The 121,896-nt window shown below is 41.5% G+C and overlaps 1 protein-coding gene across 2 annotated transcripts; it reads left to right on the forward strand.

The window, feature by feature from the left end:
* The first annotated feature begins 35,885 nt into the window (after positions 1-35,885).
* Positions 35,886-119,638, forward strand: PPP2R2A (protein phosphatase 2 regulatory subunit Balpha). 2 transcript variants are annotated; one of them, XM_054578990.1, is made up of 10 exons: positions 35,886-36,141; positions 37,937-38,011; positions 90,493-90,587; positions 102,382-102,547; positions 107,968-108,080; positions 108,758-108,935; positions 109,642-109,806; positions 111,165-111,334; positions 114,238-114,329; positions 117,290-119,638. In XM_054578990.1, exons 1-10 carry the CDS (start codon positions 36,135-36,137, stop codon positions 117,567-117,569), a joined length of 1,341 nt encoding a protein of 446 aa, XP_054434965.1. In that variant the 5' UTR covers positions 35,886-36,134; the 3' UTR covers positions 117,570-119,638. The 2 variants fall into 2 exon arrangements, with proteins under 2 accessions (XP_054434965.1, XP_054434964.1); XM_054578989.1 differs by having other exon boundaries at positions 90,490-90,587; positions 117,290-119,637.
* The last annotated feature ends 2,258 nt before the right edge of the window (positions 119,639-121,896 follow it).

Consider the following 121,896-nt stretch of genomic DNA (forward strand, 5'->3'; position numbering starts at 1 on the left):
CTGTCTCTACAAATTTGCCTATTCTGACATTTTACGTAGGTGAAATCATACAATATGTGGTCTCTGATGAGGGACTCCTTTCACTTAGCAAGATGTTTTCAGGCTTCATTCATATTGTAGCATGTGTCAGCACTTTGTTGCTTTTTTTATGGATGAATAAGATTCCGCTGTGTGGATATACCACACTCTGTTTGCCCATTCATCAGCTAAGGGGCATTTGGGTTGTTTCCACTTTTTGGCTATTATACATAATGTTGTTATGAACAGTCGTGTACTAGTCTTTATATGGATATACGTTTTTGTTTCTCTTGGCTAGACATGAATGGAATCGCTGGGTTTAACTTTTTTAAACTTTAACTTTTTTAAACTTTAACTTTTTAAGAACCTGCCAAACAACGGGCTCAAGGCTGCAGAGCTAGTACGGATCGGAATCATCTCCAGATTCTTTAGATCCAGGTTGTTTAATGTGGTTTACAAAGCCCTTCCGATCTGGTGGCAACTGCCCCTCCGCCTTCACCTCCGACTATTGACTTTTCTTCAACTCAGTCTGTAAACTTTAAATACCCCCGACTAGCAGTGAAAAAAATCCCACTATCTCCTTTGGGCTTTCATAAACACTCTTTCCCATGCCTGGACTGCTCCCTCCAGGCCGACGCCCATGGGTCCTCAGGCCTCAGCTTCCGCGACACTTGTCCCCCAACGAGACGAGGGTTGCTCGGCCTCTCCTCCTCGTGTGCCCTTGAATTACTGCTCTGGCAGCACTTGCCACACTATATTGTCACTGCTGGCCTTGACCCTTTGCTAAACCATATACTCCCTGAAGGTAAGGATTATACATTTTTCCTCCACCTGAAACGGTTCCTGGTAGCTTGGAGGTTTCCAGGACGCGTTTGCTACCTGCGTACAGCTCCTGGCTCGGGAGGGTGCCCAGTCCTCTTCCGTGTGGGGCCAGGGCCACGGCGGAGGGTCCAGAGCTCCCCTCTCCCGAAGGATGTCGTTCACAGACCATCTTGGAAACACCAAACCTGACTTTAAAAATAAAACATTTGTAGTTCCTTCCTAATTCTGTTTTGCTCAGGCTAATAATAAAATGAGTTGGCATTTCTTGGGTATATATCAACTGACAGTAGAGGGAGCCAAGCCAAGAATGTGGTAGGTGGCGGGTAGGGATCTGGATGCGATTAAAAATAGGCTGTGCGTAATACTGAAAAACAGAAAATTATTCAAGTGACCAACAATTGGGAAATAGTTAAATAAATTCTTGTATTAGATACATAGACAGCAGGATAGAAGAATAATACTGCCGCTAAAATTATATATCTATGGAAAGGTCTGTTCAAAATAATCCTAAAAATAAAACTAGAACACCAAATAGAATATACACATGGACTGCAAGTGTGTGACACTGTGTCAGCACCACGACAATCGCCAGAAAGCTCATGTCATAGAGCCCTGTCAACAGTACGTGCTTTACAGTGAAAACAGAATTTTGTTTGTTCATTACTTTCTAGTGTGTGCTGTTAAAAATCTACAACAAATAATTGCCATGTATTGCTTGCCAAGTGTGAATGTTGTGTAATTGAACCTACTGAGCTTTTCGCAAGGTACCTAAAGGCACTGTCCATAATTTGTCAGATATGTATGATGCATTGCATTCTTTAAATATATATATAGGTATACATATACATATGTTTATACCTGGATACATGCCTGTCTTTTATAATGCTCTTAGAGGAGGCAAAATGTTTCACTTCATTATTGCACATTCCCTACAGTACTTGACATACAAGCCCTACGGCATTATCCCCTCTTTATCAATTTAACGTTTTTTGCAAGCTGGAAGTGAGATTTATACGCAGGCCGAAAGCACTCAAGGCTGCAGGGCTGGTACAGATCAGAACCACGGTGAGAGCCCAGGAGTCTTGACACAAACACGGCTCCTTCACTCTGTGCAGAAACCCGAGCCAGACGAGAGCAGCACGGGCTCACTGCAAGCACGCGGGGCCTGCCAAGCTCTCGGCTGAAGCGCCTTGCGCAGCACGCCACACCCAAGGACGCGCAGGTGGTGTTTGTTCACAGAACTGATGGATGCGCGGGCAGGTAAGAGGTCAGCACCGATCACTAAAATTTCTTTGATATGTTCTGTGGTGTCAGTCTAGTCACTGCTACTTTAAGTTTTTCCTCTGTAAGTATTTCATCCATGCATGTATTCAATCAGCAATTAACTATTAGGTAAATACTGTGTGTACTGTGCTATGTTAGTAGTTTAAGGAGTTATACAAATAAGATATTATTCTTGACTTTAATAAACTTGTATCTACTAGGAGGTTCATATAAAAAAAATTTCCTGGCAGACTATGAGATTAAGAGAGGATAAACAGTGTTCAGAGAGCCTGGAGGAGAGAGAAATAATGCTGAGATGAAAGAATACAGGCAAACTTCATGGAAATGTGGTATTTCAGCCAGGCCTTGAGTGACAGGTACAATTTCACGAGAGACGGGGGAAGACATTGAAGGAAAAGCCAAGGTTTTAACAAAGGCCTGAGGTGAAAACTTTCACAAAAGTGAGGCTCTACGAAACACTCGGTTTCCTTAGAGAAACACGTTTCTGCTGCAGTGCGCTGTGCTCTTCCGCGGTTGCTTGCTCCAGTCTCAGTGCTTCAGCCGCCTCTCCTGACCCGGCCGGAGCCAGGGCCCCGGCCCCAGCCCAGCGGCAGTGTCCTAGAAGGACTGGGCTGCTCCTTTCCTCTCTCTCCTGAACGAGGTAGAAAGTATTATTAGCCCTGCTTTACAGCTGAGTGTGAAAAAAAAGGTGCAGAGAGACTGGAACTCCCTCAAGGTCACAGGATGAGTCAGCTGGAAAGAAACCCTAGAATGAGACCTGCACCTCTCCGGAGGAGGCTGCGGCCTGTCTGCGCGAGGGACCGTGTGCTCCCACCCATGGCGCCTGCGTCCGCGCAGGCCTTTTCCCGGGAGCTAGCTCAGCAGGCCCCGAGATGCTGTTTAATTAGTTCTCTCAGCACCACTGTGGTGAAAGGAGGGTGAAGGAGTGGGTACGTTCTTTCTTCAAATAAACAAACTAGACGTTCACAGGGCACCCTAAGCAGCTCACCGGAGAGCAAGTATTTGTGTTAGAGGCAAGTCGACAAGTGACCCAAGAGCAATGTGCTCTTTGGCCCTTGAGTTGGGACTGCAGGCTAGGGCGGGAGGTGGGGGTTGAAGCGGGGCCAGTGTGTCAAGCCCCGAATGCTGATTCCGGCTCCATTACTGGCCTACAGGTCAATCCTGGGAAATAGTTCAACCTTTTTGAACCTCAGTTTCCTGATCTGTAAGGTGGAAATAACATGATATAGCTGTGCCTGTCTTCAACACAAATTTTCAAATGTGAAGAAAAATACCTGGAGAATGCCCACAAATCCATTAAAAAGGGTTACTTTTCCGGGAGGAGAGTGGAGCTGATCAGAGTCTACTCCATGTCCTTCTGTTTTGTTCGGAACTGGTTACAATGCCGAGGCAAACAAAGAACAGATGGAAACATCGACAATCTCGTAAATGGCCGTGTAAGAAGTGCCTAGCACAGTGACTGCCGAAATCCACCTTCTCAATAAAAGTTAGTTTTATATTTAGAAATTAATCATCATGCCGTATGGTGGAAAAGAGGTGAACTGTAAGACAGAAAGTCAAAGGACAGTAAGAGAATAACACAAAGCTCCTAACCAAGAGCTAAACTCCTGGGCAGATAGTGAATGGAGAAAAAAGAACGTGGGCTCTGGCTCTGAAAAACAGGCCTCGTTGTGAATCCCATCGCTGCCACGTAAACATCTGTGACGTTGAGGAAGTCACAGCCTCTGCCCTGACTGGTGTGGCTCAGTTGGTTGGAGCATCGTCCCAGGAACCGAAGGGTCTTGGGTTCCGTTCCCAGTCGGGGCGAGTGCGGGAGGCAGCCAACTGATATTTCTCCCTCTCTTTTTCCCTCTCCCCCCCCCCAACCCTTTGAAATCAAAAAGCATGTCCTCAATCAGGATAAATAAAATATTTACCAAAAAAAAAAGTCACAACTTCTCTGGGCCTCAGTTTCCTTACCTGTATGTGGAGATAAAAATTCTCACCTTCTAGATTTACCAAGAGGATTATATGAGACAAACATGTGAATTGCTTTAGAAGGCACGGAATCTTACATACAGGGTCAGACACAGAAATAAAACACCGTGCACAAAACTCCTATTTTTCATGCTTCTTGCAGATAGATTATTCCACAGTGTGTCTATAGAACCATATCAAGGGGATCTCCTAAACTGTGTAATCCATAATTTGTTCTTTCAAAAATATTTTGTATTGTATACTTGAAAACTGCTCTAAGTGTAGAGCTTTAATGATCTCGCCATAACAACCAAAGAGTAATTATATGAGGTAAAGGATGTGTTAACTCACCTTATTGTGGTAAACATGTTGCTGTCCCATGGTACACCTGAAACTTATACAATGTTATATGTCAATTATATCTCAGTAAAGCTGGAAAAAAAATTTTAACAGAAATAAAGCCAAGAAAGCACATTGAAAACCGGCCAAAGTGGGGTGACCTTCCAATCCTTCTGACCAAGACAGGCTTTGCAAGGGCACAGGCCAAGGTCGGGCCGAGCAAGTGGGTGCTGCCTGAGCGGACAGTTTACTCTGCGGAAGCCTTTGGTAGCAGATGTGTTTAAGGAGCCATGAACTCAGCGGTGATGGGTGGGAACCTGCTTACTTTCCTCCAGCCTTCGTTGCTCTGGTTCAAAGAATTTTCCGTGCTCAGGAATCAGCCCTGCATGCCCTGTTGGTAACTGCAGGATATTTCTACAGGAAGCTCTACAATGGGAAGATCTTTGTAAAGAGCCACCTCAAATCAGAAAATTGGCTCTACGTCGGATTCTTCACCTGTGAAATGAAGCAGCCGAATTGTCACAATGGCATAAAGTCACGGCTCACTGATTTAAATGAGACGCTACCTGTGGCTGCATTTTGCAAACTGGGACCCGGAAGCCTCTGGAAGAAAGCACTCAGGAGGGACCGAGGCCCCAAAGCCTCCAACTTCAGGATCGATTCTATCGTCTAACGAAAGACTTAATGAAAACTTTCCTCAGACTCAGGGGAAAAGGAGTGTTCCGCTTTGGAACTTTATAGATTCCCCCTGCCCCCCCACTTCTCCCACTCTTTTGTCCTTAGTCTCAACTTTACACTATTTCATTCGGTGCTTCAGTCTGCCTTTCTGTGTTTTAATCATTTCCCCACCTTTCTTCCTCTTCTCTTTGCTGCTGCGAGCATTTCCGGGGTGCGGGTGGGCATTTTGATTCTGCCCTGTGAGGGCAAGGGGGGGGGGGGGGGGCTCTATTTTCAGAGGAAGCAGAGGAGGAAGGCAGTGACTAGTCTGCCCAGCCCCCGCTGCTAATCCCATCTCCTTACCAGAGCACTGAGAACACTGCAATTTCCTGGGATGGAGCATTCCAGGGTGCGAGACCTGAGGTGCTTTGCCTTCCTTACAACAGTCCATGAGGGAAGGCTTCTTACCTAGCTCACAGATCAGGAATCTAAAATTCTAAGGAAGAACTTCAGTGAATTACCCTGGCTGCATGGCTCAGTTGTTTAGAGCACTGTCCTGTACACCAAAAGGCTGCGGGTTCGATTTCCTATCAGGGCAGATGCCTGGGTTGTGGGTTCGATCCCTGGTCAGGGCAAGTATAGGAGGTAATCAATTGATGTTTCTCATGTTGTTGTTTCTCTCCCCCCTCCCCCCCCCCTCCTGTCCCATCCTCTCTCTCCAAAAGCAATGAAAAATTGTCCTTGGGTGAGTGAGGGAAAAGAAAAGGAAGGAAAAGGAAAAAAGAACTTCTGTGACTTGTTCAAAGTCGCACAGCTAATTCATGGCAGAGGTGGGATTCAAATCCAGGTGCGTCTGACATTGAAGCCTTTAAACCACTGGACTACTCTGCCTCCTATTCTGAAAAAATTTCCTGGAACGAATCAGACCCCTCCTGCCACCCCAGGGCCCCTCAGTACGCAGCGCGGTCATCCATCATGTCTGGAATACCCTCTCCTCTCTCAAGAAAACCCTGGCTCACTCCTGCCGGCCCTTCCGGATTCAGTCTGGGAGATGCCTTTGCTGAGAAAGCCCGGCTGACGTCCCAGGCTGAGGGCAGCAGCCAAATGTTTTTGTGCGCTCCCAGTGCCTAACTGGTTTCTTGCACTGGGGTGAAGTTGACCCTCAGTATTTGTTGCTGAATGAATAAATGGACTAATATATAATGAATACATGAACAGTAACAAAAGCTACAACAGAGAACAACCCAGCCCTGCCTCTTACTTCCAGTACCCTTATCCATGTCAACACTACCGATCAACTAGCATTAAACCAATTGGACAAAGATTTGTTGAGCCGCAGGGTTGGGGAGGATGAGGGTGTGCACCAGGGCGCTGGTGCTTTGCATCAGGACATTGAGAAGCAGGACCCTAGGCACTGATTTCTTGTTTGTAAAGAGCGTGTAATAATCGTACCTTTATCACAGAGTCGCTGTGGGGTCTCGAACCACAGAATGGATATGAAAGGACTTTGGAAACTGCCAAGTGATATGCAAATGATGGTGATCATTATTTTATTATTATTGTGAAGTACAAGTCACTATGTCAGGCCCCAAGGAAGACCTAGTGGCGGGTGAGCTACGGCCCCCAGGACACCTGCAATGGAAGGACACACCCGGACCATGTGAAGACAGGCAGAAAATAATGAAGTTCAAAGACCTCAAGGGGCTCAAAGGAGGGAGAAATCAGAGGCCAGGGGTCAAGACAGCCCATTCGTCTAAAGCTTCAGGAACTCTCAGGGAGCTTTAATGACAAGGTTGCCCTCTCAAGCCACTGACACAGTGTCATAAAATGTGTGGTGTTTGGACCTCGTGGTGGGAAATCTGCGGAGTTTGAGTGTAGCTGTTCCAGTGTGTGGCCGGTGAAGGCATCCCAGAGCAGGGCTGGGTCCGAAAGGGGGCCTTGGGGAGAGGAGGAAAGGCCCTTCTTGCAGGGAGGGGGCGGAAACAAAGGCAGGATTGAGCTTGGAGTTCCCCCGAGAGGATGGAGGGGAGCAGAGAGGGCCCTTGTGTGCCTCTCTGTCCTCACTCTGTGACCCCGGGCGAGGCCTCGACTTTTAGTAGGCACCATGCTGCTCTGCCTGATCAATAGCCCATTCAGTGCTCTACAGGGGACAGCAGCTCTCAGGGATATTTGGGAGCCTCTGGTCCTAGTATTTGGATGACTGTGTAGCCATTAGAAAGATAAATCATATAATAGTCCATTATGGAACAATCATTCATGAATTTTTAACCCTGCCTGCATCTATAGGCAGAAAAACCATCTCAAAGGAATGTTCTATAATGCAAAACTGTTTCCATGGGCTCTTAGATGGCTGATAGGAAAAAAATGTTTATATAAAAAGCAACGCTAAAAAACAAAAAACAAAAAGACCCCAAGCTGCAGAGACAGAAAGTAGAAGGTGGCCTAGAACTGGAGGTGACAATAGCAAGTGGCTGTCGATCAGCACAAGAGAAACTTCAGCGGATGGCAGTGTTTGAAATCCACCTTACAGGGGGTGCATTTGTGTATATGTTATGTCTCATGTGAAAAAATTTTAAACTTCTATAAATGCTTCCTCCAGTTCTTTCCCATAAAATATTATTCTTTATAATGAAAGATAGTACAAGAACCAAAATGAGAACGGGGAGACTCAAAAGTCAGGTCACGTGAGCAGTGTTCCAAGGACCCGCAGATGCGGGGAGGAAAGAGAGAAAAACTTTCAGGTGAGGGGCGGAAAGAGAGAAAAACTGGGGGTCAGCGGCAGGGGGTGGGGGCCGGACTGTCTGTGGGAAAGGGCCTAGAGGTTCTCCGTGTACCTCCCAGGAGGCTGAACTCGCTAAAACTGAGGGAGGTTGCAGTTCACTCTCTGAGAAGCAGGGAGCCACCCGACTCTGGAGGGGTTCAAGCCCAGGCCAGATGCCTGTCACTAGATGCTGCAGATTTTTAAACGGTGGATGCAGGCATAGAGTAAAAGGACACGAAGGCCCTTTCTCACCCTGAGTCTTTGGTTAGAAAAAGCTGGTAACGTGGGCTTGCGCAATGCATCAGGAGGACTGAGTTAACACGCCAGGCTCCTGCCCCTTCCATTCTGAAAGAGCCTGGCTACAAAGTTGTGCAGAACGATCCAGTAACTAGGAGGGGGCCCTGGGTGTCAGCAGTTAAAGCTACGTTCCTTCCCCAGTGTTTTATTTCTTCACGGTCCCTAGAGGGGGAGGCTCAGGGCTGTTGGACCTTCAAGCCTCACAGGCCAGGAGCTGTGTCCTTGGCTTGGCATCAGAAGCTTCCTCAGGAGAACTCCGAGCTCCTTCTCCGGCTCAACTGCGAACCACTGCAGCCATCTGTTCCAGACAAACTGGCCGACACACAGCCCCCAGACACCTTTCGCGTCTTCCAGGCTGCGTCTTTCTTTTGACCGTCCCCCCCCCCCCCCACCCCAGCGCCAATGCCCTGCTCTGATTCCCACACCCGCCCGAGTCCCAGGCTGCCACCGGCTCAGGCCCACGCGCTTCTTGCCGCTGCCCCGCAGGGCGGATGGGAGCCCTGGGAACGCCCCACGGGGGGCTGTCCACCAGCAGGGCCACGGCTGGTCCCTGGGGGGCCGAGGCTGACACAGGCCAGGGTGGACACAGGCGCAGAGACCGGGAATCCCAAATCAGCCAAACACGGGGCTGTTGCTTTTGACAGAGGATTGAGGACCTCCACCGAACACTGATCCGCCCGCGTTTTTCCTTTTCAAAGTCTTAATTTACATACCCTTTATATGCAATGTTAAGAAAGTCAATCCTGAAACAGAATAAAATTGTATTATCACTGTTTAAGTAGTTTATTTATATAATTGTCATTTTTTTCTTTATGTTTTAAGGTGTATTTTATTTTTACTCCTAATTAAAATAATGTCCTTGTTGCCCTGACCAGTGTAGCTCAGTTGGCTGGAGCATTGTCCTGTAAACAGAAAGGTCACCGGTTCTATTCCCGGACAGGGCCCATGCCTGGGTTTAGGGTTTGGTCCCCGGTCTGGGCACGTATGAGAGGCAACTGACTGACAGTCCTCTCCCACATCCATGTTTCTCTCCCTCTCTTTTCTCCTCTCATCCCCTCTCTCTAAAGATAAATAAATAAGTCTTGAAAAAATAAAATAAAATAAATAAAATGATGCCCTTGTTGAAAATGTAATGGTCATCAAAACATCATTTCTAAACTTATGGAAAAGCTGGGAGGAGGGTAATTATAAACTCTCAGTCCAAGGATTTTAGGAACCTACTTATTGTGCATTCCCCAAAAGGCACCCTCTTGGCCTTGGAAGGTTTCTATTTTCAAACTTAATGATTGAAAATGGAGAAACTAGACCCTGAAGATTTCAAAATTAAAAAAAAATGTTATTAAAATTTCAGTTTATATTTGTCATAATCATTAATCTATATGGTCTCTATATAAACTTCACCTTTTTATTTTAAGATACCACTATATAAAGGCCTGTTAGGTACCAAGCCCACATGCAATAAATACATAATGAGCTGAAGTAAATTAATGCACACTATTCTATTCCTAACAACCAAACCCACTATTGCTTTCCAGCCTTTGGTGACATGATTAGATAGTTTGTCATATTCAAGTTGATTACACCTTTGAGAGGTACAGGTGTGTCCTTTGGAGTAGCAGACTGCATCGCTTTCAGGTCTGCTTCCTGGAAACTCCTCCATAATCAGTGTGGATAATCAAGGTCTTCTTTCTTCTCGCCTCCAATATTGTTTAGCCATGAAGAGGTAGGTTTTGTAGATGAGAGAACTAAAAACAGCAGCATCAAATCTTTTCAGAGAGTCAGGGAAGCCCAGACGATGGGTGTCCTCGGGATAACTTGGCTGTGGTTTTCAATGACTGATTAACCAGTACTTGTCATCTTTAAAAAGAAAGAATTGATTCCTGGCTCCAGTGATATAAATGGCTTGAGAGGAAGCTTCCACCCGAAGAACCCATCTTTAAAGAAAAAGATTTTCCCTGCATTTGCAGTGATAGCAACTCTCAAATCGGGGCCAGGGTGGCTGGTTTCACAGTGTAAGGATGTGGCACAGGTTGGTGCTTTTGTGATCTCCACAGAAAGACTGTGTGCCACAGGTGTCACCAGTGGGGCGGGGAAATCTGTTGGGGTCAACATAACTGCTGAGGAGTAACACAAGAGCCTTGGGTTTTTGGAATAGCCAAGCTCGTGAACAGGAACAAGAAACAGCTTTATGCCTTTGATGTGTTTAATCCAGATTTCAGCCTCATCAAAATGCAAGTCTCCTCCAATGCCAGCTACAGGTCCATGCATGAGCAATGGTTCCACCTCTGCCAACAAAAGGACTGGAGGCTCGCCCTGACCGGAGTGGCTCAGTTGGTTGGATATTGTCCTGCAAAGCAAGAGGTCGGCGGTTCAATTCCCATTCAGGGCACATGACCTGGGTTGCATGTTCAGTCCCCTGTCTGGGTATGTATGAGAGGCAACCAATCGACGTTTCTCTCCTTCTCTTTCTCCCCCCCCGCCCCGATAATAAATAAATAAATACATAAATAAATACATTAAAGCGAGAGAAAGAAACAGCATTGGAGTCCCTGCGAGCAGCTTGTGTGAAATACATCATAATGTCAGCCTCATCTGGGTTAACAGGTCTCAGTCTGAGAGGATCACATTAGTCCACACATACTGGGTCTGGAGCGTAATCTTGATTTTGCTGGTGACATGATGTCTCATCCAGTCTGGCGTCCCCCTCACTGTGCTGAACCGGGGAACATCGGACACTCCCCACCAAGGTGAGATGCATCCCTTGCCCGGTGACGTTCCCTAGATTTTTCCCTGCACAGAGCAGCTGATAACTCTCACTCTGAGCACTAGAGGTGTTTCCATCGGGCGGCCACAGTACATTTGTGCAAACACCGAATCAGTTGCTTCTGGATCTGCGCTCTCAGGAGGAGGGAAAGCTCCAGAAGCAGCAACTCGAAGGACCGAACTTAAGAAACTCCATTCTAAACTTCCCTTGAATTGTTTAACGCACTTTACTTTGCACCTTTTCTGTCTGCAGCTGGCTTTTATCCCTGCCCTTCGCTATGCAGGTATTTCCACCCCAGCATTCCGACACGTCTCTGACGCCAGCTCTCAGGGAGCACTCCCACGTCTAAATTTCTTAGTACCTGTACCTCCTATTTAATGATACCTTCTATCATTACTTAACTTTTCATAGAAATGAACTGACTTACCAGCTGTATTACAAGACCCTTGAGGACACACAGACCAACCTGAGTTTCCAGATTTATTATCATTATTGTTGTTTATTTGCTCTTTTTTTCCTTTTATAGGCTGATGTCTCCCTTCTACCGCCCACTCTCTCCTTTGATTCTGAATCTTCAAGTTTAGACCAAAAAAGTTGTCGTGGGCGCATTCAGAGGAAAATGAGGCGAGGAGCACAGAGCTGTTGTTCAGCCACAAGGAAGGGAGGCCTCAGCACTTAGCATCCATGTCCAGAAATGATGGCATCGCAGTACCAAACCTGACTCGTAAAATTTGGCTTCTGTGTATCTACGCCTGCCCAGAGCTTTTAGGCTTTTCTGAGCTTTTTGTTTTTGTTGTTAAAGCAAACAAATGCCCTTGGAAGGGGTCCAGACCATGTATAAAAGGTCCCTTCATAGTGAGAGGACTTAATTCAAAACATTCACTGGAAGTCATTCCACACTCTTTGTCCTGCCCACTAAATGGGCAGCAGCTGAACTTCTCTCACGCCCCTTTCATCAGGAGGACGGCAGACATGTTCATAAAGAACCCCAGCACAAGCGGATGCAGTTAATCCCACCTAACGCATACCCACCTGCCACAGAAGTCCTAGAGACGGAAGACTGTTGTATTATTTATTCTTGTTTTGGGCATAGAACTGTGTTTAAAATGATGTTAGAGGTTATTTAGCCCCAACTGCCAACAAATTCTGGGGTTCTCCTTTATTCGGGGCCCCTGTTTGACCACCCTGGCACAGGCAGACCACTACCATGAGGCAATGCCAGCCAGTGCTGTACAGCTCTGGGGTCAGGAACTTCCCCTGGGTGGGCTGGGCCTTCTCAATATTTGTCTGAAACTCCCTCCCCACTTCCACCTGCTTCCTTCATCGAGTGTAATGTCTTCAACTGCCAAGGCAGGTCCCACTTAACAGGGCACAAGACACACATGTAGGGGTCATACCACTGACTCTCAAAACCCAGTGAAGACTGTGTCAGAATTTGCACTGTAGCATGTCCTGTTGTTCATTTCTTTCTTATGTTATTTTGGATAAGTTACCCTTAGAGAGTTTCATAGTTGTTAAAGTAATAAGGATGTCCATGTTGATCTAGAACAAGATTCTCAACATAGGCAAAAAGAAGCTTACTCTTTTATTTAAAAAGCACAGATGTACATACAGTACATAAGCAGTTGGACAGTATATCTGATGGCATTAAAATTTTATGAGAGAGCAATTAAGAAAAAGATTCTTTAAAATGTCTCTTTAGGGGAGAAATAATGTTTTAAAAGTTGAGAAACATTGATAAACTAGTGTCTTCAGACCAATTAAATCAGAATCCATGAGGAGTGGGATCCAAGGGACACTGGTTTTAAAAACCATCTACCGTGCAGCCAGGGCTGAGAACCATTGACTTATCCCAACCCGTAATTCCACGGGGCAGCTGAGGACCGAAAAAGGGAAGTAATCTGTCAAGATGACTAAACGAGACATAAGTACAGTCCTTCATGACTGCTATTCCATCGCTGTTTTCGCTGTGCTATAATGTCTTTTTCAACTTTTGTTCTATACCATTTTATTATGATTTAGTGTGCAACTTAATCCATGTTTTTAAAACAATCTTTATCCTGAAGGTTTGAGTAATGACTTACACCTTTTTGTAAAAGTCGAAAATTACTATACACATATGGTTTTGCAAAAAATCACATATAAGTGTATTACAAAAACTAAGTTTCTATTTCTCAACCATGACTTCACTCTCTCTTCCCCAGACACAGGCTCTGTGCCAAGAGCCTTGACTATCCATCCAACAAAATTCTGAGCCTCCTTCTATAGCTTTTAAATAACGAAGGTGTTTGATAATTAAGTAGAAAGGGACAGTGCTCAGATCAGGCCTCCTAATGTTACCGGGCAAGGTGGGATTCGGCCACCAGCCGCCAAGCACAAGTGTGATACAGTAATTCATGTGGAAGGAAAAAGAATTTTTATTAACAGGTTGCCCATTTGGGGGGAGCTGGAGGCTCTCCTGCTCCAAGCCAGTCTCTTCGCAAATACAGAAATCCCCTTGTTCCCAAAAAGACTGAAATCCAAATCCATGCCCAGAGAACCCCCTCCACTCTTACCTGTCCTTTCGGAGTCCAAGGCTGCTACACTGATGGGTCTCCATCGCTCCAGCTCCGGCATCTTTCTCTCAGTGGGGCCAGCGTCTCCCTAGCCCGGCCACAGCTCTCTCCCTCTCGCAGGGCTGGGGTGCACCGCCAGGTGACTGCAGCTGGTCTGCGGGGGGCGCTCCGCCTGTGGGGCCCAGCACCCAGGGCTGCTCACACCCCCAGGCAGGCAAACGTTCCCGCCACGCATCTGTGCGCTGCTCTCAGGGCAAAAGAGCGGAAGTGGTCCAGAACCTGCGCCGTGCTGTGCGGGTCCCCAGAGTCCCATGGGCTGCCGCCGGGAGGTACATCCCCTGCGAGCCTGCTCCTGACCGTGCAGACAGGGAGAAGGCACGGGTGTGAACGCCCCTGTTTCCCGTGACCAGACGGGGTGAGGGGAACACAGAAAAAGGAACAAGTTTCTGCACACACTTCACTTCGAATCTTTTGCCCCCAAATCCCACATGCTGGGAGAGTGTCCGCTTGTCAGCCAGTTCAGACTAATGTCCACCATGCACGTCGTCTTGGCCCCTCCTCGGGCCACCATGGGCCAGAAGTGGGCAGGAGAGTTTTTTAGCCACATAGGGACACAGTGTCCCTACCCAGGGTATGGCACATCCTGGCTGTGGCTTCCATCCACTGCCTGGGGGTTTCATGCCACCCTGCCCGTTTCTCTAGGGAAGGAAGGCTCCCTCACTGTCCCAGGGTCCCCCCCCCGACCCCGGGGAGCACAGCCCTTCAGGCCGGATGCTAGTCCTCCCCCACCCCCCCACCTCCCCAGCAGTCTGGCCAGACCCCAGTCACACTAACTGCCTTTACTTCTAGCCCTATTATGTCTGTCTTAGGGTTTGGTAACAAGTACACGCTCTTCTCCAGGAGTAAAAAAGAAAAGCAACCATCATTTGAACAACACTGCAATTATACTTTCATTTTATACCCAACCTGCCTATAGCGGAAGTGTCCCAGCCATAAAATAGGACACCAACGGGCGGTCTCATTGTTCTAAGGCAACAGCAGTGACAAGTTACCTAACACTTCACAGAACTGTCAGCTTATCAAAGAAGGAAAACTTTGCCCTTTTAAATTTCTGCTTTAAAAGCAAATTGTTTTAAGCACAACTTCATCAAAATTCTGCATAACTGATGTATTTAGTAATCTGTAAAAAGCATGGTGGTCTTTAAAATGTACATTTCATCCTCGTTAGATAATTTGGGTAGTTTTATTATTGATTCCCCTCTTCTGTAAAGAGATTTTTTTTAATAGAGCATCTTTCTGTCTTCCATACCAAGACACTCCTGATGTCCCCAAGTGACCCTGGGCAGTGGCAGACAAGCGTCTATGGACTCTTATTCTAGGCGGATGACTAATCTCCAAAGTTCTGGTCCTCTTCTCTCCCCCCAGCCCCCACAGTGTTGCCCTAAGGAAAAAAACAATTTTATTTCTTTGGGAAGATAAAGTTTTAAAACTGTTCTCTTGGTATTTATCCCTACCCAGAACATGCTGACATAGAAGTGATAACAGTTAAATTTAGAAAGTTCGTTCTCGAACCAAGGAATACTCTAGCTGAGAGGAAAAACAGAGCTGGAGCCCGTTACTTCATTTTACAGGGAAGAGAACTGAGACTCAGGAGGTTAGCTGGTTTGTCCAAGGTCACGTGGGAAAGGCTCTCATCTTTCTTAATCAATAGGTGTTGGGTGTCTGTATGTGGCCCCCCCACCCCAAGCACTGGGGTGCAGCCGCGAATGGGCTCTCATCGGGGACCTCCGTGGCAGCGTCGGGCCAGCACCCCAGTTCTGCCCTCTCCCACAGCCCTCCGTCACAGCCCCCTTGGGGGACTTCTGGCCTTGCCTCAGAGGATCAGCATTCAGGGAGATAAAAATAAGAAAATTTCCAGGAAGATGGAGCTTCAGTTTTTTTTCTCAGTTCCTTCTGGCAGGAATCAAAGGACATTTGGGAGAAAGCCAGGGACATGAATGTGTTCCCGTTCATAGCGATGATGCCGCTGTCCCAGAGCTCACAGGACATGGACCTTGTGTGATTTAGCCCTCCCGCGGCCACACCCCCCCTCGTGAATCAGGAGAGGGGGCCAGGAATGGACATGGGGCGCTGGAGAAAGCTGGCCCACTCGGGACTGAAGCCAAGCCTTCGTCTTCCTAGAGCAGCATCGGAGTCGACTCAGCCACAAACAGCCCAGCAGCCTGACTTTCAACCATCCACTCACTTGCTTCTGAAATGTCTATTTATTTTAGATTTATGACTTAACAGGAATAGTGTGAGGTAAGATGACAGGAATCACTTAAAGCCTTTCGGGTGGCGAAGCACCAGCCTTGACAAGAAATACAAAACAAACTGTACGGACCGGCCGGAGGCCTGAACGTGCACACGTGCCTATGCACAGCCATGCGCAGGGCGCGCGCGGAAGCTAAGACCTCTTACAGAAATACAATCTGACGACAGGAAACTTCATGAAGCACTGATTCTGGAATATCTCTATGAATGAGAATGTATTTTGTTAAAAAAAAAACACACCCAAAACTTCAAATAGATGGATGGATCGCGAAGACATGCTCCTATGCTAAGAAATAAGCCAGACACGAGCAGACAAACGCTGCGATAATGTTCCAGTTCCAGGCAGGAGCTAGAGCAATCGGAGTCTTAGAGACAGAAAGTGGAGTGGTGGGTGTCAGGGGCTGGAGGAAAAGGGGAGTTTTTTTAATGGGCATAGAGTTTCAGTTTTGCGATAGGAAACAGTTCTGGAGGCTGCGCAGCAATGGGAATCTACGTAATAATGCTGAACTCTTAAAAATGGTTACAATGGTACATTTTGTGATATGCATTTCACCACAACTCTTAAAAATTTTGAAAAAGACAAGCAATGCATGCTCTCTGTCAGAGTTTTCTATCATATATGCGGTATTACAATTGGTGTCAGGGAAGAAAGATTCTTCTTCTTTCAGTTCTGGGGGCCTGTGAATTAAATTGACAAAAGCCAAATTAGCAACAGAAAAGACAGTGTTTATTCACACACTGGAAAGATCACAAAGAAAGGGGCTCAGTTTAATAACCGAAATTATGGGTTTATAACCTAAGACGAAAGAGAGAGGGGTTTATAACCGGCTCCTGTGGGAGGAACAAATGGATTTTCCTTCGAAAAGCAAATGCGGTTTTGGAAGCACAAAGCCGGGGTGCGCGGGCTGGTGAAAATGTTTGACTGCCCGGGAGCGTCCTCTTCCTCTTCTCCGGGCGTGACATTCCCCGAGGAGACTTGCACGGTCGTTTCATTTCAGGTCTTCTCCCGGGGAGTGAAACTGCCCGGAAGAGTGGGAATCCGGACAGCCTCACTCCCAGAAGTTTCCTCTTTTCCGCGGAGGTGTGCGTGCTGGGGGGGCGGGGGGCGGGAGGAGCGGGGGCTCAGACAAAGCCTCTTTCTGCGTCTGTTAACTCTCAAATGCTTTCAGCTCAAAATCATTGTATGTCAGTATGATATAACTTGGATTACTTAATAGGTGTTCTTTCAACTATTAGAGGAGATGCTGTTTATAATGTTTGCCCAAACTTTAATTAACAATGCCAAATGAATCCACTCCTTCCCTGCAAGGGGCCCAAGTTTCAGGTATGGTGGGAACGTTGCCTGTTAGTTCAATCTTAGCCCACAAAAACCTGAGGCTAAACGCTCAGAAGATCTTTTGAGATCAATTGTCTCTGGAGAATGATAGTCAAGTGAAAAAACTGGGGCTGCATGTCGGTTCGTAAGTGTGATTTCATACCTGGGAGGCACTAGCCAAGTGGCATGGGCATTTTATTTTATCTTTTGATTCTAGAGCCCAGAAGACATGAAACTGATTCTTAGAACTCGTCACACCCTCACTGCAAGTATTCAGAATAGGCTGAAGGAATTTTCCAGGCAGAGTTAGAAATCCTGGAAGCCTTGCTGCTGGAAATGGGGCCCTGGACCAGGTGGCTGTGGGAGTTGCTTAGAAATGCAGACTCTCAGGCCCCAACCCTGGATTTCAACAAGATCCCCAGGGGGTTCCTGAAAGGCTAGTTAGACACGTGGAGCTCTCAGTGAATCTTTTCTAAAGCCTGAGACCCTCTGGCCTAGGAGTTTCAAGTTACTTTAAAAACGTTGTATGAAATTGCCAAGTTCCGTCTCCATAGAACTCCTATGATAACGCAATTGGTTTTGGAGGAGAGTCCTGGGTGAGGGAAACTGTCAAGTCGTAATCTTTGTGCGGCCTGAGTGTTTTCTCATAAAGGGCTCAGAGGATCTTGACCATGGTAATATAATCACAAGCCTTTCCTAACTGCCACACGTCGATAGAACATGATAATCGTCAACGTACTTTCTTAGACACGGTTTCGCAAGCACTCTGACCATCTTTACCAAGAAGGGACACATTCAGGTGGAAGAGGATACAGGGGGATCAATGGTAATGGAGAAAGATACAATTAAAAAAAAAAGAAGTGATACATTCAGATATCCTTATATTACAGAAGATGGTGAAAAATAGAAATAAAGATTATAAACAACTCTTGAAAATTAGAACCCAAACTAGGATCCAAGTGTTTAAAATATTTTTATTATTAAAAATTTCAAACATTTACAAAGTAAACATAATATTATAATGGACTCTCATGTACCCATCACTCCCCACCCCCTACTCCATTATTTTATGTGTATGTGTGTGTATAAATTTTTTTTGGTAAAATTTACATATAATGAAATGTACAAATCTTATCAGAGGCAAAAAAATCCCTTTTTGCCCCTTAATTCCTATCTTGTTTGGCAAGAGTCCGGCTCTATTGACTCCCAAATGTAAATGCTATTGACGGATTTCCTTTTGTTTCCTACACTGAGTTGAATCATCCTTCCCTCTATTTAGGCTTGGCTAGAAGAGAAACGCCTTTGTTCTCAGTCAGAAAGCATCTGGGCCTTGGCCGGGTAGCTCAGTTGATTGGAGCGCTGTCCCACACGCCAAGGTTTCGAGTTCAACCTCCAGTCAGGTCACATACAAGAGGCAACCCCTGAGTACGTGAATACGTAGAACAACAAGTTGATGTCTTTCTCTCCCTCTCTCTCTATCTCACCCCACCCTCTTCCTCTATCTCTCTATCAATAATTTTTTTTTAATCTTAAAAAAATAAGAAAGCATCTGGGATATCAGGCCTGGCTGCTGCCTTGTGACCCACTCACAAGTGAAATGCAGGCTTGACCCCTTCAAACTGTCCTCTTGGCCAAGAGTCAGGATCTCCTTCCAAAATGGAAATGCAGAGCCCCTGAGGGCGCTCCACCCCTTGTGGGTATCTGAATGCTCTCCACTCTGAGTCAGCCCTTTGAGTCATCATAAATACCATCAATGTTCGTTGATTTAGTCCTACTACGCGCCAGGCCTTGCCTGTCCTTGATGTCTACTCAAAGAGATCCGAACTGGTAAGACTCCCATTTCCCTTTAAAAGCTGGAAAAGAAAATATAAATGTGCCTTCCATCTCCTTGCAGGAGATGAGTCAGCAGAGCAGGAAATTCTCCTTGCACAAGCCCTTCTGATCGCGTGGGTTGGGTGTGTGTGGTATCGAGCGAGGGCTGCGAAGGGAGCCAGCTCCTCTCCTGGAACCACTTTGAAAGGTGAACAATGCAGGTTGGCCAGTGAGCTTAGAAGTATTGACACACATCTTGCCAATTAGAATTGTCCCAACATGTTTTGGGGAAAGCTCAGCTGCTTCCAAATAAGGAACAGGGCAAATAAGGAAACTCGCTGTTGCCAAAGTTTAGGTGGCTACAGCATGGGAGAGGTTAGAGGAGTTACTGCCTGTGAAACTCAAGATGCACCCGAGTGGCAAGCCCAGCTCTCGGGGCTGCTTGAGGAAAGAAGGGATTTAAAGAGGGTTCCTGGAAGCCCGTCGGCGCCACCAAAGCCCTAGTGGTGCAGTGATGCAGAACCTGAGCTTTGGACACGGCATGTCTGCGTGAGAAGGCCACCTCTGGCCCAGTCTGACCACATTGCCAAGCCTGCTGAGGGGACTCAAGCTCGAGGCTGGGTTTTGCTCCTGACCAGGGGGGAGACTGGTAATAGGTCTTTGTGCGTTGCAGTTTTCTCATCTGCGGAAAGACATACGCTCTCTATTTCCAAATATTGTAGCCCCATTACAAACTCAAATTGGTTTAGTATGAACTCCATTTTTTTCTTTCCATTACTTTTCCAATGAGACAGTGAAGGGGAAATGGCTGAGTATGGCTGTGAGCGAAACCAGAACTCTTTAAAAAAAACAAAACTATTCTGTGGGAATCAGGCACTGGGTGTGTTGTGTGTGTGTGTGTGTGTGTGTGTGTACACATTTTTATCGGGTGGGGCTATGTAGAGGGAAGAAGCACTCAGCCAGCTCTTAACGTTTCAGGTTTGCAGAAAAATGGACGCAGCAAAGATTGAGGAGTGAAATTTTGCATATGAGAAGGAGGTGGGGGAGGAGTAAATGTGCCCAGATTCCAGCACTGAATTAAAATAAGGATGAGGATGCAGTTAGAAGGGTAGGCTGAGAATGAGCCAAGAAATAAAAATATGCTGGGCCTTTTAAATAGGGTGTAGCCAGAGCTGGTTAAATCCTACTCTTCCACTCCGACTGGCCTCCTCCCTCACCCCACCCGGACCCATTCTAAATTCTTTCAAGGCTCGGATCCCTTCTCTTCCTCCCACGCAGAGAAATGATATAGGAGCTGGGAGGAAGTGACACATTTTCCTGCCCGAATGGAACGGAGCAGGCCCCTGCCGCAGCCGCTCCGCACTGAGCATTTGTCAGCAGTCTTATCTCGCGCTGGCCATCGCAGGGGCCTGGCTCCTCAAACAATGCTTTCCTCCGGCTGAACCCTGCCTGGGTCACGACTTCACTGCCTAGGAAAGCTCCACACTCAGAGGTTCGGGGCACCCCTGCATTGTTCGAGCTCCTTACGAATGCAACTTCCAGTAGATTAAAAAAAAAAAAAAGCTAAAGGTAGTGCTCAGAGCTTCGTTAGACAAGCACAGGGGGCTGAGTCCAGCCTCTGCACCCGGAGAAGTTCAGGACCCCTGGGCGGGGAGGAGGAGAGGCTCGAGGTTGGTGGCCCCAGAGACCTGGGCTTGAATGCCAGTTCTCCCATTGACTAGCTGGGTGGTCTTTGCAAGTTACCCAGCCGCTCCAACCTCTGTATCTGGCTCTATAAAAGGAGGGGGGTTGTTAATTTCAAAAATGGCTTGAAGGCTCCAGTGTGGATTTAATAAGGCAGCAGGTGTGAAGGGCCTGGAGCATTGTAGACTTGTGGAAAAGTCCCTCCCGTCTTGGACCACCCTTGCCCCCAGTCAGTCCCGCCCCCACCATTGTTTGCCCGCCCCTTCCTGGCACCTTTCACCAGCACCTCAGTAGCTTAGCACTGAATTTTATGCAGTCGTGTTGTGGTTTAAGCCTGTAGGCTTCATTCCCTCAGTGACACCAAAAATGTGAATCAGCATTCCAGGCTAACATCTCATTAGTAGCTCTCAAGTAACTAACTAAATGCTGTCCTAGCAGAATAATAAAACTACCTAAAAATGGAAAGTGAAGTTAAAAGCATTGTGGGTAAAAATGGCCTCGAATCCTTTCTGTTCTCACTACTGTTTTTGTGCTGTCTTGCATATATTTTTAGTATACAGGAGTTTTTTTAAAAACTATTATTTATTTATTTATTTATTTATTTTTAGAGAGGCAAGAAAGGAGGAAGAGAAAGAGAGGGAGAGAAATACTGATGTGAGAGAGCAACATAGATCGGTTGCCTCTTCCAAGAGAAACATAGATCGGTTGCCTCTGCCAGGGACCGGGCCCATAACCCAGGCATGTGCCCTGACCGGGAATCAAACCCACAGCCTTTCACTTTGCAGGTCAGTCAGTGCCCAACCAACTGCGCCATGCAGGTCAAGGCTGGGATTTATCTTACAGTTTTGCAGTTATCTGTTTCCATACTTGTCTTTCACTGGACTATAAGCTCCTCGAAGGCAGGGACAATGCCTCTTTTATCTTTGCATTTCTAGAACTTAGCTTAACAAAATACATTCTAAGTACATAATAATTATGTATGAATTGCTTTGAAAAAGCCATCAAACTATTAGATTTTGGCCTATTCTGTTCAGTGATGTAGCCTGTGCCATGGAATAGCGCCTTGCACATAGCAGGCACTCAATAGACGTGTGTCGAATGAAGGCCTCGGGACCTTCCTGGGCAGTGCATTCCCCAGCTGTATGAGATTGGTTCGTTGGGATCAGTGGACTGAGTCAGTGGCTCTCAAATGCTGGCTCTCTAATGGGCCACAACAGAACTGTGCTGGGATTGTAAAAGGTACGGATGGTTGGACTCCACTCCTGGCTGACTCAGGAGGTCTGAGCTAGGGCCTATACATTTGCACTTAAAAAAAGAGAAAAGCTTTCCCAATGATTGCGGGACAGGGCACAAAGTAGATCTTACTGTATCAGATATTTCTAACTGTTCTCAAAAATAGTGCAATGTGATATATCATTGGACTGTTTTCAAAAACAGCAAGTTGCCAGAGCGGCTTACTGGGCCACTAATATTCACTCTATAATGTGAATATATAGAATTTGATTTAAATAAACCGTACCTCCAGAAGACTAGTAATCATGCATCCTTTAAAATGATGTATTTTTTAAACTCATGTATTTACTGGGTTTAGACAGGAAGACAGTTTCCATTTTTTATTTTTTTAATTTGTATTTATTGATTTTTAGAGAGAGGAAGGGGAGGAGAAAGAGAGAGAGAATTGATTTGTTGTCCCACTTATTGATGCATTCATTGACTGATTCTTGCGTGTGCCCTGACCAGGGATCGAACCTGCAAACTTGATATATCGGGACAACACTCTACCCAACAGAGCTACCCAGCCAGGGTGAGAGAGGAACATAGTTTTTAAAGAAATAAATACATATCGCATACCTGTTTACATTCAAATAAGAGATTTATGACACATTTGGGTCTTTTTCTGAATTTCTGAACTAGATAACTTCTTAAGCATAGCATAGTTTCAAATATACACAAAAATAAATAGTATCAGGTAAACAACACAATGTCATCCATTACCTCAAGGTCAGAACAGGACCTGAATGAAGCGGCCCCTGGACCTCACATGCATGTGCCACAAAAGGCTAGAGTTACCCAGGGCAGGAACACCAGGAAGGGCTTTGTATCTCTTCAAGGGCACTCTCTTCTGTGGTATCCAGACCGATTTCGTATAATTCACCAATTAGGACAGAAACCAGCGGATGGGATCCTTCAGCTCTGCTTCAGTGACGGTTGGCGACAACACCTTTTAGGCTGATGTCCTAGGTAGCCAGCTGGCTAGCTGGTCCATGAGTCTTGTTTGCATTTGAGATACACTAATCAGATGACAAAAGATCACCTCCATGCCCCACCGGTATTTTTTCTTTCTCTCCCAGATGATGCTGGTACAGGACAAAACATAGCCTCACCAAGGTCAATGTGGTGGATTTCATCTGTTACACATCTAGATGAGGAGGTTGGCAGTCAAGGGGAGGAAGTGAGTCCATTTTGAACAAGATCAAAATCCCTCCCACTCAAAAGTCAGGGCATCTGCTAAGATGTCAAGTGACTGAGGGAAGAGTCCTAGGAAGACCTAGAGATTCAGCATCTCTGCAGAGGGAGGTCAAGAAGAAGAGCGGGAATCTGTGTGTAAAGAAGAACAAAGCCTATGAGCAGGTACGTAAACAACACAGTAGTGATAGTCCAGTGGGGGTGGGACAGTGAAGGGCTGTGATCACCCCATGAATTACACCAGTGTGTTTATAGTTATTCTTTGTTTCCTTTTTCTATTTTGATGAAAAATGTTGCTGTTTCTACATTGTTACTGAAGAACAAGAAAACATGTGGCATTGCACAACATCAAGACCAGTCATGTCGACTTTGGACAGTTCTGTCATGTCTCTGACAGAGAAACATTCAACTCCTCCAGGGTGAGAGGGTCACGTGTCTGTCTTTCCATTCCCCCAGGCTCTGTTCCTGTCACTGTGTGATTACCGACCCAGGCAGACAAGGTCAGTAACTTGGTCGCATGGTACCCTAGGAGTCCTTGTTTGGTGACCAAGGAGAGCATGTCTTCCAGCACTGCTGCCACACAGGGTCTGGGCAGAGGTCTCCTGGTAAGTTGCTGGCAAAGCAGATGCAGACCACTGAGTTGCAGAAGAAAGTTCAGGATTTCACAGTGCTGTTCCCAACTGCAAAGCTTTGACTGACCAAACAAAGTGAAAGAGACATGCACTTTCCGCCCATTTTTATGATGGAGGTCAGAGATATTTTGGATTTGGCCATAGAGTCGATTTCTTGGGAAGGACCAGAAGCTCAGCAGGAAGGACACCCAGGTTCTTCCTTCTCCGAGATCCAAGCCTGCAAAGCACATCTCTCAGCACGCCCTGAGCCAGAGGCTCCTGCGGTAGCCAGTAGGACTTGTGTTAGGTCTGGAATCATCTTGGGGTGTCAGCTGATGGGGGTGGTATAAAATGGCATGTATTTCATGACTGCACTTTTGGACTTTGTGCAGTGGGATTCAACCCAATGACAGAGAAGCCTGGGGATGACCCTTGCGTGTGAGGCCAAAGCAGTCTGCTTGCCACCTCTAAGGTCTGGAGTAACCGTTCCGTCCTTCCTCAAACCTGTCTCCCATGAGCACTTAGGAAAGCGGTCACATTCTCAACAGCAACTTTGAGGCGAGTGGGCACTGTTGATAGATAACTAGAAATAGAACCGTTTCTTTGCATTATACTGCAGTTCTCACCACTGGCGTATGGTCACCTGAATACATCCAATTGTATTATTGTCACCCTAAACTTATAGCCCAGTAATAGCAGCGGCGGATGAAAAGGAACTCTTACTTTGCAGCAGTGAAAGTTTTCTAAATATTTATGACCCATTTTCCAGTCAGTCCTCTCATTTCTGTGACACTTAGTGAAGGATGGACGCTGGAGTCAGACTGCCTGGGTTTGAATCTCAGTTCTGCCCCATAGGAGCGGCGAGGCCCTGTCGAGTTACCCATGTTCTCTGCGCTCCCGCTTCCTTACAGGGTGGTGAGGACCTAATCCGTTAATTAATGTCAAGGGTGCAGATCGGTATCTGGGGCTGCTCATGAGTTTAAGGTGAATATTTGCTGCTTTTGTTGCTGTTGTCATTTCCTGCTGAAAGCACCCAATTCACTGAGTCCCAAGGGCAAAACTGACCATGTGGATGCTACGCAGGACACAGCTGTTGGACAGCACGGGTAGTTTTAATCCCATTTCATTGGCAAAGGGCCTAATAAAAATACAATTCTCCATTGTGAGTGGTCAGTGCCCCAGGGGCACTGATTCCCGGGGACTGAGCTTAAAGGGCCAGTATCGTACCAATGAGAATATCTGCTATCCTAACAATGTCATCTCATCTGATCTTTTTTTTAAAAAAAAAAAGAAAAAAGAAAGATTTTATTTAGAGAATGGGGAAAGGAGAGAGAAAGAGAAGGATAGAAACACCAATGTACCAGAGAAACATTGATCAGCTGCCTCTCGCACACCCTCAACTGGAGACCTGGCCCACAACCTAGCCGTGTGCCCTGACCGGGGAATTGAACCGGTGATTTTTCATTTTGTGGGATGACGCCCAACCCACTGAACCACGCCAGCCAGGGCCATCTCCTAAAAGCCTTTCCTCTCCAGTAAATCAGTGGTTCTTAATATTTTAGGTCATGACTCCTTTGAAAATCTAACCAAAACGATGGACCCTCTGCTTGGAATAGCACACATGCACACATGCATAGAACAGTTTATTGACCTCAGATGAGCTTCCTCTGCTATGGACATGGGAGAATCAGAAAAAGAAAATTAAGGAATGAATTTTCTTTCCAAAATTTTTTGAAGCTCATCTCCATGGTGACCATTTCAAATGCCACGCTCCAGGGCCACACCTTTGTAAGACAAACCTCAAACCCCAGGAATCTAATTACATTTGCCATCATATTTTTAACTCCTCTTCTTGTAATAGTTCTCAACTTTAGTGCTAGGTTAGAATCATATGTGGATCTTTAAAAAATTCCATTGTGTGCCCAAGCCATAACCCAGATCAATTAAATCAGGATTTCTGGGAGTTGGGAGCAAGGCATCAGTAATGTTTAAAGCTCCCAGATGACGTGAATGGTCAACCAAGGTTGGGAAACACTTCTGCGCTGGCTCTCCATAATTAAGAGAACAGTTCAGGTAATCCAGGCTTCCCAGCCCCTTACAGACCCTGTATTTTCCTTTCTGTGTCCTTACCATGTGGGATATAACATTTTCCTCTTTAGGCTAATAATTGGCTTGTACCTCATGTCATTTCGTATGTCACTAAAAAATGTATTGTTCAACTACCACATAAGAAAGGCTTCGTTTTAATCAGAGGTTATGATGGGGAGAAAAAGAAGCAGAAGTAAAAACATAAGCCGCCTTGGCTTGTTAAACTCCGTGCGCTCACCGAGTCTGTTTTACCAAAAGAGCAGAAGACCAAAGGGAGGTGGTGGCCAAAACATTTTTTCAAAGCTGATTTTAAAGAGGTAGATGACTCAGTTAAATCTGCATGCGTGAAGTCCAGAGACGAGGCAGAAACATCTAAGGAGTGATGTTCCTTTTATTGTAGGAGATGAAGGGTAAGGTGAAGATGGTTGAGTGGGCGGGATTAAGTAGGCAGGAAAAGAAAAGGTTTTTTTTCTTTTCTTTAGAGTCATAAACTTAGAGCTAGAAGAGACCACGGAGATACTCAAGCATTATTTATTTCATTTTATAGGTAAGAAGGCAACCCAGGTTCGTGGTGTCCCAGCCTGAGGTCTCAGCTGACAGAGGCCAGGCGGGGCGCGGGCCCAGGTCTCCTGAGCTCAGAGTGTTCTCTCCCCTCCAGGGTGCCGCAGACAGGGCTCCCCTCGCCAGAGGAGGCCAGGTGAGCTGAGGAAGCTCCCGTAACTCATTAATAAGGTGATCATATGCCTTAGCATCTAAGCTTAGACACTGCTGAGAGCAAAAGGGAATACCAGGCAAACACAGACTTCTCTCTCAAACCCATTTGCCATCTTTCTTGTGTCACTTTATTGATAATTCTACTGTCGCTAATACTTCCGTGTGAACAATGGCTTTTATAAGCTTTTTAATGACCTTCTGCTCATCTGCCAGCCCTTCTAGTTGAAAATGCCAAGTGGTCAATCAAAGAAAAGTTGCCTGGTTCTAGCTCCTGTTCATTCTCTTCTTCCTTTCTGGCCTCTGGGTGCTAGCATTCCTGTGGGCTAAAGCAGGGACTCTTGAGAGGACAGGTGCACAAATCCCCCTGCTGCGCAAGCAAGGTCTCGGATGTGCATCCTGTACCTGACTGTCCGCTTCCGTTCCTATGGACGGTCAGTGGATGAGACAGTCTTGCTTCCCAGGTGCGCACACTATTTCTCCTTCCTCCATTGCATTTCCTTTGTGAGAAGGCAGTGCTCTGACTTCTGTAGCTTTTTTGCTTTGTTAAAAGACAGATCTGCCATCTGTCCAGGTTCGACCCTGATGAGTTAGGTCAGCGCCGTAGGTCAGCTTTCTGCAGGCGGTGCTCTTACCTTCCCGGGTTACAAACTCTTCCTTGGGGCCCACCAGGAGCAGAACGCCATTTCCCTGCTGGAGAGGAATGCTGTCTCCAGGGGGAGAATCATGTCTCTCTCCTGCACCGCCTGGTCTTTTTTCCCAAGAGGTCCAAGGCAGTTTCCAGACTCAGAGATGCTTGGTAAGCCCCTTTATTATCCCTCTGTACTGATATGCAGTGAATTCCTATTTAAAACTCTTGAGGTTGGCTTTTGGGACTCCTTTCTAATCAAGATTGGGATCAATCAGGAGTAGGACTCAGTCAAGGGGACACAATCCCTATGAAATCTATAGATTCCCGGTATCAGTATTTCAACATTCACCCAACTGTTGCTGCCTCATCTTCAGATTTCCTACCACAGCAGCTGACTAATTCAATTATATTAATTTAGTAACTTTCCAATCATTGGTACCCTTCGGTTCATCTGCTGCTACTATAGGCTTCTGCTATATGGAAGAAGCTTCACCCCGTTTATTCTTAGGCCTGTCAGGAATTTAGCCGCGGCTCTGTCTCCCAACTGTGTTGGAGCTTTTACTACCTTATATCATTGTCTTGATTCTTATTAGCCTCCCTTTCCAGATATAAAGCAGTATTTTCTCCTGGGTGAGCTACTTGGTACCATGAAGCCCACGGTGATTAAAGAGGTTAAATTGTGCAGGTGGGTACCTGTGCTGGATATAAATCCTTGGGTAGGAAAGGACTCCAACAGGAAACATTGGTGGGACACTCAATAGCATTCTCATGTGATCTTCAAAAGCATCGCGCACTTCCCGTTCTGCAAGTTGGTGGGGCTTGTGAACGTCGCTGGGGTGGAGGAGGTTAGAGTGTGGAGGTGGGTGCTTCAAATAGCACTTGCAGAGTGATGATGCCTCATCTAATTTCCCTTGCTGAAAGCAATTCTGAAGTTCAACTTTTGTTGTAGCTTTATTGCCTTCCAAATTAAGAAGTTATTAAATTTAAATTTTTATTGCAAAGCTACCAACATACCATGTCAGAGAGGTTTTTGCAGATCTATTAGTGTAAGCTGGATTTGATTCATTGAGCTTTCAATTTTCTCCAAGCCATCTTCAAGTGTTTGTGGAAGCATTCATAACCTTATCTGGGAGGAGGGAGTCTTTCCTAAAGATGAGAGGTGCAGCGATAGCAGGTCATATTTTGAGGCCTCATAGGAGAGTTTACATGTGTTACCTCCAAGGAAATTCTATGAATACTTGGCCGGTTATGGTTTGATTGTTTTTAAAATGTATATGTTGCTCTGGCTGCTGTGGCTCAGTTGGTTGGGTTTTGTTCCACAGAGCAAAAGGTTGCTGGTTCGATTCCCGGTCAGGGCACGTTCCTAGTTTGTGGGTTCAGTCCCTGGTCAGGGAGCCTACGAGGGGCAGCTGATTGATGTTTCTCTCTCACATTGATGTTGCTCTCCTTCTCTTTCTTCCTCACTTACTCTCTCTCTAAAAAAAAAGTATGTGCTGAAGGACCTATCTTCTGTAAGTGCACTGGATCTTCTGTACATGGTACAGTATCGAGATAAACAGTAGAGAAACAATCAGCTTGGTGAGCTCATGAAAGAGCATTATCTAATTAGCTGGGTGAACACAAAAATCTACCAGCATTTAGTAACAACTTAGAACCCCACTGTTTTCATTGATCTTACAAATATCTTTGAGCTAATATTTATACATGACAAGCAAAGCTAGTATACTCTCCCAGTGGAAAATATTATTGTTGATTTTGTTGTCATGAGTAATACTTTGCAAGAGGAGATTTCAAACCTGAACTGCGGTAAAAATGGAAGTGGGGAGGGCTTTAAAATTTGGAGGGTGAGTACAGGGGGCCTGCACTAGCTCCCCTTCTCCCAGACACTTCAGGGGCTCTTGGGGCCCAGGCAGGCTGAGCATTGGACCAGGACTTGAATTCGGAAGCGCTGTGGTTGAGATGGAGGAGCATTGTGAAGTGTGTTGCTATCAAAGGCTATTTCCTGTATGGTTAAATGACAAACTGTTTGCTGCTCTGAGAGGCTTAGAAGCAACATCCATTGGATTTGGATGTAATAGTATAGGATTCAGTAATTAATATTAATGGACTCCTAGATTCTTTAATGTATCAGCCCTCATAGTTTACCCAAATAGTCAGTGGGACACTGATGAATAGAAGGACTGGTGGAGCACATCAAAGGATCTAGTATTTAAGACTGAGGGTTCCACAGCTAAAAATGTGTGTAAGGAAGGAAATGTGTATAAAGAGCGGCTCGTAGAAGCACTGTTTCATCAGTATTGTCAGTGAGTCCAGCGAAATAATCAGGACAGTACAGAATGTCCAGCCATGAGGCTTGGAAGAACCATTAGCACTAAAGAGTTTCCTATGCCTTGCTGCAGGATGCCTTGAGCTAGATACGAGTAGGGAGTGTATAATGGCAAGTTACAATAAATCTAACATAATGGATGTCCAAAATAAGGTTAAAGAAGACAAACAAATGCTTAAGTAAGTCTTAAAGTGCATTATCATTTTACATTGGGACGGCGATGTGGACCGGCTTCTGGGGGGGAAGTATGGGAGCTACGCAACGGGCAGCACAGTGAGGAACGAATGAGTAACAGCTTTGAACACGTCCCGTGATCCTTATTGCAACTCAAAACAACCTTTATTTATGGGCATACGTTTCTTTTGATGTTGGCTGGCCAATCTTCATTCATTCTAGCCCATTTTACCATCTCTGTGGAAAACAAAGGTCCACATCCAAGGTGCAGGCTTATCTTAGTAAGTACCCTAAGACTGAAATTCTAACATGAAAAGTTGCGACTCATCACTCATCGTGGAGATGAGGGTCATCGAGCCTGGATGGTGTCAATGGGAGGAAATGCTTTAGGGTAAAAAGCTGATTAGGAAGGAAAGTAGAGTCTAGCCTCAGGGCAGAGCCTTATTCAGGCCGAAGAGGGGAAGTGCGTGGATTCCTGAGCGGAGATCTGCTGGCAAAGGGTTAACAACCAGCCTTCCAGGCTGGGGTGGGTGGCAGCCCCGATTTCCAGCACTTGTTGATCTCTGAGGTGTAAACATGCCCATCACGACCAATTTCTACCCCACAGACACAACGCACGTGAAGATCCTCCAGAGCACAGAAAAGAGAAAAAGGTACAGGAAATAATTAGGAAGTGATGAGATTTGAGGATTTATGACTTCTGTTTATAATATAAATAATTTAATCATACATTTTTAAAATTTAATTTTTAATAAAGGCTGTTTTTTAACAACCAGCTCACAAAATCCGTAGCCATTGAACAACTGGCTCTCGAGAGCCCTATGAGCTGGCTGTGGCAAACCCATGCCTGTGAGGGAGGGCAGGGAGCCTTCTGGAAAGGTCCAGGGAGAAAGGAATAGCAACGAGGTAGGTTTTAAATTGAGAAGAAAATATGGCAAAACGTGGGTTTAGATTCTTCTTCTTTTAACATATTTGCCATATAGAATGGAAGTTTTAAAGTAGAGGCTATGTGAACATGGAAAGGCATGTTGAATAGGGAATTTAAGCGTCCATTGTGAGAACTGGGGTAGTTAGTGCCTAAAGTTCCTTCCAGCCTATACGGTTCTGTTATTTAGGCATAAGATACATACCAGGGGCAGAGCTAAACTCCAATGCCAGAGAAAAATCTGCAACGAGGAATTAGACTTACACTTCAAACAGGTATGTTATTTGGATAATCGTTTGTTTACATTACAGGTCATTTGTGATCACTTAATAAGAATACTGAAAATAGATTTCAGAGATAGTTTAAGTTCATCGAGTTTGCATTTTATACCAAAGAGATATTCAGGTTATATATGTATAGACTTTACCTCCGATGAAAGCATAAACCAAGATTTTTGGTTGCAACTTACATACGGAAAAAAATGGCATGAATTTACTAATCTTTCCTTCATCATTAAATATGCACACTGTTGAAAAACCAAAACAAAATGTTTCTGTTTTATGGTCAAACCAGAGATTAAATCACCTCTGCTTATACAGTTGTAATGGACTACAATTTTTACTTCAATGTGAAAAATCTATAACATAGATTTCATCATCATGCTCTAATACCAGCATTAGAATTGACTTTTAAAAATAAGTTCATTCTTTCCCTTAATGTATGTACATTGATTATAGAATATTTGGAGAAACACAAATGTCAAAGGAGAAAAAATTACCCATTGTCTCGCTGCCCAGAGACGTTCCTGGGAACACCTGGGCACACTTCTTTCCTGTCTTTTTCGGCTCCACATGCTTTGTTTGTTGTACATACTTGCGATCATGTTGCATCTGCATTTTGTATCCTGCATTTACAGTACAAACAATTTCCTCTGTTTTTACTAAAGTTTGGCTACATAATAATCCACCTGGTGGATTCACTGCTGTTTTTCTTAAACACCTGCTAGCGTAGGATTTTTGGTGATTTGGTGCTGAGTGCTACACCTTGAGCATTGTGGTATGAACTGTCATTATAGTCTAGATTTTGTAGAGTTTTGGGACACTGACTTCCAGGCCAAATTTGCAGATATGAAGAAAGTACATAAAAATATTCTTATGATTTCCCCTGTAAAGAACTTCAATCTACTTCATGTCAGAAAGCATGGCTGTGGCTTGCCAACATGTATTCCTTTCTAATCAGGGACTTCTTTTACCCTTGCCTTCATGGTCTTTCCTAGACACACCTCCCAGCTGCCGCCCCAGTTCTAACTGCCTAGAGGAAAGAAACATCCAAACAGTGCCACTTCTTATTCAGCATAGGGGAAGGTTTGAGTTCATCTGAACTACAAGGAAAAAGAACAACTTCCAAGTGATTCTTCTTTTGTCATATAATATACTTTAAAGAGCTTCTTGCAAAAACCCACCGGTGAGTCTTGGGAGCTCTATGGTGCTGGCAAGATTGCGGGGTTCCTTGGTGCCTCTCAGCTCAAATTGGAAGTCGGACAGCTCCAGGATTTACAGACTCTCCAGGACTTCACCAGGAAAACCCACCGCGGGTTTTCCTCTCGTGCACCTAAGCTGGGCTCAGTTCTGCAGGGAGCTGTTACTCTGTACATCTTACATATCTTACATGTGGTCAGGAGTTGAAGATCTGGCTAGGGGCTCACATGAAAAAAATGCTTTCATGATAGAAGTGGATCATGTGGATGAGGAAATGGTGTCCTATGGGATTCTCTTGGATAATATGTATCCAGGTACAAAGGACCAGTTGGAAGTAGGTGGGATGAATCTGTCTATAAGCAACTTAAGTATTTCACCAACTATGGCCTAAAACAAATGTAGATCAGAATGACCAAGATAATTTGTAAAATATCTCTTTCTTCCAGGGATAAGAAGGGTGAGTAAAAACATGTATGATACGGGGAGCTTTAAGGAGCCAACATTCCACTGGTTTTCCTCCCAAACCAGAGAGATTTATTCAGTCTTCCATTAATCCAACAAATTATGTGGCTGATGATATGGGGATGGATAGACATACTTCCTACCCTCAAAGCACTCAGTCTAACAACAGATACATACTTAGATACTTTAAACGTAAGTCAGTAATAGAGAAGTCTACGAGATTTTATAAGAACACTTAGGAAGGGCACCCAGCTCAGTTTAAGGTGGGTAGAGAATGGGAAAAATAGAAGCAATGCCTTCCTAGAGGTAATTACATCTAAATTGGTTTTGGAAGAACCATTTACTGGTTGAGGGAGGAAAGGGGGATGGGCAGCGGGAATATTGGGGTGGGGTATGGTGAGTGGACGGTGCTGTCCCTGGCAGAGAGATAGTCTCAGCTATGGTGGAGGGGCCATGGAATCAAGGCCTGTGTCCTGGCAGTGCTTGTTTGACATCCTTATTGTACATCTGTACAAATGTCAGGTAGGCAGGTAGGTGCTTGTGTCTGCAGTTCTGGGGCGAGGACAGAGCTGGAGATGTAGATTTGGCAGCCACCGGTAAGTACGTGCTCTTTCCATCTGTAAATAGCTGGAAACACTATATGAGGTTGTCTGGGAGAGCATGCGGCTAGAGAAGGGGGCCCAGGCCAGTGGCCAGGGAGAAAGAGCACCCTAATATTTAGAGGGTGGTCTGGAAGGATGAGCTAGTCAAGGAAACTGAAATGGGTGGCTAGAGAGGTTGGAAGGAAAACAATCATGTGTCAAGGAAAAAAAAGGGTCTCAGTGGGGGCGGGGAGATCAGTCACTTCAAATGCCTTTGGGGAGCAGAGAAAGATAAAACCAAAGAAGTAACCATTGGCCCTGGCTGGTGTGGCCCAGTGGATTGAGTGCCAGCCCGTGAACCTAAAGGTCACCAGTTGGATTCCCAGTAGGGACACATGCCTGGCTTGCACCAGCAACCTGGTTGGGGGGTTGTGAGAGGCAACCAACTCATGTTTCTCTCTGATGTTGCTGTTTCTCTCCCTCTCTTTCTCCCTCCTTCCCCTCTCTTTGAAAATAAATAAATAAAATCTTAAAAAAAAACAAGTAACCATTGTGTTCGGTAACATGGAGATCATTAATGACCTTGACAGAAACTGTAGGGGCAGAAGCCTTAGTGCAGAGAATAGAAGACCGAATGTAAGGTAGAGAAGGAAAGATAGACAAGAGCACCCATTGCCTCCGGGCTAGTGGGTATGATGGCCTCTCTTCCTTAAGACCATTCAGAAGAAAGAGAGGCAGTTTCCAGTGTGCTGCAATGACTGCTCAGGGTCAAAAGTGCCAGGTCCCCTTGTAGCTGGGCACCGAAATGCACAGACCTTTGATTATTAGGTCCATCATATTAGGCTCATCCCATAGGCAGCTCATCTCAAGACTATGCAATGTTCTTCGAGGAGTGCTCAGCACATTGTCTGTGCCATATGAAATTTCGTTATAATCATCCCAGTTTTTAGGCAAGCTTTATTGTCTTCTAAGATCAAATAAGTTTTCAGGATGTGTGAAGATTCAGATCTTACACATGGCAAAAACTGAAGTATAAGAAAAAAATGATTTGCATATTTCAGTGCCAGTCCCTAGTTTAATGGTCTGTCCTCTCTCTTCTCTCTCCCTCAGAATTCTAATTAAGGTGGAGAGTCCTCACTAGTGAAAAGAAAAAGAAGCAGTAAAGGCATATGCAGAGAAGTGCATCTATGAAATAAACCAAAATAGAAGTACATACAGCACACAGTGCATTGAAGTTTTGTACCTGTTTGCACAGGTAGCTGAAAGATGACAGATGCAGGGTGGATTTTTGGTTTTGGTTTGTCCACTGGTAAAGTAAAAAATATTAGTGTAGAAATGGGGGAATAATAATACAACGGTGCAGCTGTTGCTTTGTGGAGGAATTCTGAAACTTTACAATGGAACTCTCTGGAAGATCAAGAATAAGATAGAATAAGTGAAAATGATGAACAGGAGATGTAAATATTGTAAACTTCCCTTGGCCTCCAAATGCCTTATCACTCATTTTGACCTTCAGGTGTTCTTTTTTGCAGGTGTTCTTCCTGTGAAAAATGTCGATGTTTCTCTCCTAGAAGTATTGCGGCGATTCAGCAAGACGAACGTTGAGACGGCACCATGAATGCATTTTTCAGTGAAGTGCACATCCCATCTTGGTTGATGACTGGTTTCCTGTGTATTTTTTCCCTTATACCTGTTAACTCTGTTGAAGATGCTTTCAATATAAATCTAAACATAACTGCAGTTAACATTTATCATCCACTCTAATTAAGTCATTTAGTCTTTGAAACAATCCTATAAGGTAGGAAGGATTGGCCCTGGCTGGTGGGGCTCAGTGGATTGAGTGCCAGTCTTCCCATCAAAGGGTTGCTGATTCGATTGCCTGTCGGGGCACATGCCTGGGTTGCTGCTTGGTCCCCAGCTGCGAGCATGCAAGAGGCAATCCATGTGTCTCTAGCTCATTGATGTTTCTCTGCCTCTTCCTCCCTTCCCCTCTCTCTAAAAAGTAAATAAATAAAAAAATTTTTTTTAAAAAAAGGTAGGAAGGATTGTTACCATCACCTCCTGTGTGGAGTCAGCATTGGGCAGCCTGGCTTCAGAGCCCGGGTCTTACTATGTTTCTACACTTTTAGCCGGACAGAACCGGGCCACTTTTTTGGCCATATTCTGCTATTAGCAAACCCAGTTTTCTGTTTAGAAACATTCTTAACCGCTTTCAGTCTCCAAGGACTCTCGCCTTAGTTCCTGGGTCACCCAGATGGAACCAGCCCAGCTATGTCCTTCTCGGCTCCGCGAACTTTCACCTTGGCCAAGGAGAGAGTTTGCACCACTGTCCCTTTTTTTCACTGGCCTCAAGGCTAATGCACAGGGTCACTATTTGAAGGAGCAATATAGGTATTCGCTAAAAATGACACAGGTCCGCAAGACTTCCTGAGAGCGAGCACCGTAGCTGGTCAGCTGAGCCCGCCCCGGAGCCCGGACACTGGAGCGAGGGCTTGAGACGCCGATGTGCGGCAGGGCCGGGAAAGCAGGCACCCCGGCTCTGCAAGAGACCAGGCCACCAGCGCGCGGGCAGGGGCGCGACGCAGCCAGTGCAGCCCGGGACACCGCAGCCTGGCCGGGATTGGGAGGGTGGGGAGGGAGGAAGGGGCGGGGCCAAGAGCCCGCTCGGCCGCTCCCCCTCCTCTCCCTGCGCTCTCCGCCCCAGCCTTCGCCCCGCCCCGCCCCTCCGCCCCAGCCCTCGCCCCGCCCCTCCCTCCGCCCCGGCCCAGAGACTCCGCCCCCGGGTGACGTCACTGGCCAGGCCAGCCGGCGCCATTTTGAAAGTGGAGTCGCCTGCCCTGCTGCTGCCGCCGCCGTCGCTGTCGTAGCTGCCGCCGCCGCTGCTGGAGAAAAAGCAAGAGCGGGGAACCCCCAGAGTGATATCCACCATCCTGCTGGCTCGTCTGCCCGCCCCTCCTTCCTGCTCTCCGGACCCCCGCCCCCAACCCCCACAGGTGCCATCCGCCGCCATCCGCCCTCTCTACCCCCCCATCCCCAGGTGAGGGGGGTGAGTTCAGGAAGCAGAGACCCCGAGGAACCCAGCAGGGTCACCATTTGCAGCGCAACATGGCAGGTAAAGGAGAAATCACCCTCGGCCACTGACAAGGCACTGCTTCCTTCCTCCTCCCTCCATCACCCCCTAGCGACCGCCTGTGCCTGTCGTAGAGCCACGGGGCACCCCTTGGATTTCGGGGAATTGGTCAAGTGGGGTGGGGTGGGGGTAGGAAGGGTTCTGGTGCGGCGAGTGGTCGCTGTGATATCGAAATGGCTTTTAAAATGAGGGCTGGAACCTTGGCACGGGTGGGGGTGGGGTGTCTGCCGGCGAGCTGAGGGGTAAGGCGTGGGTGGGGCGGGGCGGGGGCGAGTGCAGATTTGTCCCTACTGCTTTGGAGCCTGGGGTAACCTGTGGCCCCCCCAACCCTCCCGGCTCTGTGGCGGATCTTTCTTCATTTAATTACTGTTTTTTCCCCTGCTGCAAGCCTTCTTGGGTGTTTATACAAATATATTTTGCACTGAGAAGGAAGAGTGCTTTACAAGTTAAGATATAATGTGCCCCCCCCCCCGTGGGTACGTATATTTTTGAGACTGTACATCTGAGTTTTTTTTTTGCCTCCAACCATCTCCCTTTCGTTTGTTACCCTTTATGTCCAAAGAGTGCAAGACCTTTAATACAGCAACTTGCATGAAAAATGTGATTTCAACTTTCCGTTTTGCATGTTAGCCTTGTGCAGATGTCCTTTTCCCAAAAGGGTTTCAATTGAGTTAGTTAAAATAGTTGTGGAGTTCAGTGATATAAATAGCCAAGAGGAGAGAGATTTAGGTAAAAGCTTGGGAGAAGGGGAAGATGCATAGAGAAAAACAGGTTGTAATATTTAGCAAGGAATGTAAGTGAAGCAAGAAAGAGGTAATTTCTTAGAGGATTAGTTCTGTACATTTTGGTGTGGCTGAATATCTGGTTGAATCAGTGCTACACCTAGGTTCAGTTTCTCCATTGATCCAGGACATTTCCTCCTCAGTGCCTGGAAGTGAAATGGAAACATTCAGGGGCCAAACCAATTGTGGCTTTTTTCAGTATTGAGATAGATAAAACCTTTGACAAATTAACAGATTGGATTGACTTATGGTTTGCTATGCACAAGTTGCTCTTTGACCTTGTTGAATAGTTAAGTAAACTTAAAATTGTTTTGCACAAGATGATGACAAATGCGCAAAATTTTCTGCAAGGTCCTTTGGAATCTGAGGGATAAGGTGAAAGGAGGAAAACAAGCTTCCCCTGACGATCTCTTCACCAGTCTTCATTGCGGCTTTTCTCTGTGGAGCCACTGATTTGCTGGGAATGAAATGCAAGAAATGGGTGTTGCGTGTTGTGTTTGCTGTCTGTGCGCTTTGGGGACAGGGTGCCCACGAATCGTTACCCTCCTCATCCAGGCAGTAACATTCCTGAAGTTTTCTCCTCCTTCCACGTTTTACGGTAGTTTAACCTTATTGAGTCTTCTGCAGGCTTTTTTATACACTTAAAGGAAAACTCTGCCTTTTGGTATTTGCTTTTTTTCTGATAAGTCTTGCTTCAGTGTAAGGCTTTGTACTGTATTTGAGAGGAAGGAAAAGTGCAAGGAAGTTTTGAACACATGTACAATGTTAATGACAGTACATAGCCTTTTAATATTTCATACCTGGAATCTTTTTTTCTCTAAAGCAATACCAACTATTGGAGACTAACCTTTTTCCAAGATAGTGCTGGGGTGGTGGTTGTATATGTGGGCAGTACGAGGCTATTAGTATCATGCCAGCCATGGATACCATCTCAGTGTTTACGAGAGTAAACATGAACAGAACTCAGTTTTAATTGGTATGTGTTCTTTTTCCAGGAGCTGGAGGAGGGAATGATATTCAGTGGTGTTTTTCTCAGGTGAAAGGAGCAGTAGACGATGATGTAGCAGAAGGTAAGAAAATATTTACTAATGCAGATTTTGAATATAGAATCTTCAGAAGCTTGATTACTGAAGGATTTCTTTGCAGATGAGTCTGTTATAGTTTAAGGACATTTTGTATCATCCAAGCAATGGAAGAACAGTTTCAAAAATCATCTCTTTGGGAAATAGTCTTAAATCTTTCATTCTTGATGTCTCATTATTTTCTCTGAATTAAATGAAAGCAGTAGATAATAGACAAAATCATCCAAAGAAGAATCCAAAGTTCGTATGATAAAGGTTTCCTTGCTGTGTAAATTCCATGTACACGTAAATGGTGATGCATTTTCATGGTTGTACATCATTTTTAGACAAGTTGAAATGGGTACCATCGACATTTAGCTCAGAAGCATCCTGACTGCATCTTTTATTTTTGAAGGAGGTTTTTAGTGTTTTTTTTTTTTTGTTGTTGTGCGTGCGTGTGTGTGTGTGTGTGTGTGAGAGAGAGAGAGAGAGAGAGAGAGGGAGGGAGGGAGGGAGGGAGGGAGGGAGGGAGAACTTGCTAACTTTGAGAGTGTGGTGTTGATTGGCATATTCTTTGAAGAAATTCTGGCTCAGTGATGCATCTGTTTGTTGTAAGGATTAATTTGGGTGGGTAAGAAAAGAACAGTGCTATGACTGTATCACATGTCTTCTGGGGAGCTTATTCTTGTGCAGTTAGGAGCTGGATTCGATCAGAGGAAGTACCTAAGTCTTCATTTTTCCTCCAGATTTGTGTATTAGTGTATTTCAAAAGTTTTAAAGTTTTGAAACAGTAGGATTTTTGCACTCATTTGAGATGGTCTTAGGGGGAGGAGGCATTATTCACCCAAAAGTAGTTTCATTATTTTTTCATTCAACAATATTATTTAAAGTTTGAATTTTAATCATATTCTGTGTCTTGAGCTACAGTAGGAATTTTCCAACAAAACTCAGATGAATTAAAACATACACTTTTAAATTTTTTAAAATTAGTGAAAGTTTATAAGTCATTTTTCTCAAGATTATGTTGTCCTCATATTAACACCCTGTTTCTGACGTAGAGTACTGTTGTTTTGAGGCTCTTTCCATGTGGTGGAAGGGTGCTGCTTTATGCTGAGCCACTAGGATGCTTAGGTTTGCTTAGCGTTCCTTTTAGTGACGTGGCGGATCCGAGAGTCCAGTGAGCCTGTGGCCGCCACCGGCTTGCGTGGTGCTTGTGGTGCTGCACAGGGCATTCGCATTTCTTCTCGAGGGACCTCATCTGTGTTCAGATGAGAAACATAACCTTCAAGAAGGTAAGAGACTCGCTGATGGTCACACAAATAGGGCAGATCAAGGTTTTCTGGTGAAACCTTGGTGTTGGACTTGTTTGGAGAAATAAATTCTAAGTTCAAGGGAGGAGCCTTGTGTTACTCATTTTGTAACCTCTGTACCTGTTGAATGGTAGGCACTCCAATGTTGGATCATTAGCTCTGTGGTGTTGTGTAATACTCACCCAGTTATGAAAGTACTGGTTACTTGAAAAACATTCCTTGGTTGATTTTCATTTATTTCTCTTATCAGTGATCTGTTGGGGTCGCCTGAAACTTGAGCCCTGGGCCTGGGAGGTGTCTTGTGCATAAATCCTGCCCCAAAGGAGCTCCTAGTTTTCTTATTAAATGGCAGGCAGAAAGACCACATGGATGTTTTTTGTTTGTTCATTTGTTTTTTAAAATAGAAGAAAATGTCCAAAATTTGTAACAAGTACATAAGGGGATGCCATCAGAAAACAGGACCTGAATGCATCAGGCAGTTGAGGTTTGTATTGCCATTCTGGACGAAGGAGAGAATGCTGGTCAGGGGTCTGGGATTTCAAAGGGAAAGGAGGCAGACGGGCAGATGAGAGAGGGAACATGTAAACAGATTCTTGCTGGACCGCTCACAAACCATGGTACACAGAGGGACACTCTGCTGCCAGCTTCGCCAGGTCTCTGGCACAGCAGGTTGCCGGGGTGCTGCTCCCTTCCTTTAGGCCTGGTTTTCTGTTTGAATTCCTTTAGGCAGGTAAAGGGAGGGTCAGAGGTTCTTTCTGAATCTTGTTTCCTAACAAGCAGCTCAAAATCAATACCCCAAAAGGAATATTTTGGTCCCCTTCAGCCTTGCCTTTGAAACTTTGAATAAAAAGATTCACATTCCAGAAGCTAAGTTGGTAGGTTGCTCCTTTTTCTTTGAACCAACCATTCAGTCCTGAGAATGTCGGCTCAGCTAAACCCTTGAGTCTCATTTTAGAAGACACGGTGCAGATGGGCTCTCAAATTGGGCACATGGGTTTTATTTAATCAGAAGAAATTGATGATTCCAGACTTAACCTTACTGAACCAAATGATTGTGGTACACGTGATGGATCAGTTGTTTTCTTCTGCAAATTCTTAGCTTTACCTCGCTTTTGACTCTATTTTTCCTCTGAGGTTGTTAAATATTACTTCAACATACAGTGCATTTCTAGCATCTTAGCATGCTGAGGCTTGGTATGTATATTTTAGTAAAAATATAACCTGTTCCTAGTACCTATGTCTATATGAATGTGCTAAGTTTAAAACACCCAATTTTCAAATTGCACTGCTTTAATTTGGGTATTTTTGCATGCTGTACTTTACATATCATAGTGTCTACTGTTTATTAAGATTAATATGTTGCCCCCCCCACCCCAGTTTATACTAATCTCTAAACGGGTTGCATCTAGCTAAACCTTTAGTTTAGTTTGCCTATTTTCTGTTAATGATATCTCCCAAGTTCTTTCCCATCAAAGCTTCAAATTGTCTGTCTTTCCCCTCCTACTTGCAGTTGGCTGTCACTGCGTACCATTTTTACTTCCATAATATTTTAATCTTTCCATATACCCACTTTCACCCTAATTTAGGTTCTCAATATCTCTCATCAGGATTGCAGCAACTTACAAATGATTCCCTGCTTCTTGTGCCATGTTTTCTTCTAAGTTAACTTAAAGGCGGCCCCAGTGCTACTTTCCTTAGAAATCTTCAGTGATCACTGTATCTACTGGATTATGAATTACTTGCAGATATTTCATACCCTTCACCACTATGGCCTCTACTTTTTATTTTAGTTTTTAAAATTTTATTTATTTTTATAGCAAGGGGAAGAGAGGGAGAGAGACATTGATTGGTTGCCTCTCGTATGTGCCCCAACTGGGGACCTAACGTGCAACCCAAGCGTGTGCCCTGACTGGAAGTTGAACCAGCGACCTTTTGCTTTGCTGGAGGATGTCCAACCCATTGAGCCACATCAGTCGGGGTGGCCTCTACTTTTCTAAGCTTATTTGTTAGTATGGTTTACAGTCCAGCTAAATGGATATTGTTCTCCAAACAAGTCCAATACACTTACTTTTGGATCTTTGTGTTTTGCTGCTCCCCCTCGGAAGGCCAGACACTCCTCCCACAGTTCTTCTCTTACCAGCATCCTATCTGTCCTTCAGGTCACACCTGGAATCCTTAGTCTCCCTTTTTTGGAAATATTTTTAAAATCTCCCTTCATAACATTTTGTACCTATAATATTTAGTACCTTGAACCTCTACTGTGATACTGTAAGCTTAGTGCAGGACAGATATATCTTTTTGTGCTATACTGGACATCCTATATTAAAAATTGCTGTGCTTAGAACAATACCTGGCACACAGTAGGTGTTCAGTATTTGTTGAATGAAAGAATATAAATGTTACTATTATGAGGTTATGAAGGGGTAAGAAAACAGGAGAAAAAGGTAGGCTCCTGAGATCCTTCTGGCTGTCATGGATTTATTTAGTTGGTAAGCTTTGTAACTGGATTGATGAGGTACAGCTGTGGAATAGAAGGAAGTCAGGAGACCTTAAGTTTTTATCCAATAACAGACTAGTGTGTATCTCTTTAGATAGACACTCCTTTGGGTTCCAATATGTTTGACATTAAGATGACAAAGACTGGAATAGGTAATTTCTATTGTTCCTTCTACTCTAGTCTTGTTAATTCTCAAAGATGTTTTAGAAAAAAACAACCTAACATTATTACTACTGGTAAGTTAAATTGTTTGAGATGTTGGACTCTGGGTGCCTTAATTAAAAAATCTTTATTGAGATTACTTAGGACTTAGTTACTCAAGGCTTAGAATTCTTGTTAATATTAGTATTGTTAAATATTAAGTAATTTTTATGATTTTTGTTATTTTAATGTATAATTTTCCTTATCTCAATATTTCATTATCTTAAATTTTCATAGAAAATTATTTAAAAATGTGATTTTATTACAGCAAGCCTGTTTTTATGAATCTTGGACCCAGATGCATTGCATCTTTTCAACACTGCTTCCTGTTTATTTTTGGTAGGATTTAGACATTTATGGATGGTTCTCAGAAAAAAAAAAAAATCAGTGGTAGAGTGTAAATATCCCCCAAATAAGGACATAAATAAAATTTGGGGAAACATCTTAGGGGTTTCACATAATATTTAATGGTTTTAAATCTATTCTGTATGTAATGCTACATGTTTCTTAGAGTAGTATGCATGTTAGACTTAGGCACTGCTATCAGTTAGCAGAAAAAATGGTAAAACCCTGTTGTTTGTAGGTTTCAAATATTGGCACATTAGCTGTATTCAAAAACCTAATGTTCCAGAGTAGTTGTCTTATTTAATACTTTCACTTTGTATCCCATTTGATACTCCTTTCTTTTGACATTAGCGTTATTATTGATAGAAGTCTTGTACCTATGCGGTACAATCATTTAAGGTAGTGTAATTTGCCCATAAAATGACATGACAAATACCTTTTTAAGATACTAAATTTTTTCCTTATTCCTTTATTAATAAAAAATTATGAGGTAATGCCTTTGAAAGAGTATTAGCTGACATTTTGTCTCAGGTTATTAAAATTAAAAAAAACCCAGAAATTAAATTTAGTTATTTCTTAATACTCTCTTCTAGTGAACTAAGTTTTAAAATCCTTGAAAATTGTGAAATAAGCAGAATGATGAAAGGTGTTTGAAGCAAATAATTTATTTTATTAGTAAAAAGATTACCATATAATATGTATTTGTACACATACATCACCTAGTTTAGTTGAGTTGTGGGAAGAAAAGTAAACTATATTTTAAGTTTCTTAGGCTATTAAATAGGAAAATTGAAGGGTTGCAGATAAATGTTTTAGTTTATATCCTCAACAGTGATCTCTTTTCCTTCTCTTAGGTGGTAATGGAAATTAAAATTGAGTAATCAAGGGTCTGCAAGTTGCTTTCTTAGTAGAAGGAAAGAAAAATAAATGCTGGATAATAAACAAATTATATTGCCTATAGGTATCGACTTTAATTATTACCACTATATAGTCAGTGTCAGGAAGAGAGAACATAGCCATCCCAAGTAATTCCAGCAGCCAGCATTTACTGAGTGCTTAACTATGTGGAAGGTATTGTTCTAGGAGTCTTCCATGTATGTTTTTAATCTTTACAAAGACTCAATGAAATAAGTAGACTGTTTTTCCATGTTACAAATGTAGGCTATCATTAACTGTGTGTTCTTGAGCAGGTGGTAGAGTTGGAATTCTTACACCAAACCTTTTACTTCCTCTAATAATTTTATTTATTTCAAAACTCGAGCCACTTCTTAGTTCAGGTGAAGGTGTTTGAGGTTGTTTGAATTTGACTTGCTTATAACAGAATTTATAATGCCTAGTAGATTATTATTGTGTTGAAGTAATTGAATCCAATTGGAAGACCTCCTGAGTTTTTTGCTAGTGTAATTCTTAAGCTGGAACGTGCTATAAATGGGCTTTGTGAACCGTCCGAAGTTGCATGTAAAATTGTGTGTGCTTGCGCATGCGTGCATTTTTCTGGTTAGAGAGGGTCCATAACCATGGTTAAAATAGCTATCATTTATTGCAGTTCAAAGTATGATCTGAGTGACCCTTCTGTTCTTTCAAACCATTGATGGAGTTGAAACTGTTTTCATAGTAACACAAAGGTGAATTTGCACCAGTGGTACAGAGCAGCATGGGTGAATCTGCTGTCGGTGCCTTAACGTGAGTCAGAGCCTTGGGACCAAACCAATACCAGTAACGGGTCATAGTTGTCTTTCATGACCATGTACTAGCAGTTAAAAAATGCCAGTTTTACTTAAGAATGTCTTTGATGAAACAGTAAGAACTACTAGTCTTATTAAACCTTGGCTGTGGAGTACATGTCTGTTTCTGTGGGACAAAACGGGGAGCACACCTAAAGCACTTCCGCTGCAGACCGGAAGTGCAGCGGCTGTCTGGAGAAGCGCGTTAGCATCGGTGGTTATTTGAGTTGCAGGCTGAACTGACTGCTCTCTTCATTGAACGTGATTTTTACTGGTAGGAACTACGGTCAAACTGTGGTAACTGAGACTTGGATGTTTGGCAGACATTTTCTCAAAGGAACAATGAGTCTGTTGCTTCCATGGACAGTATTTATTGCCCATGAAACATTTGAGCATTCTAGCAAAAAAAAAAAATTAGAATTTTAGAAATTGGTATCTGCTGTCCTGAGCTTGATAATTTCCCAATATGTAAGGCTTTTTCAGATGAGATCAGTAGTAATATTGATAATGGCTGCAATTTTTGATACTGTGTAATGAAATATGACAGCATTTGGAAGATCTGTGTAACCGAATCAGTATTTTACAAATGACAGTGTCTGTGATGTTAATAAAATCATGCATAAGTAAAAGTGCAAGACAGAACATTGGATTTTAGTGTAACAGACAACTAATAGGGTTTCAGATTCCAAAGCCTTTAAGAAACTACAACATGTTGAGTTTTGGTGTAATATCAAAGAGACATCCATAACTACCCGCAAAGCCTATTAAAATACTCGTTTCTTTCCAACTATATATGTGAGTGAGGCTGGATTTTCTTCATATATTTAACCAACACAACAAGGGTAGTATGTTGAATGTAGAAGCAATTAAGAGAAACAAGGCATCTTCTGTTAAATCAGACATTGGAGAAAGTTGTAGCAATGTAAAACAATGCCATTCTTTTCACTATATTTGTGGGGAGCAGTAGTTGTTTTTCATAATTTTGTTAATGTGTAAGCCTTACTACTATTTTTAAATGAAGTATTTTACAATTTAAAGGTCTGATTTTAATAAACGTGAGGAAAATCCTGCAATGCAGAAATACCCGACAACTGTTGGTTTAGTCTGTTAATAGAGTTCATTGTACTGATGCACGGAAAGACTCATGAACCACAAGATAAGTGATCAGATTAGTGTGCTGCCTTTGTGCATGAATGTCTTAATGCTTTCCTGTGACTTGAGACTGATTCAGTCTGCTCCCGTTCTGTTCTTCAGATACCGAATGAGAGCTGCCGTAAACTCTTCATCTGGTGATCCAAAGGATACCTTTAGGATTAAATGTCTTTTTAAATTTAACTGCCCCTTAGATTAAATACCAGTACATATTTGCCAAAATACTTTAGCTCTGAAAGGTTTTTGGGGTGTTTTCCACTCTCTGCTCCGGCTCAGCTGTCATTAATAGTTAATGTAGGAATTCTGAACTCAGAGCCTGGTCTAGTGCCACTTCAGAGTTGGCTGCCCGGTCAGTAGAAAAGGGTTGGTGCCCTTGACATTGTGTTTTGAGTCCTGCATGTTGCAGTTTGATGTGCTGGGGTTTTTTGCCCTGAAAGAAAGGCATATAATTGGCATGGCAATTTTCTATTTCCCAGATCTTTTAACTACTAAAGGGAGGAGAAGGAACAGTATTTTTCTTTAAACTCTACTTTAAAGTACAATATAATTCTATTTTAAAATAGCTGAATTTCCCATTCTAAGAATGCAGTGTCAGTTATTTATCTATTGCTTAGTATTTTCAATATTTTTGTGGCTATTTTCTGCCCTTAAAAAAAGTTGTCAAAGTTTATAGGACTTTTAAAATTTACTGTACCAATTTTTTTCCATATTCAAACATGGAGTTTATTAAAAAAGAAAGCTAATTTTTTATTAATAGGAATTATTTTTAGTTAATATTATTAGCAGTAGTTGATTAAAATGTCATCTAGATCTTTGCCCATGGTGTATGTGGAATCCTTGGCAAATCATTATTGAATGTCCCTACATGTCACTGTACCAAGGGTTATATACTACTGTAATTGTGGTTCCTGTTGGTTGACTTCCTTGAATATTCAAATGTCAGCTGAGATTTTTCTCTTCTGAAGTCTGTGAATGACCTCCTTTATCCAGTTCAAGGGAGTTTGTGGACCAACCAATGTACCCTGTTTAAGAACCTCTACTTTAATCTAAAATTTTGCCTGTGGTCATTAATGCCTCCTGAAATTCGTAGGAGTCAAGGGTATTTTTTACATGGTAATGATAATTTTTAGCCTGTTAGAAAGGTATTGTTTCTTAGGAATCCTCTTAGTACTACTTTTTCCTGACTTAATATTAGAGGGATGAATCTTCTCTAAGGTATTGGACTTCAGAGCTTTAGTGTATTCCCTTTGTAATTTTTTTTTTTTTTAATTAAAAACACTCTCTCTAACCGTAAGTAAAAACATTAGAGGACTATATTGGATTTGGAACCAATTGCTTGTTTTCTATTTCATTTAGAAAACATCTAAATTGAGAGAAACCGAAGTAGGTAACAGGGATTGGTGGGAAATTTTAAAAATTTTTCTCAAGATCTGGAACTTGCCATTGCAGGGTTTCAGGTCTGCTCTGTGTAAAAGAAATAGAACTTTTTTAAAAATTGATTTTAGAGAGGGTGAGAAGGGGTGGAGAGAGACAAAGAGAGAACGAACCATTGATTTGCTGTTCCACTTAATTTATGCATTCATTGGTTGAGCCTTGTTACGTGCCCTGACCTGGCATAAGACCTGCAACCTTGTTGTATCCAAACAACGCTCTAACCAACTGAGCTATAAAGCCAGGGCAGAAATAGAACCTCTTTGGTGTTACACTGAGTCCGTCCTCCCCCTCCCCGCCCGCTTCCCATAGGTAACAATTTTATAGGCCTGGAATAGGTATGTTTCTAAGATAGTGCAAGAGGAATTTTTAATATTTTCTTATGGTCAGTATACCAGATTGGGAGGGCTCTATTTCAAGACACATAGGCTGTTGATGCAACATGCAAAAATGGTTATTACAGAAACTGTAGTACAGATGGGATTGCACCTAGATTTCTTTTTCCCTTCACATAAAAAGAGAATTATTTATATTTTTGTAGCAGCAGAACCAATTCTTTAGGTCAACTATTTTTTAACTCCCTCATATTTTAATGCATTTTTTAATTGTAAAAAACACTTCACATAAATTTTACCATCTTAACCACTTTAAGTTACAGTTCAGTAGTGTTAACTGTATTCACACTGTTGTAAAACAGATGTCTAGAACTCTCTCATCTTGTAAAACAAACTGGACCCATTAAATACGTCCCCATTCTGCCCTCCCCGAGCCCTTGATATCCACCATTCTGCTTTCTGTTTCTGTGAATTTGACTAATTTAGATACTTCATGCAAGTGGAATCTTAGAGCATTTGTCTTTTTGTGATTGAATTTTTTTGCCCTCAAGTTTCATCCATGTAGCACGTGACAGGACTTACTTTTGAAGATTGTATGTGTATACTGTGTTTTGTTTATCTATTCATCTGCCGATGGACATTTAATTTAGGTTGTGTCCACCCCTTAGCTATTGTACACTCCTTGTATTTTTATATGTAGCGGGGATTCTGTGAGAAGGAACAGCTAAAGCATTGTATGTACTTCCTGTGAGTCATTGGAGGTGGGCAGGACATGAATGTATCATATCAGGATATTAAAGAACATAGATTGGTGCCAATGTGAGACAAGTCTATTATCCTAGATTAACAGTTTGACAATTAGAACTGGATTACTTTATTTGATAGGCTCTTTTAGGGTAAAATAGGCAAATCCCAAATTTTGACCAAAGTTTCACCTCACTTGTTTTGCAGTTTTTGGTTTTAAAAAATAGAAAATCCCATAGATTTTATAAATCACTTACTGTAAATCTCTGTATTAACATAATGACAGCCAGTATATTTCATGTGTGTTTTAATTAAGCAGAGTCTTCGGCATTATAGGAAAATTGATAACTACATTGCATTTCTTTGTAATGAAATTGTCAATAAGGAATGATTAGGGTTGCATTTCTTACAGTAGCCTTTGAGGTAGACATTATTGTCATTTTGTAACTGAGGACACTGAAGCTTTAAGTTGAGCAATATTAACCTATGGTTATAAGTTAGTAAAACTATGTATGTTCCCATGCTCCTTCAGTATGGTTCAGTTTTTGAAAGTACTATTTCATTAACTATAAATCTCTGGTTCTTATAGGGAGAGGTTCGAGATAAGGCAAAGCCCTTGTTATTTACCCACAAGTCAACCTGTATGTTGAGTGCCTAGCACTATGGAGAACGTGAAGCAAATAGAAGACATGTTTGCTTTACTTTAGGTATATTAAGAAGGTCAATTTTATTAACATAAACATTTTCCAAAGTACTTTGTGACTTTTGGTATTAACCTGTTCATGTCACTTGGAGATCCTTTGCTAACCTCATGCAAAAAGTTTACAGGTAGTGCCAGGATGTGAGTAGTTGATTATTTTCTTTTTTCCAAGTTGATGTTGAGATGGTGCTATAGGGGGTTAAATGAAAGAATCACATATACATCAGGTCTTTCTAAAACGTAATTACAGTATGTCTTTCAGTGGTTTCGAATGATTGTGAGTTGAATTTATTGATAAATGTTATTGGAGATTTCTCCAGGTAAATGTCTGTGGTAGTTTACAAGCCTTTTTTTCTCTCTTCCTCTGTATACTCTGTTTCAAAACCTGTGTTTTCATAGCTTCTTAGCCTTTGGCTAAGATCAAGGGTAAAAACCTTTGTTTAAACAGTTTGGCAGTTCTGTAGAAAGTTAAACATAAATTTACCATATAACCAATCTATTCTACTCCTGGGTATATAAGAGAATTGAAAACACGTATCTGCAAAAACTTGTTCAGGAAAGTTTATAGCAACATTATTGTAATAGCCAAAAAGTGGAAACAAACCAAATGTCTGTCCACTGATGATGTATTTAAGAAAAAGTAGCGTATGCATATGACGAAATATTATGCAGCCATAGAAAGGCATGAAGCTAATACACACTGCAACATGGATAAACTTTGAATACACTGCAAAATGAAAAAGCCAGTCACAAAAGACCACATGTTGTATGATTCCATGTATTTGACAAATCTGCTGAGATAGAAAATAGCCCTGGCTGGTGTGGCTCAGTGGATTGAGCATCGGCCTGCGAACCAGACGGTCGCCCGTTCGATTGCCAGTCAGGGCACGTGCCTGGGTTGTGGGCCAGGTCCCCAGTTAGGGGTGAACAAGAGGCAACCAATCGATGTTTCTCTCTCGCATCGATTTTTCTCTCCCTCCCTTCTCCTCTCTCTGAAAATAAGTAAATAAAATCTTTAAAAAGAGAGAGAGATGGAAAGTAGCTTACTGATTGCTAGGGCTGCTGCAGGAATAAGGGAAGTAACTGCCAGTGGGTGGCATTTCTTTAGGGGGTGGTGAATATGTTCTGGAATTAGATTGTGATGATTGTTGTGCAATTCTGTGGCTATAGTGCAAACCATTGAATTATACACTGAATTCGAAAAATAAAGATAATAGTAAACTAAAAAATAAACAGGAGCTCCCTGGCTGTTACTGCTCAGCTAGTTGGAGCATTGTCCTGTGGATTGAGAGGTCACAGGTTCAATTCCTGGTCAGGGCAAATACCCAGGTTGCCGGTTTGATCCATGGTCAGGGTGTTTAAGAGAAGGCAACCAATCAATGGTGTCTTTCTGCCCCCCCAACCCCCAAAAAAACAATTTAAAAAATATCCTTGGGTGAGATAAAAAAATAAACAGGAGAGACAAGGTAGCATTCCCTTTCTTAGGGTTTTAGAGCCAACAAAAAACTTGGCGTTTACAAAAGAAAAAGCTTCCATTTTTCAGTACTTCCATCTCATACGTGGATCTGATGCATCTGTATCTGACTTTCTCTACTGTGTTAACCAAATTTAGTTTGCACATCATTTTTACAAACCAAATATAAAGTAATGATTTTTTTTTTTACTTCACTCCTAGGAGTAAACACACTCACAGTGGTAAATTGAAACAGTACAAGAGGTGTACAGTGAGAGTGTGTCTCCCTCTTCCGCATTCCTCCAGTTTTGTGTCCCCAGAGGTACTGTCACAGACTTCTTATTCCAGAAGTATTTCATACTTGCATGTTTTCACTTAGCCAGAGCATGTTCATCATTTCCTGTTTGAAAGAGAGAAACTGTATTACAGAATTCCATTTATTAGCTCTGTCAGAGAGAGGGTCTGAGGAATTGACTAAGTGGCTACCATTTTAACTGGCCGAGGATTTTCATAGCTTCAGTCAGAGTAGTTGCTGAGGAGGTGCTGCACATTCGGGGTGTGCAGCTACACATGCAGTTAGTGGGCTCTAAATACAAAGCTAAGAAAATTTGTAATAATTAATATCTAAGATGCAGTTGTCTTTAAAAATAACAATTTGGTTTCATTAATGCCTGGACTTTGTGACTTACCCCTTATTAAGTTAGACCTTGAACTTTCTCCAGTAGAATCTTGCTGCTCCTGATGGTGTCTGAAATGACTGGGTCATTTTCGTAATCATTTAATTAGGGCTCTACTGGCCATTATAGAGTAGGCTAGATCCTGAAGACCTAACGTGGCTTTTTTTCCCCCCAGCGGATATTTTTGACTGTTTATTAAATACAGGTCCTTTTGTTCACATGTCCACCTTACCTAATTCTCAACCAAATTTTGTGGAAATTTTGTCAACATTGTTTCAAATGCCAAAATATCATGATTTATATACTCAAACTGATGAGAGTACAGCTTCATTAAATTCTTGCTATGCAATGATTTATTAATATGAAGAATTTTTATCCTTTAAGGAAAATAACAAAGAGGTATGATATACTTTAAAAATAAGTACTCAAGAAAGTGCTTTACATGCATTATCTCATTTAATCTTCTCAACCAGCCTCTGAGGATAGGTGGTATTATTATATTCATTTTATACACAAGGAATTCAAGCATTAGAAGAAGTAACTTGACCAAGGTCACATAGTAAGTGGGAGAGCCAGTGGTTGAACCTTGGTTCTTAAAAACCACCGTAAGTAAGTGAAAAAAATAAAATCACATATAATCTTATCATTTTCAGCCCTGGCTGGAGAAATGGCCTGCGAACCAAAGGGTTGTGGTTTGATTCCCAGTCGGGGCACACACCTGGGTTGCTGGTCAGGTCCCCAGTAGGGGGTGCATGAGAGGCAACCACACGTGGATGTTTCTCTTTCTCTCTCCCTTCCCCCTTTGTAAAAATAAATAAATAAAATATTTTTTAAAAAATCCGACCATTTTCAGATAGTGTCTGTTAAAGTTTTGGCATAGATCTTTCCAGTTTATAGTCCTTTTTCTTTTGTGAATATATATTTTCAAAACTGGTATTACATATAAAGTTTTGAGTTATGTTTTTTCCCCAGTGACATCTAAGATAATGGTTGTATGATGTTTCATTGGATGTCTAATGTATTTAATTTGGATATTTAAGTTGTTCGATTTTTGCTGTTACAAATCTATGATGAACATCCTTGTGAGACTTTTTACTTTTTATTTCTAGAAGTGGGATTGCTGGTCAAAAAGTGTGATTTTTTTTTTTTTAATGGCTTATTGTATGTATTAACAAATTGCCTGCCCTGGCTGATGTGGCTCAGTGGGCTGAGTGTTGGCCTGTGAACCGAAGGGTCCTTGGTTTGATTCCCAGTCAAGGCACGTACCTGCTTTGCTGGCCAGGTCCCCAGTAGGGGCGTGTGAGAGGCAACCACACATTGATGTTTCTCTCTCTCCCCCCCGCCCCCTTCCCCTCTGCCTGGAAATAAATAAGTAAAAATCTTAAAAACAAACACACATACACACCCCACTACGCCCCCACCCCACCAACAGATTGCCTTAAACTTGGTGTTGGCTTTCAGTTCCCCCAGCAGTGAGTGGGAGCACGGGTTTCCTGACCTTTGATTGTGTGGGAGACAGTGTTACTACTCAGAAAATCTTTCCCACCTATTTATTTGAGTGTCTTTAAGGGTGTAGATTCTATGCATACCCTTTTTCTGTTGTTTTTGGGGGATGCTAGTCTGTTTTAGTCATTTGTAATAGTAAAGACCCCTTTCCCCTCCCCCCACCCCATATTACAGCTAAGGAACATTGTATGAAAGCTCAAAGAAGAAGTAATTTGGAGGCTAAAGTAGAGGAGGAAAGTTTTCTAAATAAAGTGATTCTTTTGTTTTTATTTTTGACAGGGTAAGGAAACATTTGAGAACTCTTGTGTGCTTTCTTATCTGTAAATGGGGATAAGTAATAGTACTTATCTTGTTATTCAGAGGATTAAATGGAGATGAGCACTTAGTTTTAGCACATACTAATGACTCAGAAAATTTTGTTGATTCGGTTATTTAGTTATTTAATTTCTGATTAACAGAAATAACAGATTAACAATTAACAGAAGAATAAAAGTCTTTTTGAGTCCACAAATCAAGATCAGCTATTTGTTGAGATTTGGTGAAGGTTATAGGCACTTGCTTGCAATAAGCATATGTGCATTAGTGAAAACAACTTAGGTTGGTTGGGTTAGGAGTTTGGGAAACCCAAAGAGAAAAGTAGGAAGATTAGTTTCATCAGAATTGGATAGGCTGGGGTCTCACATTTTGACTGTTAACTGTGACTAATTTAAAATTAATGTGTGGCAACAAAAGTTTAGGCTTGTTCCTTTTTGCTTTGTTTCATTTTTCCATTTTTCTCAAGTTCCTGCAGTGTTTTGTTCTTTCCTGTGATTGTATATTCCACACCTGCTCTCAAGAATAATATAATTGGGGAGCCAGGGGGACTTTGAACATGCAGTAGTGCTCAAAGCATCCTTTTCTGTTAGTTTCATTTTCCCTTAGGAGGTAGGAGTGGACTTTCGGAGCATCTGAAGGTGTGACCTCAAGAAAATCCCAGTAGAAGTATTGACCCGTAACTACTGAGGCACGAAAGCCCTGCCCCCTTTTGTTGCCTAAGACAGCATTGTATGTGCAATATTATTTTACATTATAAATGTTTTCTTACTACTCTTTCCTCCATCACTCAGCTGCTCCTTTGGTAATCTGCATTCTTTACCAGACCTTGAGTAGGCTAAGGAATATATTGCAGAGCCTGTAAAAAATTTTACAGGAGTCCAAAGAGAAAGCAAATTTTACTCTATTAATGAAGACCCTTTTTTTTTGTCCCCTTCATTCTTTGTTCAGAGTGTGCAGTGTTTCGTTTTGTTAAAAGAATTGTATAAGCCCAGTACCAGTACTTCTCAAGCTTATAAATTTCCTGGGAACCTTGTCAAAATGCAGAGTGTGATTCTGCATTTAGGTTTCAGGGTGGAGCCTGTGATTCTGCATTTCTAACCAGCCCCAGCGAGGCCTGCGCTGCTGCTGCTGCTGCTGCTGCTGCTCTGGTGGTCTGCAGTCTGCACTCGGAGCAGCCAGCATCCCGTAGGCTTTTTTAGGGGAAGGGGGGACAGGTAGGGTAGTGTCTAAATTCCTTCACTGGGCAGGTCTGGCAGACCGGGTAGATCCATTGTGCTCTTTTCACATCAGTTAACATTTGTTCAGTAAATGAACAAACACCCCTGGGGAGCTTTGCAGTAGCTAAAAGGGGAGCTGCCATCATGGTGCTGCATGTTAGCCGTTCCTAACTGTTAGGTTAAACCGGTGTTTGCATTTCAAGTTTAGCTCAGATTTTACTATAAGGTTTTCTTTTGCTAGTAGTTTGCTCTTTTAAATAGATCGTCCCCCAGAGCTGTAAAAACGATGAATTTAGGAAATGAAACCTTAACTCCTTAATTGGTTGTTCCATAACCTCTAACAGAGGTTTTTAATAAGTATAAATGAGTAACCTTTTAATTTTTATGTTTGTGATTTTGTTTGCTTCATTTGCCTTGAAGTACCTGTTCGGTCTCCAATCAGGATTTCTCTCCCTCCCCAGCCGCCTAATCTTAGTTTTATTTTAGGTTGATTTTATCTGTATAGCTCATGCATGTAGTTTTAACAAGTCAGTCGTTTTAAAACACTTGTGAGGAAAATTGTGTTTTCTGTCCCCCTTACCTATTCTGAACTTGAGTCCCCTTCCCCAAACACTCTTTAGCTCCTTGTGGTATTTATTTTCCTATTTCAAAACGTAGTGCTCCAACAGTTTTTTTTTTTTTTATCAATTTACATCTTTAGATGCAAATAGTAACTAAGAATTGAGTTCTGTTCTGCACCTTCTACTGCTCTTCCCCTGTTTTCTCAATCTTTTTATGCCATTAATATTGCTTAAACCAATGTTCAGAGTTGTAGCAGACTGAATAATGCCCCCTCCCTAAAAAGATAACCACATTCAGTCCTGAGAACCAGTGAATATTACCGAATATGGCAGAGGGACTTGATGTATGGTTAAATTCAGGATTTTGAATAGGGGGGGCTTTAGGGGGATTATCCTCTTAGGTCCTAAGTGTAATCACAAGGATCCTTGTAAAGGAAAAGAGGGAGATAAGAACATCTAAGTGGGATGTAGTAGATGTGACACCAGAAGCAAGAGGGTGGAATGATGCCAGGAAAGGGTCACACCAGCCAAAAAGGTGGCTTCTGGGAGCTACGGAAGGCAAGGAAACAGATTCTCTCCTAGAGCTTCTAGAAGGAGCTGGCCTAAATGGCACCTTCAAATCCAGTAAAACTGATTTTGGACTTTTGGCTTCCAGAACTGTAAGAGTGTAAATTTGTGTTGTGTTAAACCACCAAATTTGTGGTAATTTCTTACAATAGACATAGTGACCTGATAGAAGAGTAACCACTATCATGTCCATATACATACTATTCATTGTTACAACATTTTCTCTAGAGTAATAATTACCTTGTTTTTCCATTTTTTTGTTTGTTCATTCTAACATTGCTAATTTCTTTCTGCACCTTTCAATGTAGATTTCTATGTGGTCAAAAATATGAGATAATCTGTCAGTTTATCATCCCCTTTCACCCCCTCTCAAGTTCTCCATCATGTTGTTTCAGTCTGGGCTGATTTCCTTCCTTTTCTGTGAATCTGTCACTAAATGGCCCTCGCGGCTCCTGTCAGTACATTGAAGCACCGCAGGTGTTCTCTAGGTCTTGTTTTTGCCTTGAGCTCTGTCTTCCGTGCTCCTTCCGTCTGGCCTGGGGGTTTGCTCCTTTTATTGCGTAGCTGTTGTCCTTGGATTTTTTTCGTTCTTAGCATTTTTGCATCACCATTATGGGAATCCTTTTGCCTCTGACGGATCTCCTTGTCCTGGGATCCCACGTCTTTTTCTTTCTTGGGTTACTCCCTCACTTACTGGTGCACAGCATAGAGTATTTCGTGAGAAGCAGTGCATGGGTGGTACAGTTTTCTAGACCTTGAATGTCTGGAAAAGATGTCTCTATTCTATTTTCACACTTCCAGGTTTGAATCATTTTTTCGCAGAATTTGGAAGGCACTTCTTGTCTGCTGGTGTCCACTGTTGCATTTGAGAAGCCCGATGCCGTTCTGTTCATACTGTTTTTCCCCTCTGAATGCTGTGTGGGTCGTTTTCATTAATTGGACTAGTACTTATTGGGCTGTCTTTCAACTTGTAGGTTTATATCCTTCAAATTTTTTCTTTCCTGCTTTATTTGTTCTTTCTGGAACTCATATCATATATGGACCTTGGACTCTCTGCACTGAATCTCTAAGGCGGCAGTGTCCAGCCGTTTTGGCACCGGGGACCAGAGTGGAGATGGTTTCAGGATGATTCAAGCGCAGTACATTCAGGGTCACCCCCTGTTGTGCGGCCCAGTTCCCAACAGGCCCGGACCACTGGACTGAGGCCCTGGGGTTGGGGCCCCTGCTCCAGGGTTTTTGTTCCCTTCTTTTTTCCATATTCTTTACATTTTGTCCTTTCTGGATCAGTTTCTCTTTTTTGTTTCCAACTCTTGTCACTGACTTTACAGTTATTATATTTAAAAGCCCTACCCCTGGAGTATTCCCTTTTCAGCAACCTCTGTTTTGTAAATGGAGTATCTTTGAGAAACTTAATTTTATTTAAAAATTTTTAATTTGGGCATTCCACTTCCTTTGAGTTCCTTTTTCTTGTGTTGGCAGGCGGCAGTGTCTGGTGATCCCTGGTTGCCTATTCACATTTAAGCATGAGGTACTAAAAAGTCAATGGGAAATGTGTTCACTGGCAGAGGTAATTATGTTGTGGGCTTCGCCGTAGGGTTAGGGATCGTGGACTCTGACTGGCTCAGTGTGAGAAGGACCTTGCCCGTGCCCTGTCTCAGAAGGAAGTCTCTATGGGAGGTGTCATCCTCCAGACTGCGTGCTGACGTTCTGGGAGCCCAGGAGACAGTTGAACAGCTCACTGTTCAGTATGAATCCTTTCACTTATTGCTGCTTGCAGTTTGCTTCCTCACTGACATCTACTCTGGTTCATTGTCCTCAGAAGGTAAAATAGTTCTCTGTCTCAGAATGAGGCTTCTTTGCCTCATGCAGATGTTCACCAGCAGCCCAGTTTTGAGCCCCCCGCCTCACGGTGGCCCTTTCCCTGCCCTTCTGCCGAATCTGCAGGGTGAACCTGCTTGCCTCTCCTCGGTGGCTCCTACCACGCGCTGCTTAGGTTACAATTTCTTTATCCTGCTAAGTTACCTGCTTCCCATTTCCCAGCACATTTGTCCTCAGGTTCCTTCGGCTGCTTTCCTGCATGTTACCTTTGTTCTTACTGTCTTAAAGTGTTTTTATTCACTAACTGTCCTTTTAGTGGGATCTAGTGGGGAGGGATAAATGAATGTGTTTTAAATCTCCATGTTTAACAAGTGTATCAATAAAATGATTATGAGTTACCTTCCCTTTATGTGTAAGAAAACTTAGTAATCAGTTTCTCTGCCATAGAGTTCACAGAATATATAGTCATAATTTTTATATGAAAGTAGATTTACTGTATTTTGCCCTGTATAACGCACACTTTTTTGCCCAAATTTTTGAGGAAAAAAATAAGGATGCACATTATACATGGATAGTGCTAATTCGGTATCTATATAAGTGTTTTTAACTCTTATGCTTACGCATTAAGAGTGTAACTCTAGAGAGCAATAATAATATCCTCATGCAAAATAATACCCTGGAATATGATAATCAGTTTTGTTTCCAAATATAAATAAATAATTGAATTTAAAAAGTAAAATGAAAGATTCCCCGCGCGCCCCCCGCCCCCCCCGAAAAGTTTGGGCAAAAAACGTGGGTGCGCATTAGGCCCAGGAGTGCATTATACATGGGAAAATATGGCAGTTGTTTTTTGGATCTAAATTGTGTATTGTATTAGAAACAATATGTAAACTCTTGTTTCTAATACACTAAACCTTGTTAAATTGTGGAATTCTTTTCTTCAATTATAGCAAAAAATGAGAAAAATTAACATAAAGGCAGTAACTTGTATTTTTAAACCTAAATTTTAGGCATTAATGAGTCAGCCAAAAGCAGCGAGGTTTTAAAAAAACTATTATTACCATTCTTAAACTTCGAAATGTATTCTGATTAATTAAATTCTGCAAGAACGCAGTCTTTCTTTACTTCTCTATCTTTAGCACCTGCAACAGTGTCTGATATACACGGGTATTCATGAAATATTTGTTGACTAAATGCCTATGTGAAATTTGTTCACATTTAAAATGTCGGAGAAATCTTTAGCTTTATTAGAAATGAATTTAAAGTTTTCTACTCTTAAAATCACTTAATTAAAATGCTTGTCCCAGAGTAAGGATATTTTAAGTAAAATGTAAGATTATAGTCAGTTACTGATTGCAGGGAAACTAAGATCATAATGTTCTATTAGGAATATTATTTGTTCCTGAAACCAAGATATAGAATTAAGGGAGTAATAGTTTTTCTCTGTTTTTCACCAGGATCCCTCATCCCCTAACGTTAATACCGTAGCGTCTGTATACTTAACCCAGGCTGTCTCTTCCCAGATCTTTACATTCCTTCTCTCCCTTGCTCACTAGAACCTCAAGCCATGGGGGCTCTGTCAGTGGTCCAGGAACTTGCACTGTCTTGTTCTTGCTGAAGACTTTGAACTTGCCCTTTTTAACATGGAATTCTTTTCTTCAATTATAGCAAAAAAAAGTATATAGGAATATACTTTACCCAGGGTTTTGCATGGTCTTCACCAGCCTGTGTAAATTAACTGATTCCCCTCCCAGACCCACAGTATGCTCAGTGTATCTGCTTTGCTTTTCTCTTTTTCAGTACCACTATTACTACTCGAAATCTTGTTTATTGCTTGCTTCTTTTAGGCTCCCTCTCAAATTTTAAGTTTCACACGAGGGAATGAACTGTTTCTTCTCCCTCTTCGTTCTTAGCATCTTTAATAGTTTTAGGCACGTAATAGTATTTGGCAGTCAGTAGGCCTTTTGTAATTATTTGTTGAATGGGTAAATTTTACAGGGTGTTTCCACATGCCATCCCACTTTTAAATATTTGAAACTGAATTTTTAAATTTTATTAAATGTAATACTTTAGCTTAAGTTTAGTAATACTCATAAATCTTTCCAGTTTTGTGAATCAATAAAATGAACCCCAGAAAAGTACCCAGAGTCACACAGGCTATTAATACAGGCCAAGCTGCTGTAAAAGACCCAAATGTAGAGTGGTACCCAAAATTAAGTTTGTTTCCCTTTCATGTGGCCTCCCAGTGGCAGAGAAGCGTGAAGTGGATAAGCTACTTTTGGCCAAGATTATCCAGCACCCTAGACTCCTGTCTTGTTGTTCACCTTCCCATAGTGTATTGCTGTGATCCGCGTGGTCCAGTCTGCCTCCTGTCTGTGTTCAGCCTGTGGGAGAGAGACAGAAAAGGAGGACACGGACCTTCTTTTTAAGGATGTGACGTGGAAATTTTACAGTCTGATCCCCATGTTCAGAGCTTGGTCACATGGCCTTAGGAGAGCCCAAGAAATGTAGCAATCTCTTATTTCCTGTTAAAGTTCTGTGTGTCGTTTTTCCGGGGCAAAAAGTGGGTGCCAGGGGCGTTCTAATACTAAAAAGAGAAAGGGAGAAGTAGTCTCTTGGCAGGGACAATTAGTCCCTGCTATAGCTAGTCATTTTTAGAACTTTTACTTAGGACTGTTGATTTCCTTTCTACCTCATCTTGCACCTAACATTAGGTATTTCCTTCAAGATATAAAAAAATAAAAATGCCATTGTAAGTTTCATTGTCAGGTAAAATGTTGGTTGATACAGAATGGGATAGATTCTAGAGTAGAATAGAATAGTAACAATTAAAAATCTTCAACTTTGGTTTGATTATGTCTTGTTTGATGAGGGCTGGAAAAGGCCTACCTATTGCTTTTAAGAGGCATGACTACTCCCTCTCCTTCAATTTTGAATGCTCAGTATAGCCTGGTTAGAAGAGAGGAAATTAGTTAGGCTGAGTAATAGTTTGGGAAAAAACATACCATCTTAGATTTTGGTTGTCATATTGGCTAGGTGAGAAAAGGCTGGTCTGGTTCTGTTTTTTTATTTTTTAAAGGAACATTTATTTGTTGTTTCACTTATTTATGCATTTATGCATTTATTGGTTGCTTCTTGTATGTGTCCTGACCGGAGATTGAACCCTCAACCTTCCTGTATGAAAACAGCGCTAACCAATTTAACTACCTGGCCAGGGCCCAGTGTAGCATTTTTGTTTCATTATAGGTGTGTTCATGGTTTTAGGACTAAACTAAATATGAAAGGAGGTCAGACAGGTAACACTAGGTCTATACAATGAAATACGGAGGGCTGTGTCTGCCTAGGGCAGGAGCCCGGGTGGGCAGGGGGCGGTTCTGTGAAAGGCACTACAGCCCTTCAGGAAGAAACCCAGGGAAAAGGGGGAGCCTCTGCTCTGCGCTGCAGTGCGTGAGAAGGTGTCTGGGGCTGCCGTGGTTCCTCCCTCTGTTCTTCCCTTTTCTAGCCTATTTTGAAAAATATTAAGCCCATAAAGAAGTTGAAAAATAAATAGGCTATACTTATTCTTTATATTCACCAATCGTAAACATTTTGCCCACATTTGCTCTTTGTCTCCTCTCATACACGAACCTGCACTCATGCCCCCAGATCTTTTGAAAGTAAGTTGGAAACAGCATATGGTTCTTTATCCATAAATAACTCAGCTTTTATCTCTTAAAAACAAGAATATTCTCTTATCACAACCATAGTGCTGTTATAATACCCAAGAAAATGAGCATTATTTCAGAAATGTTTTATGTTGCACAGTCCATATTTAAACTTCCTCAAGTGGCCCAAAAACTGTCCTTAAAATATTCTTTCAATCCAGGATCCAGGGAGAGCATTTGGTTGATTTGAAAGAGTCAAGACTTGTTATATATAAAATAACACTTTCTGGATTTCACCAGCTGTTTTAAATCCAGGTTAAGTAATTAAATCCAATTTAAGTATTTTTCACAAGACATTATGTAAGTGTACATAATGTGTGCTTCCTGGTACATGAAACCACATAAATTTATCTTATTTATGATTTTTAGTTTGATCATTTGGTCATGTAGTTTCTGCCAGATATCTCAGAAAAGAACCCTTTTCCCCCCTTTGTAATGATTAAGCATTCACTGACGATTTTTCTTAAGGCATTCTGCATTGGTGGACACAGAATGCTGAGTTCCTTTTTTATTGAATTTATTAGGGTAACATTGATTAACAGAACTATAACTTTTCAGGTGTATAGTTCTATAATACATAATCTGTACAGTGGTGATTTTCTAATCTCGTAGTCCTTCCTCTCCTTTTTAATTAATATCTCCGTGGACTCATAGGATCTTTTATTTATTTTTTTATTCCATGTAGTAACAGTCTGTTAATGCCACTCTGTTCCTTTTGATGTTCAGATTGTCCTGAATTTGGCCAAATAAGAGACTCATCAAATCCCTCCTGTTTACATATCCAAATCAGTCCTTGATCGCTTTCTATTCTTCTGACACAAGCTGATTCAGATTGTCCTTTTAATGCCTGGACTGGGAATTAAATTGTTTTTTAAGGATTCTTGTCTTCTTTTAGTAGGGGATGGTATTTAGAAACCATTTTACGTGCTGTGTTATTTACTACTGGAATGTATTTATTTCTAGGCACTACCATTGTTTTCTAGGAAGAGCTAGTAAATTAAAAGGATTTTGGTGCTTTGTAAGACAAATTGCAAGAAAAAAGGAGGAATATATAAATTTAAAAAGACTTAAAAGATATACCAATCAATTGTAGTTTAAAAACCTTACTGGATTGTTGTTTAGACAATTAAAAAATATTTTTGGTCATAAGACAATTGAAAATTGATATATACACTGTATATTTGATATTAAGAAAGTATTATTTATGATAATGTTTGGTTATATTAAAAATGGTGGTCTTTTAGAGATACCTTCTGAAATATTTATGAGTGAAATAATTTGATGTCTGGGATGTGCATAAAATAATATGGGATGACTTTACAGATGAAACAGGATTGGCCATGAGTTTGTAATTGCGGAAACCGGGTACTGGAAACATAGTAACTCTGCTCTTCTGTGTATACCTATTTTTGTATATGATTTAAATACTCTGGTAAATTTTTTTAAATGCCAGTTTATAGTGACCTGCCCATTTAAATTGAGTAACAGAGTTCTTCCGTACCTTCCCCCATATATATGTATCTTTGTCCCACAATGAGAACCCTAATTCCCAGCCCTGTAGCTATCTTTTGTCAGGTAAGGATGGAAAAACCTGGATCTTTGATGAAATACACCAGTGAATTAATTGACCCTGGATTGAATTGCCCCACCTTGGGCCTGTGGGAGGTAACGATTTTTTGTTGTGGGAGATAACAGATACATTTTTTATTGTGATAAACTGTATATAACCTAAGACATTGTTTTTACTGTTTCCCAATGTACAAGTCAGTGGCATTGAGTCCATACAGCGCCATCCGTCTCCGGAACTTTTTCATCGTCCCAAACTGAAGCTGCATTACGATTAAAGCAACTCCCTGTTCTCGCTTCCCAGGCCCTGCCAGTCCCCATTCTCCTCTGTGCCTTCTCTCTCTGAATCTTGACTCCTCTGGCTCCTCCTAAAAGTGGGATTTCACAGTATTTCTCCTTTTGCGACTGGCTTATTTCACTCGGCATAATGGCCTTGTCTTGGTCCATTTAGGTTTCCATAATACGCTGTAGTAGACTGGGTGTTTTAAACAACAGTTCTCCCAGTTCTGCAAACCCCAAGATCAAGGCTCCGGCAGACTCTGTGTGTGGTGAGGGCCTGCTCCTGGGTTCTGACTGTGCTCTCAGGTGGCAAGAGGGTGAGGGAACTCTTCAGGTCTCTTTCGGGATCTGTTTTATAACGGCACTAATCCCAGTCCATGGAGGCTCTGCCCTCATGACCTAATAATCACCTCCCAAAGGCCCCACCTCCTAACATCACACTGACAGGGTTTCAGCATACGAATTGAGGGGATACAAATGTTCAGTTCCTAACAGTCCTTAAAGTTTGTTTATGTTGTAGCGTGTGTCGGAATTTCCTTTTTAAAACGATAATCTGTGGTATGTATGTATGTACTGTTTTGTACATCCATTCGTCTCTTCATGCACATTTGAGTTGCTTCCACCTTTGGGCTATTGTGAATAATGCCGCTGTGAACAGTAGTGTTTGGATATCCGCTTGAGCCCCTGCTTTGAATTCATTTGGGCATATGAGTATACCAAGAAGTGCAGTTATTGGATCAGAAGGTAAGTCCGTGGTTAGCTTTTTGAGGAACCACCATATTGTTCTCCACAGTAGCTACACCTTTCCCTTTCACACAGCGATGTACTAGGGTTCCCATTTCTCCACGCTCTTACCAACACTAGTTGTTTTTTATTTTTTGATACTAGCCATCCTAATAGATGTGAAATGGTTCTCACTGTGGTTTTGATTTATATTTCCCAGATGATTAGTTATGTTGAGTATCTTTCCATGTGTTTTGCCTTTTGTATATCTTTAGAGAAATGTCTGTTCATGTTTTTTGCCTATTTTTAAATTGTTTAGTTGTAGGAATTCTCTTATATTCTGGATATTAATCCGGTATTATAAGATACATGATTTCCACATTTTTTTCCCCTCATTTCATGGGTTGCCTCTTCACTCTAATTTTTTTTAATGTGTCTTTATTTTTTAAACATTTTATTTATTTATTTTTAGAAATGGGAAGAAAGGAGGAGAAACAGTGTGTGGTTGCATTTCATACACTCCCTGCTGGGAACCTGGCCTGCAACCTGGGCAGGTGCCCTACCCTGGGAATTGAACCTGCAAACCTTTGGTTTGCAGGCTGGCACTCAGTCCACTGAGCTACACCAGCTAGGGCGCCTGTCCACTGTTAATTGTGTTCTTTAATACCAAAAATTTTGATTTTTGTTGAATTAAAATTTATATTTTTTCTTTTGTTGCTTGTTTTTTCAGTTTTATAGTCAAGAAGTCATTGCCAAATCCATTGTCACAAAGCTTTTTTCTTGTGTTTCCTTCTAAAAGTTTTACGGTTTTAGGTCTCATTCTCGGTCTTTAATCCATTTAAAGTTAATTTTTATAAATGGTGTAAAGTAAGGATCCAGCTTCATTCTTTAGCATGTGGATATCTGGTTTTCTCAGCATCGTGTTGAAAAGACTGTCAAAAAAAAAAAAAAATTGGGCCATATGTGGAGTAGAATAGAGTGTTTATTTCTGGACTCTCTGTTCCATTGGTCTCTATTTCTGTCTTTATGTCAGTACCTCACTATTTTGATTACTGTAATTCTGTAGTGAGTCTTGACACCAGGAAGCATGAGACCTCCAACTTTGCTCTTTTCCAAGATTGTATTGGCTCTTCTGGTCCCTTGAGATTCCATTTGAATTTTAGGTTGAATTTTTAAATTTGTGTTTTTAATTTATTTTAGGAGTGTTTTATAGTTTTTCAGTGAATAGTCTTTCATCTCATTAAGTTTATTCCTAAATATTTTATTCCTTTTGATGCTATTGTAAAGGGAGTTGTTTATTAATTTCCTTTTTGAATTGTTCATTGCTAATGTGTAGAAACGCAACTGATTTTTGTGTGTTGACTGTAGTATCCTGCAGCTTTGCTGAGATACAAAGTAATTTTATTTCTAAAGTTAAGTGCTAAAATGCTTGAAAATCCCTTTTCTTTGCCTAAGAAATGTGATAAGACACAGGGTTGAATCCTGAGGCACACTGTCTCTGCACGGGACGTGGCTGCCTGTGTAGGTTGGATCCCATGTAGCCGCGTGTGGTGGCTTTGTGTCTGCTTAATGCATTTGTGTTCAGCCCCTTCTTATTTGTTGTTTGCCCTGTATTCATCAGCAGAGGAAAAAAGCCTGGGTTCTGGTTGTCCAGTGGCCTGTATATTCCGTTCCAGAGTAACAGATCAGAAGATTTGTTAACATTTGTATTAGTTTTTGTTGATTCTCCCCTGCACCGTATTAGTGTTCTAAAGAAATAGGGTGAATAAATTTTCTTTAGGGGAATGAGGGTGGGGTGGAGAGTAATATAGAATAGGAAAATTTTTTCCATTAAACCAAAATTGTATACTTCGGTTTGTGGGTTAGAATACTGTTGATATTCTGACTAAAGGTTTGTCTTTGAGTTAGTATGTCCATCCCGCAGTACTGGGTGCCCACTTTTACAAATGTGTCTTGATTCCTTTTAAGATTGTAGGTACATTGTTAAGTTTTTGTGCGTATCAAATTTTGTAATTGGTCGTGTTTCAAAGTGAACTAAGTTTGGAGACATTGAATTTTTTTAAGAAATCCACTAAATTTAGTACTCAAATTACCATAGAGTATATCATGGGAATTGATGATGTAAATTAAAACACTTTTGCTTTATCTAACAATAAAATTGAATTATATGGCTAGAATACCAACAAGCATTTTTGTCATATTTATCAAAATACAGTCTTTTAAAGAATGTATAGAATACTTAAAAAAAATAGCAGTGTTGATTTATGGTGAAGAAGGGTGATGATCTAAGCCTGTGTGTTAAAACAAACAGACTCACACTGAAATGACCAGCAAGCATAATGGGGACAGTTCAGTCTCCGTGGGAACCCTGGAAGGGTGCCATAACTAAACTAAAAAGAACTTTGGCAGGAAAAGGTACAAATGCAGTGAGGTAAGTCCTTACTGTCTGGCTTGGTGTTCATTTATGTGAGTCAGAGCCCTCCTGGGGTGTGAGTAAAGGGACCTACTGTGACCAGCTAGAGCTCGAATTGAGGGTGGTCCATTTTTTGTACTTGGAAGCAAGGATTAAAAACTGAATGACTCCAAACGGTTATTCCGAGGGGAATACGCCCAGTGAAGGGAGGCTGGCCACTTGGGGCTGCAGCAGGGAGGCTGACAAGCGCAGAGCTGAACCTGCCTGCCCGGCGCCGCCACCTTTGGCCTGCAGCCCTGCTGCCCGACTCCGCGTTGCTGGACCTGAAAGCTGGCCGCGGAGGTGTGCAGGCACCCGCGGAAGGGCCCCCAGGACTCTCTCCCCTCCTGGTCGTGTTCTCGAGTGCCGTTCCTTTGCTTCGAGTGTGTAGCTGGACCTAGTGACTTGCTTCTGCCAGGAAGTGTGGTAACAGCAAGGGGTGCCGCTTTGGAGGTCAGGTTCCAAAAGGTTCTGGCCTCCGTGTTGGGCCTCCCTCTCATTTGCTCTCCGGGAAACCAGCCTCCATTTTGTGAGCTTCCCTTTGGAGCTCACAAGGCAAGGAGCTGGTGGTTTTGGCCAACAGCCAGTGAAGACCTGGTGCCTGCCAGCGGCTGTGTGCATGCGCTTGAATCACAAGCAGATTCGTTTCTCAGGTCTTGGGATGACAGAGGCCCTGGCTGATGCATGGATGCAGCCTTGTGAGATACCCTGAGCCAGGTGCAGCCACTCTCAAGTTCTGACCCACAGAACCTGAGGTAATACGTTTGTTGTTGGAAGCTACTGTTCAATTTAGGGTTATTTCTTAGACAGCAGTTGAGAACTAATACAGGAAGTAACAGTGTCATCATCCCCCATCCCCCCAAAAGATTTTGACTTTGGTTCTTAATTTTCTTCTGGTTGAACCCAATACAACTCCCAATATTTCATAATCGTAGACCGCTTTAAAGTTGGATGCAATACGCACAAAAAGACAGACACATAGACTGAGTCGTCTGAAAGGAGATCAGCGTGCGCAGGGGAGTTCCTGTGCAGCAGACTTGCAGAGCAGAGACTTACTGAAGAACAAGTTAGTGTTCCCAGGGAGACTCCTGCGTATCTGAAGAAGAAGTCAGAGGTCAAGAAGGAGTTCTTAAGTGAAATTTGTAATTCTTAACTATTGACTCTTCAGAGGCTTTAGAAATATTCCCACAATTCAGAGATTTCCTAAGACAAAAATTGAAGACAAAAGTATAAGAAACACAAAGAGTAGATCCAGTGTGTCATAAAAGTTTAGAGTGAAAGGTCAGAGGAAACAGATAAAAGGTAAAGTCAGAGAAACAGTTAAGAATTTTCCAGAACCAGAGAGAATAAGATAAAAATAGCTCATGTAATGTAGCTAACATTTATTGAACACTTATTATGTGTCAAGTATAGGGCAAGTTAAAGCTCATTTAAAATTCTCTATAGCTCCTGTGTGGTAGGGCCTGTTAATATTATTCTTATATAGGTAACTAAAGTGCATGCCAAGCAAAATGAATGAGATGCATTACTAGTGGAATTTTAAGTTTTAGGATATAGAAATAAATAATATAAATACCCAGACAAGAAACAAGTTACTTGCGTAGGAAGGTGTATCAGGTAAGACTTTGTCTTCTGTGTGCCAGACTGTGCTGTCCAGTTGGTGAGGGGTCATTTCCACAGTTTCCCTGCTCACGGTTTAAGTACTTAGTAAGCTACACGTGGCTAGTGGCTGCAGTGTTTGGACAATGCAGAATAGAACATTTCTGTTATCACAGAAAATTTTGTTGGACGGTTCTGAGATAAAAAAATTTGTGGAGTAGCACCTAGAAAACTGAGGAAAAGGCTTTTATAACCTAAGAGTCTTCAGCTGATTAAAACTGTCCTTCACATAGGGCAACAAAATGGCATTTTCAGGCTTGCAATGACTCAAGTGTATCACTCAATTACTTTTCTTGGTGGGGGGGGCGGAATACTACCCCCAGTACACTCAGCCAGCTGAGAAGTCAGCAGCTCAGAAGCATGATGAGTCAGCTTCACAGTCCTGTTCTGTTTAACCCTCTGTTTCCGGAATAATCAAAGACACAACTGAACATTTTCATTAATGGCAGATATATAGAGGAGACCCTTTATAAGCCCAACTTTGGACAGTCAGAACGGTGATTGCAAACCTAGACAGCTAAATTCCAGAGCTGCTTCTCCTCACAGCTGTAAAGCAAAGCCACCGACAACAGGTTTTATCGTAAGGATGCTCGTCCACTGAAACCACTTTTGTTGAAATCACCCCAAAAATCTTTATGTCGCCAAATCCAAGATTAACTCTCAGACCTTACTTTACTTGATCTCTGTGCATTTTTTTTTTGACGCAGTTCATCACTGCCTGCTTTTAGAAATCCTTGTCTTTGCCTGGCTTCCAGAAAAGTTCTTCCTGCCTCTCCAGTAGGTCCTGCACGATCTCCTTTTTTAGCTAGTTCCTCCTCTTAGTGCTAAATGTGGGAGGGCCTCAAGGCACGGTCTTTAGACCAGACTTCTTTTTTTTTTCTTCTTCTTCATTGCTTTTAGAGGGAGGGAGGGAGGTGGAGAGGTGGAGGGAGGGACGGAGGTGGAGGGAGGGAAAGAGAAACATCTTAATGAGAGAGGAACAGTTATCAGTCGCCTTCCTGTGCGCCCTGACTGGGAATCAGATCTGCAGCCTTTTGGTGTATGGGGTGACGCTTCAGTCATCTGAGCCAGCCAGAGCCATTTTTCTTTTCTTTCTTTTCCTTCTTTTTTTTTAAAATCTGTAATCACTCACTAGGAAATCAGTCAGTCTGTTGCCTTCTATTAGCCGATGAAACGCTGATTATATTTCTTCTTTCTTCCCTAAACTGCTGTGAAATCTGTCTTGCAGCCTACGTGATCTTTCTCCTTGCATGTCAGCTTGAAGTCAGCACTACAGATGGGGAAATGGAACTTTTGGCTCTCTTCTTACCCTAGACCTCCTCTTTTCGGGTGTCTCTCCCTCCAGTAAATGGCACCACCGTTCCTCCATAGGGCTTGGTTCTAAAACCTTGGACCACCCTCTGTGCATCCGCAGGCTCTAGGAGTGCTGTCTTCAGAATGTATTTTGTATTCATCCATTTCTTTCTGGCTGCTGCCTGAATTCAAACCATCATCAGCTTTCACTTAGGCTACACTTTTGAACAGTTCTTCCATGTTTGCACTGTATTCACACAACAGATAATCACCTTAAAACACAAATTAGAAGCTCTCCCAGTGGCTTCTTAGCACTTAATCAGCAGATCTGCAGTCCTTCTACCATGGCTTACAGTGTTCTGGCCTCTGCTGAGATGCTCCATCTCCTCTACCACCTTGTTCTGCCTTAGTCTTTCCAAGTTTAGCATCTCATTTCCACCTGGGTTTCCTTTACAAGTTTCAACAACAGTTCCTGTTCATTTTGGTTTTTGCCTAAGTGTACCTGAAATCCATTACTCCCCCCATTACTTTCTGTTCTCTATTGGTCTTTATATTTTTATAGTACTAAGCACTACCTGATACCTTTTATGTTTCTTACTCATTGTTGTAATAAGTCCCAATCACTAGAATATGAGATCCATGAGGGCAAGGACTTTTTTGTCTTACATATAGTTTTGTATCCCTAGCACCTAGAAATATTAGCATGGGCTAGGGTGTCTAGCATGAAATAGATACTCAGTAAATTGTTTGTTGAAGGAATGACTCTTAAGAGTGAACAAACCAACCTATATGTAAAACAACGTTGATAAAACATAAGACCAGTGTTTTAGAATTAGAGAAATAAACTTTTAATTCAAACAACCTGTGAAGAAAACAAAATCTTAAATGTTTAATTCTCTTTTTCAGTGAAATTCATGAAAGAAATTGCATCTTTGAAAATGGAATCATGTGAAAATAATTTCAAATCATTTGAGAAAACATGATTACAGTTGTTTAAATTGGAAACATGAATTGCAGTGTAAATACAATTGAAAACAAGATCAGGAAATTATCGCCTTGAGCAAACTAACCTACCAGAACCAAGAGGAAAAGAATGATAAAAAAGGAAAAGATAAACAAAAGAATATTCTTTAGATTTTTTTGTTGTTGTTGTAGTATATGTTGTATTTCTTTGGTTAAGAGTTTTGGTGAAATCATGCATGATATATATGAGGTCTGTACAGAAGGTATCCAGCCAAGTAATATGAGAAGTAGAGACATTTGTTGAAGAAGATTCAAGAAACATTGTACATAGGACAATGACTCCTCATTCCTCTTCAAAGTAGGCACCTTGGGACCTCAGACAGTTCTCCCAGCTGCCCCATCGTATTTTCCTGAATCTCATCCATGGTTTGGAGTCTCTTCCCATTCAAAGGTGATTTTAGTTTTGGGAAAAGCCAGAAGTCACAAGGGGCCGAATCCGGTCTTTAGAGAGCTGAATCATCTGGGCAATTTGTTTCACCAAAAACACTGCACGAGATGGGATGCATGAGTGGGTGGGTATGTTGTAGTGATGAAGCTGCCAATCACCAGTTGCCCTGGGCTACAGCCTTTTGAATCATCCGAATAGTTTCTGCAGAGGAATGTTCAAGCTTCACACAAAATATGATGCTGATTCCTTGCTCAGTCATTTTGAATGTGACGGCCACACAGTACACATGCTCGCTCAATGGTGTCTGCCACCCCCACTGATTAGTACAATGAAGTCATCATTGTTCACACACACGCATTCCAGGCCACTCTCCTTGGCTGCCAGGTTACATCCGTGTTGTGCAAACTGTTTTTGTTACATTAATAATGGCTGGACTTTTTCCAGATAGACCTTGTATATCTTTTGTATTATTTAGCCAATGAATATTACCTTCTTTTTTAACCTTCAAGCTTGCACTTGTCATTTAGATGCTGTTAAGTAATGCTTAATGTAAAGTAAAATATTTAATGGTATCAAGTACATTCAGCTAGCATGAGGACATGAATATTACTGCTTTCATCTTTAGCACTTAACAGCTCGATTACCAAGCTCTGCCTTATATACATTATAAATATATATTCAAACCTGTACACTTCTGACCCCTCTTTTGCCTTTATGCTTTAGTTTCTTCCTCTGTTAAATGAATATGTTAATACAACCAACTTTATGAGTTTATTCTAACAATTACATACCTAACATACTATAAAGTGCATTTTAAATGTTGGCTAATTATGGTAATATTGTTACTGTACTATACTGGATTATATCGCTGTCATTATATACTAGGATTTCCAGAGTAACCCCTGGTTGGTTTCCAGATTTTTCCTTACCCATCTTCCAGTTCCCAGTCCCCTTTACTTCAGGAGGGGTAATCTAAGAGCACGTGTAATTGGATTACTCATGTTTAAAACTCCCTAATAGTCTCCATTTTGCCACTGGGCTGAAGTTGATGACATTTTTCTGTAACAACACTTAGAGTCCCCTGCCTCTTTCTCTTACTAATTCTGCCACTTTTTACCCAGTAGGTGAGCTGGAGGAACCCTATCAGAAAACAAACTTGAGTGTGACTCTACCAAGACAGACAGTGAAGTGGTTTCTTGTTCTTAAAATGTGGCCCAAACACACTTATTTTACAAAGATTTTAGGCAGATATTACTGATCAGATACCCATTCTGGCTATAAAAGTATTCTAACAAGGCCTGCATAGGTGTGCAGGGACTGGTGCAGTGCTGCTTCTTCGTCTCTTCTCTGAGACACTGCATTATATTTGATAAGGCAACTTAATGAGGCGATTTGATTTGTGGAAGTAATTATGAGCCAATTAAAAATTGGTGAGCATCTAACAAAGATGGTAACTTTAGTTTGAGAATGATTCATTTACAGCTCATCTTTTTAACATTATATGTAACAATACACCAAACATTATATGTAACATTAATATACCAAGGCTTGTTAAGTTCACACCTTTAGACCAAATGTATTAGCAACTATTTATCTTCGTTCTTTGTTGCAGAAGGGTATGATCCCATTCCATTTGTCCAAACATGATATCAGATTATCCAGGAACAAGTTAAAAAGGAGGGAGACTGGTTCCAGAACACAGCCCTGGAAATCACCCTGAGGACCCCAGTTCCCATGGCAGCCTTGCAGTGCAGGTCCTGTGTGGGCATCTCCAGCCAGGGAGCGGTCTTTGTGGAGCTTCCTGCGTAGCCCTGTTTTCAGCTCGGAGTCAGAGGTTTCCAGAAGCTTGCAAAGGGCCAGTGGTGCTTCCCTCATTGTGGAGCCCTTGTTTCTACTAGTTCGGGCTTTAGCCTCTGGCTCCAGTGAGCTAAAAGCTGAACCATTTGGAGAACTTGTTACCTAAGCTAGATTGAGTTGAATAGCCTAGAATCAAGTGAGGTTAAATGCTTGTTTCTATGTTGTAACACAGGCCAAAACCCAGGCAGTGTATTCTGCTTATCATTGTGCCTACTGTGTGCCTCATACAAGGTTCATTTCTTTGTATTTATTGCATATTAGCCCTCAAAGCAACTCTGAGGTAGATATTTAAAGAGAAGGAAACTGAGTCTTCAGGGGACCGAGGTAGTTCCTCAGTCATACAAAACAGGCGAAGCAGGGGTTTGACAGTCTGGCTTCTTGTCCTCTCTTGCCCGGCTTCCCTGCAGATGGGGCCCAAGGATGTGCCGCCGGTGCGTTAACTGTCCTTGGTGGGGTGGCGGCGTGGTTCCTGAGTGGGGGCTTGGCCGATGAGTTCCTGGGCAGCCTCACCTCAGCTTCGTACCAGGGACATCGTTCAAAGACCAGCGCGCGCATGTGGCCTGGCACGGGGAGAAGAGAGCCGCGCCGGCCTGCTGCACCCAGTGCTGCAAGTCAGCAAGAGGGGCGATCGCCTTGGAGGCTGCAGCTGCCCCTCTGCACCCCGCCCCGCCCCGCCCCCGAGAGGCTGCGGTGAGGGACGTGCCTAATCAGTGCCGCGGGGGTGGGGGGGCGGGGTGTTGCAGCATTGGAAGGGCCGCCAGTCAGGGAGTCTGGGAGGGGGAGAGGAGATGGCTGGGGCCTGCCCCGCCCCAGAGCAGGTCAGCACGTTAAGCCTTACTCGCTTCTGAGGAGCAGTACATTCCTAAAGGGATGGCGGGCATTTAACTTGCTCCTCAGGGTACCATAATAAAATGTTACTAAATTTTGAATATGCCACATCTGTGGGAGGAATGTCCTGATCTTTGGGAAAAAGTAACAAGAACTTTGAGCTCCCTCTAGAGGTCAACAGTAGTAAAAGAATGTCAGAGTGATTTCGTAGGGAAATAACGCCCTGAAGCTAGCCTACCCCTTTAGCAAGAAACTAACCTTTTATAAATGCATGATCCAGTGAAGTGTTTTCTTATATTGGGGAGTAATTAGTTACCTTGGAGAAGAAATTTGGGTTAATTATACTCTAATTAGCTATGTTGGGCCAGTCCTGAAATTTGTCACATAGGGTAAATATTGAACTAATAAAGTAAAAATGGATGGCATTGAAACAAAATAACATGCTTCTTAATGGGAGCCCTGAACCTGAAAAACAAGGTTCAAATGAGAACCACCCTCTGAGCTGTGCCAGCAGGAACGTTTGTTCCACAGGCCCGTCCCGTCCCCTCTACAGAGGTAAAGTGCGCGGCGCGCCGGGTTCTCCCCACCCTCCCCGCCGCCGGGAGAAGCGCGCAGAGTGTGCAGCGGTTACTGTCACCAAGTCCAGCGTGCAGGCCTGTGTCAGAACTGCTAGGTGGGCTAACTCGTGCAGGTTCTTAACTTGTAGCACTTCACTTGGCCAAATGAGAAATTCTTCCAGGACAGAATTCTAGTCACAGTCAGATACTCCTCCCCAGAACTCACTGAGAGAGTTCCATTCTTAAAACTTCGTATGTAACTGTAGAATGAAAGAAATCTTTCCTGGGCTTATGTAGCTCAGTGGATAGAAATTTGGTTTGTGGAAGTAATTAGCTCTTCTGTATAAGCTTTGTGAAGCGGCCTGTGAACCGGAGGGGCGCTGGTTTAGTTCCTGGTTAGGACGTGTGCCTGGGTTGCAGCTGGGTCCCTCCAGTTGGGAGCATGAGAGAGGCAGCGGATTGGTGTATCGCGCACGTCGATGTTTCTCTCCCTCTCTTTCTCCCTCCCTTCCCCCTCTCTAAAAATAAATAAATAAAATCTTGGAAAAAAATCGTTTAATTTGTGGTAATATTAAGAATGTATGGAAGTTACACATGTTTTTAAAAGTTCCAGAAGTCTCAAGAGGCAGAAGGATGGGATCATGGCCACGGGACCCAGGCTCCAGCCTGAGACAGCTCTCAGTGGCCAAATCTGGAGCAATTTGAGCAACATAGTAAATTACATGGTGTGCAAAATAAATACCCATAGGTTCATACTGATAAATGACCATGAGAAAAACGCCTGACAATTCCAATTCGACATATTGCAAAGTACCTGACCAGCACTCTTAAAAACTGCCAAGGTCATCAAAAAACAAACTCTCACAGGCTAGAGGACGCCAAAGAGACAGGATGACTGAATGTAATGTGGGATCCTGAAACAAAACGGACACCAGGGAAAAACGAGTGAAATCTGAATAAAGTGTGGAGTTTAGCTAATAGTAATACTCCATTGTTGGTTCCTTTGTTGTGGTAAGTGTACTGCAGTCGTGTAAGGTGTAAACAGTAGGAGAAACAGGTGAGGGGTGGACAGGAACGCTCTGTGATGTCTTTGTAGCTCTTCTATAAGTCTAAAATTAAGCTAAAATGAATTTACAGAAAACAAAGATTCAGCCCAGCTCTTCTATATAAGTTTTGTTCAGTGATGTTTGAAAAATGGGGGACTTCTGTTAAATGTGCGTGCGTTCTGTATCAAAGCGGGGAAGAGCCCATGCTGGGAGCGTGTCCTGAGTAACAGGAGAGGATGCGAGACTGCAGTTCCAGGCTGGCTGCTGCAGCCGTGGCAAGAGTTGAGCCGAGCAGGCAGATGGCGGCTTCATTGTCTTGGTTCTGTTCTGATCTCACAGCTGATTAGCTTGTAACTTACTAAAAGTACCTTGCATTAAATCACTATTGCTGATGAATTCCAGGTTTAAAAGAAATAAATCTGGGATCCATTTTTGTCAGGGTGAGATCTCTAGCAGAGATTTGTGGTTATGGGTAGAGTTACACAGCATTTGCAATATATTGTAGTCTCTGGTCTTTAGTTTTCCATCTTGGAAGTTTTCTGATAAAGGCATGTTGTTTTTCTCCTGCTGCTGTTCTTGTCCTCTCCTAGAAATGTGGAGTTTATTTAGGTGCTTGAACACATGCTGTACGTGCTCTGTGAAAGAGAAATTCTTCGAAGAGAGAGGTCATCTCTATTTCTTTGCAAATGAGAAATCTGTAGTTCATAAACATTAACTGACTCAGTCATGGTCAAATTATTACTTAAATAGAGCTGAGACTACATCCCCAAGTACCTCGTGCTTGCATGATGGTTAATAAAAGACCAAAGCTTGTAGAAAAGGGGGGGTGGGGAAAGGGAGGAGGATTTCAGGAAAAATTAGAACAAAATGTGAAAAGATATTGGCAGAATAAGAACATTTAATGTTTTTCTTCCATCCTGTAACATTTCTGATAATTCAAAGACATTAGTGAGCATCTTTATATGATTAAAAATAATTTTTTTTATTATTTCAGTAGGATGACTTCTGGAACTGACAAAGTTCCAACGGAATGAATGCTTTGTGACCTTCAATACAAATTATGGAATAATTTTCCAAAGTAATACATATTACCTACAATGTAGGTAATATTAGTCTTTTGAACAATTTGTATTTTTCCTGTAGCTTAAGAGATAGTAGTGTCATAGTAATTTTTAAAAATGTTACGTGCATATTTCCTTTCATTCTACCAGTATTATTTTTCTGTGAATTGTCTTCCTGTGTTACATGAACTATTTTTAGAAGTGCAATTATTTTTCCCTGTCCACTTGCCTTTCATTTGGTTATTGTGTAAAAACCACAGTTTTTGTTACTACATTTGACATTAGACACTATCTTTCTGGTGTATTACTTCCACACCAGAGATATATGAATTTAACCCCCCCCCCCCCCCCCGCCATGAGCAACATAGAGAATGGTGAAGGCATGCGAAGAGGTGGAAAGGAGGAGGTATTTTGGCCAAGGTAGACAATACACCTGAGCTGAGAGTCATGAAGGTGGGCGTGATTGTGTGTGGGGGAGGTGTAAGGTGTTGTCCCTTAACAGAGACTGTGGTGAAAGCTACGGTACTAGGACGAAGGACTAGGACGAAGGACGGCGGTACTAGGACGAAGGACGGCGGGACTAGGACGAAGGACTAGGACGAAGGACGGCGGGACTAGGACGAAGGACTAGGACGAAGGACGGCGGTACTAGGACGAAGGACGGCGGTACTAGGACGAAGGACTAGACAAGACCTAGGACGAAGGACTAGGACGAAGGACGGCGGGACTAGGACGAAGGACGGCGGGACTAGGACGAAGGACGGCGTGCCTCGGCGTTCCTGCTGCAGGGGAGATTGGATGCCAGGGCTGCCCAGACTCTCACCGTGCTCCTTAGAGACCGGTGCAGGTTTTAGAGCAGGGAAGCATTGTGTAACCAGTAAATAAGACACCAAATTAGGATTTTTGAAATGTCTGGGATGAGATTCCAGTGTCTGGATTTTGTTTTCTTATGATAATTTACATACAGTGAAATTAATCTTTTTTAGCATAGTTCTTCAAGCTGTGTTAAGAAGCGTGTTACTGTTAGAGTCAAGAGAAAAGGCAGTTCCATCACTCGAAAAAGTTCCGTGTCCCATTGTAATCAACCTCCAGCCCCCCTCCCCCGACCCCCCCACCTACTTTCTCTCTAGTTGTACCTTTTCCAAAATGTCAAATGGAATCACAGTGTGATTTTTTCGAATCTGGTCTTTTGCTTAGCAAAGTACACTTTGAATTTTATCCATTTTACTGCTTGTATCAGTACTTCCTTTTTATTGCTGAGGGGTATTTCATTGTATGGATATACCACATTTTGTTTATTCATTTCTCAGTTGAGGATCACCTGGGTCCTGTCCGGTTTCTGGCAATTATAAGTAAAGCTGCTGTGAACATTTGCATACAGATTTTACCGTGTTCATAACTTTTTGTTTGACTTGAGTAAATCTAGTAATAACTTTGTTTGGTCACATGGTGTTTGTTAGAAACTACCACTTTTTTCCCCAAAGTGGACTGTCTCTTTACAGTTCTACCAGCTCTCTGAGAGTTCCAGTTGTTTAATGTCGGTGCTGGGGATTGACCTTTAAAAAAATTTTATTTTAATTCATTTGAATGATTGTATAGTGGTATCTTGTTACTTTCTTCACTGTGTAGAAGTTCAGTTGTGAGTTTTCATGCTATTATTACACTAATACATATCAAGAACATATCCTTTGTGTCTAAATTCTTAATTCCATGATGTTTTAATGGTTTTATTAACATTATACAAATAGAATCAAACATGCTTTGTAACTTGTTTAAACTCAGTGATATAAGGTGGGCAGCATTCCTTCTCAGTACAAATCTGTTATTTTTGTATTGAGCATGTGAAGTACACATGTAAGAACTTTGGAAGGATCTGTACTAAAATAACCATAGTGATTTTATCAGAAGTGGGTCTCTCTTTTAAGAGTAATGATTATTTTTTTAAACCAAGTAGTTTGTTTATTTGTGTAATTTAAAAAAGTAAAACTAATTTTAATTAACCCTTTAATCTAGAATTAAGTGATTTTTATAGAAACCATGTATATAAATACATCTGATACATATTTTTACAATTTACATGAGCTTGCTAAAAGACTTCATTTATCACCTATCATTTTGTTATCTCTTGGTGCTATTTCAGTATTTTTGTTCTTTTAATTTTTTAAAGGGTTTTATTTATTTTCAGAGAGAGGGGAAGGGAGGGAGAAAGAAACATCAAAACATCAATGTGTGGCTGCCCCTCATGTGCCCCCACACTGGGAACTGGCTTACAACCCAGGAATGTGCCCTGACTGAGAATCGAACCAGTGACCCTTTGGTAAAAGGCGAAAGATTTGTGCAATTTGAAGAGAAACCGAAGTATGAACTTGCAACCCTTTGGTTTGCAGGCTGGCAGTCAATCCACTGAGCCTCACCAGCCAGGGCTATTCTTCTTGTTCTGGGGTTTTTTTGTGTTTGTTTTTTTAGGCTTTATTTTTAGAGAGGGGAAGGGAGGGAGAAAGACATCAATGTGTGGTGCCTCTCGTGTGCCCTCTGCTGGGCACCTGGCCTGCAACTGAGGCATGTGCCCTGGACTGGGAATCAAAGTGGTGACTTTGGTTCACAGGCCACCGAGCTGCACTGGCCAGGGCAGTTCTTTCAGTATTTTAAGTTGGTTAGTTTATAGTGATAACGGTATCATTTTTTTTTAATAAAAACAATGCTATTTTAAATATTTACATACTTAGGTTCCTATAAATCTTTTGAAATTATTTTTATTACAATACTGATTTTTTTTCTATGCCTCTAGTGTTTTATGATTATTACCAAGTGGTTGATGAGAACCAGTGGTTATTATTCTTTAGCTAATTTTATTGTGGGTAGAGAATATGGTCTTTAAATTTATAACTACACAATTAGAAATCTTTAAGGGACTCTCCCTAGCCTGTTTGTCTCAGTTGGTTGAGCGTTGTCCCATAAAAACAAAGTCATCATGGGTTCTGTTCTTGGTCAGGGCACATGCCTAGGTTGCAGATTCAGTCCCAGTCATGGTATGTTCAGGAGGCAACCCATTGACGACTCTTATGTCAGTACTTCCCTCTCCCCACTCCCCTTCCCCTCGCTTCCTCTCCCTTCCCTTCTCTCCCCTTCTCTCTAAAATCAATGTATATGTCCTCAGGTGAGGAGAAAAAAAAGAAAAAGAAAACTTTAAGGGACTCTGGCTCCGCTATGAGTTTTTAAAAAATTGCATAGCTCTTTGGAAACAACATATGATTTTTGTCAACTCTGTTCCTAATAAGCCTGAAATATATAGTAAAAATCTGAACATATTTATAATTTTAAATCTGTTTTTTTTTTATTATTTTATATAGATATACTTGTATATAAAATAAACACTTTTGTCCTAGTAAATTCTTTTTATTTAATTTTGCCCATGATTTGCCATTTACTGGTCATGAACAAGCGTGCTAGCTGTTGGACAGTGGTTAGGACAATCCTGAACAAGAGAAAATTGTCCTTTCATCTGCACAACGCAGAAGTTTTCTGCCAGTTGTTCAGGGTACTGGAAAACTTCTATTATTTTCTAAGACTAAAACTCAACTCAGTTTTATTTTATTAAGTATTTCTTGCATGGCTTTAACGTATATACTTAAGTTTACTTTGTAAATCAAGGGAAGATTATACTGTGAAATACTGAAATTTTACAAAGAATTTTTCATTACTTATAAAGTCGCATTGTGAGTGCAAGGCTGTGGATGGTTTCTGAGTTGCCTCTACTATATACTTGGTTGGATTATGCTATTTAATAGTGCCATGGTGCTTGAGCACATATATACTGGACATTTTTTCAAATACATTCCACTTTTTTTCATGGGACTCCATAAACTGTTACACTTGCTATTATCCTGAAAGTCAGGTGTTTGTTTTCTTCCCGCCGCCCCGGCCTCTTTGCTTCAGTTTTTCTTTTCATTGCTAGGCCTTCAAGTTCTTGATTTTTTTCTTACTGTAGTGTCTAATCTATTAATGCCATCCAATGTATCTTTCATTTTTAAAAAATCATTTTTATGTTTTAATTACAGTTGACATGCCTAATTATATTAGTTTCAAGTGTATACCCCAGTGATTAGATATTTCATAACTTACTAAGTAATCATCCCGATAAATCTGACACCATATATAGTTATTAGGCTATTACTGACTATATTCTCTATGCTGTACTTTATGTCCCCATGACTCTTCTGTAACTACCAGTTTGCACTTAATCCCATCACCGTTTCCACCCAACCCCCCTCCCATCTATCAACTGTCAAAATGTTCTCTGTATATATAAGTCTCTGTTTGCTTATTCATTTATTTTGGTTTTTTTAGATTCTGTTGTTAATAGATACGCATCTGTTGCCATTTTATTGCTCATATGTTTTATCTTTTTTCCCCCTTCTTAAAGAAGACTCTTTAATATTTTATATAATTCTGGTTTCGTGGCAATGAACTCCTTTAGCTTTTTCTTGTCTGGGAAGCTCTTTATCTGTTCTTTGAGTCACAGTGACGGGTTTGCTGGGTAGAGTCATGTTGGTTGTCAGTCCTTTCTTTTCATCACATTGAATGGTTCGTGCCACTCCTTTCTGGCATGCAGAATTTCTGTTGAGAAAGCAACTGAAAGTCTTATGGGATCCTCCTTATAGGTAGCTGGCAGCTCTTTTCTTGCTGCTTTTAAAATTCTCTTTGTCTTTAACCTTTGCCACTTTAATTATGTGTCTTTCTTGGTGCAGACCCCTGAGGGTTTATTTTGTTTGGGACTCTGTGCTTCCTGCACTTGCACGTGTGTTTCCTTCACCAAGTTAGGGGAGTTTTCTGCCATAGTTTTTCACATAGGCGTTCAGCCTCTTGTATTCTCTTCTCCTCCTGGCCCCCATGATATGGTTGGTATGCACTGTCCTCTTTTTTTTTTTTTTTAAATTCTTTTTTCTGTTAGCTGTTCTGATTGGGTGTTTTTGGCTTCCTTATATTCCACTGATTTGATTCTTGACTTCATCCATCTCACTGCTGATTCCCTGTACATTACTCTTCATTTCAGTTAGTGTATCCTTCATTTCTGACTGGTCCTTTTTTATGCTGCCGAGGTCCCCACTAAGTTCCTTGAGTAGCCTTATAACCAGTGTTTCGAACTCTGCCTCTGATAGATTGCTTATCTCCATTTTGTTAGTTATTTTTCTGGAGTTTTGATCTGTTCTTTCACTTGGGCCATGTTTCTTTGTCTCCTCGTTTTAGCAGCCCCCCTGTGTTGTTTCTGTGTGTTCGGTACAGCTGCCACGTCTCCAAGGCTTGGTAGAGTGTCCTGATGAGCAGGTGTCCTGTAGGGTCCAGCGGCACAACCTCCCTGCCACCCCAGCTGGGTACTCATGGTGCACCCCCTGTGTCGGCTTTGTACACGCTCCTCTTGTAGTGGAGCCTTGATTGCTATTGGTACATCCATGGGAGGGATCTGTTCCCCGGCGAGTGAGCTGCAAGGGTTGGCTGACCACCGTGGAGGATCAGCTGTTCCAGGGGCCCGCCCTACAGAGCAGGACTTATTCAGTGAGGCTCTGGTGTCCACTCAGTTTGTCCCTTGAGTGTGTCACTTGTGGTGGTGGTGGTTAGGTGATGATGCCTCAGTGTGGTCTGAAGCTGTCTACTGGGCGTGCTGGCCCTGGGGCCTCCCAACAGGTGCAAGCCGAAGTCCGCCATGCCAGCGTCCTGCCCAGGGCCATCCGGCAAGAGCTACAAAGCAGCCTGCAGCAGGCTGCTACTTGTGCTGGGCTTGGAGGTGCCTGGGAAAGACCGAGGTGTGAGCCAAGGCAGGCTCTGTGTTTTTTATTTTAGATGGCATGTTTTTAATTTGTAGGTGTTTTTGTCTTCCATTTCTTATATTCGTGATTTAGTCTATGTTTTTAAGCATGTGGAACATATTTACAACAGCTATGTTAAGATCTTTGCTCAGACCTTAATTCTATCATTTTTTGTTGTTTCTAGTTCTGTTTCCATTGCTTTGTTCTTCTTTGGGTTTATGGGCCATATTTTTCTACTTCGTAACATTCCTGATGACTTTAGATTGGATTCAGACATTGAATTTACATTGTTGAGTGTTGGGTTTGGTTTTAGCACTTAGTTAGGTTACTTGAGGTTAGTTCGACCCTTTTAAAGTTTGCTTTTAAGCTTAGTTAGGACAAGTTCAGTCTTCGGTGCTGATTAGTCCTAACTCGAAGGTGATGGACTTCAGAGGACTCTGCCTAATGCCTCATTAAATAAGGTTTCTTGGGTTCCAATGGGTAACTATGAGGGAACTGCAAAAACGGAATTTATGAAAAATTGTATATTCTAACATGTTTAAACTTCAGCCACCTTCAAAGTGCTCTCCATTTGATGGAATACACCTATTGAGACATTTTTTCCACTGCTCAAAACAGTTTGAACTCATTGGTGCCTTTTAGTGCTTCTGCTGTTTTTTGTTTCACCTCTTCCACAGCAGCAAAACGTTTCCCTTTGAGGACTTTTTTCACCCAGGGAAACAAAAAGCTGCTCGGGATGAGATGGGGTGAATAGGGAGGGTGGAGCTCGGGGTCGTGCAGGTGCTGGTCAAAAACTGGGAGGCAGGTGCACGTAAACCCCCCATCGTGAAATGGGCAAACACATTCGAAGAGCCTCCAGGGAAATTCACTGAAGGTGAACGCAGCCTGTCACACCACCACCAGCTGCTGCGCTGGCACAGATGTTTTACTAGAACACTCACCACTCACTCAGCGGGGGAAGCCTGGACTTGAAGGGGCCCACCCTTCAGAAGATAATTCCATTTTCGGGGCCCCCCCCCCGTGTATTCTGGTGGGTGTTTTTTCCTAGGACTGTTGTAGTGCTGACCACATATCCTCAGATTCGTCATCCAAAGAGCCTGAGTGATCCCTTGAGCTCGCTCGCTCGCTCTCTCTTCCGCCCACACATTCTGGCTGCTGCGGTTTTCCCTTACCCCCAGTTTCTGTGCTCAGAACTCACTGGTCCCTGTCGGGGTCCTTGTGATTCACCACACTGTCCAGGCAGTGAGCTGGGGCAAACACGGGGCTCACGTTCCTTCTCTTCTGAAGGGTTGCCAGCCCTGCACTCTGTGCTGTCCACTGTCTGAAAACAGTTCTTTCCTGTGTTTTGTTTGTTTTCCAGTCAGTCTTGTAAGAGGATGGATCCAGATTGTCTTACTCCCTCTTGGCCAGGCACAGATGGCCAGCTACAGATTTTTAATTTTTACTTGTATCTTTCACTTCAGCCTATTAAAAAAAGGAAGTGCTAAATTACTACACATTTCTACTGGGTTTTTTTTGTATACCTTTGTTTATGCAGTTAGTTTTAGTGTTCTTTGTTAATCTTTGTTTTTACTGAAATAGAACAAACAAGAAAGGAGATTATCTGGTAGAGTTTTGGGGGAAATAAAATGTTACCTGTGAAAGATAAGATTCAGCGTGACTCAGTTGTTAAGTTTGTTTACTTCCAGGTACCAGAGTTGCCTGTGTTCCTAGGTATCACCCTGGTGGCAGCTGTGCTCGGAGCAGGTCTCTGCAGACACTTGCTCTTTTCCCAGAGCAGCCCCTTCTGAGATAACATTCATACTGCAGAGTTTTAAGTAGGAACGGTTATTCCTAGAATTTTTGTGAACCTCATTATTATCTTAATATTTATGCCGTCCTGTATTGTATAAGGTAGATATACCTGAATTTTTAGAGTTGTTTATTTGCTGCAGTAAGGCACGTAGTATTTTATGGGTTCCAACCATTATAGTTTTCTTCTGTGTTACTTGGCTTTAAAGCCTAATTATATTCAGAAAGATAAAAGAATCAGGTCTTGGCTGTAGCAGGTGCTGAAAAAAAAACACAGGGACAGACAGTAATTGTAATGTGGTCATTGGAAAATGTGTAAAGTCGATGTAGTTTGAGCCTTTTCTTGGATGTAGGCATTTTGGCAATGAAAAAGAGGCGGTATGCTGCGTGTTCCTCTAGTCATTTTCCAGTGGCTTCGAGAATTCTGTGCTGCCGCCTTCCCCATATGATTGTTTGCACCTGCTAAATTTGAACCCTGGCTCTGACATGTGGTAGAGGTATGACAGGCCAGTTAATCTCTCAGTGCTTTATTATATTCTTGTGTTAATTTAAAATTGTATTTATATCATAGTGTTATTGTAAGGACTAGATGATAAAATATGCAAATGCTCATTTAGCACGGCACTTGGCATATTCTAGTACGTTTCTGTGTACAGTGTGTGTTGTATATCCACATACACCATTTTTGTTATTTTAATGTTAACATACAATTAATATATAAGAGTAGGGGTTAACAAGCATTTTCTGTAAAGGGCCAGATAGTAAATATTTTCATTCTGTCTCAGCTGTCGGCCCTGTAGCCAAAGACAATACATAAAAAATGGGCATGGCTGGGTTCCAGTAAAACATTATCTATAAAAACAGGTGGTGGGCCATAGTTTTTCAGTCTGTGTACTAGAGTTTACTTTGTACTTCCTAATTATTAAATGTTTCAAGTGTGTTCAGCTTTTTTTACTTTAACGATAATACAGCTGTAACCATTTCTGTAGTAATTTTAATTGGTTTCTTTCAAATTATTTATTTGGGCCATAGCCCTGAAATGGAATTGTAACGTCACTGAGGAGCCCTATAAAGTGCAAGCATTGAAGTATGTAGAGAATGTCAGAGGAAGTAATACTTTGGCCACTTAATGTATTGTTAATTACTACCATTTACATATACCATTTATTAACTTCCTCTTACCTGATTTTTATGCTGAGTGTTCGGTTTCTGAACCTTTAGGTCCCTGACCGAGTCCTGTCTGGCTGCAGCGGAGCAGCATGTTAGCAGAGGTAGAGAGAGTAACAGGACGGGGTGGCGCGGCGTGCCCGGCGTCCGGGAACCGGCCAGCAGCCCGGGTGCTGTCGTCGTTCCACTACTGCCGGCCACCGTGCCACCTCCCGAAGGAAGTGGTTGGGTCTGCTTCTCTTCCTCTTTTTTTAAATCTTCACTCGAGGGTACGGTTTTAGAACCGGGGGCGGGGGTGTGTGTGGAGAAACGTGGAATGGTTGCCTCCTGCACCTTCCCTGATCGAGGACCAAATGCGCCCTGTTTCAGTGTACGGGACGGCACTCCTGCCTGCGGCACCACCTGACTGGGGCTGTTTCACCTTCTTAGGATGAAACCTGGGTGCTGATGGTTTAGAAAGAAGGGGTTAGAAGAAATAAGGATTCCATTTTATAACATTATAAATTTTGGGGGTTTTGTTAATAGCGTATAGACTATAACAACAAAGGTCAAAGGCATTGTGTTACATTTTCTTAGCAAAAACTTGAGAGTGCCTTTTATTTACTTATGTTATATATCTATTTTATTGATTATGCTATTACAGTTGTCCCATTTTTTTTCCTTCCTTTAACCCCCTCCACCCTGTACCTCCCACCAACATTCCTCCCCCACCCTAATCCGTGTCCATGAGTCGACATGTAAGTTCTTTGGCTTCTCCACTTCCTATATTGTTTTTAACCTCCCCCGTCTATTTTGTACCTACCATTTATGCTGCTTATTCCCTGTACCTTTTCCCCCATTATCCCCCTCCCCCTCCCCGCTGATAACCCTCCATGTGATCTCCATTTCTGTGATTCTGTTCTTGTTTTAGTTGTTCGCTTAGTTTTTGTTTTTGTCTTTTTGTTTCGATTCAGTTGTTGGTAATTATGAGTTTGTTGTGATTTTACCATTCATAGTTTTTTATCATATTTTTCTTAGATAAGTCCCTTTAAATTTCATATAAAAGGGCTTAGTGATGATGAACTCCTTTACCTTATCTGGGAAGCACTTTATCTGCCCTTCCATTCTAAATGATAGCTTTGCTGGATAGAGTAATCTTGGATGTAGGTCCTTGCCTTTTGTGACTTTGAATACTTCTTTGCAGCCCCTTCTTGCTTGTAAGGTTTCTTTTGAGAAATCAGCTGACAGTCTTATGGGAACTCCTTTGTAGGTAACTGTCTCCTTTTCTCTTGCTGCTTTTAAGATTCTTTCCTTACCTTTAATCTTGGGTAACTTAATTATGACATGCCTTGGCGGGGGGTGGGGTGTGTGTGTGTGTGCGCGCGCGCGTTTCCTTGGGTCCAATTTCTTTCGGACTCTCTGAGTTTCCGGGATCTCTTGGAAGTCTATTTCCTTTGCCAGATTGGGAAAGTTTTCCTTCATTATTTCTTCAAATAAGTTTTCAGTTTCTTGCTCTCCTTCTGGCATCCCTGTGATTTGGATGTTGGAATGTTTGAAGTTGTCCCAGAGGTTCCTAAGTCTCTCCTCACTTTTTTGAATTCTTGTTTCTTCATTCTGTTTTGGTTGACTGTTTATCTCTTCCTTCTCCAAATCACTGATTTGAGTCCTGGTTTCCTTCTCTTTACTGTTGGTTCTCTGGATATTTTTCTTTATTTCACTTTGCATAACCTTCACTTTTTCCTCCATTTTGCAAATGTACTCAACCAGTTCTGTGAGCACCCTGATTACCAGCGTTTTGAACTCTGTATCTGATAGGTTGGCTGTCTCTTCATCGCTTAGTCCTATTTTTGGAGCTTTGAGCTATTCTTTCATTTGGGCCATATTTCTTTTTCTCAGCGTGCCTGTTACGTTGCGGGGGCAGAGCCTTAGGTATTCGCTGGGGCAGGGCAACCCAGGTCCCTTGGATTGTGGTGCTGTGGCGGTGGCGGAGTCCGAAAGGTAACGATGTCACTTGATCAGCTCTTGCTGGCTTTCCATCACTTCCCCTGCTACCCACAAGCAACTTGGCCACTTCTGGTGCTGGCTCCCGTGTAGGTGGGTTTGTGTATGTTCTAGGGCCCTGTGGGTCTCTCCAGCAAACTCTCCTGTGAGGCTGGGAGTTTCTCCCACTGCCGCAACCCCCACAGGTTTTTACAGCCAGGGGTTTTGAGGCTTTCTTTCCCACACTGGAACCCTGGATTATGTGGTCTGTCTCACTCCCCAGCTGTTTCTCCCAGTTTATCCGCACGCAAATGTGGGACCACCTGGTTCTCCAGCCGCTGCCTTGCTGCGTGTCCTCTCCTACTGGTCTGGATGAATGTTTCTTCTTTTAACTCCTTGGTTGTCAGACTTCTAGACAGTTCAGTTTTCTGGCAGTTCTGGTTATTTTTTGTTTTTAAATTTGTCCTTTTGGTTGTGCGAGGAGGCAAAGTATATTTACACGCACCTCCATCCTTGCTGAAAGTCACGAGGGCGCCTTTTAAATGCCACTTTTATGTTGCACACTTTGGAAGTCGGTGTGTGTCTAAAATTGCCTGACTTTAATTATATTAAAGTATTCTTTAATAAGATTAATACACATTTTTCATTGTAAAATAACATTTTTATTTGCTATAAGAAAGATTCTTGTTTTTCTCTTTCGAAGAGGAAGTGCCTTGTTTGGTGTTTATTGTCATTTGCTGCTGGTGGTTCATGAGTGCGTGGCTCAGTTGACGTGTTAGATGGGACCAGGCCTCGGGGTCCGCACTGTGTCCCTCACAGGGAGGCTGGTGTCTTTGCCTTTTAAAAGCATGTCCTAGTTACTTTAATCTCAAGAGTGAAGTATTCTCACGTGTTTGTCATTTTCATTAATAGTTTGTTTTAAAACTCCAGGATTCAGGATTTTAAATGTTTGTGAAACACATTTATACTTCGGCCTGCTTCTCCCTGGGGTGATAATCTCTGTGTGTGTGTAGGTTTTCAGTTTACCCAGAGTGCATTGTTGAAACGGGCAATATTCTCTTAGCTCTGGCATTCCTGGCTCTTCCATAAGGGTCAGTGTTCACTCTGGAATGTTTCAGACCCTGGCTGCTCAGTGTGGCAACTCCTAGGCACATAGAACTAAAATAAAAAATCCAGAAGCCACATGGGGCTAGTGAGTGTTTTATTGGGCAGTGCAAACATAGGACTCTTCCATTGTAATAAAAAGTTCTGTTGAACAGGGCTGTTGTAGACTTTCTGCAGTCATTACTCTGTAAATTTTTTAATGGTATGAGATAAGAATCAAAGCATTAGAAGAATATATTCTAGAAACAGACTTACTGTTATTTTTTTAAAAAGATACTAGTATTTCGCCAACCTTATCTGGGCATAGCATCATGTGGGAGCGCTGTTTTTAGAGCCACATGCTTACCCCTTGCACGTCACGGCCCACTGGGGTAAAAAGGTTGCTTGCACCTGGAGAATACAGATCTGGGGGCTCTGCAGAGCCCGGGCAGACCCGGCGGCCCCGCCTTGGCCACCAGCGTGCGGTTGCACGTGCGGTTCAGAGCCCCGTTTCATAGCGTTCTCCGTAATTCATTACTGGGTGTTTTTATGAACTGTACGCACTATGTGATTTTGTTCTCCCCTTTATTCACCTTTTTCTGTGTCTTATTCCAAGTGACATCTTGTGAGATCTTGGCATTTCACAGCTCAAAAAAAGTTTAAAAGCATCTGATTCATATACTTGGAGAAAATATATATATTTATATTTATATATATGTATATAGTGGCTGTTGCAGTTGTACAGATGACTGAGCAACTAGAAACCATGGTGTTTTCCATGGTTGCGGAGGGGTGGGGTATGGGCAGAGGAAGGACGAAGGAACACCATGACACAGTGCCCATTCAAGTTCTGTCATACGAACCAGGAAACTAATTTACCTGCAAGTTGAGAAAATTGTATGCCTTTCAGCCAGTTCTTCTCTCCTTCAGGGATTTAAAGTGAGTTCACTTCTATGGTGTGAACCTTGGGTTCTTGTCCTCTCCTGATGTTCAGCCACTCTTGATATTTAGGCCAGTTGTTTCTAGGATTCTTCAGCCTTTCTCAAGTATTCTTTTTAGAGTTTGTACCCTTGCCATATAGCTGGTTCAGCCCTAAACATGTATAACATCACTTTACTCTGGAATTCTCATTGTAAGACAACCATTCCTGGGATAAGAAGTAACACACTGTAAGAGCAGATGTCTTATTCCTGTTGTATCTTGTAGTACATTTTTGATCCTTTTTTTCTTCTTCCTTCTCCCTCTTTACTTCCCTTTCCCTCTTCTCCCAACCCCCATCCCAAGCACACATACACTAGCTCGCGTGTGTGCGCGCACGCACACACACACACTTCTTCCATCACGTGCTCTGTGACTGCATTATAACTAGCTGTGTGCGTCAGTACTGTCTTCAGTACTTTGAGGCATTGGGCCTGCTGCTTAGTTACCCAATTCTTGTTCTGTCTTTTAAGAATAATACAGGTATGGAATCACCACCTCCACCATTCTCAGCGCAAAGCTCCTCAACGTTTTCATTACGATCTCCTTGCCGACCGATCACCTCCAGACTTTCTCTGGTCCAGCCCACCTTCGGAAGGGCAGGTGTCTTCCCTGTTAGTCGAGGAAGCCAGTGTACAGTGCACCTCTCCCCACTGCTGCTCACTGCTGCTTGGAAGGGCGGCCAGTCAGGCTGGTCACACCGGGTCACTGACTGTCCCTTCCAAGGGTTTAGCTGCAACAGCTCATCTACCTGACAGGGAGTTGTAATTGAGGTGAATGTAACGATTTGGACCTGGGGAGAAGATAAAATAATTTAAATACTGAGCCAACTCTGCATATCATTCCATTGAGTGAACAGGAGAATAAATCTGGTGTTGGTGTCAGGCGTGAACATTTCACTAAGCTGAGAGCATATGAGCATATTCTAGAGTTAACAGATCAGTGTTTCATTTTCTTCTCCCTTTTATTCATCCTTTTTATATGTCATAGTGCCAGTGAAACCTTGTGAGATCTTGACATTTTATAACTTAGAAAAACTTTTAAAGCATGGCTTTATGTTCAAATTAGCCAGTTTGATGGATTGGCTAAAGAATGTTGTAGGGAGGTTAGCTGAGCTGGATGTATAAGGGAAAGAATTTGTCTCTCCTGAGGGATTTGAATGTAAAGGTAATTTTTACTATGAGTGATTGTTTTTACCTCATTCCCTGAATTTAGAACCTAACCTTCAAAAAGGATGTGACTCTGTATATTCTGTCTAATATTCTTATTTTCTCTCTCTGGCTGTACAGTATACTTTCAAATTCAGGGACTAGGTATGTTTTTAATGCCTTATTATGTTCACTACAGAAGTCCAGTACAGTACAGAGCACCTAATAGATTGGCTTTTAAGTATTTATTGATAATTGGCTTTACAGAGTAGTCCAGTGCATTGTTTTTGCGTCTCTGTGTTAAATATGTGTGCCGTGTAAACAGTAAGCATTCTTTCCTCCTGACACCTGACTGTGGTGGGCTGTCTGGGCTAATGTTTTTAACCTGGAGGGGAGGTGCTCTCAGGCCCTCTGAAACTGTGTGCATGTTTTTGTGTGCACATAAATTTACGTGTGGTTTCTTGAGAGAGCATGTGTAACTTTCAGTAGGTTCTCAGAGTTTCAAAAAGGTGCAGTGCCTTAGTCCTAGACAGTGGAAGATGCAAAGAAAGCTTTCCAAAATCAAGTTGGGCTTGGAAAAATCACTAAAAAGAAAATGATAAAATGAAGTGCTGAACAGATCTTTGATAAGATACATTGGTCAGTAAATTTTTAGGTACACAGTGTTCTTTATTATAGAAAGTCACATTGTTAAATTCGTAGAGTGAGCTAATGTAGACCAGAAAATAACCCTTCGCTTGTAGAAAAAGTTGACTTACTTAAAATGCATATGAAGGAGTCTTTCCTAATTTGGCACAATGCTTTATAGTGAAGAACTTGCTAGTAATGATGGTGAATTGTACAATGGATTGCTTTGTCTTAATGCCCAATTCTGTAACTTAGGTTTTTTTCCTTGGGAAAATGGCTCTGGTGTCAAGAAGCAAGGAAAAAACCCTGATAATTGTACTTGAATCTGACTGTGAAATCAGCACCAAGTTTGGGTGCACCGTGACTGAGTCTGACGGCCCTGCAGTGTTTGGGAGGCACAGGGAGAGCTGTGCACATTGAAGGTGCGAGGTGCACAACATTTCTGGTAGAAGTGTGACCTATTTGCACGTTTTTGTTTGAGAGGCTGTAATTTGAGTTTATTAATTTATGACTTAAAATTCTACCTGAAATTACTTTTACACTTAACTGTTTTCCCCATTGTAGTTAGACATCTTTGGGTTTGTATATAAAAGCTTATCAAAAGTATATAATAAAGAAAAATAGCAAGATAATTGTTAATGTTTTATGGTGGCTGTCATAGAATGTATCAAGTTGATTTCTCAACATTCATTAATTTAGTGACATATTAATAAACCACTAGTATTTATTACTATGTTGTTTGTTAAAATAGTGGTTTATTCTGGAGAGTTTAGTGTTTTTTTGGATGAACCAAAATATTCATGAAAAAACTAGATTTACTTACTCCTGATGGCAGGTTGATGTACAGACTTGGAATATGTTAGGAAAAACATGCTCGGTTCTAGACCTACTGAACTGGGAGAGAAAAGCTAATGTCTTCTTTTGTTTGTTTCAATTATACAGCAGATATAATTTCTACAGTAGAATTTAATCATTCTGGAGAATTACTAGCAACAGGAGATAAAGGTGGTAGAGTCGTCATCTTTCAACAGGAGCAGGAGGTAAGTGTTTCAAGTTTGAGTATGTAACTTTCAATTTGCTTTTGGGACTGGAACTTCTGCTGCGCTAGAGAATCTCATCAGAGGTCACTGGCAGTTTTTGAAAGAAGTGTCTGTTTATCGAGCAGAATATCCAGTGTATAGACAGCCCTGTTTCTCTTAGTGCGCTGTGTGTGTGTGTGTGTGTGTGTGTGTGTGTACACACATGTGTACGTGTGTTGCTTTGATTTTAAAACAATGGCTTTAATTGTGAAAAGATTTGTTGGGAGAAAGGGGTGGGGAGTGGCGGAGTAATCCAAGCTATTAACTGGTTTTGAAGCCTTGGCCTTCTGTTTTTTCTCTTAAAGCTCCACAAAGCAAAATTGCTTTGACCTCTTCTCACTGCTTAGTTTGCTTTTGTGTGATTAGGGGTGGGAGCCCGGCTTAAAGAAAAAGGCGCTCAATTATTTTCTGTTAGTCCATACTGATACTGTCACTCTGGTTTAAATATAAAGGTTTTTAAATGACAGTTGCATGTGTATGTATGTAATTTATAAGTTCAATATACCCTTTTTAAAGCGGAATTGATTTTAAAATTGTTTTCTCTTTGAAGAAAGGAATCTTTTTAAAGCAGGTTTTGTTGTGGGTATAAAACTTAGGCACACTTCTCAATCTGACAAGATTTCTCACTAAAATTTTATCTAAACAATTTGTCACACTAGATTTTCCCTTATTCTCTCCATTTGTAGATCAAAGTTAAACTTTTAAAATTAGTTTTGATACATTCTGCCCCTCTCTATAATATATATAAAGAGTTAAAAGTAATGTGGATAAATTACAAGGTTTTGCAAATAGATGTCTGAATCATAACACAGAGTTAGGTTTTAAAGGATTGTGAAATTCCTTCAATAAGCAAAGAATCTAGTAATAATACTACTACTTTGCACTTCTATAGCGCCTTTGACCTGAGGATCTCAAAGTGCTTTACAAACACTAATGAATTAATCCTCACAACACCCCAGTGAGGTAGGTAATTTAATTTTAAAAGAAATGATTCATAGTGTCTGATTAGAAGATGCACATACACTAAATGTGTCTCCTTTTATTACTATTTTTGGTTGGAAGAAAATATGAAAATAAGACTCAAGCTTTTCTTGACAAAAAATATTCTGTGGGAATGAGTGTGCAAAATCAGTTTTCTGTTCCTATTTTCAAGCAGCTAAAAATTTGACCATAAGAATCTTGAAATACTTAAAGTTGAAATGCAGCCTGCAAGATCATGACTTCCCTGTATATACAAATGAGACAGTCAAGATATTAAGAGGTCACTTGATTACTTAGTGACAGAACTAAGAACTAGATAGTACCCAGAATTTCTGATGTGTCATTTCTCCAATGTACTTTGGTAACCAAAATGTGAATGTTAATTTGCTCTTCAGAATTTATGCCTTTCCCATAAGGCAGTTTTTCTACCTTTGAAGTTTTTTTTTCCCCCCTCTTCTTTTTTTTTTTTAACAACTGAACGTCTTTCTGCACTTTCCTTCTGTTCTAAAGGAAGGTGTTTGGAGAAAAACATTCAAAATTAATTTTGCTTTTTAAGCAGTTCCATCTGGAAGGATAATAAATGGGCTTCCCTTGAAGGTTTCTGAGTCTACATTTTTAATGAGGTTTTTGTGTTATTTTAAAATCTAAGTTGGTAATTAAAAATGAATTTAGGAATAGTTTGCTTAAAAATGAGGTCATTTTCACCTTCTATAGAAGATGGTTTGTTATTAAAGTCAAATGTGAAAAAAATGACTTAATTTAATGGAGGAGGCCTACTTTAACAGGGATTCAAAAAACATAGTCAAAGCAGTTAGCTTAGTATTTTCCTAAAGGACTGTCAGTAATATAATAAATAAATTGGAATTAAAGGTCTAACGTGGAGTTACTGAAACTGCTACACATTTTACTTGTATTGGAAAATAAGGCCAACAATTTTAAAGAATAATCATGTCCTGTGATTCTTTTCTGAAATTTCACTGAAGATTTTAAAGTGCTAATATTTAAAATATATACTAAAGAAGGAATTAGCAAAGTGACTGACATTTGAAAAGGGCTGCTAGGAGGAAGAAAGGAGTTCCTTTTTCATGTATCTAGCACTGTTAACCGCATTTAAGGATAAAAGACAATATACTTTTTAAGGTTTTATTTATTTATTTTTAGAGAGAGGGGAAGGGAAGGACAAAGGGAGAGGAACACCAGTGTATGATAGCTTCTCACGTGCCCCCTAGTGGGGACTTGGCCTGCACCCCAGACCTGTGCCCTGCCTGGCAAGTGAACCGGAGACCCTTTGGTTCTCAGGCCAGCGCCCAGTCCACTGAGCCGCACCAGCCGGGGCCAAGACAAGATTCATGATCTAGAATTAGTGTGTGTTTTGAGCATTAGTGTAAATATCACTGTATTTTAAGTGATAGATTAAATAATGATGATGGTAACAATTGAAGCCCCCGCCCCCTGCCTGAAACTTGATCTTATTAATAGTAATTTGGTGCATTTTGGCTAATTTATTTTCTACATTTTTAAATTCTCTCTTATACTGGAGCTTCCAGTACAGTGTTGTTTTCAGCACCATCATTTGTCTATGTCACTGGTTATGAATGTGCGCACCTTGCACCTCTGGAGATGCCTTTATTTCAGCACCTAACGTATTTAGATTTTATGAATTCATATACAGGGCAGCATAAATAATGCCCATTTTTTATTACAAAATCATAAGCATGTAATTGTGTAACATAACAGTATCACACTCAAGCACACACAACGATATTTTAGGTGAAATGTTCAAATTAAAACTATAAATTATTACACCCATATTATCAGCCTACCAACCACACTCAGGCAGGCCTTACTTCTGCCGGACCCTGTATATACATCTGTAAAGTAGTGTTGCATTTTTAAAAGAAGAGAACATGGAGATGGTCTGTTCCTAATTTTTAGATCAGTCCTAGGAAAAACTTATAATACAAGGCGGTATTACTTAGTTTAATAGCAAAATTTTGGAATTAGAACTTGGTTCTCTAAATTTTATTTTAGCTTCTTCCAACCACCAGCAGCTATCCTAACGCATTCCAGGGCACGTTGCTCCCTGTCCAGGGAGCACTTCTTCGTCTCTGATAACGGCACTAGTGCTGTTTCCAAAAAACACAGTGACGTTTGCACTGTTGAGGCTTTATCCTCTCACCTTCTGCTCCAGGTTTGGCAGAGTTTCTTGCGAAGCTTAACTTGGCTAGAGACCACTTCTCACTCGCCCCTTTGTTGTCCTCAGGGAAGAAGAACAGGCCACACGGTAGCGTCAGTGAACTGGCACGTCGCACTTTCACATCTGTAACCCGCCTTCTGTCTCACTTCTTTCACCCTTCAGACGGGGCAGGTCCCCTGCCTGTAATCCCGTTGGGGAGCTCTTGCTGCCTGTCCGTCTCCTCCCCGAGTCAGAGAATCCAGGAATCATTCAGAGGCTCTCCATTCAGTTCAGATAGATTTCAGCCTGGCGATCCTGCGTCTTTAATAGTATTTTTATAACCAATACATTTGAGTAGTTTTTTTGTTGGACAGAGTCTCTGTGATAGAAGCAGGGCACAAGGGTAAAATAATTTCCACAAGGCATCATGCTCACCATTGGGTCAGTAAGGGTCCAAGTTTTTTAAATTATTTTCCATTTATAGTCACATACAATATTCCATTAGTTTCAGGTGTACAACATAGTGAGAAGAATTTATATACTTTATGATGTGATTGCCCCAGTAAGGGGTCCAAATCTTTGATACCAGCCTATGTCCGGAATAGGTGATCCATCCTACTAACTCGTTTTCATGGTTTATATATAGAATAGCTTTTGACAACAGTGTAGGTATATGGTGGGATGGGGTTTGGTTTTGGGTTTTTTGTTTGTTTTTTTTTTTTTTAAGGAACAATTAGAGAGGTGAGAAGACATTTTTCATTTCTTCCTGGATTCTTTATAGATTGTTGTACAGCCTTTGTTTTCTGTTTTCGAGGACTGTTGGTAACTTTCTAGGACTCCTTTCTCATATTTTTGTTCTTAATGTGATGTTCCTAAAACTCCTTAACAGGGTATAGAAGAAACCTTAGCATGCTCATCACAAAAGGGCTATAGTACTATTAATATGATTGTATTTTCTTTATTTGGAAAGACTTAAAATGGGGCTCAAAATCAACAAGATGCATTTTAACAGAATTGAATACCATTTATACAGAGGAGTTGATTCAGCTTGATGTTGACTGAAGTGAAAGAACGGACCTGCGGACCTGCTTTGGGGTGGGGCGGCGCAATCGCCTCACCTGGCGTTTCCTGTGTGCCGGTCGGAGGGGCAGGTTTAGAGAAGCTGGGGGAGAGGGGTGGGTGAAGGGGTGGAGGTGATGTGGCCAGAAAAGACTCTGAAGAGTCTTGATGTCTTGATAGTTAGGGATTTGTGTGTGAAGAAGAAATTGGTTTACTTTGTATATGGAAGTAAATACACTAGAGTTGGATGCCTATCTACCAGGAAGAAGAAATATGCAAGAAGTTCAAGAAAATACCACTGTGATTTCTTCCAAATCAAAATGCCTGTAAAATAAGGTTCCTTTTCTAGGCTACCAGACCTTATCTGTTCGTTTTTCACTGACTTCTTGATGTGATTTTCACAGTATAAAAATGTTAGAATCAAAGTCCCTTAGAGATTTCACCTGATGGGAAATGTAAAATTAAAAATTGTCTGTATTCCAGTACTAGGATAATGATAACAATTCCGAAATACAGTTTCAAGTTTATATTACTTAAAAATACTATTAAACATTTTCCCCAAGATAGATCACACATACAGAAAACTGCTCGGAGCTGTAAGTGAACAGGTCCGTGACTTTTCACAAAACACACACTGCGTAACAATCCCTGGTCAAGCAGCAGGCTCTGCTGGCATTCCAGAAGCCTCCTCTGTCCCCTCCGCCACTCCTGCCCTCTGCTCCCAAAGCCAGCTCAATGGGTCTGGGCTGTTCTGAACTTCATATGTATATGGTACATTCATGGAAATTAAGAGGTAAAATTTATAGAATTGGGCAAGGATTCTTAACCTTTCTTGTGGCATTGAAGTCCCTTCAGTAGCCAGGTGAATTCTGTGGACTTCTCAGAATGTTCTAATTACATGAAATACATAGGATTTTGAAGAAAATTATATTGAAATATGTTCTTCAGGGTATTTCAAGAATGTGTTTTTGTGCTAGAATGCGATTTTTAAAACATCATTTCTATAGTGACAAAGTCACTGGTGTTGCTAATACTATGGTTTTTTGCCTACATCCATAATCAGAAGATGTGCTGATTTTCAGCTAGAGGTTAGTGAAAATAAGTATGTCAGTTTCCTCTGCATCCACGTTCACAAAATCTCGGGGGGGCGTCACATAACCTGTGGGCCCCAAATTTACAACACCTGATAATGCAGTCTCCTTTTACCTGTAAAGAAACTGGGGGGCTCAGACGGCAGGTTAACTCATCCAAAGTCCTTACAGCCAACAAAGAGGTGAAGCCTTACCCCCACAGAGCCTGATTCCTTGCCCGTTCTCACCTGGACATAGCGACAGTAGTTTACCTGCCACAGCTCCTGAACCTTACTTAATCTAACCACGAAAATAATGACTTACTATCTAATTCTTCACTTGCTATCTTTGTCTTGATTTATTAAAAACTTATAAATGAATTGAGACTTAAAGAAGATAACTTTTCTGAGATTACACACCTAGTCAGGTGGGTAAAAATTAATACTGTGCCCTGGCTGGGTCGCTCAGTTGGTTAGAACTATGTCCCCATAAGCCAAGGTTGCGGGTTCAATCTCTGGTCAGGGCACATAGCAGAGTAAACCAGTGGAAGTGTAAACAAATAGAACAACCAAATTCGTGTTTTTCTCTCCCTTCCTCTTTTTCTAAAAATTAATTAAAAAAAAATAAATACCATGTAAATTGTGAATATCCACAATGCTGGATATGGTTTGACAAATGAAAAAAATCTTTAATAAGCTTGAGGTAATATAGATCACACCAAAAAATCAGTTTTATTATTGTACTTTATAGTAATGAGGAAAGAACTTGACCCTCAGGCTTTTTAAAATTGCCAATAACAAATATCTTCTCTATAGTAGGTTTAGGGAAGGGAAGGTTGGAAAGAGCTGAGAGTTGAAAGACCTGGGCGCTGGTCCTCACTCGCATTTGTTCACAAGTCCATCCGGCCACCTCCTTGTTTGACCGTTTGTTGTCCAGGGTGGCACCCAGCCAGCTATCCCGTGTTCGTCAGTTACTTACTGAGTTTTTGAGGTTCCAATTCATTAGACTATTATATTTTCCAGAAGTGGAATACCATTTAAAGTACATTTGCTGATTGCTAAGCCTGTCAGTATGAGTGCTGCTTGTACTTAAGTTGTTTTTCAAACTTGAGCATTGTATAGAAACTCCCTGCTGTACTTTGTTTTGCTGCTTTTGTTTATTTGTAAACATTCCATTTTTCCTTCTGGAATTTACTTTCGTGTAAGGAAAGAAATTCCAGTTCTCTTTCCAAATGGTTGGTTAGTTCTATCACCTTTGGTTTTACTGTTTTATTTTTTCATTTGGTTTGTTTGAACCTCAGGGGGCATACTGAGATCATGACATACCATCATTGTAGGTTGAGGTGAGGCCTTCTCTTGAAGCAAGCGGACCTGTGCACGTAGGTGTGCGGGCACGCACACACTGCCTTTCATTCACTTGACCTGCTCTCCTGCGCCTTTCCCTACTTAGATAACCATTGGAGTGTGTCCTTCCGATGGTATATTTTAATGTGCTGTATTATTATTTAACTGTGGCAAAATACCACACTCAGCCTTCCAACAGTTTCTAGGCGTACCGCACAGTATTGCCAACCACATATACACTCATGCAACAGACCTCCAACACCTCCCAGTCCTGCGTGACAAAAACTCTACCCACTGAACTTCTGCCTTCTTCCCCCCAAGGCCCTCGCAGCTACCTTCCTGCTCTTCGTTTCTGAGCTGGACCGCGTTAGGTACCCCGTGTAAGTGGAATCATGCAGTGCTTGTTTTCTTACCACTGTCTTATTTTACTTAGCATGTTTCTCAAGGTTCATCCATGTTGTGGCACTTGTCAGGAGTTCTTTTTAAAGGCTGAATAATATTCCACTGTGTATGCCAATCACACTGCATTTTCTTTATTCATTTATCAATTAATATTTAGGATGCTTTTACCTCTTCGTTGTTGTGAATAATCTCTTTTAAGATCTTGTTTTCAGTTCTTTTGGATGTATACCCAAAAGTGGGATTGTTAGTCTTATACTTTTATTTTTAACTTTTTTGAGAGGGGAACACCACCACCCCCACCCCCCCGCCCTGTACTATTTTCAAAGCAGCAGCATCATGTTTGTGAGGGGTTTTTTTAGTCTTGAAATATACACAGAAAAATACACAAAACATGAGTGGATTCTCACAGAGCAGATATCTAGGTCAAGAAATAGAACTCACCTTTCCAAAACCCTTCCCATTCCTTTTCCTGATCCATAATATTTCCTTCCCCACCTTAAGCCTGTCTTCCAACACTTCATGTGGCCTCAAGTTTTAGAACTTGATATAAGTGGAGTCATACAGTGTTTTGTGTCTGGCCTTTTTGATCAGTGTTACGTTTGTGTAGCTATAAATTGCTCACTTTTCATTGCTATAAAATGTCCTTTTCTATTTCTGTACTGCAGTGTATCCATTGTGATGTGGATCTGGGTTGTTTCAGGTCCAGTTTATTGCTGTCCAGAATAATGCTGCAGTGAACACTGTTGATTGGGGGCGGGGCGGGGGCCGCACTTAGACATGCACGGACTTACTGGACCGTGGTGTAGACGTTCGGTTTTAGGAGACAGCACAATAAAAGGGGTTCTGCCCATTTTATTCTCATGGACAATATCTGAAAATTCTGGCTGTTTCTCATCTTTGTCAGTGCTTTATATTGTTACTTATTTCAAAATTTCAAACATTTTAGAGGTTATGAGTGCATGTTAGTGTGTTTTTAATTTGTACTTTGTTAACTCTGAGATTGAGTTATGTGTTTATTGACCATCGGGAGATCTTTTGTAAAGTGCCTACTAAAATTTCTCAGATGTTTTCTTCTGGATTGGCTGCTGTTTTTCTGATTGATTTGTAGGGCTTTTTTTTTTCCTTTTTAAACTTTCTGAATATGAACCCTTTGTAACATATTTATTTGGAGCAGCTTCCATTTTTGACTTGCCTTTTCATTTTTCTGAATGGTATGTAATTTGGCAAGTTTAGGTTATTAGTATTAACAAAATACAATATGTCAGTTCTTTTCTTAGGCTTAACTGCTTTTTCTGTCCTGTGTTCTCTACCCGAAGGCCCAGAAGGATATATATTCCCAGTATCTTTTCAATCTGTGTTTTCTAGTACTGTAGCCGCTAGCTCCATGTGGCTATTTAAATTTTAATTAATTGAAATTAAATAAAATTTAAAGTTTTTTACTCACAGTAGCCACATTTCAGGTGAAATAGCCACATTTCACGTGGCCAGTGGCTGCCATTTTGGACCGCGCAGACGCAGACTGTCTCCCTGGGTGCAGAAAGGCGCTTTGGACAGTGTTGTCCTGGAACCTAATTATTGAATGTTTCAAATTTACATTGAACTCGCCTGTAGTCTGTTTACAGGCGTGTTTTGTGGGAATAGGGGTCAGGGTGCATTTTGTCACACATGGCAGTCATCCAGTGAGAAGGCCCTCGAGCTCGGTCAGCAGAGCCGCCTCCATCATAACCCGGGCCTGTGACCGGGCTCTGTCCTGTAGTGTACTTCTCAGTCCATGTGTGGGCACCACCCTGTCTGCTTTAAAGTGACTCAGTATCCTTTATATGTCTGTGGAGTTTCTTGGCATCTATGCAGAAACGTGTAATTTTGTTGGTGTGTACTGTATTGTTAATGTATGTGAAGAAGCCTGTGTCTCGTCTCATTGCATCTTGTCCTTTTGTCTGTAAGAGCTGTGTTTCCAAGATCCTTCTGTCTTGCTGTCTGTGCAGCTCTCCCGTTCCTTATTTCTGCACCGTACTCCGTGTACCAGGCGAACGCCAGCCTCTTTTTACCATGCCAGCACACTCGTGTGTTCATTCTTTTTTGCTGTAGGTTTTGTGCATTTAGAAGATCTTCATTGAATGCCTATTATATGCCAGGCAGTATTGCAGAAGTTGGGGATAAAAGCACTTCTATATGTATTATAGAAAATTCCACATAAATAAGTTGTGTGGTTAAGAAAAATACACTCTCTCAGTGATTATAATGCCCAGCTAAGAAAAAAGAGGAAATGCAAAGAGCTGTGCAAGAAAACCTAAATATGGGTATTTTATAATGTATCACAATTCTTTGGTTGTAAGAAAGTTTTTATTTTCTTTTTTAATCCTCACCTGAAGATATGATATGTTTCTTGATATTAGGGAAAGAGAAAGGGAGGCATCAGCCGCCCCAACCAGGGATCGAACCGCGCCCTTTTGCTGTCTGGGGGGATGCTCCAGCCAATTGAACCACTAGGCCAGGGCTGTAGGAGAGTTTTTAGAACAAAAACAAAAGTCTTCTTTGACTTTGATGCATTCTTGTTCGAGTGGCGCAGTGTTGAGGACACATGGAATTGGGTTTCCTTTTCTTCATAGTTGCTCACTGTACTTAGTTCATGCTGAGAACAAGACTGTTGTGATCACTATAATGTAAACACGCATCCCCAAATCCTGCTGCTGGCTCTGGTTCCACTCTGCAGGCTGCTGAGTCAGTACCACTCACGCATGTGTTTTGTGGCCTCTTCCATTTGTGACTGCTGCTGTCATCTCTGCTGTCTGTCTGTGTTCTTGTCATTTTATCTTTAGAAGTCCTTCTGCTGTAGCTTTGGTGGAATTTCAGGAGTGAGTAGATGTTAATACATGAGCCTAGCCTGGCATTTTTAACCTTTAAACATAACTTTCTTTTTCTCCTGCGATAGATTTTTTTCCCCCCCTGTTGCAAAGCAACTGCTCCTTGCACTCTATTGAAACTGCCAAACACCTCCTTGATTTGTTTCTGGGTCATATTTAGATCTGTGTAGTTACTACTGATTCTTTAGGATTATGTTCTTTTTCTCTTTTAGGAAATACTTTTCATATGTTTGTGCTTCTGTTTAGTTATCATCAAATAAAACATGACTTGTGTGGACCCAGATTTTTAATGTAGACTAGTGTGTGCTTGCCCTTGGCTCTTTATATTGCTTATCTGAATTATATGGACCTTAATGCCTGCTTTTGACCAAAGTTTCACATATGTAAGTTACTTGAAGGTGGAGGTTCTGTGTCACTTAATCTGTAGCTCTAGGTAGGACCTAATGTACATAGCACTATATAGTCTCTTGCTAAGTTTAAAACACAACATATTAAAATTTCAGTTGCTGTTTTTAGTAGTTTTCTTGGAGAGTAACATGGCAAATGTTTAGAGACTGAGTGAGTAATTTTAGGTGGAAGATTTGTGGATTTTCTCCGAAAATGGTATTAGTGTCTATATGTTTAGTGACTTGGGTTATGTACTTTGGTGTGAAAGTATGGTAATGAGACAAAGGTTCTTTTTTGACTCTTTACCCCCTTCATGGACCCAGTGTGCGTTGTCCTCTGTGGTGCGCTCTGCACGTTTAATCTCAGCACCCGGGTTCAGTAACAGTTGATACTGCGGTCAGAGGGTCCAAACAGAAGTGTAACAATGGGTGATCGATCCGGAAAAGCTGCTGGAAAAGACAGCCCAAAACGTGCTTTTAAGATGATGATTCAGTAAGGTTTTCTTATATATGGAGAATAACAACTAATATGTTAAACACTTCATTTGATTATTCACTTTTGTTTAAAATAGTTGACAATAACATCTTTCGTTTCAGCTATTTTTTCATAGGTTCTTCTGTGAACTAGACCGAATATTTTTGATGGAAAGATTTTTAATTATGCGATGATAGGTTAAAAGACGAAATTCTGAAGATGGTTAGAATTCTCACTTTTGCTAAGGCATCAGTGTTACGTTCACAGGGAGTCTCTGTATCCAGTGACTTAAGCTGTATTCGCACTCACAGTAAATGAAATAAATCATGGGTGTATGCTAGGCTCATGAGAAGGCTGGTTTCAGGACGGTAAGCAGGTGCTGGCAGGGCTGCGGGGTGACGGTGGCTGGGCAACGCTGAACGGGGACGTACTGAGTGACAGCTCTGGAGCTGTGGGCGTGGTGGGGTGGGGTCAGAGGGGGCCGTTACTTACGTGTAGGAGATTTCTGTTCTTACTGAGTTTTCTGGGTCATGAAATTACCTCAAGGCAGGCAGGAGAAAGGGCACAGAGGAGGACCATGTATCGTTAAATAACTGAGAATCTGCAGCTAAAGAGAAAGAAGGTGCGCCCCGGCCGGCTCTTTCGGACAGCTGCTCTCACTGAGTCTTGGCTTTTCAGATGACCATTCTCGTTAAGGATGCTTAGGTTTTTGTTTTTTTTTTTTATCAGTATGCGCCTATGCTATTCAAAATATAATGGTAAATTAATAATCAAATGGATCCATATTTCATTGTCCCTTTGCCTAATAGGGCTTAATCATTAGGCTTATTTAGCTTTTCCTTTTTTTTTCTTTGAATGTTTAAAAAACCACAATGTAATTGTATATACAGTACAGGTAATGAATTAATCAGAACCTGCAAGATTTGTTGGAACTGATTACCTTTTACTATTTTGAAATATTTCTCAACAGCGGTCCAAATATTTCTGTTTTCATTTTAGAACAAAATCCAGTCTCATAGCAGAGGAGAATATAATGTTTACAGCACCTTTCAGAGCCATGAACCAGAGTTTGACTACTTGAAAAGTTTAGAAATAGAAGAAAAGATCAACAAAATTAGGTGGTTACCCCAGAAAAATGCTGCTCAGTTTTTATTGTCTACCAATGGTAAGTGTGATTTTTTTTCCCCCCACTTACACATGTTCTGTAGGACACGTCGCCCTTTTCAGAGTGGAACAGTTAAGAGATCTCTGTAGTCATTTGGAAATATTTCTTTCCCACATAGAATATAAACTCTTCTTGTTTGGTTTCTCTTTCTTATTCTCATTTAGTTTTTAAATTCTGCGGAAGAGATTCTCGGGTGTCGGTTTCGGTTTAGCGCACGCGGTTTGTAGGGAGAATAACCGGCTGTTACCACCGCACTTCGGTCTTAGTCTGTTTCTGCCACTTCTTGGCTTAGCCTCGGGCAGGTTGCTAACACTGGGTCAGACTGCCCCCCTGCATCGTGGAGACAGTAACATGACAGCGCCTAATGTGCGTTAACATATGCTCAGTGAATGGCAGTCTCCTTGGTTCCTCCTTTTTAAGTGTGCCGGAGCTCTCCACAGAGCATTTCAGGCTATAAATTCAAAATGCTCTGTGGAAAGACGGCCTCCGGTCAAGGACGCTCCCTAGGAGAGCGCGTCTTACTGGGTCCTCGTCGTCAGGCTGAGCTTCACGCACTGCCTTCTCCCCGACAAGCCTCGTGGCTGGAAAAAGGTTTTTTTCTTACACTGGTTTGCTTTTTCAGGGAAAGTTTTAAAGGGAGGGTTAGAATTGTGTGACCTCTACCAGAATTTAAACTCCTTTATGACAAGTTAAGAATTGGGGGGTTTTTTGTTGTTGCTATTCTTCTAAATTTTTTTTTTCGTTTAAGTTGTTGTGACTTGGTTTATCCTTTGGGGGCTGAAGAGAGTCATTAGAGTGACTGAGAGATACTTCCAGACTCTGGGGAGCCAGCGTCTGTAAAAATTCAGATTAAAACTTTTTTGAAGCTGGCACAGGGATTGGGAGGAACCTCATTTTTTCATGTCTTCACTTTTCATAAAAGTAGATTTTTAGCACCTGGACCTTACCAGTCTTCCCCATGTACAGAATATAAACTCAAGTGACTACGGGGGTGATATGGTACAAAACAGTGAGTTTCCCCTGGATCCAGTTTAGGTCTCAACACCCTCTGTATCTAGCTCTTTGAAATGCGTGTGACAAAACGATGCCGCTCCCTGACACCACAGATGTCTGCTTCCTCCCACCTCCTTGTTTTATCACCGGGGTGCTCCCTCGCCAGCCCGTAGATGCTTGGACCCTCTACCCCTTCTTTTTACATAAGCTCTGCATCCCCCTTTCTTGTCATTAAAAAATAAATAAATAGAAACAGTGACTTAGAGCTTATAGCTCTTACAGCAGCATAAGTAGGGCTGTTATGTCATGTGTTGGCTTCTAATATTGGGGTCAGTTTTCATTTATATGGTAAACTAAGTTACGTCAAATAGCATTTCAGATACTGCTTTTTTTCTTTGACACCAAATAGTGGATAATTTTACTATTTATATAGTTTCTCCTTTTGGAAGTAAATGTCCCAAGGAAGTGTTTCACATTTCATGTATTGAAGTATTTGCTTTTAATAATCTGCCAATTCACTTCTTAGGGGCTAAATTATTTTGCTTTTTATGAAGGGAGATGTTTAACCTGGAGGCTGAAATAGAATAGTGCGATGCAGGCCTACGTGCCTGTCACCCAGCTTCAACAGTTCTTAGTTCACGGACAGTTCTTTTTCTCACACTCTCCTCCTTCCCCTCCTTCTCAGTAGAATTTGAAAGCAAATTCCATTTCAGTTTGTTTATGGATTAAATCTTAAATAGCTTTCAATTCCCAGCTTATATTCATGTGTCTCCTTGCAGGCTTCCTTGTGCTTCTCTGTGTATCACCAGATGAGCCTTTCTAGACACTGAACCTGACAAAGGCTCAGTGCAGGGACAGACACCGGTCTTTTAACCGGGAATTCCAGGGGCTGGGGTGGGGAATGTGAACGTGTGCCATACAGCACTTCCCTGTAGACGAAATGAACACTGTGTCCCAGATAGGCCACTACGTAAATTTGAAAAATCATCGATGATTAGTAAAAGTTATTTTAAAGAGCACTACACAATGCACTGTAGGTTCTTGTCTATTTGTTCTTATTGTTAATGAATGCTAAGTAAAACACAGGTGTCTGAGGGCCACATTATTTTTGTGTGCTTAAAGTTGAGTGCAGTGTGGAAGGATAGGACGGGACTGGGAGTTTACAGGCTGCGGTGTCTGGGCACGGTGGGGTGAGAAGCGGGGGGCCGGAGGAGAACTTGAGCTGAGCTGTATCTGCCAAGTGTGACTCTTGAAAAGGAGAGAAAGCAATTATGGGGAAAACTGAGTAATATCTTTCTATTATTTTGTATAGTTTTCTCTGTGAAATATATAATAATACCCCCCCCCCAAATTTGTAATGAATGGATCTTTATACTCAACAAGATTAGAAATTCCTGTAGAATGGTAGAAAGCAGGACCAAACATTAGCTTTGATTCACCAAAATTAATCTTACTTTCATCCTTGAGTTGGCATTCCATGATCATCATAAACTGTTTGGTATTTTCCCAGATCACTCTTGAATAACTTTATAGTCACCTCCTAGAACTTCAGTTCATTTAATGTGTCTTCAAGTGATTTTATACTTTTTCTTTTAACTTCTTTTGCTTTTCTCTGGGTTTGCCTCAAGTCTCCATTGCAAAAAGGTTCACCTGCAACTTGTTGACCGTGGATGGGTCTTGAATATATGAGCAATACAAAATTCACTCATAAATAGGCTGCTTTTTAACAGCGTGTTAATAAAAAGCTACTTGGATCTTAAATAAAACTGCATTCCCCCAGAGGAAACTGGGTAGCACGGTTTTACCCGTCTAACCCTCGGCTTGTAGCCAGAGGTACACGTGGGCTTTTGGACTTCTCGCACACTTCTTTAGTTATTGAGAGTTGACAATTTAGGGAGTCACTGTTTAATGTTCTGGAAGTAACAGACGCCCTTGCGAGCCCCGCTCTCCCCTTCACAGAATAGTTGTGTGCGACCCCTTCATCTCGCCTGCCCGTGTATGGGGGTCGATTCTGTATCGCCGCATGTGGGCCAGTGACTCCCGGTTGGAAGGTCACTTCCACAAAGCATTGGAATGAAAAAAGTTTTTTAAATTTTATGTCATATTTAAAACATCTTGTTTCCAGCTTGCCTTGTCCCCAGGCACTGCACTGAAATTGAGTGTACTTCCATCTCCTGTATTAATGCTATTAAAAACATTTTTTTACCCTCTTCAGTCACAGATTTTATCACTTTAAAATTTTTGAAGTTTGTTTTTTGAAGTATTTACCCATGTTTTCATAATTTTAAAAGTATTTTCTTCTTTTAACACTGTTAGGAACTGTAAACTAATTTCACCTCATTTGGAAGTTTGATACTGTGATTTCTTTCTCTGGATCTTGAATAAGGTTGATGAGTTTGAACAGACCATAAGGCAATTATGGGGATTGAGTGGCGGGCAGAGGGAGTTGACATCCTAATCATTTTTAGCTGATAATTTCTCCTAAAATACAGAATTTAGGCTTTACTCGTATATATGACAGGTTTGGGGATAAAATATTCTAGAGCATATAATTATTTATATAAATACACAAATTAAATAGCATATAGAAAACACACATTACTGTGATAACTAGAAACATGATCACGTAGGGTTTAAATGAAACACCAGGTGGCCCATCAGTAGAGTGGACGGGTTTTTCTGTTTGGACCTCACCTTGGCAGAGGGGCTCCCCAGGAGCGGCCGGCACAGAGGCGGCCAGGCCAGGATAAGTGTCTCTGTATGCTGTTTAAAGTTGTATTATGGCCATTTGCTTATGAAAGATCATTAAGACTGTGATACTTTCTATATGAATGCAATTTTAGGATAACATGAAAGAATTAAGTGAATGTTCATGAGTCCATAGCAATATAAATCATTGATTGAACAAATACGTAAATGGGGGAGAAGGGACACCTCTTACAGGAGAAGTATAAATAACGGGTGGATGATACTACTTCCTACAGGGAATGTAACTTTTCTCCCTTTAAGTGTGGAGTGGACCTAGTGACACTTCCAAAGAACAGAGTGTGGCAAGGAGGAGAAGAGTGGCCGCAGCGGAGGAACCTGGCACATTTTCCTTAGCCAGGTGACCGCAGCGGCGAAGCCCTGTCGGCGCCACACACACCCTCGCTGCACCTGGTGCGCTCTCTAAGGAACCGCGATGCCGGTCAGGAGATAGTGGCAAATGTGCCCTGTTGAGGGACACCCTACAAATCACCTCACCGCTGTGCTCAGAACTGTTGGGGGGATGAAAAATAAGGAGAGTCTGAGAAATTGTTAAGAGTTAGAGAGACTGAGACTTGACAGATAAATAAAGTGTTGTTTGGATCCTGGATGGAATCCTGAAACAGAAAAGGGAAGTTAGAAAACCTTGTGGAATCTGAATGAAGTCTGGAGTTTAGGTAATAGTAGTGTACAGAGTTAATTTCTTAGTTTCAACAAATGTACCATGTTGCCTACGATGTTGACATCAGAAGAAACTGGGTGAAGGGTATATGGAAACACTGCTGTCCTTGTAACTTCTCTGTAACTCAACATAATTCCAGAATAAAGGTTTTTCAAAAATAGCATTTTTTGTATTCTCGACACATACGAATTTTGTCTTGAAGGACTTGGGGACATATGCGCCCCCCCCTTTTTTTAATCCTCACCTGAGGATATGTTTACTGACCTGAGAGAGACATCGATGTGAGTGAGACATGTGCCCCAAGCCTAGGTATGTGCCGTGACCATGAACTAAACCTGCAGCCTTCTGGTGCGCTGGGCAGCCTTCCAACCAGCTGAGCCCCGGCCAGGGCAGGGGCACAATGCTGTTAATCAGCCAGTTTTTTCACATCCTGTTAGCTACTTGATGAATCTCTAATACAGTGGGGAAATACAGGTTTAAACAGAGGAACCCAGACCTGTAAAATTACCTGTGGTCTCTGGTAGGATCTGCTAGAAAGTGTGGCTCCAAGAGAGAGATTCCTTACCATTTTTATCCTGAAGAATAGTGAGGCTGTCTTAACCAGCTTCGTTGTTTGTTCTCTTTTAAAAATTAAAAATTAAATATATAAATATTCATATGCATGGATAGACATATGTGTTTACATACATATAAATTTTTCCCTTCCGGTTTTATTTAGTTTTAAAGGGCAAGGACCTGGCTATGACTTGATTTTAATATCAAATGGAATTTTATGAGTCCCATTAACATAAAAGTGTAATTTCTGCACTGTATTTATGTTTATGTGGTTTTTATTTACCTGGTAATAAGAAAAAAATATATATATTTTTTTTAGTCAGATAAGAGATGGTATTCTTGGGATCTTTTTAGGTGAAATATACCTTTAAGTGTTTTTCTCCTACCAGTATTAGTCTTTTTTTTTTTTTTTTTTTTTTGAGGATTTTCTTTATTGTCTCCCCAGATAAAACAATAAAATTATGGAAAATCAGTGAAAGAGACAAAAGACCAGAAGGGTATAACTTGAAAGAGGAAGATGGAAGGTATAGAGACCCTACTACAGTCACTACACTACGAGTAAGTATGAAGAGTGCTCTGTATTTGTAGCGTATATTCTGTATCTTGAGCAGAACCTGAATAGGATTCGTACAGTCTGCCCCGTCGCACCAGGTGTGTGGATGGGAGAGTAGAAACCCGTCAGACAGGCCCTGACCTGCACAGCGGTTTCAGCTGTGGCCGGGGCAGACCTGGGCTCGAACGCAAGACTCCTCCACGCTGTGCCACAGGCTCGCGGCGCTCATGGTTTGAATATCAGTTATTACAAGCTTAAGTTTCAAGATTAATTTTCTTTGGAGATCAAAAAAGTACAAGTGAGCCAAATTTTATTGCAGCTAAAAAAAAAAAATACCAAGAATTAGATACTCTGGGCTAATTTCCTTTTTAGCCACTTTAATTTAAACCATAAACATTTACTGGCTTTGCAAGTCTTTCAAGCAAAAGATTGGAACTAAGAATTGCAAATCAATTCTAATAGTATTGCTATCTGTAAAAGAAGATAAATTATTCAAATTGTTCGTTTTTCTTCTCAGTTGAACACTTTAAAGGATCAACATAAGTTACTTTTTAAACCTATATAATATTATATTGTTTTATAGTATCTCAAAAGTTGTAGAAATGAAATATTCTGAACCTTAAGTGCTATTGTAAACAGAGAACATTTTGTAATGACTGTTTCTAATGTGTCTTATTGACAGGTGCCAGTCTTTAGACCCATGGATCTAATGGTTGAAGCCAGTCCACGGAGAATATTTGCCAATGCTCATACATACCACATCAACTCGATTTCTATTAATAGTGATTATGAAACATATTTATCTGCAGATGATTTGCGGATTAATCTTTGGCATCTCGAAATTACCGACAGGAGTTTTAGTATCCATTTGGTTTTTTTTTCTTTTTGGTGGTATAAAGTTAATAGAAATATTTATTCAAACTCCATTTTCATTGTTTATATTGTCCTGAAAATTTCCTGTGCATAAACAAGTGCATGACGTAGACACTTAACATTCCTGGCACACACATACTGTACACAAATAGTGTAAAGTCCTCTTTTGTTGTTTTGATTAGCATATCTTTATCATGGGTAAACATGAACTTTTTTTTCATCCTTATATTTTTTTCTAATCTATTCATTAGGTTTGCATATTTTTGTTTTTAAAGCACTTTTCTTTTTAATGTTAAGTAAATTAGCTCCATCCTTTGTGGTATAAGTAGCTTTCTCCTTTTTGCGCCACTTGAAGATTGTTGTTTTGCTCTGTTTGGAATGTACGCCAGGTTTTCTTACTGTTTGGGAAGATAAACTTAACAGGTCTGTTCTTCCTGGCTTCTGGCATTTGTATCCCATTCAGAAAAACAGGCCTGCATTCTAAAGTGATGTAGGATTTGCCCATGTTTTCATCTTAAGATTTTTTTAAGCATTAAAGGTTTTGGTTCCTCTGGAATTAATACTCATGTAAGGACTAGAATGCAATTCAGAATACTTGTACTTCAGGCTATGAGTGAATTTCAGGTTTGCGAAATAAAAAATTATATTTGCCCTTTTTCCTAAGTGGAAATTCCTTAATAAAATGCTATCCAGATATTGTGGATATCAAGCCTGCCAACATGGAAGAGCTGACAGAGGTCATCACAGCAGCAGAATTCCATCCCAACAGCTGTAACACGTTCGTGTACAGCAGCAGCAAAGGAACGATCCGGTTATGCGACATGAGGGCATCTGCCCTCTGTGATAGACATTCTAAACGTAGGTTAACTGCATCTTTTTACAAGTGATTCGCATCAGAGGGTTACGAGCCTTAACTAAACCTGTGTGCCCGGGGCCTCCTGTAGCCTTTGGTGGGCTGCCGGCACGGCATGAGGGGTCACGGGTTATTCCACTGGGAGGACATAGAAGGCTTTCTCAGGGTCCCTCCTTGGTGACGTCCTCGTGGGTGGGTGGGACTGCAGAGAGAGAGAGAGAGAGAGAGAGAGAGAGAGCGCGCGCAGTATCTCTCAAGGTAGGTACATAGGCAGATACATGTATATATATATATATATTTTTAAATTCTTACCCAAGGACATGCTTACTGATATTGGGAGTGGGAAGAAGAGAAACATCAGTAGGTTGCCTCCTGCACATGCCCCAACTACAGATTGAACCACAGTTTTTTGGTGTTTAGGATGACACTTTAGCCAACTGAGCCACTCGGCCAGGGCCCGGTGGATACATGTTTAATGGAATACTACTGTTTGGGAATTTGGGGTGAGGCTCCCCAGCTCTGCATTCACATAAAACAGTTCCATTTCTTTCCTCCTTCCCTTCCCCTTGTTTCTTCCTATTTTGAGCCTCCTAGGAATATTTCTTCTGAGAAGAGGTTTCCTTGGCCTAAAAAAACACTTTGCAAAGTACTGGATTAAATTAAGGTGTTTGCATTCTTCATGTTTTTGAATATTTTTAAAGCTCATGAAAATCGGTACATGCCTGTTACCAAAATAATTTTACCTAGCCATTAAAAAAGTAAAATGCTTGTGTAAGTTTGAATGGTGAGATGGCGTGTCTCCTGTCGCACTAGCGAGGTGTGTGCAGAGCCTGTGCGCCGCAGGCGAGGCCTGCGTGAGCCCGCTGCTGCCAGGGTAGCCGTGGGACGCCGGAAGTGCACACACCTTTATAGCTTTCAGTTGTGTTCACGTCGTTCTCTTAAACTTTCAGGGAGCACTGGCGGGGTGGCTCAGTTGATTGGAGCGTCGTCCAGTACACCAAAAGCTTGAGGGTTCGATCCTGTCAGGGTGCATAGGGGAGGCAGCCGATGGATGTTTTCTCCCACCTCGATGTTTCTCTGTGTGTGTCTCTCTTTCTCTCCACCACCACCTCCTGCCCCAAACATTTCCTTGGGTGAGGATTGGTTTTGGAGTTTGTTTGTTTAATTAAGTTTTGAGGGGGGAAAAACCTTTTTTAGGGAGATATCTTAAAGCCAGAGAGATGTTTTTCAGCTTTTTATAAGGCTATCATTTTTAACTGCATCTTAGGAAATCTGTGAATTGTTTCAGCAAATGCTTTGTGCAAGCCGAAATACTATAATTGATTGCCCCCCTTATTTATTTATTGTTTTTGCTTGTTTTTAGTGTTTGAAGAACCTGAAGATCCCAGTAACAGGTCTTTTTTTTCTGAAATCATCTCCTCTATTTCTGATGTAAAATTCAGCCATAGTGGTCGATATATGATGACTAGAGACTATTTGTCAGTCAAAATTTGGGACTTAAATATGGAAAACAGGCCTGTGGAAACATATCAGGTATTTGCACTTTTTTCTTTCAATGACCATATACCCTATTTACTTACAAGGGTTTATAGAGGAGGATTTTGTATTATGTGTTAATACAGTATTTCTTCACAATTAGGCTTTTTTTCTTCAGAGGCCCGTGAGTATTTGGCTTTTCCTTATGTTAAATGTATATATGGTTTTATAGGCTGTATTGTAGTTTTGCAGTAAAGTGTACTTTTGCTACTGATTTGGTTCAACATCGCGTACTTGTTTTCCCCTGCTTCTGTCTACATTCAGAGTGAGGAGAGCAGAGCACTCCCTTCAAGGTCTAGCGGGTGGGGCGTGGGTTGGGGAGAGTGGCCAGTCCTGGGAGAGGTGTCCCAGTCAGAGTATGTGCAATGGCAGGCAGCTGAACTAGAGCTTAACTTGGCACGCCAGGTTAAAGGGATCGGTGTTCTGCCCTTTGGCTGATAACTGTTCTTCCCCCAGCCTCTTTTTAAAATTAAATGTATTGGAGTAACATTGGTTTAAATAGGATCATACCGGTTTCCAGTGTGCATTTCTGTGATACATGATCTTTGTATTGCATTGTGTCTTCAACTAAAGCAGAAGGGCTTGAAAGCCCAGCAGACAGCTTTAGGGAGTTGCCTCTCTGTTGTGGGATGTCAGTTCTGGATTTGCTCATCAGCAGCCATGACCACTGATGATGCCTTCTCTTGTAGAGAAGAGTGAGGACGCGTGTGGCCGGGAACAGGGTGGTGGCGGCTGGACCTTGTGTGAGGCCCTGGGGTGTTACAGGGTGGAAAACGCTTCACATGCTTTGGGGATAAGAATGGACAAATTTCACCTTTATGTTGTATGTTCTCAGTGAAATTAGAATGGTATTTCTCAAACTTTTTAATCCTCCTTGACAGACATACATCTCTTAATATCCTCTTTCATGGGGAAATTTCCAAATACACGTTAGGTTGAAGGAAAAGCAAAGGGATGCAGTACTCCTCTGTTTTTAAACTATTGGGTTGGCCAAAAAGTCCGTACGTTTTTTTTCTGTAAAGTAAAAGATGCTTTTATTTCGTTTTCACCTGTAACTATTGATTTGGATATTTTGAGGATGCCAGCTCTCCCGCTATTGGCTTCTAGTGGGTAGAGGCAGGGGCGCTGCTAAACATCTTCCAGTGCACAAGGTGGCCCCACAGCAAAGAGTTATTTGGCCAAAATGTCATTAGAACTAAGAAACTTTGCAAACCACTTTGGACAAGTTACATCAGTAACAAAACCTTCTCCATACACTGTACGAATCTTTTTTGTGTGTTTCAGTTGTGTTTTTACTTTTTCTTGAAATACCAAAGCAGAACACACTGAAAATGCGCATTTTCTTCCATATTCAATATTAAAATGATTGCACAGTAAGTCACAAATTTTGATGTCTTACTTTAAATGTACAGTGGTATGACAGCTGTCACAATGCAGTCTAACAACATTGTTTCAAATGGTATTATAAACAACTGGGCGCAACTAGAGCCATTGTATGGAGAAAATTGAACAGACATTTTGGCCAGCACAGTGCGCCTGTGCTGTGTAACGGCCAGATTCTGACTGGCCTTCTAGCCACCCTCCCCGCCCCTGCCCCGTTCCTGCTGGGGATGGCGGGTGTGAGTATTCGCATCCTACTCATAAATTGCTCAGAAACCCTCTACATGCATTCTAAAACTTGGCTCAGTTGTTAGGATTTACCTAATTTGGCCTTATTGGCAGTTTTTCTGCCGATGCTGAGTTAGAGTAGTGATTGAAAATCGTGTCACATCATACTCGGATGTAGTGTGTGCAGATTGAGCCGCTGTGGTGACTTTGTATAGGCGTCTTGCCGAGCTGTGTGTGATTAAAGAGTAATTGTGATTTTATTAGTTTTTTGACTTAACATGCTCACTTTTAATCCAATCCTGTGTGAATTGCAATTCCTCCACATTAACAAATTTTTACTTGATGTCACATAGATGTGGCACAAATCATGCCACTATACTTAAGATAAGGTGACTTTAGGTTGTTTCATAAAGAAAATAGAATTCACATTTAGAAGGCACCTTACTCTTGTTCCCCATCATTTCTTTTTAAGGCCCTCTTAAAGTCAAAAGGATGGTGAGGAGGAGAGTCCTTTTTTCCTTTCTGATGGCAAAAAGTGTTTTAAAACTTTACTTTGTAATTTAACCATATTAATGAAATATATCATTTCTCAGGATACATTTTAAATACCAGAATTATATAGTTAGAATTGTATTTCTAAAAAATGGTTAGCTATATGTGTATTTTCATTAGCATTTGCTATTGTGTAAGTAATACCAAGTGATACCAGAGTTCTCGTCAACCAGCTAAATGGTTCACAGGAGCCATTTAGCTGATGACTAAACCAGGGCACCGTGGTGCTGTGCATAACGTATGCGTCTGATGGCAATGCGGGCTTCAGTTATTTGTGCCCAGAAAGTGGTATTTGAAAAGGAAATAAAGCACAGTATGGAGTGTTTTTTATAATAACAACTTATAGGCTGATCACCAAATGTTAACATATTTAAATAATGCTGTAATACTTTTTAGTCTCTTATCTGAGCCATTTTCAAATGTTTTCTGGCCTAAATACCTTAGTCAAACTTATAAAGAGTACATATGTCGTGTCCAAAAGGGTAATTTCTCTGTTGTCCAAGAGTAAAACATGTGTTCATTGAAAGAGGCTTGATATGTTTGTAACAGAATATATGCCTTTATTGTTACTAATAACAATCCAGTTATTATTGTTTGTTTCAATAAGATTGAAAGGTATGTGTATGTGTCTATATATGCCTTTTTAAAAAAATACAGACTTGTTAAATCAATTTCCTAATTTTAATCAGTAGATCTGGAGGTGTAAATTAAGAATATGTATATATTTATGTTTTCCCCAGGTGCATGAATACCTCAGAAGTAAGCTTTGTTCGCTGTATGAAAATGACTGCATATTCGACAAATTCGAATGTTGTTGGAATGGCTCTGATAGGTAATTGATTTTAATTTGAACTCATTCAAATTTAATTTTATTAGAGCAGCAAGTTTCAGCCTTTTTCATCTCATGGCACACATAACTAATCAAATTATATAGCACACTAAAAAGTGTATTTTTTTGCCGACCTGACCCCCCAAAAAAACACAACATTATAATTTTGATTCATTCACACCAGATGGCTATTGTGTGGCTATTGTCATTCTCCTATGTCACGGTCTAAGGGAAAGAGGTCAGTGACTACGTAGTCAGGGGCTGCATGTTTTAAAATCCTCGAGGCGTACCAGTTGGAGATCACTGTCTTGGAGGAAAGAAATGTACTATTTCATCACTCCTCCTGGAATGGTCGCCATGTTTACTAAAAATATGGCAAATTATTTTTTAGATTGACATAAATTACAAATCCTAACTTCATTTTCCGCCTCCCCCCTGCAGTTTTCCTTGAAATAAATTTAGTAATCTCACAGCAATATTGGCAGATAAAAATTAAACATTGTATGTCACTAAGTAAATGTGAAAATACACAAAAATTCTAGATTATAAATTATGATATAAATATCATTAAATTTTCCCCTTTTATGAACCAGATCAACCATAAGTTTGACATGCCAACAGTTAACATGTTAAAATTTCAGCTTGGTGGTTACTCTTAAACTCTTTAGAAATATTTAGACAGGTATTTCATTTGGAAAGTTACACACCAGTTTCTTCAGATAATACATTAATACCTCATAGAAGTGGTAATTTTCTATCCAGAAAAATTCCATGAAATATGAAAAATAGGGACGTTTATTAAAGAAGATACAAGGACCATTGTTCACTGGGCAGTGGTGCCCCAGTCCCCTTCAAAGCAGGCACCTTGGCACGTCTCACACAGGTCTTCATTCGCCATCAGCTGTCCCGTCATACTTTCCTGAACCTCACTTCCCTTCCAAAGGTGACTTTAGTTTTGAGAAAAGCCTGAAGTCTCGGGGCACCAACCCTGGGCTGTACGGGGGCTGAGTCACCTGGGGGATTTGCTATTTGGCCGGGACTCTCTGCGCAAGACGTGACGCATGCGCGGGCGCGTTGCTGTGGTGCCCCAGGTGTCCATAGTGTCAGCCTTCTGAGTCAGAGGGAGACTCTGCACAGAGGAGTGCGCAGGCTTGATGCAAAATGCGATGCGTGGGTGTTGCTCTACTTGCTCAGTCAGTTTGAATGCGACAGTCACACAGTACACCTGCCCACTCAGCGGCGGCTATGCACCCACTGACGAGAGCAGTGGAGTCGTCATTGTTCAGGCACCTGCATTCCAGGCCACTCTTCTTGGCCGCCAGGTTACATCGTGCTGCGCAAACTGTTCTCCTTATAGTAACAATGGCTGGGCTTTTTCCGGGCGGACCATATGCACGCGCACACATACCCACACATACACTTTTTTGTGTATGAACCAGGTAGGAGTAAATTCCAAAGATACCGCCCCTAAATTCTTGAATGAGTATTTCCTAAGAGACCCTCACCTATGCAATGGCAGTACAAGCATCTAAAACAGAAGAATTCCCATTTGATGCACTACTTCCATCTCATCCACAGATTTCATTACAGTGTCACCAGTTCTCAATCATGTCCTCCCTTGCAAAAAAAAAAAAAAAAATGGGGTTCAGTATTCAATACAAAAACATATGTGACAGTTGTCCTATCTCATTAGGCTGCTTTAATCTGGAGTAATTCTTTATTCTTTCCTTGTCTCTCATGACCTTGGCATTTTTTTAAAAAACGGGCCAGTTATTTTACAGAAAGTTTTTAATTTGAGCATTATCTATTGGTTCCTCATGATTAAATTCAGGTTATGCATTTTTGACAGGAATACCACAGAAATGCTGGCCTAACAACACCTTTTAAAATTTACAAATAGCTATAGGTCAGCTATTCTAATCTCATAAAACCGCACAAATCATAGAATATGGGATTTGCCGGTCTAAATTACATTAATTGTTTTAAAAGAAATAGAGTTGTATTACCTTCAGGTACATGTATCAATATGAGTTCAGTTAAAATGTTGTCGGTTGTTCTTTGGGGGACTTGACATTACTAAATATGGCCTGAATGCGGTATAATGTTCATAAAGAGAGTTGCTTGCAAGCCTTATTTTACTTGAAACATTCCTTGGTATCCTGTGCTCTTATTTACGATAATAATTAAACTGGATGGAAGGGTGGAATAGGAGCATCATACCCTTTGCAAATGATTAGCTGCCTCGGACCTGTGAGGCGTTGCTCACTGGGACACGTGGCGAGCGGCGCGCAGTGAGCGGTGGCGAGGAGGGCTGACGGAGCGTGTCTTGGGCAGGGTGAGGATCTGGCGCTCCTTAAACTGATACAAATATATTTGTCCAAAAAATTTGCTAAGAATATTTTTGGTGTTAACAGGTAAAATGGTTTTCTGTCAATAAAAATTGTATATGCTACCTGATATTCTCAGAGGCAGATCTCTGCACATCGTAAGATGTGATTATCCAGACTAGGCAGTGTCCTGTGAACAATTAAATAGCTTCTCTTTTAAATTATAAAGAAAGCATTGGTTTCTTATGAACAGTTTTATACAGTGCCCTGTTGTGTTTTTTTTTTTAAGAGCCTGAGAGTTGGTTGGTATTTCTAGAAGTTCGCTGGTATCGGGTGATCGCATAATCTGTAGTTGTAAAGATACTCAACAGAGATAACTCAGTACTGCCAAGGAGCTTTACCTGGGGGTGCTTTCAACTTTAGTGATAGTTTGGGGAGTCAGGAAAAGGAGGGAGTTTTAAAAACCAAGCTAACTCGAACCGTGTTTCTGAGCCGGTGTCACCAGCCTCGTCCTGCGATCCAAATCTGCCTAAAGCGGCTGTTCCCAGGGGGGTGCTAGGCCAGCTTCCTCATGGAATAGTTTACCGAAAACAAGCGCTTACTCACTTATGTGACTAAATGTTCTGTCTTTTACAGTGTTGTCATGACTGGATCTTACAATAATTTCTTCAGAATGTTTGACAGGAACACAAAGCGAGACATAACCCTGGAAGCATCACGGGAAAACAATAAGCCCCGCACGGTTCTGAAGCCACGCAAAGTCTGTGCGAGTGGCAAGAGAAAGAAGGATGAGATAAGTGTTGACAGCCTAGACTTCAACAAGAAAATACTCCATACAGCCTGGCACCCCAAGGAAAACATCATTGCTGTAGCTACGACAAACAATCTGTATATATTTCAAGACAAAGTGAATTAGGTTGGCATTCCCAGCAGAAGAGCCCACTTCCTGCTTAGTTGAGATAGTTGAATCTAGCATATGTACCTAAAGCAGAGAGAGGTCCATTGTGGTGCCCCTTTCCAGTGTTTGACAATGTGCCATTCGACAACACGTGTGTATAGCTACATGGAGAAAGCTCCGTGGATCCCTCACTGTGGTGTTCTCCATGTCTGCTAGCCATTTAGGTAAGGATAGGGCACTTTTAATTTAAATGACTTCTTGCACCATCTTGCCTAATGGACTAGATTGGACTGTATCAACATTGATTTACTCCACTTTCTATGCCTTCCATTGTGATGACGTCAAACACAGTGAAAGCCTTCAGTCATGCTTATGGGATTTAATTGTGTATCCTCATTACTGTATCATTTGTGGGGTACACCCCTCCCCCCTTTTTTAAATTAAATACAGCTCATTCTTACTGTGGCTTGTAGCATTCCTCCTCTCTGGCCTCCTGGACTCTTCCCCTTCATGTCTCTTACCCTTGCCCCTCCACCCAGTCTTGGTGGTGGTATATTCAAGAAAGAACGAAAGCACACAAAAGGAGTCAGTCTGGGGTCAGTGGTAAAGGGGGGTATATATTGCGAACAAATGTTTTAATAACAGTTGGCTGTAATCACTCCTTGCCATGTCTGGCACTGAAAATAAGGGAAAAAAAAACTACTACTGAATAAAAGTGACAAAGAATGGAGAATCTGGTTTTCTTTTTCTTTTTAATCTACCTCTTTGAGCCAATATTTTGTGTCATAACTTTGGGCGAAATGAAATGAGTTTCCATTGTTTTATTGGTATTTTTGTTACTTTTAACAAGTGTTCTTTACGTGGAGAAGGAGAGGTGTTGGTTCTGTATGAACGTGTTTTGGTTATATTGGTGTTACTAAGGACTTCACAGCCTGTCAGTGCTGCTAGAGGGGTTTTTTTTATCTGTAGTTACAAAGGTATTAGATACATTGTATCTACACTTAACTCCTCTGTTAATGAAATTGTTGTAAATGGGAACCAGATTTATGGAGCTTCATTTTAAAAGACTTTTTTACCGTACCTAATTTCTTTTTGCATTACTAAATCCTAAGTCAGACCTTTAAAACTTTTTTAACAAGTTAAAACTTTTTTTGTCATTCAATCATAAAATATAACACGAAACTATCTCAAATGATTTACGTAGGTAAAATTGACACTGCACTAAATTTTTTTTTGTATTTTATTGCTATCAAATCTGAATGAAATGTACTTTGCCATAGATGTTTTTTCTCTATTTTTGGTTTTCCAAAGCTATTAATATTAAAGACAAACTAAAGATACAGTGTTCAAAAAATGCTTAATGGACTCCAATAGCTGCCTCAAATAAAAATCTAGTAATCTGTGTATGACTGCATTTCCCGAAGTGATGGCACCTTATCCAAAGATGAAGAGGACCCCTGTTTTATATAGATAGAATATACCTTTGTCACTCTTGCAGAAGCTTTAATGGAGAACAAATGGACTTTATTTTTAAAAGATAAATCGAGTAGGCATTTATATTGTTAAGGAATGGCAGCACGCTGTGCTTGAGCAGTAATATAACAGGCTTGAACTTTGGAGGACTCGGTGCTTCTGTGTATGTCCGCTCCCTGCTGTCCTGTTCTCATCAGTGAAAAACGAAACGACTCGGCCGTAACTCCCTCTACACTACAAATACTATGTCTTGTAAGTTAACGTTTTTAGCACACAGGAGAAATTTTATGTAATAAAATTACTGTTATCTTTTGGACTTAAATTGGAATTTGTATTTAAACACATTGGTTATATGTCTGGTAATTCTTAAAATGATGGCATTTTTACTATTTATTTGGGGATCTTGGGTGCATTCATAATTGGTGTTATTTATTCTCCACACTTGGAAGTGGGCTGTTCTCCTGCCACACGCATCAAACACTGATACTGTCTCTGATCGAGCACTTTCCTGATTTTTTGCGATTGTTTCCCTGAAGTTTGGGTGTAGATCTTGAGACATCACCAAACAGCTCTCAGAAGTTCTTTTTTAACTCAGCAGTAACTATGATTATTCTCATTCATGACACTAAAGTTTAGTTTTCTATATTTAAGAGAAACATTACTAAAATTCAAATGCCTCTATAAAGGAATGCTATTATAAATTGTAACAATATTCTAAAGTATCAGTTTTTAATTTCTTTGGTGTAGCAAACTATAAGCCCAGCCACTTATGGTCATGGTTAATCTGTTTATTAATAAAAATTATACTTAGAATAAACTTAGTCTTGTCAAGTTGCTTGTATTCTCCTATTTTCTTGACACCTACAAACATACATATTCTACCCCTTCTTTCTTAATCCTTTTTAAAATTTATGAAGAACAAGTCATTCTGTTGACCTCCTTTGATCTTTGTTTAGTGGCTGGGCAATAGTTTTAAGTTTCTGTATCTATACCAATACATATTTATGTAACTACTGCATATTAAGCTTTCTTCTGTGAAGCTGTTAGTCTTGTAATAAACACATTTTTTTTTTCCTTTCATATTAAGCAAGGATTTTTCTGGTTACAGTTGCTTCTGAAGAAAGCTAGAAATGAAAACAGGTTCTTTCAGTGTATAACAGTATTTATGCAAATAATGTATTTACTCACAGAAAGTTACATACGAAAGCTAAGACTACTGATAAAAACATTTAGTGAAGTATCAACCATTGCTCCTTAGGGAGCACCACTTCAGTGTGTGTTTCCTACTACGTATAAATCAAGGTGGAGAGAGCAGTGTGCACTTCAGAAGAAAACCAAGCTTCCCCCGCTACCCCTCCAAAAAGAAAACTATGCTAGGTAGTTCAGAACGAAGTCATTTTTGTTTAGTATTTAATAGCATGCTATTTTAGGTATCTGTTCTGAGCCTTGATGACTTAATTGTGGTGTTTTAACCATGGTTAAAATAGTATTTTACATGCATGCGCGTGCGCACGCACCCCAAGCTTTGGAAATGTGCCATGCTTCATTCTGTAATTATGCTTATGTGGCCAAACATTATAACTCAGTTTAGTGTTACTCAAATGCTTAGTGAATTTACAAAGTCTTGGGGTATTCTCAAATGCTAAGGATATTAATTGTAATGAGTTTTTTCCTACTTTACATTTCATTGCTTAGAAATTAGACTTTGTAATCTATGTAAGAAAAACACTTTACAGGATTGCAGTGATAACATATAGAAGGCCCTCCTAACACAGTTGCTAACAAACAGGAACTGCAAAGATTAGTTTCTTCCCAAAGGAATTTGGTGAACAAAACTCAACTGCCGTAAGGGGAAAAGCTAGTATGTGTCTTTAATGTTCTAGGCTTTTGTTCATGAGCATGTGAACAGCAACAAGTTATTTGAGGGCTCTCCCACCAGGGGGCGACAGTTAAGTCCAGCATTGACCAGGTATGCTTTACTGGAAGAGCTTCATAATTAAAAACAAAATCGGGATCTAAATAAAGGAAAAGTCCAAAACATTCATTCCCAAATAAAGCCACTGTACAGTGTGACACTGGAGAGAGAGTTCCAGGGCCCAGCAATGGAGGAAGAATACAAATGTCAACTACACGTCTGTTTAATAAAACGGAAGAGAGTTCTGAGCTGTCCTTTCAGCCAGGTTACTCGGTCTGCCCACCCCACTGCGAAGTCAGGTCCTCACGTGCCGTGCTACCTTGCCCCTTATGAGGATACCAGGAATTTCATGGTGCACCTTTATGCTAATTTGACTCATATCTGAAACTTACGTGTTCTGAATACTTGTTCAAAAAATGAGAAAATACCCCATCAGTAATTTCAGAGAAAAATCCCCATTCATATTTGTATTTTATTCTCTCTTCATGGGTATACATTTTTTGTTTTTGAAAATGGAACTGTGTATAATGTCCTCTTTCTCCACACGTGTCTTGAGCAGTTTCCTTTATCAAATATTTTCCTTAAGCAAGACATTCCTGTCTTCATAGCCTAACGTTTATGGATGACCTAATATCCAGTCCCTGTTAAGAGTGATTTTTGTTTTCGTTATTGCAAGTAGATATATTAGAACAGTGAACATACATGCCAGCAATGATGTGTAAGGTTTTGAGGATACATTCCTAGAAATTGTCAGATTTCCCCTCCAAAAATGGAAGCTCCACCACAAGTGCAGTAGGTCTTTGAATATTGTCTTTTTACTATAAGGTTGACAAGATGCCATAGGAACTTTGCTCTTGTTTTTATCAATTAGCCTCTGGTAAAACTCGTTTTGTTATACATTGCCCGTGGTTCCAAGAACCTATTGACAACCTTAAGTCTGGACTTAATGTATATGGC

Source organism: Pteronotus mesoamericanus, unplaced genomic scaffold (assembly GCF_021234165.1).
Source record: "Pteronotus mesoamericanus isolate MK-2021 breed Mesoamerican mustached bat unplaced genomic scaffold, CSHL_Meso_final contig_502, whole genome shotgun sequence".
Classification (NCBI taxonomy): Eukaryota; Metazoa; Chordata; class Mammalia; order Chiroptera; family Mormoopidae; genus Pteronotus; species Pteronotus mesoamericanus.

Excerpts from the sequence above, each read along its gene's own strand:
- PPP2R2A (XM_054578989.1), top strand. Across the intron at positions 38,012-90,489 it reads AGACGATGATGTAGCAGAAG|CAGATATAATTTCTACAGTA; the intron begins GTAAGAAAATAT and ends TCAATTATACAG. Across the intron at positions 108,936-109,641 it reads AATTACCGACAGGAGTTTTA|ATATTGTGGATATCAAGCCT; the intron begins GTATCCATTTGG and ends AATGCTATCCAG.